This window comes from Aquila chrysaetos, chromosome 10, assembly GCF_900496995.4.
Source record: "Aquila chrysaetos chrysaetos chromosome 10, bAquChr1.4, whole genome shotgun sequence".
Lineage (NCBI taxonomy): Eukaryota > Metazoa > Chordata > Aves > Accipitriformes > Accipitridae > Aquila > Aquila chrysaetos.
In genome coordinates this window covers 4,683,961-4,828,139 of record NC_044013.1, presented here as the reverse complement: position 1 = coordinate 4,828,139, position 144,179 = coordinate 4,683,961, and the positions used below count along the sequence as shown (strand labels likewise).

General features: G+C 37.3%; 3 long non-coding RNA genes across 6 annotated transcripts; all 3 read left to right on the top strand.

Annotated features, from left to right (window-relative positions):
- The first annotated feature begins 42,750 nt into the window (after positions 1 to 42,750).
- LOC115347704 lies at positions 42,751 to 82,930 on the top strand. Of its 2 annotated transcripts, none has more exons than XR_003925584.1 (3): positions 42,751 to 43,081; positions 52,049 to 52,120; positions 82,855 to 82,930. It is a non-coding gene; the product is annotated as an uncharacterized LOC115347704 (long non-coding RNA). The 2 variants fall into 2 exon arrangements; XR_003925583.1 differs by lacking the exon at positions 82,855 to 82,930 and adding an exon at positions 59,609 to 59,697.
- On the top strand, positions 61,515 to 79,892 carry LOC115347705. Of its 2 annotated transcripts, none has more exons than XR_003925585.1 (3): positions 61,515 to 61,622; positions 62,289 to 62,370; positions 79,654 to 79,892. It is a non-coding gene; the product is annotated as an uncharacterized LOC115347705 (long non-coding RNA). The 2 variants fall into 2 exon arrangements; XR_003925586.1 differs by lacking the exon at positions 79,654 to 79,892 and adding an exon at positions 78,003 to 78,148.
- A 7,283-nt stretch (positions 82,931 to 90,213) lies between the features above and the next one.
- On the top strand, positions 90,214 to 124,736 carry LOC115347703. 2 transcript variants are annotated; one of them, XR_003925582.1, is made up of 5 exons: positions 90,214 to 90,328; positions 103,817 to 104,118; positions 104,327 to 104,451; positions 118,707 to 118,801; positions 123,226 to 124,736. It is a non-coding gene; the product is annotated as an uncharacterized LOC115347703 (long non-coding RNA). The 2 variants fall into 2 exon arrangements; XR_003925581.1 differs by lacking the exon at positions 90,214 to 90,328 and adding an exon at positions 100,782 to 100,876.
- The last annotated feature ends 19,443 nt before the right edge of the window (positions 124,737 to 144,179 follow it).

The window sequence follows — 144,179 nt, the reverse complement described above, 5'->3', positions numbered from 1 at the left end:
AGATCATCATGCTGAATGTTACAAATTAACATGAGTGAACTATTTCTCAGTTTAAAGAGTGGGAGAAACAAGTCTGGCATTCAGCTCCTCAAAAAAAGAAGGAAATAGCAAGTGGCCTTCTGGCTGTTCTTTTTGGACCAGGACGTTTTGAGCCTTCACAGAAAACAGAGGCTTTGAATTCACTCGTTGTTATGTAGAATCAAGACTAAACAGAAGGAACATATAATGAAACCCCAAATATGAGCACAGTCAGGACATTACATTAATATCCCAATTGAAATGCTTGTGAGAAAGAAAACATCTCTCCTTTCAAAAATGAGACTTCCCTAGAACTTGTAAGGGGAGGATCTGTGATACTGAAGAAAGGATCAGAACAAAAGTATTTTGGAGTTCTGGGTCCATCTGCTGGTAAAATTATTCTTTTGATATTTTATAGGGCAAGCCACATGGTATTAAAAAGCTGCAGACAACTTCATTACCCATGTAAACTGTCAGAATTACTAAACCCAGTGAAATTACTTGAGTTCACAATAGCAGTAATTTTGGTTGACAATATTTTAAGGATTTTCTTCTCTGTTAACATATCCTGAACCAGCTTTGGTATGAACTGATTTTCTTATCAAACTTCCCTTAGGAAAATTTCCAAAGTTTTCAGAAGCTATGATCCATCAGTACTAACTAGAGCACCACCTCCACGCAGTGGGGATGTGCTGGTTCACAAGGAAAGGTTACAGTAGACAAAAAAGCAGCATGAAGAAGAAATCTTTCCTGCTGTTTCCAATCATGTTTTTGGCTATTTGCCTGGCTTCAGAAGTGACTTCTTTTTATTACTTTCTGGGAAATATTCTTTTGTCTTTTTCACACGTGAGACAGAAAAAGGCATTTGTGTTCCTCCTTTAGCCACTTTTCAAGTTATGATTTTTTTTGTGAAGACCAGTTTAAGTTGAATGACTAAATGAAAAATTATAAGTAAGAGATTATCGCTTCTCAGCAACTTATTCAGAAATATGCAGGAACAAGTCAAATGAATAAGGGAATGCACAGGATACATGCATATCATATGATACATAAATCAGCTTGATTTGAACAGACAAAATAGCATCCATCATTAAAGTCTGTTTAGGCAAGTATATGATTCATCATTTATTTTTGAGAAAGATATATGTAGTCACAGATCTCCCTAGGAAATCTCCTTGGCACACAGTAGAATTGTGAGACTTCCTCTGATGTGTTCTCATTCAGAAAATAATCAAGCCTACCTGATGTATCTTAAGGCACTTTAGAGAGAAGAGCTAGTAAAACTCAGGCAGGATGAAAGTTTAAAAAATTATTTGGTCAGTTATGCATGCAATTCTTTCAAATTCTACCGCTGCTGTTCTACCATCTCTGCTGGCAGACCATCTCTGCCACATATGAAGTGTTTGACACAAACACTATTGCGTAGCACCCTCAGTTCACACTGCCATTATTTAAATGTCTCTGGCCAAGGCATCACAACTGCTCGTTATCACTAATTTTTGGTTTCATTGTTGAAACTCTTAGAATAACTCAACATACAAAACCTTCGAGCCTACCTCATTTCCAGTTAAAAGACAAATGAAAATTAGAAAGATATTGTAACTTTGGAGAGGAATTAATTTTTAAAAGTCAGCTTGAAATACTACTCAGAGGAAAGCTGAACAGGAGGACTCGTGTCTTTGCAGAGTTGGATCAGGGTACCCAAGGGATTTCCATGCTTCTATTTAATAATGAAAAATGTTTCTTGAGTGAAGAGACTGTGTTTTCCAAACATACATCAGTGCATCTGTACATGCCTTGATGATCTTGGTCTTCATGATTGGATGACCACAATTACTGAATATAAAAACCCAAACAAACAGAAAATACACCCCCCCCCTTCTCGTTCTCTCTCTCTCTCTCTCTCTCTTCACTGTAGGAAGCTAAACACTTTAAACAGATGAACTTATAATGAAATATGGCTCAGAAAAAAACTGAGCCATGAATCACACATTTAGACCATGCTCTTCTAAAGAAAGGAAATTCTCATGAAATCTAATGCATTTTTTGGTTCTTCAACAACTTATGGAACCATGCCTAGAAATAAACACGGTTGAATTGTGTTAAACCATATATTCTACTACTCAGCAGGTTGTAGGATGCCATTTAATCAGGAGGACATGCAAGAAGCTGTTTAACAGATTATCTTGAATTCAATAGATTAGCCACCACAGACATTTAAGAACAGAAGCACTTTTTACAAGGGCGTGTAGTGATAGAACAAGGGGTAATGGCTTTAAACTGAAAGGGGGTAGATTTAGAGCAGATGGAAGGAAGAAGTTCTTTGCTGTGAGGGTGGTGAGGCACTGGCACAGGTTGCCCAGAAGAGTTGTGGATGCCCCATCCATCCCTGGCAGTGTTCCAGGCCAGGCTGGACGGGGCTTTGAGCAACCTGGTCTGGTGGAAGGTGTCCCTGCCCATGGCAGGGGGGTTGGGACTAGGTGATCTTTAAGGTCCCTTCCAACCCAAATCATTCTATGATTCTATGCAAAGAATATATCTATTAAAATTTCTGTGCAAAGAAAGAAAACTATATACAAATAATACAGATGACATACATTTCCATATATTACTTTACCAGTTAAATAATAGTTGTAAATTTTATCCATGGGAAATAGCTGATCTGTTGACAAATTAAATATATTCAGTAATTAAAATGGCTGTCACATGAACTTTAGAGATAGAACTTGGGACGTATCAGGTGTAACCAGCCTGTGCAGATTCACTGTTGAATTGTTACTGTTATACTTCATTAGATTTCTGCTGCTTTAGTTGGTATAAAGCTAGCCTACTGCTGATGATTTAGTACAACACTACCCCTTAGCTGGACTGAGAGACTTAAGTCATGAATGTCTTTGTTAAACCTGAAGTTAGATTTATGAGACTAGAATTTTCAGAAGATCCTAGCACTCAGATACCTTTTATATCAATAAAAATCAGTGTGGTGTTTGAAATATAGCTGTGTATATATACCTTTGAGTCATCGTTCTTTTGCGTCATCAAGGTGGTTGAAGTCTTGCTGTTGACTTTAGTTTTGATATACACAGAAGTTATTCTTTTTTTTTTTTGTAATGAAGTGTCTGAACCTGGTAGTTGTCTACTTCATGTTTATTTCAAACATAAAGCCAATTACTAAAGCTTTAATCATTTACATGTTTCACTGGAAGTCTTTCCTATAAGTCATTACTTTGGAAAATACCCTGACTACAGTGTGGTGTTGTGTGTTTTTTTTGGTTTGTTTGGGGGTTTTTTGTTTTTTTTTTTTTAAATTTTTTTTTTTTTACCCCTCCCCCCCATATACTTATATTATGTTTAGGGAATTACATTTCATATACAGCTGCTGTAGTCTATTTTCAAATGTTCTGAAGTTGGAGAAGCTGAAAACTTTTTCCTCCCTGGCAGTGCCTTTCTATCGAGAACCCTATGCATTTTTATAAACTGTACTTTGGAGTAAATATGATAATGTCTTAACCTTCTAAATGATGAGTAATGTGCCATATAGTAGAGATATGAGATAAATCTAGGTTTATAAATCAGTGGGAATTTACTGAAGTGAATATAAATTTCACTGAGATCTAGCAAATATTGTATGTTATCATGAAGGCAGGTTAGATTAAATTCTCAGGTGTACTTCCTCAGCAACCTTATCAATGCCAAAGGTCATACAAAGAATAACAGTGGCCCAAGTTAGAAGTTTTAAAGCAGACATAAAGCAGAATTTTCAAGTTTTTTACTTATCAGAGAGCTTTTTTTAAGAATTGAAAATAACTGACAGTGATAAGCAATTAAACATCTTTATACTGTTAGCCATATTTATATCTCAATGAATTACTAATTATTTCATGATAAATTAAGGTACCAGTAGTGGAGTTTTACTTACAAATGCAAAAATCACTGAAGTGGAAATAAAGATGACAAACATGCTAATGACAGAATTTAGCATTTAGGAACATGTTTATCCTTTCAAACAAAACTGACTGGCCATCTTAATAAATTCGTCATTATGGAGAGGCACTGAGTGAAGCATAACCATCCGTAATTGACATTATTTATAAAAATATATAAAATATGCACATTCCTTTAGCTCTGTGGCATGGATCTGTTGTAATCAATCAATAAGTGTTAATGTATCCTGCTTTAACAGATAGCTTGAATTCTACAAGCTTCTCCACAGGTGAGAGCAATCAAGTGAAGGAGATGTTGTACTCTCATGTTATCAGCTATTCAGTCTTGATTACACTGGAGCTGCAGTACTTTATTTCTGTTAAGAATTGGCTATATTTTACCTTTTTAATGTAGAACTAAAATATATGCTGATCCTTTTCCAAACAGTTGAATAATGTTTTCTTTAGAAAACTGGGGGAAAAAAAAAATCTTTCCCCACTTTTTCATCATGTTACAGCCATTTTATTTATTTTAAGAGGCTGTAACTACAGATTAACATTTCCAGTCTAAGTCACCTCTTCTTGTTCTTATTGGACCTTGGGCCCCAGTAGGGTGTTGTCATGCTTTGCCATGTACTGTAGTGAGTTAGTTGACTTACAAGTGAAGAGTTTAATGTTATTTCAATAGACAGTGATTTATTTTGCTCCTGAGCCCAAATTTTTGGAGGGTGGGCTACATTCTGGGGAAGTATCGCTTGCTCTGTCCTTATGAACTTCCCTAGAGCAATTCAGGCTGGCCTCTGTGGGAGACAGGACTTCAGGTTAGAGAGACTTTTGATCTGATCAGTCTGGTTTTCCTTATGTTTTTGAAATGTCCACATTAGTCTCATGTGGTAGGAAGAAGAAAAGCATTGTCAGCACCATATAGGCCAATCATTTATTAAAGAGCTGCTGCTTCTGGTTTTTATTTTACAGGCTGCAGTTCCCTTCAGTTCTTTAGTAAAGAACACATCATTAAAGAACAGTATGCACAGATTGTTAAATCAGTCTAACTTGAAAATCTTATGGCTGCTCCTGTTCTGTCCGAAAAGAGACTGACCCCTGGCTGGCCTGTAGATAATGAAGGCATAATGACGATTATTGTTCTGTGACAGGAATATATGTGTAAAGGAGGCTTGGCTCATTCTTAAGAAAGTGGAGAACATTAACTTCCTTATACAAAAACGAGTAGCTGAGGATGCTGTTATACCTAGCACTTTCAGAAGAAATAAGCAGTGGACAAAATTATGTCTTTAGTATGCGTTACTATATGTTATTTAAAGAAGTTCAACCTGATCTATTACCAGTCATGTGTTTTGCAGTGACTGCATGCAGACCTGATGAGAATAAGTTCTGGTGCCAAATGAAGTGAGCAGGCTTCATGTATTGTCAAAAAATGTCACATTAGGCAAGTTTGGATATTTCTGGAAAGATCCCTCTCTCTTTTTCCTGTCATCCTTGGTGAATCCTGTCACAAGTGATTGGTGACTATATTATAATGATGTAGATTCAATAGCAGCACCACGTACATATCAGTTGTCTACAGAAGTTCTGCAAAACCAGCTTGTTTCTCATGCTATTGCTCAGTATTCCCATTTCTTCACGTTATTTGGTGAGTTATTTGAATTTCCTCTCTTTCTGTGTTTAAAATATATTTGGCTTTGTTCTTCCACCTTCCTTTCCCAATTTTGTAGACAGATAAATATAGATAAATCTCTTTCCTGAGTTTCCTACATTGCAAGTATCTTCTGATTATCATACCAAGCAAGGCTGCATTGTGATCTGTGTTTTAAGTCTGCCAAACCTGATGGAAGTCTTCTGTCACATCTTCATATATTGCAAGTGACAAGTGGGCTGTCTTGTGTGCAAAAAACCTGATGACATCGTGAAATACCATAGGAAGTGTCTAGTCTCTGAGGTAGTTATATTTTTTTTGTTGTTTTTGTCTTTTCGTTCATCCTTATTTCAGGATTATTTGAAAAACTAGTGACTTTTTTTTTTTTTTTTTAAATTTTCCTCAAGATGCTCAAATTCTCTTGAGCACAATCAAATCAGATCATCCGTTCTCTCTTGAAAAGCACTGAACATTGAACATATCTTTTCATTGTAATGTCCATCCTGGTCATCAGGAGACAAACTGTTATTTAGTATAATCAATGGAATGTAATCCAAGTTTTTAAGTAACTCCTAATTTTAATTGTATACAAAACCCTTGAGATTGAATTTCAGAACTCTCTTATATATCAGTGGTTTTGTACCTTGAATCAGAGCATATAAATAATATATATTAACTCTAAAATTATTATGTCGAAGTAAAATTGGAAGCCTTCTGTGATGATAAGTGTGTTCTGAAAGAGGGATTAAAAAGGCAAACTTCTAAAACTATTTTTTCTGTAAATGACCAACACCAAGTCAGGTGAACAATGAAAGGATGCTCTAAACAAAATAATTCATTAATACTTCCATAAAATTTTGCTGTGTTTATGATGACTATTATTCATTTTTTTTTCATGTTTTCAGTTCATTTGTTATGATAGTAACTTAGGATAATTTAAATTCTTCTAAAGCTATTTGAGGCTTAAAGGCATCTCTGGAATATGCCTACATTTTATAGAAAGGCTTTGTGGCATACCCTGAGTTGATATACTTATTATACCAGTATTAGACTGTGAGTGGGGAAGACTCTTGATTGTCTCATTTCACAAAAAAATGCAAACTAAATATTTATATCATTGATAGCTGTCTATGGGAAGTCTTGCCATATTAAATGTGCTCTTTGGTTTAATTCCTTCTAGTGTAGCATTAAAATTCATGAACATCTATGTAAACAGAAAGTTTCCTTTCATCATTCATTAAAAATAACAAAATGCAAGCAAACAGCTGAAAATCTAATATCACATTAAATGTTTCAATGCATATATACATGCATTTACAGATACGATCCACAAGTGTTTTTGTTTAGCATCTATACACAAATATTTTTGCTTTTATTAAATCCAGAGATCAGTTGAATACTGAAATACTGCAAAATAAAATGCACAGTAAAGGCAACTGAGAGGATAAATTCATTAATAAACTGAGTTTGACAGTTTAATTAATGAACATTATTTCTTTACACGAGTTAAGCCTTCCATGCGCTGTCTTGTACTATTTGAAAAAGTTTTACTGGCAGGTCCCAGTGCTAATTTCTTATGCCCTTGATAAAATACACATAATACAATTTATTCTGGATCCTAACTGGTTTTATCCAGTCCATAAGTTTGCCAAACTTCTAATATGATGTTCACAGTGTTCCTACAAATAACTCTTCCCAGTTGGCATTTGTTTTGGGAGCACACAAAACACAAGCATGGGAGTTAAAATACCGTCACTGGTACTGACAGCAGGAATCTGAAAAGTTTTTTCTCTCTAGGGGTTCGCAGGAAGTGCAGATCTCGTCTATAACTGCTACCTGTGACACTTGATGCTTCTGTCTCTAAGGGCCTGTCTGGTTGCAGATACTTAGCTAATTCATGTTAATTTTACTGAAGTGTCAAAGTTAATGAACATCAATAAAACTTGTCTGGATACTCTCACTCGGGAAAAAGTAAGACGTAAGGAGAACTGAGGTGCAAAGGTCTAAGTCTGTTTGACATTTGAGGGAAGCATGTGCTTTGAATTTTATGTTTCATGTGCTGTAATGTGTTCAGCACTTTACACTTCCAGGTGAATTGAACAGACTTTCTGCTTTGACAGACCTTCATGGTACAGGTAGTCGTTTTGTTGAAATCTGTGACACTGACTAGATGGAAAAACTAGCATGAGAATAGAAAAGGTTTTGTATTTCTGTTATGGCCAAGAGACAGTATCAAGTCATCTTTAATAATTATCGACAGCAGTTAGTGTAGGAAGAAATGGTCTGATCAACTTTAGTAGGAGTTTTGTCTGACTTTCAGGGGAACAGGAAGTAGTGCTGAGTGCTTTTTGAAAATCCATTCCTAGTGAGTCAGGGTTTGCCTTTTCGGAATGAGTAAATAGTTGTATTTATCTTCTAACTCTGCTTCTAAATTACTCTCTTCCCTGAAATGCAGCTCCTGTTACAGTGCCAATTTCCTACGAACCTGGACCAGAATTTTCATTTATAAATACAAATAATGAGGTGCAACTGGTTTTTAAGGCTCCTCTAAGGAAACATTTCATAGCTCAGTATGGCAGAAACACGTTATGTGAATGCTTTCAGTTTCGCACAGCCCAGAATAATACTGCTATACTGATTTCAGGATAATTCATGATTGACCCATGGTTTTTCTCACATCAAGTTGAACCCTCTGTTCAGAATCCATCTCTGGTTTATGTATGCCTCCAAATCTGGAAGCTCCTTCTTTTGAGAGACTTTAATAGGCAGCTGATTTGACTATATTGGAAGGAAGTAAAGCATTGCAGATCCCAGACTCTCTTAACTGAGTCAGAGCCACAGAACAGTTACAAGTGCACTGCAGATTAGAGGTACAACAGTATTGTTAACAGGACTGGTACATTAAATCCACTGTGTGCAACGATTGTACTAATAAAATGCATTACTTGGAGTTTTAAATCCTCAATCTAGAAATTCAATTAATTTCCAGGGAATCCAATTTTGAAATACAAGAACTTTGCTCATCTGCTGTCACCTTGTAAAGCTTCAGCATCTCACACTGTGGTAGAATGAATTTTGTATACAAACATGCCATGAAAATCTTGGCTTAAGACGCGTGTTTGTAATTTCTGAAGCAGGAGTGTAGCCTTGTTTAAAGACAGAGTACAAAATAAAAGTTCCAAAGCCATGCATTGCCTGTAAGCACCTCGGCTCCCACCACAACATCCTGTTTATCTCAGAAAGTCTGGCACTACTCCATCCTCCGTTGATTTTAAGTACGGACTCTTTTCCTGAAATTTTACTCATCTAAATGCATGTTTTCATCAGTGATGTCTTATTTTACACCAATGAATTTTTAATTTTCACATAATAATGCTCTGATTTTTTCATTTCAATCCATTGCTTATACATCTGCACAAAACTCACGAAGTAGAGTGTATTATTGACTTAAAAGATACCCATTGACTTATAAACCTTGCTGAACCAGGACCTGCAATAAAGCAGTTCAAGCCCACTGTATTTTAGGTAATTTTATTAGAATCAACTCTACTCTGTAATCATTTTGTTAGGGATGAAAGTTCTAAATATATTATGAAGCAAAATGCTTATTACAGCTAAAGAATTCTCATGGCTAGGAACTGTGAGAAAACACGTTTGATTCAGAGGAGAAAAAAAGAAAGACACCTTTGTTTTAACATATGAGAAGTAAAATATTTTAGACATTTAAATAAAACAGTATTCTCTTAAACAACTTCTAAGCTTTTCTATCTAATGTATAAAAACCCTCAAGCAATAGTTTTAGTTTCAACATGGGAAGTTGGAAGGAGGGACAAAAAGCTCCTGAGTGCTTTATTAGCTGCCTGCTATTCTTGGAATGGTAATCAATAAAAAATATTTCTCATAAAATAAATTTAATATTTCACCAGTAAAAAGTGATTATATTTTTTCTCATGACTGACCTTAATAACTCTCAAACTCTGAAGGCACTTGTGATGCCTATGAGTTATGAAACTTTCATAGTCATGGAAGGAATATAATAATCACCCTTCACTGTTGAGATATTCTATAGAACACATATTAAGTCAGTAAAAGGCATGAATTCTCTTGCGACTTCACTCCTGGTGAGTTTACTATGCCAAAAAAATGAGACACCAGGTTTCACTTTGTTTTTACCTCAGGATAAGGCAATGAGAGCATTAAATAGCTGAAGTAAAATTACAGACTTCTTCTTGTAGTGAAGATTGTGTCATAGCTGCGTGATGACATTTAGAAAGGAATATTGTTTAAGGACACTACTGGACCAGTATTACCTTCTGCTCAGAAGAATAATGTGATACCACACTTAACATTTATTCAGGAGATTTTTTGCCTGATTACTTTTAGTTTCAGAGTGGCCAACATTACATGCTACAGTGTCTCACAAGAACATGGGTCTCCTGGGAATATCTGGGCATGATCCCAGACAGTGATATATGATTTATGATACTCATATAGTAACACCATGCTCCAAAACATCATTTGGCATATAACAGACTGGTATTCAGTATACAGGTTATTTTGATCTCAAGAGTGCAGGATACAGTAAAAATCAGTGCATAGACTTAATTATCTTTTTGTTTCCTAGTTGCTGTTGGTTGAATGCGGTTTTCTGGTGGTTCATACACAAGCCGCTAGATCGTGCCCTGAAGCTTCAAGAAGATGAGAGGACAAGGATTGTGACAAAGGTGAAGATATGAGTCATTAGCTTACTAAATTTGTAACACTGTTGAACTAGAGAGACCCTTAAAAACAAGAGGTCAGTGTAGATAAAATAAAACTTAAATTATTAATGAGATATTTAGAAAGAACAGGCGCAGATGCTGGACAAAATGTGGGAAACAGTTTTGGATCCTGTTGATAGATCTGGTGATGGCTTTGGGGCTGTCATGAAGGTTGTTGAAAGTTATCATGATAAAATATCAAGCTTTGATAACAAGGGTGATAGCTGGTTAGAATCCAAGAGGTCATCTGTGTGCTGGATGCCCAATATATGTCTTTCATAAAAACTGTTCTGCCTCACATACCTAACAAAACACCTAACAGAAGTTCAAAGCTCAGGTTTTAAATCTAATTTTAAGTGGTTTTTTGCTTTCATCTACAGAAGCGAGAAAGTCTACTTTCTTTAGTTAAAGTAGAACTAAGCCTGTACAGAACAGATTTTGCTTTACTCTTTAGTTAAAGTAGAACTAAGCCTGTACAGAACAGATTTTGCTTTACACCTAATGAGTTTTACTGAACTAAGGCAGAACACTTGTTTGAGATTAACCACTTCAAGATAAAAGCCTAACCAATTTGCAGCACAGACATAGCCATGCATTGTATTGTGACTAACAGCCTGAACAATAATAATCCATATGAGCATTCCCCATATATGTTGTCATATTCACTTTTACTTCGAACAATTACATTATTCTTTTCCAAAAAAGGGGAACATGATTTCACATCTCCTAGCATCTGTCAATACATTTTAGAAGAAGAGATATGTAGAGGTGGCTACAGGGTTTAAATTTTATTTTCCTAAAACCTGGGGGCGGAGTGAAGTAAGGTAGAGCTTAAATCAGATACTTCAGAAATGTTCTCCAACAGCACTTAAAATTTCTTGTTCTAGAAACCTGACAAAAAAAGTCACAAATAAGAAAACAACAAAAAAAAGTATTTTCATAAATTTTAAGCAAGAACTATGAGATTTTTCAGAAAATTTCAAATTCCATCTCAACACTAAAATGGGTTCCAAAGCCTGCAATACTACTTAGTATCAGTGAGAAAAATGCATACTTGTAACTAGGACATGTTTTATGCCTTTGCATGTCCTCACGGCCAGGAGAGCTCCATGTCCTGATGCTGCACTCATTGACAAAAGCTGTTAATAGGAGCTAGGGTACCTTGGACTTTAAAAATCCGTTTGTTCTTTAGGTGCCTAATTAGGGGAAAGTTTCTTCAGGGCAGAAGTATCTTTCCTGGATGTCTAAACAAAAGTTATGGCTTTTGTTTATGAGACTTTCATTCTTTACCTTAGCTCATTAAAATATGCCAAGCACTGGGAATTTCTTTGTTAGACTGGAATTAGATTTATAAAAGTTAGATTAATATAAAAGCTCAGCTGGTTTGTTTCTGAAATTGTTGATTCAGAGCTGGAAACCCTTTTATGTTAATCAAGATAAACTTCCATTTTGCCTTAAGACTTTGTCCCTATCCTCACCAAATGTATTTTCATTGTGTAATTGCATAGTTTTTGAAATTTTAATAATTTTTATCAAATAGAAAATCTGAGGTTTCTAAGCTTCCATTTGAAAATACACTTCAAGTTTTTCCAGCTGTGATAATAGCTTTCTCTATTTAAAGTAGGGCAATATATTGCTAGTGTTTAAACCAGGGCTACAGGGAGCTATCTACAGGGCAACCGACTGAAATGACATTACTAACCTGTGTACCACAGCACTGTCATTTTCCTTCCAGGGCATTACTTTCTTAATCTCACTGGTACAAGGTATACTCTTTTTACTTCTATATTCCCTAGATATAAGAAGCCATCCAGTTAGTAGTTGCATGTGCAGTTCTGTGTTTAGATTTTTGTAAGGGCTTATGGCACCTTGTAAAAAGAATTATTATCAATATTCTTTTGTGGTAAATACAGTTTGATATCTGCACAGACTTTATGAGCAAAAGGCAAATGCAATTAAGATAAGGAGCATTTATTATCATACTACTCCTTTTTGTAAACGGGTAACTCATAGCTTCCAAAGAACTTGCGCAGAAACTCAGACAAGGTTAGTTAGGGTAAGGAGAAATAACAGAACATTGCTTTTGCAACAATAAATGAAGTTAAGTTTTCTCTATAAAATAAGATGAAGGAATAGTCAAGGAATTTAGCCTCATATATGGCACCTTTTAAGCTAATGCATTTTTTCTATGGTTTAATTCTGGCACCTTTTGTTTGGCTGGACACCTTTATTATGCAAGCAGGTTTCTTTGGGACCATGTAAGTAGTGTGATAACGCTCAGAGGAATCAATCTTCACTTGTGCTTTTACATATGCTTCTAGCAAGACACAGATTAGACTGCGATCATCTTCACAGTGTGACATCTGTGCCAGCCACAGTTCTAATGCAGAAATGTATGCTCTGCCATCTTAGCAGCCTGAATCTTTTCTGCTGCTATTTCTTTAATTATTTTTCTTAAATTTCTTTTTAAAGAAAAGAGTCATAGCAAACAGAGCTTATTATGAGCTCTAGAAGTCAACAGGTCCTATTCTGATGTTGGAAGGGAGAGAACAAAAGAATACAAAAGAGAGAAATCCAAAAATTATTGAAATTTAACAGTGCTTCAGAAGATGACACTTCAGTGCTGAAAAGGAGTTTTGACTCATGACACAGGGCAATGCCTTTGAAATCCAGGAGCTAAATGAAGCATAGACTGGGGACATCTACCATTCTCATCACAGCTGGTACCACATCATGGAGACTATTGCTAACACAATGGAAAAAGAAATTAACTGCCCATCTGTGCAGTGTAGACTGTTTTGTCTGCTCATGGTTGATTAGTGAGAGAAAATGGACTTGTGTTAATGTTAGGGTACAGTTCTGGAATGTGGAACACCCGCATTCAAGTCCCTCCTCCGGCTGATTAAGGGAAAAGCTTTTACTGTTAGTTCAGGATATTTCAGTATTTCAACCCGATTTCTGTGCTTCTCCACAGCTGCACTGCTTTCAGTTACCCAACTTTGAGTTTGCCCTCACCGAGCCAAGTAGTTTGGATCACTGAACTCATGCCAGGAGACTAACTTAATCTCTGCAACTTGTGTTAGTTACATCCACGCTCTAGCAGCAATGCAGCAAGGCTTGCTAGGAGTCTGACATGCTTTTGAACTCCACTACAACAGATCCTTTTATTATATGTATTTCACCAAATTCATTTTCATGCTTTTCAGTACATGTTCTACCCCAAAAAGAACCTTAGAGGCTCTGGTGTTTCAGCATTTGTACCGCACTCATTAAATTACCTGTAGCTTTGATGCTGGAAAACAGAAGTCTGTATTTCATGAGGTCAGGAACCTTCAGCACTTTTAATTGACTTTTTTTCTTTTCTGTTTCTTTTAAAAATATTAAGAGGGGATGGGAGGGGGGAGGAGGAAAGCATATTAGTTTTTATACTTATATAAAGTAAAGGGCACATGAAATTGTTGACTGATTTTGCTCACCTGAACGTACCCATTTCAACACCCATTCCTTTTCTGTACAATTTTATTTCCATTAAAATATTTTTATGAGTTTATTTACCTTTTGGTGATGAATGAAAGAAAAGCTTGAAGCCTGGTTACTCTGCGATGGAATTGCCATTTTGTTTTCAGTATTTACCGGGATTGGTAAGAGGAGACATCCCCTACCTACTGCAGAAGCAGACAGTACTAAAATGTCATTTTTGACTAAAGGTGGGAGTTGGAGGAATCACATGAAATCTTGAAGGCATATTTGTGAATCAGTGTAACTTACTGATCTTACAGGGCAATATTTGACTGGGTAGAGCCACAGACAAGGGAAAGACTTGCCCTTGCTACTCTTCAACCAAAAGGTCTTTTTTCCGTGTTTTCACTCTGCATCAGCTACTGCCATTGCTGCTTCTAACAGACATTATATTTTTGACATTTTTCCTCTGTTAGGAGCAAGGCTGTGGGACTATGCTTCCTCAAATACAGTTTCAATCTAAATACTACTGCTGGGTCACTGCTCTCCACTTCTAAAGCCCCAGTTTATAATTATAGTTTCAAATCTGTTCCTTCAAGTCCACATGGTGCATTACTTGCTTTAGGAGGCTGGATAAAAAATATATATTTAAAAATTAGAAGAGCATAATTTGCTTAAAGTCCAGTTGAAAGAATTGATCCAACTGTTTAAGTTTTCAGTTAAAGCTCCGTTGAAGTCACTTTTAGTATTATAAAAATCAAGCAACCAGCTAATGAAAAAGAAATAGAACAAATTAGAATGAAAATGAATTGAATTTTTTTGGTTGAAAAAACTTCCCAAGCTAAAAGCACAGTGTCTCTAGGGCAAATCAGGTTAAAACAACTCTTTTGCAGTTGACTATTAATCATTTGGAACTTGTTCTTTGAGTGGTCAAGAATCATTTTCTCTGGATTATGTGATTAAAGAGATCAAAGAGTTCATTATTGCTTTAAATAAATGCTAGCAAGTTCTATTATCCTGCATGCAAAGAGAACAGGTCTTCAGTTATCTCCCACCATTTCAAGACTTACCCCAAAAGTGCCCTATGCACTTTAATTAGTTATGTATCAAAGTCATTTTTCTCTAGGAGGCAAAAAAAAAGTCAAAGGAGTGCACTTTGCTCTCAGCTATGCCAATGATGGCTTAGTGAAATTAGTGGGATTTTTCAGCTCTATCTAGGGACAGAATTGAGGCCATGAGGACATGGAACTTCTTGACATTTGGGATTGTTTTGTTTTGCTTCTGTTAGCCCCTGAACATAGAAGACTGGCATTTTACATCTTCATTTTGATAACCCACCCGCCTGTGTTTCCTGATTTTGATTCATCTCATTGTTTTCACTGGCAGCCATGAAAGGAAATTGCTACTGTTCTTGTTGGACACCAAGAATGAAGTGTCCCCTCTTGGGTGGCTGCGACTCCAGAGCGGCCTCTTGTAGCCCGTGAGCTGCGTGAGCACCCATCTCGGCTTTGGGAATCACTCCAGGGATGCACGTTTTTCTCCCTCCAGCCTGCAGTTGTAACCTACAGAAATGGGGGCTTTTCCCTTGCAGATTTGTTTATAACTGCCAAGTTGTTGATCTTATTACCCTTTCAGCTGGACAAAACTTCTCGGGATTATGTTCTCCGTGGTATTTTATCTTGGATCACAAAGGGTTATAGCAAGCTGTTGCAGGAAAAAGAAATGGAATACATTGCACATCTTATATTGCATCGCATTTTTATTTTTTTTTTCAAGATCCTAGAGCTAACATTACAATAAAAGCAAAAAGAAATTGATCTTAGTCAGGTTCCCACATTATATGCAATATGTTTGGAGATATTTCTGACTTTTACATTTAGAGAATGCAGATTCATGAATGAATGCCTTTTACACTGGTTCTTCTTTTCTAAAGGAGTTTATGTGACAGTTCTTCACTTTTCTTTCGGAGTCCTTCTGATAATATTTATGTGAATCTGTGAGCCATTATTTTGAACATACGCAGAAAAAATGCTGAGTTGATCAGATGTCTTTTAACAAATAAGCTTGACTATTCCTAGTTCCATGTAATTTATTGCTCTGGCTGCCACAATCTGATCTTTGCATTACTAAAACAGTCAGATAAAGTAATCAGTAGAGACAGACAGCCATCTCCAAAACCTGAGTCCAAGATCAGATCTGGCTTTTTGTAGAAGTATATGGCAGATATGAAATGAATATTATTCTATCTGTTATAAAACATGAAAAAAAGAAGTTGAATGTGAACGGAGATAAAAACATTTCTCAAATGCAGCTGGAGAGTTATACTTTAAAAGCATTTGAATGGTTTTGAAGTCTAAGGACCAGATTTTAAAATTATTTATGAACTCATTTCTTATTAAAACACTTAAAGTTAATGATGTAATAATGTACCTCTTAGTCCTGGAGAGAAGAAAGGGTCCATATAGGAAACAGGGCATGAAATACTGTTTCTTTCAATGGGTCACACTTTGTGGTCAGTGCTTCTTCTAGTATTTATATCTGAGCCTACAATACTTGTTTAAAGACTTACTGAAAAGAACCCAGCTTACTATTTTGTTTAATTGAGACTTTTGACTGACCCAAATAGCTTTATAAAGTGATTTATATTTTTTTTTTTCCAAAAAAGGTTGTAAATGAACATACATGTTCTGCAATAATACAAAATGGAAAGACAAATCATCAAATTCTTAACAAGAAAAAAATAATCCAACCAAGGTTACTGTAATTTCAGATGGACTTGAACTTAAAAAAATTACATTTTATTCTAACCTAAAGACTTACTTCTTCTTCTTGTTACTATCACATTTTTCTTTGTCAGAAGAAAAATCAAAACCATGGTTGAAAGCAGGAAAAATACTTTTTGTCTTTTAAACTATGAATTTGTCTTTTTTTTTTAATTATTATTTCCATTATTTCCATTAAAAAGTTAACAAATTCAGAAATAGCCATAATACATTAGGAATAAAATAGATTTTTTTGCATGTTTTCAGTCATTTACATTTTTCATCCAATCTGTATAAACTGTTTAAGCCAATTATATTAGTTATTGCATCTGTATTTACTGACACTAGGTAGGGAGCAGCATAATGAAAAGATTGATTTTACTGTATGTTCCAATTTGGGAAATGGTCCTTGCAGAAGTATTAGGAATTTATGGACATTTTTGACATTTAAAGTTATATTGTTAAAATCAAACCCCCCCCCCCTTTTGATTTTCTGTTTAATCTGTGGGTTTAATTTGCTATTTTTTCATCTTGTATTTATGGTCTGATTTCTTTCTCTCAACCTTGTGTAGTAAGCTACATTTAGAGTATTGGCTTAGTTAGTTCTCAATTAAATTGTTGCTTCACTTAGATTCTTCAAGAATTTGTGGAACTGACTTACTTTCTCCTTTCTGTTTCTCCATGACCAGCTACACCATACCCTCATCTGCCTTGTCTAAGGCGTTACTACTGGCAGCTGCAGGCTTTAATGATTGCCCTTAAATTTAAAGTGCCTCCCAGGGCAATTTGCTAACACAGCTGAAATGACTTTCCTCAACAAAACAAAGTACTTGTATCAACAGGGTTATCGTATCACTTAAAAAATGAGTCAAATTGTCTTGTTCAGAACAGCTAGTGCTTCGGTTCTTACAGGCACAGCCTCAATAACACATGGCTTTGATTAGACCTGGGCAAAATGTTGATAGGGCTATTAGCCACTCCATAGACTTTTGTGTTCAGACAGACATTGGAAGTTTTTGTTAAATGAGGAAAGTAAAAGATTCAGACAAAGGGACCTTCCTGTGACTCAGAATATGAAGTACCATGGCACTTTCTGTATTAAAGAGAACATTTTCTTACCAAACCATCAGGTCCATTATATAAAGAAGATTCAGTCTCCAGGGTTATGAAGATATTCACATAAATGTCCTGTCAATTATGGCAATACAAAGTAACCCAAATGAAAAATAAAAACACTGAGAACAGAATTCATTGTGGATTACATGCTGCAAACCAATAGAAATTTAATTACTTGCATTTCACAGACTGAGTAAAGGAAGTCTAGAAAAATTATGGCACAAGAATGTGGTGAGTCTCTTTAAAAAAATTACCCTTTTATACTCAGTGTCTACAGCAACACTAAAGCCACAGAGTCCAAGATTCCTTTTCCTCTCTGTATTAGGCTGTGCTGCCTACCCAAATTATTTTCTTCTAAGAAAGCTACTATTCGAGCTGTACCACAAAACTTCATTTCTTTCCTTTTAGACCAGTCACTATATCTCCTAAGAAGTCATTATACATATGTCTTAATTAAGCTAATGTAAGTTTGGTTGTGAGCGCAACTTTGCTCTTTTTAGGCACCCAGCAGTTCTGAAAAATGAAACAATGCCTTGCTTTATTTAAAGGAATAAGGAACCAAAGTACACATGCATCTTATGACATTTATATTTAAATAACTATATCATAAATACAGTTAACTTTTTCAGAATACATTTAATCCAACATGTACACAGTCCAAAAATCACTTTTTATGCCATTGAGATTAATATTTTGTAACAGAACTTTTGAAATATGAGAGAATTTGCTGGTTTTTCAAAATGAACTTCCACATTTTATAATTTTTAGAAATATAATAATCAACATGTCTCACCAGTCACTCATGATTCTCATGAGAATTCTTCTAAGTGTTTTTCCAAGTATGCATAAATTCTAAACTTTCTGTATTTTCCTTATCACAGATATTGGGATATTAAAAGTATTGCAAAGTTTACACATCTCTAATTTATCAAGGTTCAATCCCTTGCATGTTTCTGGAAAGCAAATGTATGCCCTCAGTAGCATGAGGCACAAAAAAATCACACTGTTTTCAAGGTCATCATACAAAGCTATATATGTGTGTACCTTTGGTTGCAGAGATATTTTTAATTAAGGAGGAGAGAATAAAGCAAATTGTGCATGGTAGAAGGAGGTAGGATTTTCTTAAATTCCCCTACATTTGGTTGAATATTGTAAAGGTTACCAAAACCTAGGCAACTGTGAGTTAATTGCTAAGTGATTTGAGTTCCACCTAAGTTTGTATCTTCAGAGATTTGACCAACATTTTTCATACTCTAAAGCATTTGATCTAAACAGAAGGAGGGTTTTTTTCCTGCAGGTTGGTTGATGTAGCTGACTCTATATCTTAATCAGCTTTTCTGTCCTACAATGATGACCTTGACTACTTTTTTGAAGATTGTGGTGATCATCCTTCAAGGAACTATGGACTGTTATAAGAGGCCCATTTTCAAATAATTCAAAGGGAAGACAGAGATGAAATGGTGATTTGCACTGCTAGAGATTACATACAGTCTCTGTAGAACGTGTGTGAAAATCTACCTTTTGTTCATTGCAGTGTTACTGTTTGATTCTTCCTTCACATCTCCAGGGTAGCCTCAGCATTTTTTATAGAAACATCTGAAAATGCTATTCTGACCAAGAGTTGAAGAAAGAAAACCGAAATCCTGATTAAACAATGCCAAACTCTCCTTGCCTACAATATGTGTAGAACCCATATAGTCTTCTATTTCAACTAAATTTGCCTTTTTTTTTTTGCCAATACAAAACCTGCTTAAATTGGTCCAAGGCAATAATTTCTCTTTTTTTGCTCCCCCTTCCCCTAATATTTATAGTACAAAATCTCCCCTTCTATATAGTGTAAATTCAGCCCAAATTGAACTGTCAGTCATTTCTGAATAGGTTATGCAGGAGATGTCAAATGTGAAAAAGACAAAGCTAAGAGGACATTGTAAGATGTGAAAAAAAGAGACTGTCACGGTGTATGCAGTTAGAAGTTCAAACTGGAATCGGCTTTGCTCATGGAAACAGCAGTCAAGATACTGCAGCAGAGTCGTTATAGAAAAGTTTATCTGTGGTGCAATTAGGAGAGCTTCTCAGCCAGTTTTCTAGTACGGTGTTAGAAATTAGTATAGTTTCTAGTTAAACAAAGAGGACATTGTGTAAATGTATCCTAAGATTATGTATTTTATGCAAGCTTGATTGCATATTTTAATTGCACTCTAATCATTAAATGTATCTGCTTAGTATTTTATTTTTTAATTCAATCCAAATTCTTGGTATTAGACAAGAATTCTGATGTCACATTTACAGTTCATTAGATTCATAATTACAATGTACAACTAGACTAGAGAATTAGAGAATATTTAATTCGGAAAACCATTTTATTTCATTGCTTCTCTAACAGGCTAGGCTAGGTTTCTACAAATGAATTGCACATGTAACAACTACAAAAGCTCATTGCAACAGGAGGATTTCATTCCATTACTAACATGTCCACGGATATAAGGCTAATACATAATACATTTTAAAAATCCCTATAGTGTGAGTGTTACAGATATGCCTCCACCTCAGTCTCACAGATTTTTAAAACACTACAATGCAGAAAGAATAAAACAGTGAGGTACCAGTGTTATATCAAAACTGCATAAATATAAATAGGGTCTCACATTTTTCTGACTGCTGGTACTAATTCAGGCAACGAAACAGGACAGAACCCAGTGCTAACTTGTCCACGTTTGGTGACTGTTTATCCTAAACCAAAACACATATTCTGTCTTAGTACTTCTACTCTAAAAGTGAAAATGAATAAACAACAACAACAAATAGGTGTTTGGGAAGGATGGTGGGGAGTACGTATTCTGCATAAGAGAAATTTTATCGCTAGAGAAGATATGTGTGATGAAAATTCAATACACTAAATCTGTAGACTGGATTTTTAATCACTTAGCAAAGACAGGATTAATAAGGAACAGCGAGAACACGTTTTTCTCAGGACTCCTTTGGTTCCCCTTTGTGACCCCTGAAGGACTGCAGTCCTGACCACGAAGAATCATATTGTGGAAGTGCTTCAGTAACCAGATAACTAAGGAAGGCCAGGAAAGTATTTCTCTTTGCGGTACGTTCTCCACGGCTGGAAGGGGTTAGGTTATACTTATTACAGTCATATTTTACCAGAGCCTTGTGTTTTTCTCTGAACCTTTCCTTTGGCCACTATTGAAAAGGGGTTCACTTGCTAAATGAGTCATGTTCCCTTTCTGCATTCCAGGCAGTCACCCTGGAGAGCTGCTCACCGAAGTCCATACGAAAGGTGTTCATGCAGCCAAGTAACAATATCGGGAATAAATGAGGAAAACTTGCTTCTCATCTGGTGAACTTTCAAGCCAAACGCTGATGTTTTTGTCATTCTAAAATGTGAAGCTACTCCTGGCTCTGCGCGCATACGGTCTAGAGAGTTTGGTGCTCTTTGTGTGATGCATCGGTATACTTTTGTGTTATTGTTGATCCCCAGAATGCCATTTAAATGAATATGCAATCAGTTGCTAGAGCAAAAGGATAAGGGAGGGCGACAAACAGCAGTAAAATTTCATATGTCAGAAATTGTTAGTGGAGCAAAAAATTTACAAAGGTAACAAAAATAAAAGTAATTGCCTTTCATCTGAATGACAGAAGAGATGGAGATAACCTGCTTTTTCAGAACCGCATGATGAAGGAGAGAAGGATGTCTTCTGCAGTGACAAATGATGGTAAAGTTGTTTTCCACCTCTGGGCCACTTACTGCAGTGGACAAGCAGGCAGGGGAAGAGCTGCCACGAAAGCCGAAGAGGATGACCTATCTCCTAGGACTCACAAGAGACAAAAACCTGCATTATGACAATTACTGTTATGTCAAAACAAGTTTTGTTTAAATTAGTTTGTATTTACCGTACATTTATGCTGCAGGTACAGACTGGATATCTGGTACATGATTCTAAGCCTATTTACTTTCTAAGCCATAACCTCTCCTTGCCAATAAGCTTATATTAATTACATGTATATTGTGTGTGTGTGTGCATACATATTATGTGTATATGCTTATATGACTACGTATGTGACTCCAAGTAGCTGATTAAAAATAGGACCAGGTCAATGTTCTGTTACCTAAAAATACAATCTCTCCATATAGGCACTCATTAACATAATGTTTATACGCTATCAAACCACGAAAAACTATTTATCTCCTTCTGACAGGGAAAGTGTATGGATTTCAATGTGTGACATTTTCATTGATGCCTATAAAATATTGTCACTAATAACATCCCTGTTATTGAGCTTTTATGCTTTCTCTACATGCAGTATGAATATAGGACTAATTAATAAGTTAATATGTGTGATAATTATATTATTTTCAGATAAGTTTCTATACACTTGAATTAAAAGTTAAGTAGTTTTCAACATAAAGGATGTGTATTGAAAAGAGGTCATTTGAGGAATGAGAGCATTCCATTGCCACCTAAGATTTGAACATAAGTTCCCTCTCTTCAAACACACCTAATAATTTGACAGTTTTGTAAGTTCTGTTTCATTCTTTTATTAATAGAATTTGTAAAACCTCGTAGTTATAAAGTCATAAAATTATTATCTTTAAACCTTTTACTAGAGTAAAAGGAATGAAAATCTACCCCATTAAAATCAAGTTCCTGTGTGTAGTTTCAATGGTCTAATGTTGTATTTGGCTCCACTGGGGAAAAAATCCCATCCAGCCTATCTTTTTTCCTAAAACACGTGCTAAACAGATGTTTAGTATGAATGTCTTTTAACTCTTTTATCTCTTAGTTTCAGCTATAAGTTATCAATTCCTTGTAGATTTAAAGTTAAACTTCTTATGTATTATTCTTTTTTTCAAGACAGGTGATGACGGGGAGAAAATGAAATGATGATACAGAAGCAAAACAAGTAAGTGCCATACCAAATGTGTAAACTGTATCACCAGCCTGCCTAATTCAGCTGGAATGCCTTTTCACACTTCAGCTTCATTTATGTGCTGGGAAGTCAGAATATTGTTAGTATGATCAAGAGGTCATATTTCTTCTTTCATAAGTCCCTCTGCTTCAAAAATGAGGCAATTAATTGCTAGTCATCTGTTTTTTACTTGTTACAGATTTCTTTTCTCCTCTTTTTCCTTTTAGTTTATACTCATGACATTTCCTTTCAGTTTGTACTTATGACATATATTTGAATATATAACTGGTTTAGAACTTTCTGTTTGTAGAAGCTTTTTTTTTTTTTTTTTTTAATATATTTCAACTTGGACTGAAAACCAGAAAGTCAGCTTTTTATGAAATATATATGTGACAGCCCCACTTCTCGTTTCAGTCTGCTTCAGTGTAGCTTTGGAACTCTTTGAGTCACTGTTTGTACCCTCTGCCACCAATATTTGCAGTCCTAGTGAATATTTCACTACAGGCACTACTGCAGAAATACCACAAATACCTGATACTCAATGCCCTTGTTAAATGAATTACTGATTTGTGGGCATAATTTTAAAATATAATGGAAAATTTACCATAAAAAGATTAATTTTTTTCTGTTCTTGGATTTCAATATATGTTCCATAAAACAAGAAAAACAAGAAAGTCCTGTGAAATGGACACTGCCCAGAATATAGTCTAAACCAGAATGATTTGAAAGAAAAATTTTCATTTCAATAGTCCATAGCTGGACTATTGCAGAGTAAAAAATAATCTCAATCAGTTGTATGGTATGGATGCTTAGTATGGAAAACATAAGGCACGTGAGTTTCTATTACTAATGACAATTTGAGACTCAGTAGATGCAGTGTCCATGTCCTATCTGTCTCAATTACGTCTTTAAAACACACTTTTAAGAAAGATGCTTGTAGTCCTGAGAAGCACTGAGAAAGCTGTCTTCCAAATACCATTTCTAAAATCCAGTATAAGTAAATATCTGTGGCGGCTGTCATCTTTTCCAATTTCACCCACTCTTTGTCAGGACATTGAATTTGATTATTTTTCTTAATGTTTTGATGTACACTATTCTCTCTAGTCCTTAATAGTCATCTAGCAGCTTTGAGAAAATGATTTTCAGTGAAAGACAAAGGCCAGCTTACAGAAATCTATCCTAAGACACAGAAAATGTAATTGACTCTATAAATAGAAAATTAAGTTTTGCTTTTGAAGTAGGAAGCAGTGGAATAATTTCCAGTATAGAGGCATTTTTTATTCCTATGAGACAGGTCCTATTTTTGTTCCACTGAAATTAATGTAATAAAAATATCAGTACCGAGGACTTTGATTAGAGAAGGATTAACTCTCTAAATATTGATTGACATTTATAATGGAAATAATATTTGGACCATAACTTGGAACACAAATACTTGTATAAGGAAAAATGTGTGTTACTGTTGCCATCGTCAGTTTAAAATCAATGATACCACTCTGTAGCGCTCTGCCTGGCCTTTCTCATTTTTCACTGGGAACTCATAAATATTTAGTTTAGTTTTTATATTACCTGAGAATTTAAAATATATCAGACAGTGTCACAATCTTTACCTATGTATCAACTAATGCGAGAGAACTTACAGGAGAAAATAATAATATATTTGATATGATTGAAATAATAAATTTCAGTTTAGACTAAGACTTTAGGGTCACTTACTGCCCCTGTCTAACAGGAGTAAATCCAGAGAGGCCAATAGAGTAGAGATAATTCAGCACGTCTCAGAAAGTCTGGCTCTTATTTGATTTGTTCTGTTAGCACATCCTATCACGAAGCTGGATGGAAAGCCGCACAGTGCCTGAGGACATGCCCAAAGCCTACAGGCTCTCACGCATGAGTACGTTTCAATGACACTTGCCACACCGATTGCAGTCAGAGCTCTTGACTCAAGAGTAGAGACAAAATAACCCCACTCTGCCTTAGACCTTCTGTCCACGTGTTGCTTTCAAATATGGTCTGTGCAAAAATCCAGCTTCAGCTTTTCGAGAATGCCCAGTATGGTTATTAGGAGACAAAATATCCAGTAAATTTTATAAAATATTGCAATAGCTAGGGCAAAATTAAAGCTGTGACATGTTTGAGTACAGGAATTGTCTATGTCCAGCTTTTACTGGATCAAGCCATGAAAGAAACGTGAAAATAGAAGAACAAGTCATGCATTTCTTGCAAGGTCTGGATGGAGCATATGCATGGAAGGAAAAGTAAAGAGGATTATTATTTAACAAAGGTGTGATTCTTGGTAAATACAAGGTGATATATCTAAATTTGATGTAATGAAATCATCGACATTTACAGTTTTAAAGCTATTAATGGGTAATAGCAGAGTTATAATTAGACATTAAAATCAGAAGATTGGGCTGTGGTGTTTTTGATTTTCCAAAGGCTTCCTTAAGTAAAGACTCATGATTATTATTTCAGTCCTTCTTAAGTTTAAGGAAACAGTTGCTTCTAACTTGTTCAGACTTGTTTAAAGTTCAGATATGTCTGAATCAAGACCTGAGCTATATTCATAAGGGTAGTGGCTACTCATTTTGAACACAACTGATTAAAGTAAGTCTTCTGTTGGTAATTTACTGAAGTTTCATTTCAACAGGGTATGTGTATTTCATTAAATTTGTTTCAATCAATTAAATTTTTCTTTTAATTATTTTTTATGGTCTAGTGTGTGGGAAGATATCCTGACAAAATCATTTGTTATTACCAGCGTTTACATTTTGGTGTCAATTCAGGGCTTTTTTTTCTATAATTTGTATTAAGCAATAACTATGTAATTGTATTTTTACTATTCATTAAAGTTTGAAACAAAGACACGTTTGTAAAATGTTGGAATGAAAATTTCACTTTTCACAGTTATCCGTACAGCTCCTTTAACTGATTGAAAGACAATATGATAGATTTGAAGTTGGAGTTTTGAAAAATATTATATTAGAGAAGAAATTGAACATATATTTAAGTCAAGGATTATATTCAGTGTTTATTTTAACACTTCATCTTAAGCTTATGAAAAAAAGGTTTAAATATTGTGACGTGATTGCACATCCATTTGTATTTTAAATGAATGGAATATTTCTTTTCAAAAAAAGAAAGGCAAAAGAATTTCCATCTTGTATGTAAAGATATCCTGGAAATGTTATAACTGAAACTCATAACTGTAAAAACTTACATTGTTAGGAGAACAGTATTTGGAACATAACTGATCTTTAACAAATTTCTCACTTTTTTGAGCACTGTTGTTTAAAAATAATTTGGCTAGCATTAATGATAGGAAATATTTACCATGTTATTACAAGCTGGTTTATTTTCTTAGATGCACAATGGATTAATTGATTATTAAAATAGCTTTAGAATGCATTTTCCCCCTTTTAGCTCAGATTCTTCTGATATTTTCTGTATTTGTCACAGTAATAGATAGAGAAAACCATCTGTCATATGAAAATGATACTGTGCACAAAGAATTCCTTTGATAAGTATGGTGATAACTAAGTTTCCTGGATTATTTTCTGGCAGGATTTTTGAAAAGGCGTAACAAAAATTCTACATAGCTTTGTCTGGTTAATCAGTGTCTTTTTCAGTAGTGAGGCACTAATATTTCCTTCATTGTCTTTGTGTCATTTCCAGGTTTTTTTCTTCAATGACTGTGGAGGAACATGGAATAACTTCAGAAACTTATACTGGTTTACACTGAAATGGCTGCAGTTCTTCAAAAATAAGTAAACTTGGTTTTCTTTTAAAATCTACACCTATTTAAAAGTGTATTTTAAATTATAGTACCCAATATTAGGGTCTAGATCTACTGTAGCATACCATATTAGCTAATACAGTTACAAAGAACAAGCAAATAATAAATTTATGTTAATACAGGTTTAAAGAAAGCTAAATCACTGAAAGGGAGAAGATCACTGATTACACATCGTTATTTGGAATTTCTTAACTGAGGCACCTGCTTTTCACAGCTGTGGCCTCTGAAGATGTAAAAAAAATATTTTCTCATTGCAGTTTAATAATTTTAATTAAATTCAGTAATTAAAACATGATAACAGATTATTAATTTAAAATTTGGGCCAGAGGAGAGGGAGAGAAAAATTTAGTGATAGATGGCAGGGAAAAAAGCAAAGGCAGTGGAAAGATAAATGCAGAAGGAGGAGTAACTGAGAAACAGGCTACTTCATTTTCAATGGTTCTGTTTCCTGCATTTTGCTGTTATTGACCTGTAGGGAAACCTTAAAGTAGGAACAAAGTGTTCTAAATGACCACATTACTGCAATTTAACGAGTTACTGTTTCTCAGTTGAGTCTCACTAACCAGTTCTCCGATTCTCTAAGTTTATTTCAAGTGCAGCATTAAATATGTTATCTCAAAGCGTTGTAATTACTCCATAATTAATTGTTTTAAAAGAGCTAGAGAATCTCACTGTAAAAGAAAATTAATATGAAATGAATTGATACAAATAGTGTATACTGGAAGCACTGGATACTCTATTTTGCATTCCTACAATGGTAGCTATTCCTACATGAAGTTCTTCAAAACTTGCTTGATATTTGTCCTTTAAAGAAAAAAAAAAAAAAAGGCAGACAGGTTTGGGCAAGAGAATTTGCCAGCTTTTCACTATGAATTTCCACTGCAAACCTGTATAATCTTGAAAGAAGATTCACAACAGCAAGTAGTGCTAACCCTTCTACTTGCAAAAGAAATAGCATAGTAAACCACAAGAGTGGAATTACATAAAGGCCTGATACCAGTGTGAAAAGCCATCCAATGAAAAAATGCAAGATTCCATCTTCCATCCATGTCCCTTCTTTCCATGCAGGACTTTCTATGACTGGGGCTTACAAGTCTAAAAAAAATGATTTTTTCATTGATTGATTTGGTTTTTTTAAAGTAGACTACCCTTATTCATACTAATAATCTTATACATTATTGCAACTGTAGTCATGGCTAATTGAATTAATTGTACTGGGATTATCTTTCTAAGTTTAAAATGTATTTTCCTCTTCTTGAAACTAGGATTGAATTACAGTGACCCAGATGGTTAAAAATTTTCCTTTTAATGGGCTTTAAACACTGAATTATAGCTAATATTTTTTTCTATTTTTTCTAAGAAGGCAGAAAATTTTCTTACTAAGTATAAATAGGGTTTGATATACCATATTACACAGTTTCAGCTGGGTTTTTTTTCAGTGTAAAGTAATTACAGCACTAACCATGCACTGATGGAGTGCTACAAATAATCTTAACTGCAGTATTTCTTGAAGCCACTCACAAGAGTAAAGGCTCCGTGGAGCAGAAAGCATCAGCAGGGCCAAACCCCACATCTACTGAGAGCGCTGGGCTGGCAGCCGATTTGGCAGCAAGCCTCTCCTAAAGACTCAGCTGCGTCCTTGCCACTAACTTGGGTGGCCACAAAGCTCTTGCTCTACAACAAGACTTCCCCTGCAGGGATCCCAAAGGGTCATAGATTGTGCTCTCGTTTATTTGAAAATGGATCGAGACTCTTATTTAACACACCGTGTGTTCTGGTCTGTGAATTTGTTACGTCCATTGTAAATACCTTTTTATAAATCTAAAAACTTAAAATTAGTCTAGCTACAAGCAGAAGAGCCTAAGATAAAAAAGCTATTTTTCTCTTCCTGCCAGTGTTTGAGTTAGGAACCAAAATACACATTTCCTACAGTGAGAAAAATCAAAGTGTCTGTATGAAAGCAATGAATAGTACCTCTTCAAGTAAAATAAAGAAGGCAACTTTTTATCTTTTTCATTTAGAGTAGGAAGCCACAAAGTTAGTGTGGTTGCAATTATGTGGATGCAGCAGCTTTCTAAATATGAAAAATATCTAGATTACATAGTGATTTTTTTCTTTTGGTTCATAACTTGCTTTCAGCCTTTTTGCTCAGTTTTGTGCAAAAAAGGGCAGAAAAGGGCAAACTTTTGGCTTTTATCATGCAAATATGCAGGTTTGCTCTGCTATCAGCTGGACAACACAAGTCAAATGCTCACGTTGAAACTTTTCTTTGTATATAATTGGATCAAAGGTATATGATTACATTCAGCAAGGAATACAAGTGAGGACATATATGAAGAGAAGACAATTACATATAACTGATACGATGAGGTATGTTTTTTTGTTGTTTAACTCTGGGGAAGAGAGAGAAGAGCATGTAACTAGTGTCCTTCAGGTTAGTTCCTTGAACTTTCATGGACAGAACCCCTTCTTTGCCTCTAAGGTGCACAAGTTTAGTAGCACCAGTGTTGCAACAAGTGGAAAAAAAAAAAAAAGTTCTTTTGTAATTAAATAAAATGACATAATTCTTTCTGAGATGTACAACACAGCTTACTGTACGAGATCTGTGGTAACTGATGGCTTTCAGAGAGTGCGTCTTCATCTGCATGACTCAGCATGGGAAAGAGCATTGCAGTCCCTTTGCTTTGGTCAGAGAATGTCATAAATCACAGAGCGCTAGACGCCCTGTGCAGTACTTCCTTTTGACTTTCATGCGTGAAACCAAATGAAATTGTATCTTTGCCTGGAGAGCCAAGGCTCACTTGTGGTGTATAGTACTTTCCAGTGTGAGAAAGTCTATTATTGCCCTGCTCTCTGTCTGTGAAGACTCAGACTACGTAAAATCTCATTTGCTAAGTAATTGAATTATACTTTCTGGAAGAAGAACAGACAGCTGGATTTAGGCTTGCTGCTCAGACCTTGTGGTGATTATTATCCTGTTAGATTTTAAACAAAAATTTCACCTTGGGCAAAACATTGTCCTTCAAAATTACATACAGACTTCTTTTGATGAAAGAAGACTATTTCTGTACAAACCGATGTTTACCTATGAGAATTAGACGTTGTGTTGTTAGATGTTTTTTGGTCTTCAAAGATGCAAGATAGAGGCTTTACTATTTCTCAGGAGTAGCAGCCCCAGATTATGGAAGCTGGGCATTCAAAAACCAGATTTTATGCAGGTGTAAAGAGGGAGTAAGACAATACAGGAGAAGCAACTGAGTGAGCTCTATGAAGGTTTCCTACTTACTCTTCTGATAGTTGGCAGCTGAAAGAGCAGAAATGGTAATATTGATGGAGGCATGAAAAATCCACGGGACTCTGCACTTTACATTTTCTTCTTACTATGCTTGCTGACTCCACAAAATGCTGAATCTTAATTTCTCTTAAGGTTTTCCGTAATTTCAAAGGCATTATAGAAGAAGTAAATGCACTCATCTTCTAGAATGATAGCCATGAAAAGAGTACACTTTTGCTTCTTCTGTTGTATGTTTTTTGAGTATAATTTGGAATTATAATACTGCAAATGAAAATCGAATTTATATTCATTATTGATAAAACAATGACTGTCCAAATTAGTGAAAGTAAAAGTGAGTACTGCTTGAATAAGATCGACGTCATGAGAAATGATGAAACTGTCATTAGATTCTTCAGGAGAAAATTTGACTTTGTTTTATTTAAAAGGGATTGATCAACAGTACTTTTCAAACCGGTGGTGTTTACATTAGGCAAATAGTTTACTAGCACAGCTGAGTTGTTTAAGACTTGTATCTAAATAAAAGCGATATCCTAATTATTGTCAAATCACTGCAATTGCCTGGTGAAACTTTTGCAATTGTATTCTTATCAGGCATGACCTCACATTCTGCAAGGTCTCTCCAAATGTTGACTGAATTGGTCATTTATTGATAATACCTTCATGCTAATGCAGTGTAACATTTCACATGCAGTTGAGATGCTTATTACTTCAGAGCAAAGGTGGCAGATTGATTCCCACAGGAATCTGCTGAAACATATGTTAAGTTACCAGAAGCAAGGATATTGGAGAAAAAAAGAGGTGAAAGAAAAAAGGTGTTGAACTTTGTATTTAGAGAAGGCATATCTTTTATTTATAGTCTTCTGAACACAATTACTTCTTTAACTGCATCAGTATTTAAAGAAACTTATAAATGTTGTATACGGTAGTTTCAGGTAATTCCAAATGGTCATAATAAAAGATGTAAAACATATGCACGATTAGATGAAATCCTCATATACTGTGACAGTAATAGATATATTGAACTATGAAAGTCTACTCCTCTCTGAGCATTAAAAGAATGCGACTTTGTAGACTTTCTCATATTTGATATGAAATAGTGAAAATATACCCCACATACATACAACCTATTTTCAAGACAACAATGTTAAACAAAGATAAAAAGTTTAGTATGCAATGCACAGAGTCTTAGATAAATTGCCTTCTGGTTTGTTTGGAAAATGTTCTTGAATGTTGCTCGAATAAAATTATTTTACTATCTGTTTTTCAAACATCTGGTTTAATTGAACTCTAGGGATATAGGGACCCAAATTCTAATTTACCATGTCATTAAGTAGAAAGGAATGTAAAATCTTATATATCTAACATATTTGGTTATTGTGAAATAAATTATCTATTACTTCTCCAGACAGGTTCTCAAATATCAACTCACAAATACACAGGACATAATTATATGTACTTTCAAAAGAATATGCCATAAACCAGAGTTGTTTACACTGTTTCCATAGTTAGTAATTTATGCAGAGGTCTCAGCAGTTCATTAGGAGCAAATTATGAAGGGTGCGACATGGAAAGGACATGAGTTTCCAAACTCATAAAAATCTGTATAGTGTTACTTCATTGGAGCTGTGCCATGGCTGCAAACAGCTAAAATGATTTTTTTTCCCATACAATTATTTTTTTGGTGGAATTTAAAAGTATTAATTTATATTTAGATTAATACAATTGTATCTGGAAGAATAATCAATATTCAGCTTTCCTCCTTGTTGGCTGGTGTTTGTTTTTGGTTTTTTTTTTGTTTGGGTTTGGGTTTTTTTTAATTACTAAAAGTGTGCAGGTTTTCATTAAAATCTTAATCACATAGAAAAATTAATTTTAAAAAAATGTAAATTTAGGAATTTCTACGGGGGAAAACAGATGGACTTAATATTTCAATTTGCAACAAAAAATACTAATTGAAATTCATCTCTACACCTACCACCTATTAAGGATATTCAGTTGATTGTAATTATTTTTCTTAAAATTAATCAGATTGAAAATATATTAAGTGTGAAATCAAAAGCAAAATTGCATATGTTCATAAAGTTTTACAAATTAAATCCAGAGTTTTACTGTTTTTATATGCTGATCATTGAATTAATCTCTCTCTTCTTTTCTTCACTGAACTCACATTTAAAAAGCTTCTCGAGATCTTGTAGCATGATGTCTCAGAAATCCTAAGACCATGTTAATAAGATGGGTTTAAGACAACAAATGTGACTATAAAAGAATGGTGACTGAACTCGAAGATTGTTCAGATCAAGAACACAAAGTCTAATTATTATATATAGAGATTCAAGTGAAATTTAGATCTGGGTTCACAGTAAATGCTCGCCAACTTCAAAGTATATGTTCTTATCTCATGTGCTTCTCCATTTTTAAACTATTTTAAAAATAGATATTTGCAAATGACTACATTGCAGAAAGTAACTGTTATGTCTAAAATGAACTTCTTTAACTTGAGTCTGTAATCTTCTTTTAAATCCACCTCTACCCATATTCTTACGTTAATATGACAACTGTAATTTGAGTATTTATGCAGACTCTGTGTGGGAAGCTTAACTAGCGTGGAAATAGTAGATGAACCTTTATTTTTAGTGAGAAACAATGCAGTCTTTACACTCTCCTTCATTTTCAGCTTCAGCTCTACCTGGCCTTAACTTCGCAGCTGGGACGTATGCTTATCTGGGTTGGAAAATGTGACCATAACTGACTTGAACTTGAACACTTAAATATTTTGCTTTTTCACAGATGAAGTTTCATCTCCAGCCTTACTGGAAAGGAATAATATTTTGAGGACTGACTGTCTCCGCATGCTCTAGCCCTGGTCCAGGTGGCAGGTAGGCTTTGCAGCAGCACAGGTCCAAAGGAGATCCCCAGTCTTACTTCTGTGCTCTCTCTCGCAGCCATCCATCTGTACAATCACTTCCATACACTACTCTCATCATGTCTTTTGCTGTTTTCTGCTACTCTTCCCTCCTACTCTTGGTCCTACTAGACTTACTGTTGCAGAATCACAAGTTTTGCTTGTTCTGGTAGGGGTGAAGATCCAGCATTTTAACCACAGCAGAGTGCAGCTTCACAGCTACAGCTAAAATATTTGTAAAGGGCAGAAGAAAAGGGCAGGAGTTAGGTCAAGAGGTGTCACTGCTTAAGCCCGGAGTAAGCTTTCTTATTCATGATTTCATTTTCAGCTCTGCAGGCCTTCAGGTCAGTCTCACAGAAAATTTCTTACAGTTCAACATCTGGCTGGCTCCAGCAAGGAAAGACACAAGGTGAGCAGGAAATAACAAGCATCTGGTTTCATTGCCAAAAGTTAGCCTGAACAGTTGAAAGCCTCTTTCCCACAGATAATCCCATTGACGGTATGGATAGGGAAGGTTTTTACCGGTGAACATCAGTCCTTAGGGAGCATTTGTCATATAGATCTCAAACGTATTTCCTTTGCCCACAAATCAGTCTTTCGATATCATAGGCCAACATGTCATTAAACACCATTCCCAAGGATGCCCCCAAAGGCTCTTAAACTCAAAATGGAGTTTTACTAGTAGCTGAGCTGTAATTCTTGTTAAATAGAAACTCATAATTTAGAGAATGCATTTTCACAATATTGCTGGAGGAAAGTTCCTTTAAAGGTACACATCCTGCCTGGGAACTGCAGTGCACCTGGCAATCTTCAGTGCAAGACTGCTCAATGCCACAATTACAAAATTTATCTTCAAGGTATGTTATGTCTGCGAGATATGTAGCCACAAAGACAAGTGCAATCTCAGGAGAGATTCCACTAGCAGATCTTTAACTGCCTTTTTTTTATCACCCTTTGTCTTCTACTGGATCTTTCATTCAAACTCGAAACAAGCCCAAAAGCACCTGAGGGTTTTTTGACAAGCATGCAGAGAATTATTGGTGGCCTAGAAATTCCAAAGTTGGTTGTTTTATATATTCTTGGTTGGTGAACAAAGAAGGGGAAAAAAGTTTGTACTTGTTTATTTGTGGCAATGTTGCTTACTACACAATATGAATAACCGCATACATTGAAAGGTAAGAGTCTGTAATTCCTTAGAATTATTTTGCAGGCAACAGACTGCACAAGTAACCTGTTATGAAAGAAAAGCCAATTGATTAATTAGGTACACTTTCTGCATGTTATTTTAAAACCATAATTCACCTCGTAAGTCACCTTTAAAAGACCAGGTTAGAGGTATATTAGTCTGGAACTAAAGCTAATCTTTAGACTTGAATGCCATAAAATCAAGTGCCTAAAGGAATATTTAACATAGCTACCTATGTTTAAAGTCATTAGTACTCATGGATAGCATTAGCATTTCAAGGATCTGAACTCTGATCAATTAAAGCACAATTAGCACAGAAAAAGAAGGGTAGTTTTGTTTAAATGAAAATGTCAATTTAAGTGTTGCCAAAGCTGCTAGTGAGGTGTTCACACTTCTGAATGCCTCTTTAGAAAGATGTCTTGGCTGTGGCTGGACTCAAATATAAAGAAATCCCATGGCTGATATTACATGGGAATTACAAAGAAATGAACTATGGCACCTTTTGGCTTTAACACGCACGAATGTATACTATTAAGCTTATTTTTCTGATGACGTTACTAGAAAAGACCATTCTTTTCATGATGTTTACATAATTATATCCACTGCAAGCTTGAGCCTTGAACAGCTCCTAAAACGCAGGAAGGAAAAGGATCACTTTGACCTGTATCTGAAATCTCTTTCACCTAAAAAATACATCTACTGTGCTCTTTTGTGGTGCTGTGCAAATCTGGGTTTTATTGCAAGTGAAACAGCGGCCACACATCTGGTAGAAGAAAGGAAATAAATGTATTAGGGATGTGTCCGTAGGTCCAAAATGTTGATGAATACAGCAATTAGTTAACCAGTGGCTTATCATTATTCTTTAATTCTTTATGAGAACTACACGCTGCTTGGAGTGATTTATTTCTCTTTATTTGTAAATCATCCTGCATGCCTGAGTGCCCAGGGAGGACGTGTGTATGTCTTGGATATGCAGAGCTGCGCGCTGCAAGCTGCAGCTGCCATTTTCTCTTGCGGTTACATGCGGCCTGAGGGACTACGGTTTTCATCGTGAGCCATTCCCCTTGATTCAGTTGGGGAACTGGAGTTGGGACAGACGTTACATTATGGGAAATGCAATCTCTACAGGTTCTACCCCTGAATAAAACAGCGAGGAAGCCATTCCATTATATAAGAACTGAGCAAAGCCTTTAGCTACATACAGTCCTAGTTGAGGTAAATACTGATGGTATGTACTAATGATAAAAAAAACCCCAAAACATAAGTTCTCACACTGCTCTGAGTAAAAAGTGAATTGAATAACTTTCATATCACTTCTTTTGAATGCTTTGAATCAAATCTGTAATGTTCCTCCTCTGGTATTAGCAGAATTGTATGATGGATAAATAATTTCAAAGTTTTATCCTTTTATTAAACAATACATTCTCTTTCAGTTCTGCCCCGTTCGGGATCTACAGAGACTAGACTGATCAGTAAGGTCTTTTTATACTTCTGATAGTGGCCACTTCCAGTAATGGAGGAAACGTTGGTGCAATCTGTTCTGCTGAAGGGCAGATGAAAGATATTGATCTCAGATAAGTGCCAAAAAATGCAGACTCTGTTGAACTGGGAGAAGTGATGCCCACAGGCCACACAATTGCTTCCGTCTGATTTATGTGAAAATATATGCTAGATATTCATATGCCTGAGGTGAAAAGACTTACAGCTCTTTTACACATACTCTTCTTAAATAACTCACTTCATTGCTGGAGTAGCTGTCCCAAGAAATTCTAATTGTCACCACACTACAGGGCTTTTTTTTAAATTGTCCTACATATCAAGAGGCATGGTGTATATACTGAAATGGCCTGATAAGAGTTGCAATAATCTCCTTTCTTTCCTTCATTTTCTAATTATCAGTCCAGGTCTGTTGAATGAAGAAAAGAAGTTGGGGTTTTAAAACCACTGTGTACTTTGTCAGGGCCTGATTAAAGTCATCACACAAATGGTTGTGCCATGATTTGCACTTGTACTAATGCTCATAAAAACTTTTAAAGGCTTGTAATTTATACCACCTGATGTGTACTACAAAATAATTTATTTTTATTTATTTATTTTGTACAAATGAAACTAAAAGCACACACCACACATATATATGTGTGTATAACATAAAACCAATAAATAATACACTCTTGTTCTAAAGATGAAGGTGAAGCAAGAGAAACCATATCCTAGGGAATATTTACTTTCTTCTGATTTTACATTGAATTAATAGTAATATTTGTGCTTTTCAGTTGAAATAAAAAGTACAAAAATGTCTCCCAAATCAAAAAAAAGAGAAGTTTATTGCTAATGTTTATTTTAGTAGTTAATACTTAGGCATTGGTCCTGACCTTTCCCACACAGATGCCATTTTATTTCATGCTCCACAGTGCTCATACCACACTGTATCTATTAATATTAAACATATACTTTTGGACACTCATACAGGCTCAGCAAATTTTATAATTATAACCAAAGAGATTAAACTGTTGTTTATCCACACTTTACAGACTATTCGCTGTTTTTTTTATATAAGGTTCAAGTTAGATCTTACATTTCCTTCTTCACTTCCCAAGCCTGAGATTATATGAACACCAAAAAGTCAGAACCCAGACACATATGCTTTGAAAGTAATTTTCTATCTTTTGCCCACATCCTCTCTTTATTTAAATTTCCGTTTTTATATAGTTAAATCCATAAAATAAAAAAATGCTTCTAAAAATACTTAAAATTGGTGGTAGCTGGTAGTAAATATAAATACTTCTCACAAAATCCCCAAACTTTAACAAATTTGTCATTTACCTCTAGCCTGGCTGGAATTAAGAAACGTTTTCTACTGGAAGAAAGCTTCAAACAGAGCACAAGTGTTGGTTTGGGTTTTTTTTACTTTTTCTAGAATATTTTGATTGAGATACTACTTGGAGGCCAAGTACAAATTTAATTATGCAGTTTCACTACTAAAAAACAATTAGGGTAGATTCATGAACCAATTACATCAATTGCTCTGTGGCTTCTTTTAGATTTAGTAAATGCTTTCATTTTTTATCTATTGCTTGAGCTGTAATGAAGCAGATGGATTTCAGTTGCTCTGAACCAGTGGTTAATTTTCAGAGGTTTTTTTTCTTTTTGTCTCAGTAAACTGAGCAGGGAGGGCTATTAGGTAGCTGTATAAACTACCAGCACATCTTTCAAATGAAATGGATATTTGGTCATTGCAAATGCCTAGTTACAAGTTTCCAGGCTGTGTATGAGCCACTTCAAATTAAGTGAAGATTGGTAACATCAGTTGGTAATCTAAAGTATTTAATGCGATTCTTGTATTTGTAGCCATTTGTTGCATATTGAATTGATTTAGTCAAGTGATTTGCTCCGTTTGAGGTGGTAGGCAACATCAGTAACACAAGAAAAATAAGTTTAGGTATATTTGGCATCCTTTAGTGTTGTTTCTGAAGATAGTAGAAATTCTTGGGTACCACGGAACAGAAGTATTTCATGTCTATAGATATGGTGCCAATCTTCCTTCATCATTTTTATGCAAGCAAACTGAAATCTAAGAATGAGAGCTGGTTATTTTCTCTTGCACAGTAATTTCTGTTCTTCCAGAGAAAAGAAATTAACATTTCTGTAGTAAAATTATTTCAAGATATGTTACTTGTATTTCATAAATATAGAAAGCAACTTGTGAAACCCACATTAAGGTTGAGAAATAAGGAAAACAGAGTGTGTAGCAAACAAATTTTTTAGTTAAATGGTGTCCCTGCTTGAGTAGGGGGATTGGATGAAATGAAATCCAGAGGTGCCTTCCAACCTCAACCATTCTGTGATTCTGTGAAATAGTGGGTTTTGAACAACTTCTGTGTTTTTCCTTCCTTAGAAATGAAAATGATCTGTGATTCCTATTTTTGGAGCTTGTACAATGTACCAGTTCCACCCATGATGTTTAAACTGCTGGAAATCAAAATTGTGAAAGAGCCAAACCAGCATGATCTTAGACTTACAAGGTAAGATTTATTTAAGAGTGGTCATGTGTGGTTTCTCTTGCTTTCCATTTGACTGATGAGTGCTTTTGCAATGAACATAATCTGAATTACAGCAACAAAGACTCCAAATGATAAACAATACTGTTTGTATCCTACCATCCTTCGTCATACAAACAGAACTGTGTGCCCAGTGGCCTTTTATGTATGTCGTATGAGGATATGTTTTGTCTCCTCGCTCTCAATTGAACAGTTAACAGTAAACACGGGCTTTGATGGCTCCTGGTAATGTTCCTACAGAATAATTATGTACCGAGTTTCAAGGGATAATGCAGCTAGCTAGACCATCCCTAATGGCATCTGAAAAGTGATGTTTACGTTTCTCAGAAATAATAGATTCTACTATAAATTCTACCTTTTGTAAATGCAACAAAAAATGGTAAGGAGTGAAATAAAAAAAAAAAGAAGAACATTTTTGGTTGAGATGCATGTGGAAAAAAAGTGCATGTTTGATACGCATCTACTATACACAATTACAGAGTCATTTTAGAATTGTCACTAGCAGAGTAGCTTCTTTTCAAAACTGTGCTTGTTTAGTTAAAAGTAAAAAAATAAATTGCGGTTCAAAAATGTTTTAGTTCCAGAATACCTGTTAAGTCTGAGTATGGTAGGATGTCCTTTATCACACACTGAATTCTCCTTAATTGCTTTTAGTCTGTGTGCAAACACAAATGAAAGACAATAAAGGGACTAACCTTTTCCTGTAAGCCTGATATGCACATATGCACACAATGATATGCAATTTCCATTTCCCACTGCAGTGGGAATGATCAAGCTTTGTTTGTTTGAATTTAGTATTTATGATTATAAATTATCTAGTCATAACCAAAGTCATTTGCATAAGAAAATTATCTTCCATCAAGTATGATTTTACTGCATGTGTTTTAATACTGTAACAGCCTGTTAGTATTTGGATAATTAAAGGGATACTGTAAACTCTAATTTAGCCTAAAAGTTACCCTAAAAAAAAAAAAAAAAAAAAAAAGCTGTTATGAAACTTACCATTACAGCTAAATATTCTCATAAAGTGAAGGGGGAAAAATCCAAATGAATTTGAAACTAAAATAACTAAATAACTAAAATAACTAAAACCAGCTACTGCATCACTAACAGCATGAAAACGCACATGAACATAAGCCAAGGTTGCTGAAGTCAATAACAAAGCTGTAACTGATGGCCCTCCATTTTGTTGTTCAAGCTGAGAGAAAAGCAATGAATAAATATGTTATACAAACACTAAACTTACAGACAAAGGTTTTCCTAGGAGTTTCTGCCTGGACTAAGGAGTGTGCTCAAGGGTGTCCCTGAACTAAGAGGAACCCTGAAGTTAAGGTGAAGCACGGAAAAGTGATTTTAATACCGATAGTATACCGACAAGTGCTAGCCTGCATGGGTAGCAAGCAGCTGGTTTACCCCCTGTGAAAATGATATAAATATGCTTCAGCCAGCTGATACTTCTGTGCCGTAAGAGCAGAAAGAATTAAGTATTTGCGGGCTGAGACACCAAGGCAATGAATGAACTTGGGTTATCCCACTGCAGCCTTCGAACAACAGGAAAACTGGGAGGGTTGGCAGCTGGACTAACTCAGATTGGCAGATCTCTGAAATCACTCTCGTGTCTTGATATTGATAGTCCCTCTATGCGTGCACCATGTGGGGGAATGGGATTAACTAAATTCAGTAGCCCTTACACATGATTGATTGTAAAGATGCACCAAAGTATTTTCCTGAATCAAGTCCCAATTGCTACATTTTTTTCTACCGGTTGCCCAGCTGAGAGTGGAAACTTCAGTTTATAAAGTTGGAAGATGTTTACTTTTTAGCTCAATATATTTTTAAAACCTTTAAAAAAACTCTCTTGAAGAGCTAATAAAGCTTACTAGCTGGGGGAAAAAAAATCATTTTATTGCTTTTTCTCCTTGGTTGTTTATTTTTGTCTTGCAGGAAGGGAGGATATCTTAATCTTATTGCTGTGATATCTGTCTGGAAATAAATTAATCTTTGAGCTTTGCCCCTCCACCCCTCTCTTGAAAAAATCTTTAATCCTTATACAAGTCCTAGTGCTATGGTACATGTCAAAAAGACTTCCTATCAGGTTAGTCAGACTCTTCCAGCATCAGTCATCTAAAGGAAATATAGTACAGGAAGGCTAGTGATTAACTCTTCATTACCAAGAGTGAAATTATTCCATCAAAGCAGTATGCTGTTATTGTAAATGCTTATTCTTATATTATTAATTATACCAGAATAGCATTATCAACATCTCACAAGCAATGGAGTTAACATTACTGTAACTGCTCTCAAGAGGTCTCTTGCCCAGGAGCTGGGTGAACCCCGCAGCTACTTTAGTCTGCTTGGGTGCTGCATGGGACGTCCGTGCTGGGACCATGCAGAATTTGCACTGAGATTTAGAGTCTGTAAACCAGTTTCCAACTGTAAAACAAACTATCTAACTTCTAACCTGTGCTTATACATTCCTGACTTAGATGTACAAAAGATACTTACCTAAACCTCTTCCCAGGGTAGTGAATGGAGGAGACAGTAAATGAGAAGATCCTCAGGCTGTGTGACTGCAGTGATTTTTAGCTCTTGAAATAAGACCTGTAGCTTCATAAAAATAATCTTATTTTCTTCCTGTTCTGTATTCACAATCTTCTTTTGATTATTGTTTTTCAAAATGGTCACCATGTTAATGCAGAGTAGGTAAATACTAGTGGTGCCTTATTCTTCTCGGATTAATAACGCTGTATTCCATAAAATGTTTTCCATTGTCCATAGTAAGAGCGTGGACTGCAATGTATGCAGCGATCACTGCAACAAATGCTTTCTGCCTGATGTAAAGGGAACTGAAAGAAACAAATGGGATAGCATATGGTGGGATTTCAGACGGGTTAGTTGTGTGATAATTGAACAGGAATTTATAGAGAAACAGCCATATTTTGTGGTCAATATACTTGCTTATAAAGAGCAAATATACAAGCATTCTCTTATTTTAATAATTAGGTAAAAGCACTGTTGTCTCTTTCTGTGCATGTTGATGAAGTGAATTAAGTGTTATGAACAGGGAAGAGAAGTGGTGTAGTATATGACAAAGTAGCTGATATGAAAGGGAGATGGAATATTCTGTGCAAGAGGCTACAATCTTCCCTTCTCATTTTATTCCTACTGTGAAAACGCATCAGAGGTGCATACTAATAATACAGTGAATATAAATTCATGTGCTAGCTGTGTGTGATCATCTGAGCAGCCTTTTTAAGCAATTGTAAATGCTTGTCCTGACATTCCCATTCCAATTAGCTATGTGCATTGTGAGGAAAACCTAGCTTAATGTTTTCATTTATGTCTTCAGATTTTCTTTAAGTACAAGTAACTTGCCTTAAAAATGATATCAAAATCAGGTAATGATTTTGCTGAAGATTGCACAGATGCTTATTGATTAGGGTAGAAACATGATACTGTTCAGTCATTCACATCTCAGGTATTTGGGCTTTTTAACACTCAGCTTAAACTCAGCTTTCTGGATATGTCCCTTAGTGAAGAGGGAAAAACGCAGAAGTATCTTTTCCTGGGGCTTTTTAGAGGTATTTTTTTGAAATGCCTATTTCTAACCTAATTAGTCAAAGTCTACCTGGTGAATGAAGATGTTCTAAGTTTTACATTAGCTGTATATTTAGGATGTTTAAGTATCCTAATAGTACTACCTACTTTCCAAGATCTATATTTTACAACAGTGGGATTAAAAACTCAGGCTGCTTTAAAAGTTGCCCAGACAAAGTTGCTCAGGAATTCTTGAAAGTGCATTTAGGTATGACAGAATTATTTGTGAGTGCTCTGGGATGATGCAGTTTACTCTAGTGTAATCTGGAAAACAAAATTAGACCACCCTTTGAAAACTTCCTCCTGAACTTTAGAGTACAAATTTCCCTCTTCACAGCAAAATGCATTTCATACAGATTTTAGTTTTACTAACTTAGGTAGCTGAGAGCAGAATTTAGCTTTGAAAAGTTTGCACTGTGTTATTTGCAAGGAAATCTTCCCGTGATTTGGTTGGACCAGATGACCTCCAGAGGTCTGTTCCAACCTCAACCATTCTGTGATTCTGTGTAAGGGACAAGAGCAGCAAATGTGGAATCTCGGGGGATAATAGTGTTTTTTATCATTCAACTGTGACTTGGCTACCGTAAAGATGTGCTAGCAACCATTAAGGTGCTAGCATTCACGGGCCCTCTAAAGGCTCTTGATTAAATGCAAAATGAAAAAAGGGCGGAAAAGAAAAAGAAACCTCTCAAAGTACTGCAGAAATACATTTTATTGATCGCTTGATCTGAACAATCATTCCTACATATTTATCATAATCTCCCTACTTTCTGACTTCATTGATGAGGTAATGATTCTTCAATGGTATTTTCTCTTTATTCATGCATTCTAAGTAAGTTTTTTTGAACACTTCAGGTTTTGTAGGCTTTTAAAATTTTAACTTTAATTTTCCCTTTCACTAACACTTTAACTCTCCACTGAACTGAATTCTTTAAATATTTTCTCTTCATTATAAAACCCACTCATAATTTCTTTTCCAACTTAAAAATTTGACACTACTCTCCACTCTTGCATTCATCTACTCACATCAGAGGTCACTACTTTGACCTTGTCATCATTTTATGATGTATGTATTTTCTAGGTTTCTTTCTGTCATTTGATCATTGATCTTTTTGCCCCACTTTACAATAGATATGCCAATACTAATTAGTCTTGAACTGCTTGTTATTTTGTGACCTTTAAAAAGGCCATGTCGCATGATTTATTTGCTTCTGCTGTGTGTGTTCAGATATTGTTTTGCTGTGGTAGAATCATGGGCCTTCTCTGATTTGGTAATTAATTTCCTTTTTCTAAGTGAAAACCTATCAAGAAATATTGACATTCTCACTCCAGTGGAGACTAGTAAATGTTGTCTGGAGAACTGTTCTGTTTGATTTCCTAATTTTAATTGCTTGAGGCAATTCCTCCAGCACTTAAATTAATTATAGCGAAAGAGACTTCTAGACACTGTAGAGTGAATGTGGTTCTGCTGTGGAGAGCAGCAGGATCTGGGATGCAGAAGTGGATGGAGGCAGGCGTCACATGATGGCAATGAGTAGTGGAGCACTGAAGAATTTAGGGGAGGTGGAAGAGAAGGAGCAGAAAAGGAGGAGCTGGTGGATATCTTCATGTGGAGAATCAGAATGCTATTTTTAAAAGGTAAGAGGTTGGGGTTTTTTTTTCCTTTTTTTTCTATCTGATTTCATGAGTATATTTTAATGCTTTTGTCCATTATTTTAAAATTCCCAATTTAACAGTTTCAAAAAGTTTCCTCTTCATTTTTTAAATAGAGGAAATAATTCTGAATTTTCAAAACTAAATAGCACTTTTTAGGTCATTTTTTTAACAAAAGGGTCATTACCTCCTCTCTTGGATAAGTACCGATATTCATGTTTTTATGTTAATCTGTTTCTCCAGATTGTAATAGTCATGTTTTTTCTCTGTATAATTCAAATAGGCTGCACAGGAGAGATATTTGCCTGGAGGGGCTGGAGAGGAAAAATATCAATATAATTTTTACTGCTGGCAATTACTGCTATTTGACCCACTGGTGAGTTCTGGCCCCTCCTTTATGTGGAATCTGGAGTCCATATTTCTGACTTGCAGAAAATTAAAACTAAATACAAGCTCACCAAACAGAGTATGGCTCGGAAAGTCAGAGTTTTCATTTCTTTCAGACCTCATATACTTATCTTAGTATATGGCACCTTGTTTTAAGGATCACTTTTACAATTTATTTATGTAAGTTGCTGGAATCAAATAAAATATTACACAGTAAGCAAAGTCCCATGGGCCAAAGTTTGAAGTTCTATCTCAAAGGAGTATTTATAAATGAAAATGAAATCACTTATTTGGGAATATAATGTTGATCAAATCCACAACAGATGTTGTGGATCTGTTGTATTCAACAAACGCTGAACTTGACATTGAATTTTTCAATATCAAAACATAAGATTTTGCTACTCAAACTAAAGAAAAACTTCTGTTAAGGCTGTTTTACTTGATGGGATTTAGACCAGATCAAAGTATTCCAGGTTCAGTCAAGTGCCTCACTGACTGACAGGCAAGTGTCACCTAAGTAAAATGAAATGCATCCAGGCTAATGAAATCCTTGCCTTCTGGTTATGCCTATAGAGAGCTTTATTTGTGGGGTCATAGACGTCAAACTATTTTGAACTGAACTAAGATCACCAGTAATTTAACATAGCCTTGCAGGCTTCTACCCAAAAAGGTGAAGATGGAAAAAATTGGTTCCTATTTCATTCCCCTGAATCCAAAAGCTGAAAATCTTAAGCCAATGTTCGCAAGTTAAAAAAGTATATACTAAGCCCAATTTATAAATAGTCATCCCCTTCTCTCTTCTAATATCCAAATGGAAAAATTGTAGCCGCCTTTGCTACCTGGCCAGGCAAGGATGAAGGTCTCCCTGTGTTTCTCTTGTTCATCACTCTTAACGACCAGGCCAAATTTGCTGAGAGGAGTGAATGAGGTTTCCATTGTGGAAAACCTTGCCCCCAAATAATAGAGGAAGACAGATAAAACGATGACTCTATTACTTACGTTGTGCCAAAGTTAGTACTGTTATTGTCGTCATGTGTAGATGGGCATTAAAAGGCACTGGCCTTTGAACATACAGCAGGTTACTTCAACTCAGCTGTTATACACCAGCTACTCTGCAATAACTGCTCACGTGCATATTCTTAACTTCAGACAAATATGAGGTAATGCAACGTGACCTAAAGTCACTGGCTTTAAATTAAACTGAATTACTTCACATTCGTTGTGAACTATGAGCACACACATGGACAAAATGAACTAATCGAACAGTGTAATTTAGTGAGACAGATAATTGGTCTGTGGGACTGGCCCTTATATCTTTTTGTAAAGAAGGGAAGAGGAAAGGATGAAGAAAAGCATGTGTTGAATGTCACATCTAACGACCTGAAAAGGGTTAGGCAGGAAAGTAATGTAAGAAACTTACTGTCCCTCTGAGAAAACAGAGGCTTGCACCTTGCTTTCAGATAATCTCTGACTCTATGAGACAGTTTAGACCTCTAAGTCTGCAGACCAGATTTCCAAGAAAGACAAATTCTAACGACACAATCCTAGAAAGTGTTCTGCAGGAAAAAATGTGAAGTGAGTGGGGATTAATTTCAGTTATGTTAAGTATTGCTTTTAATATTCACGTTCTGCAGCACTCAGAAGTACTAGTCAGAATTAAGAGGACAGTGTTGAACATGCAGAGCACAGGATAAGTCCTTGTATCATAAAGCATATGCAAGAATTTCTTAAAAGAAAGTGATATATGATCTAAGCTACCCAGATTTAAAGAAGTGCCATTTATCTCAGGAGTAACTGTCATTAAGTGTCAGTATCCACCTTGGAAAGAAATGACATAGACCTCTGTAACAGGCATAATAGGCATTTGTAGCATGCAAGAGAGTATTTTTCTGAGGTAAAAATTACTTACACAAACTTAATCATTCACAGTCTTCCAATCCAGGATATCCTAACAGGGATGACTCTAGATTTTGCTAATAACTGGAACGAAGTTTGCAAAAGAAAACGTATTACAGCTAAAAGAAACTTTTCAAAATTGGTGGGACCTGTAAGTACGTGTTCAACAGAAAGTTGGATCCTGCTGCTAAAGAGGGATTTTTCTTCCAGCTAATAAGTTCAGTGTGAATTGTCAGCATTGTAACTATAATGCTTTTCACATTCAAATAAATGGTCATAAGAGGTCCTGTTCCACAGCCTTCTCCCTGTGAGTGAAAAGTTTAGTCCAGGGGCCTAGCAGCATGTTTCCTTGCATTAACAACATCTAGTAGAGGAAATAACACCTAACCGTGTTTTCCCAGTTAAATTACTTTTAAGCATTTCTGGGAATCAAATTTATATTGATGCCATCTTTGGCTCCCTTGGCTGTGCCAAGCTTTTCCAAGTCATGCCACAGCAGCTGGGCCTTTGTATTTTTTATTTTTTATTTTATTTACAGATTCAACAATCCAGGAGGAAGACAAGGTGCATTAAACCCCTTACCTTTGTCTATAAGCCTATTTGGGAACAAAATCAGAGTACTCCATCTTCCCAGAGGAGACCTCTGGAGAATCAATTTTGTAAAACATACACATCTTGGTAAAGAGACTGTAAGAGTTGAGTTTTCGGTTGTGGTGGTTTGCGAAGAGGTAAAGAAATTAAGACCGCTAAAGGAAGCTTCTAATAGAGATGTATGAAGGAAGTAAAAAATAGAGATTTTTAAATAGTTAAATTTATTACCAGTACAAATGCAAAAGATTTCCATCTAAAAAGAAAAATTGAAAATATGGAATATGTAGTAACCATAAAGGCTTATTTAGTATCGATTCTCTCTGTTCTTATTTCTCGCGTTCACATTCCACAGTTGTAGACTGGGTATTTTCCTCTTTGCCAAGCCTTCGGCACAGCTCTGTCCATGCCTAACCCTTGCAGCTGGACCTTGACTTGAGTTACACTCGCTGCCGGAGTCAAAGTGTCCCTGTGGGCTAAGGGGGAGATTCCTGGAGAGGGGAGGATACTGGTGCAGAGCAGGAAGATCTCCTCTTGACTTTCTATCCATTGAAGCTGGAGGCAGTTTTATTCCACTGGAGTGGATGGCAAGATTTCCCTAGATGCTCATGTCATCCAAGTCACACTTGGATCATACTCAGGCTGTCACAAATTTCTCCTAAAGTGGGTTGTGGACTGAAAAATCCTAGATATATATGCTCCTTCTTAAGATGACATAGACATCAAACAGAGCCCAATTATGCTTCTGGCTTAGGAGAAGCGGCAATGTTAAACTGCTCGTCCAGTCTGCAAGCTAATCTATGTCATCACCTCTTTGTCATCTCAGAAAATAATGAATGTAAGGCCTTGATACAAGGACAGGAGCCTATTTCAGCTGTGGGTTTTTTTTGTTCCGAGTTAACATTCCTCTGCCTCTCTCATTTATCTCTGACAAGTAAAATGTTTAGGAGTCAGAGACTTATCCACCTTTGCAAGAAGGTCTGATTTCTAGATCAATAGCGTCCTTCTAATATACCAATATAATCCATCCTCCACCATTAGGTTATCATGAATCAGAAACGTGAGAATACAGTCTAAGCCCTTTGTTACCTTTGGTAATTCATCCTGCATTTTCAGGTCATTTCTTTTTTTGGTGTTTCAGTCTTTTTCATATAACTCCACAGTAAACCCTTACATTTTTGGCAATGTGCCCAGGGTCTAAAAAAAAAAAAAAAAAAAAAAAAAAAAAAAGAGGAGAAAAAAATTCTTATGTTTCCCAGCCCTTCAATGTGAATAAACTGTTAAAACTTCCAAACTATTACTGGCGTTTTAAAACCAAAATAGTTACCACCTTTCTAAAAACAGTGGTGCAAGCAGCACAGCTTTGTACTTCTACAGTGTTTGACATTTTATGTGCAACAAATATTGACTCCAACGTTCCCTTGACAGAGTACAAAAATTCATTTTGTGAATTGTATTGACAGCCTAAGTAGGTTCTTTCTTTCTCACTTGAATAGGCTTCTCTAACTTATTAACTCAGTCTTGAGGGTTTTGAATATTTACCTTTAAGATCTAGATATATTTACAGCACAACATATGTTTTGATATGCAAGAGACATAGGATGAAGGTTACCATGCAATCAAATTATCGTAAAACTTCATAGAACACCCAAATGATAAGCAGCCATCCTCATATACTAGCCCCTAGATCATTAAATGGATAGGTCATCTTCAGGCAGACTGTGAAGTGACATATTCCCGAGGTGGTGGCTTTCATTTGCCATGACTTTCAATCCCCAGTATGCAAGTTTGCCTCATGACGTTGAGGTAAATAAAGGAAATTTTAGAAATTAATTTCAATTAATTTTACTTGATGAAATAGGGACTTTGGTTTAATAAAAAAATATTTTTTACCAGAAAACTCCGCAGACAATCCTGCAAACACCGCCCCCCAGTCCCTGCCTCTAATTTTGATGACAAACAGAGAAGGACAAGGCAAATCTCCAGGAATATTATTTAATGAATGATAATTTGATTAAAACCACTTCTGGATACTATCTTTAACAGGTCATCTGGAATATATCAGCTCTCCCAGTATGAGAGTTTTCCAAAGGATATAGCAGTGAGCTAGGTTTCATACCTGATAAGCCAGACTTGAGAGGACTGTATCTCAGCTCATTTGGGTCTTATACCCTAAACAGACCAAGATAAGGTTTTTTTTGCTCGTGGAGTCATCCATTTTTGCCTTGATAAATGAAGATTGGCCTCCTTTTTCAAAGGCTAATTCAAGAAACTTCAAGTCTTCCTTTCTTTCTACTGATCCATCAACATTTTCACAAGCCAACTGTGCTTGTCTTTGAGCTGTAGCTGGTTCAATCAAATAGGATAAATCTGTTCAGATTCTTTGTAATTGGGGGAAAGTGTGGTAACAGCCATTCTTGCTTAAAATCACTTTGGTGAACGTTGCAGCTGTGGCAGTCAGGGGAACTCATTAAACCCCCTCCGTAGTTTTGCAGTATACAACTCAGGTCAAATGTTTGTCTTCTAACATGCTGTTTACTGTGAAAATTCATGCTTTATCACTTAAGTCTGCTCTGCAATAGAAATGAAGGTTTTGGTGTATCCCTTGGCATCCTAGCCCCATGACCCAAGAATTCCTCTGATCAAGTCTTTGAGTTTGTGCTGCGGCTTCCTAGTTAGGGTGACCCTGGAGAGCTTCCCTGGGAAGAGATCTTCTCTCCTACCACCTCAGCTTCACGTCTCCAGTTTATTCTGTGTCTCCTGCTTTATGCAGTATGAACTTTTAAAGGTCTGAAGTCGAAATATTGTACCCCAATAATACGAAGATACGTTGAATAGCAAGATCCTTTAGTAACTAATGGTTGGCTTTACTACTGACTGTGTTTCTCAACCTTTTCCTGAGGGTGCAGTCCCCTTCTGCTCCATTTAGGCTCATCTGTCAGAAGGAGCTTAGTTCCTCCAGAGCTGGGGAATGAGAAGTTGCTCAGCTGAAAGTATACGTGCTCCCTCCTCTGCCCTAAAGGCAGGGAGCTGCAGGTAGCAATAGCGTGCAGCTAGTTTCCTGGCTAGCATGAACAATTGCTGCTGGCAACTGCAAACTGGTGTCTCTTCCCTCACCCTGAAGGACTGGGATTGCTACTACCGTACTCCTGAGCACAAGTCGTCTTTTAAAATGAAGTTCACGCAATCCTAATGTTACAGAATAATAAAATAATAAAAAAGCTAAGCCTCCACAGGAACTGTCTGCTGTGAAATAGTTTGATTCCTGTAAGTGTCCTTTGACTGAGTAAAGCAAAGGCAAAGAAATCACATGCCAGCAGCTGTAATTAAGAGATACCTTCTATTCTATAGAATATATGCTGTTAAATACATCTATGGATCGTGAAAATTAAAGAATACTCACTTTTTATTTATAACCACCTCTAATGTAAATACCATCATACAGTCTCATACAGCACCCGGTATATTTCCAATTGTGTGGGAGTTTAATGTTTGCTATACAAGTTTCCAGGAATCAAAACAAGTAATTGTCTGAGCATCAGTGAAGAACTAAAAGCCTTCTGCGCCAAAGGCAGACAAGAAGTAACCGGTCTTGGAGAGCTCGTGAGGAACATTGTATGTACATTTACATACTTAAAACAGTAGTACTGAAGCCCTGCCACAATAACCCAGAAAAATCCCAGAATAAAACCAGTGCAACAGATACTCCAGCCCAGACTGGAGGATCAGCGAGTGCTGACAGTTCACAAACAAATGCTGCGTGACTACGAGAGTTTGATTCCAAATATCCACCAGTACAAGTCAAATGGTCTGTACCAAAATAATCAAAATAACACTGTTACAGGACAAAATTGGTAAGATCAAGATTGGAGTTTGCTACTTTGCCTTTGAAACACTGATAGGAAAACACTAGGAGAGCATTTCAGTGATTCCAGGAAAATTTAATCTTGTGCTTTTATTTTAAGTTTCCCAATACCAGGTTCCTAGGAAACATTTGCAGTATAACTAAAGAGGAATGAAGTATGTTACAGAGTTATAAAATATTCCAGTGTTAACTGAGGAGCACAATAGTTTAAAAGCTATCATTAGCACCAAGAACTGAAAATACTGCAACATTCTCAATTAATTTTAACTTTTAGTGACTTTCATCCAGAATTTAATTTTTGTTTCTTTGGCAAACCAGAGAGGCCTTGCCCGAAAAAGCTCGGTGACAGTTATATAATATTACTGTAAGATCAAAGACTTTGTTTTCAAAGTTAAAAAGGCAATCTATGTTGAAGGCAGTCATAATTTTTACTCTATAGCAACATGTTATTTATCGGTAAGTTAACTGTAAATAAAAGTAATAAATGCTAATTTTCATGTTGTGTATCAAACTGAATGAGAAATAATGCACTAGCTGAGGCAAAATAAATACATGTGTTATATTCACTCAAAAAAAAAGTCATTAGTTAATTAAACCTTAGATTTCTAGGACTGAATATATGTTAAAGGCAAGATAAAGGTAGAGATTAATCAGTAATATTAGAAGAAGCTTTTTCAAAACATGTATTTTTAATTTGGGGGTGGACAATATATAATATATGCACTCATTTCTCTCCAATTATCTCACTAATGCTTTGTCTTAATGTCTTCAGACTCACCCTGGAGTCCCTTGTTTGGTGGAAGGGAATTTCACAGTGAATCTCAGATGTCATGCTTTCATGCTAATAAAGTTAACATCAACAATCAAACCTGTAATAAGTTCAGATGGAGATAGTGTTTACTGAGTTCCTAGGAAACATATATTCATATATAATCACAAAATAAAAGAAGCCTGTAGAAAATGTTGAAAGATATTTTTCTGAGAATAATACCACAGTGGCTGTTTTCCATTAGCTTTAGCGTGAGTGCAAATGTGGTGTCACCCATATACAACAAAGTTGTTCATTTTCTTTCAGGATTTGTGAGTGCGATACAATACATTCTTTAATGAGACAGGGATAACTAGAAGCGTTTTAATGACAGGAAGAGGTTCTTGTTCCCAGAGGTTGTTTTTGTCTTTCACTTAATAGCATATATCTGTCTTCACTGAGGATTAAAAGCTCTCTCTGAGATGATTAATGATAACTAACAATCTCTAATATACAAAGGATGGAATTTATCTTCAGATTTTAAACACCTGAATTTGGGTGCCCAAGTCTAGGCACCTACATGTGAATGAGATGCCTCAACTTCCCCAAGGGTCCCCGGGCATCTTGTAAGTACAACCAGTGAAGTCTGGAGAAATACCCAGCTCACCCTGAAGTTGAGGGATCCATCTGGCCTGTTGAATTGTCCTAGGCTCTGTTAGCTTGTACCAATTTGAGTTTAATTTAGCTGTATCGCCTGTTCCCTTGGGTTGTCTGGGTATCCTGTCTAGAAACCATCTGCAGCTTAAAGAGGACATTGGTGTTTCTTATGTCCTGTGCCACCGCCGTCAGACCCACGGATAGGAGGTGGATATGCTAGGGGTTTTAAATGGAACTGAACTATTAGTTTTATTGTGTAAATAAAGCAAATAAAAATTCTTTCCAGTTCATAAGATATGAATCACATCATTTATTTTCATCCTTTATCCCTAGTCACTCAAAATGAAAAATACAAACAAATATGGAAAGTCAAGCTTTGTCTCTTTTAGTCATTTTTCTTTCTTTGATTAGCTACCATGTTTGAATTTCTCCACTCAAGAAATTATATCATCATGCAATCATTTTCTTCTCTTAGCTCCTCTTATCTCTTAGTTCTAGTACGTGGAACAGCTTGAGTTTGACAGATCAGATTTGGTGAATGTTAATAAGCTAAAGTCAGTAAAACATCTGTCCAAATAATTTATTACAAATATTGCACTGTTATATACATTTAGATGGTATTGGAAGCCATTAGAGAAGTTAACTTGCAGCAACTTGCAACATTTTAAAATTTTCTAATACTGGGTTTGACAGAGTTTCAAATGCTGCAATTTATATAAGATAATCAGATGTTGTGGTTTTACTGTGCTGTGAGTATTCTTTTTCATTGCCTTTGTAAAGGTCATTTAATTTTTCTTACTTCTCTCCACAGTGAGCAAACCCCTCTATGAAAACCTATAAAAGAGAAGACTACCCATATATTTCTGTCTTCAGCTTCACCCTGGTATGTACATTTTACTTTTCTGTATGCTGTGTACTACTGTTAGAATAGCTGTCTGTATTGGGTGACACTGAAGGTATGAGTAGTCTAATATTTTATCTCCAATGGTGACCAATAATTGGTGCCAAGGAGATAAAAAACCCCAGAGTAAGGACCCACTATATTCTTTTAGTTTACAACCACCTCCTGCTCAGAGATTTACAGAAACTGAGTCTCGTAGCTGTTTCACTAGTACCAGTTTATATCCTGCGTCTTTTGCAAGATTTAATTGACAATGTTTGGCCATGGTGAAAAATGTTAAGTAGAAACCTGCATGGGATACTTTGTGCACTCCCACCTGGATGTCAGAAAGATGAACATCTAACTGATCCTCACAATTTCTGATTCCTTTTTCCATTCCTTACTCTGACAGACTGTAGTTTTATTAAAACAATGTTAACACTAGCTTTTTATCATCCCAGTGAAAAGAGAAATATTTCTGAATTCTAAGGGGAAGGTGAATTCATAAGAAAACAGTATGCACTTGTCATAAATAAAAAATATGTATCAGGTAATGTGTAAGTTACGTGTTTGATTAGTCAAAGCTCTTTGCCTTCTACAAATCCCAAAGGTACATTTGGAGTAACCTATCTATTTTGATGAGCAACAAAGTCTTTTCTAGTGTACAATTTCAGACACTTGAGAAAGTAAAGTATCGAAATTTTCAAATCCCAAGTGAAAACAGAATGTATGTGCTCTGTTATGCCTAGTTTTTTCTTGTAGGTTTACCAGTCTGTTTCTTGTAGGATCCAGAAGAAACCTAAGACATCTTTGCCGACCTGCTGTTTAAATAAGATAGTTAACACATGTTAAACTTGGAGTCACTTAGTACTAGTAGTGTGGTGAAAAGTTCATCTTAAGAGTTCAGCTAAGTTAGTTCACAAAGTAACACCTTCAGATCGTTACTATCTGATCGTTCATGACATCTTTTGGAAAGCAGATGTGCTATATCAGTATTGGTTAATATTACAACCAGCCAACAGCATGTCCTCCAGAATCTCAGAAATATTTTTTCCAGAGTAGTCAAGAGTATCCCTTTTTTAGCTAACAATTCAGATTCAGTTAGGAATTTGAACTAAAATCCCCTGAAGTTTCTGGCTCTTGAATGAATGGCAACAGACTTCAACAGAGTTGATAATGACTTTGAGTCTGGTAGAAAATCAGCTCCTGAAATAATTTCTTGACCATCCCACAGGGGAGTTTAACCACACGTGAATCAAATGCAAATAGTAACCAATACATATATTGCATTCTCAGCACTGAAGGTTGATTTATTGCTATTGTCCATAAGAATGACACTTTTTCTTACTAGTCTGCGAGTTAATGCTGGAGATTCTAGACTCCTTATCAACTCCTTGTCATTTGCTAGTGATATTTCTACTAAGTCAAGCAAACAAGATACCATCAGCTTTCCTTCATCTTAGTAAGAAAGTGCAACATGCCAACTGTTAAAAATTGAGAACAGAGAATCCTCCAGAAGAACAACCTTTGCAGGGCCTAGGAACAGTTTGGAGGGTAAGAAAACTCAAAGTAGAGATTCACGGTCCTCTTTAACTTGGCTGTCATCTCTCTGTGAAGTGTTAAATTCCCACAGGAGGAGATCAGGGAGTTGCAGACTGTAAGAATGTGTATTACACTGGACAGATCCAGAAATTAGCTCTGTCCTAATAACCTCTGTGATTTGTTTCTTGCGAATTTCCAGTTCTTTTAATTTGCATCAGAAAAGTACATTTTATGTCAATGTTCAACCTTTTTCAGTTGAAATGAAGGTTACTTCAGCCAAAGGAATCATTTAGTAGGATGATTTCTTTTATTTACTTAAACTTTGGTAGGTGACTTAGCATCTGAACAGCTCTCTCTTGGAGCTTTTTTTTTTTTTTTCCTCAGAAAAGTACTTCTCAAGGACTTGCAGAGAGTCTGAAAATACTCAAAATATCTCTAAACTCAGTTCATTCCACAACTGTATGGATGATGAAAAAACACAGATATGTCTAAAAAGCTTACCATATACAGAAAAAAAAACCTGGGGAAAACCTTGCTTGATTTTAAAGTTGCTTTGCAGGAACCTCATTTGTTAAGTTTCAAATAACTTCTCTAAGGCTTTTCAGATGAAAAGCTAAAAATCTCACTCCCACTCTCCTGAACTTTGCAACATCCTCCTTTTGAACACATTGGAAATAGATGGTATGCATAACATTCCAATAATACTTGTCTCAAACATTGTAAACTGAGAGCTGAAAAATCAATTTTTAGAACAATCAGATGTTTTATCTTTATTATTTCCTTTCTGTCTCAAGCCATACTTTTCTGTACTTTACTTAATAGCCAAATTTACAAACCAAAATTATTGATCTTTCAAATACTGGTACAAAAATATGTTGGCCTTCTGTGAAAATACAAAATGCTAACTTACAACAATTTCAGTAAAGCCATTCAATAGATGCAGCAAACAAGAAACTTTGGAGTGATAGGTTTTTTGGATGGGAGCACCTTTATAACTATTTTACTCTTTGCTCTGAAGACCAGTGGTTAAGGACTGTGAGGGATGTTTCTGCCTGAAATCAGAAGGGACTTTCCTTCCATGAAATGTAAGATTATAGCTGTGCTGGAGGAAAATAGCCCAGAGCAGCAGAATTAAGGCAAATGCTATCAAACGTCAGAAAACTTTGGAGCTGTTGGATAGTAGCAGGGAAGCAGCACATCTTTAAAATCAGGCAAAGTTTAAACAAGTTTACTGGGTAGACAGAAAAAGAAGCAGCTATATAGATCTAGCAAAGAATATCATGGGAAGCAAGTAATAAAAATAGTACGCTGCAAAGCAGTAGGATGAGCTGACTGTAGTTGTTAAACAGAGGTTGAGAGGAAATTCCCAGAAATTCTCCAAACCATAAATTCTACAGATTTCCAGTTGGCGTTGTAGGAGATTTGGCACTAGAGTAAATTGTTCTTATTATGATTTTGGAAAAGAGTTTAAGGAATCTTCTGTCGTTGTAGAGCACTCCTCAGCTAAGAGACTGGTTCCTTTACCAGCTCTGTTCTAGCAATTTATTGTCATGACTGAGGCTAGAAAAAGGAGGTCACTTTACTTGAACTCTCAAGTTCCATATCATGCCACAATGCTGAGAAAATCAGTCTAAATCCTAATGAGTTAGATCTCATCCATTTCAAGTTAGTGCAAAAAAATTTCTTTGTGATTGAGTGCCTAGAAAATTTACAACCAAAGTTATGCACATGAAGCTTCAAAGAAAAGTGTCTTGCAACAAATGATACCTCTATCTTGTCCAAGATGTTGTCACACTTGAATTACTATACTTAAAACTCTGCAAATTATTACTGCAAAAGGTCAAATATGTAGGTGGCAGAACACATAGAACTTATTAACTCAGTTGCTGAAATATTATTGCAGATACTAACTAACATCAGAATTTTGACTGGTAGCATCTTCCGCGTGATTTGTCCACTTAAGGAAAGTAATTGAAAAACAGCAAAGGGCACAAAAGAGGACGGGTTGCTATTCAAGCTCTTTTGTGCCTCTCTTTTCTTGTAGGCTGGGTTAGGCGACTGGCTCGTGTTTGGAGAGTGCCATTTTGGATTGGTTTGAGCAGGTTTTGGAAATATTTAGGGTTTCTGTTTGCTTGTTTGTGTTTATAGCCCTTTAATGTATTTTGGTCACTATGGTTTCCTTTTCTGAAGTCCCTTAACACATCAACTATTTTACAAACCTCTTAATCTTGACCATTCAGTTCGTTTATTCTTTGAAAATGAGGCTGGCTACTCATGTAATTCTGAATGAGCACCCATTTTAAGGCTGATGAAAGCAGGTGCCTCTTCTTTGACAGTATTCAGATTAGTAGTAATGTGATGGAAATGAAAGAAAATATATCCTTATACAGCCTGATCTCAGTTGTGTCACCTAAATTCTCCAGAATTCCTGTGATACTAATATGATGTTCCCTATGGAGATGTACCATTGTGTCTAGTATTAAAAACTGCTCCTCAGTATTTTAATTTTATTTAAAGAGGAGAGAAACTTTATTGCATTTGTTGAAGAAATTACCAGATAATTAATCACCTTGAAGTTTTTTCTTCTTTATTTTCTGTTTTAGCATAGCACACAAGGTAAAAATCACTGCAATATGTACGCATCCCTTTCCATCTTTTATCTAACATACATTCCTTTTTTCCTTCCTGGTTAGTATACTGTACATAAATACAGGCTCAAATTTGAACCTTAGAAAATATTAGTGTTTGTTTTCTTCCAAAGGGTTATTAAGCTACTTCTATTAGCTGTCTCATTAGAAAGAGATCCTAGCTTTTAATGCAGTTCTGATAAGGCAGGAGTACTGTCATGCTGCTTTCCCTGCCTAGGACAATGACTTACATCTGTAAGGATATAATATGCAACTGTTGAAAACTAATAATGTGCAGTATAATTATTACTAGTTCAAGTGAAATTTTGAAAGAACAGGTAGTTTAAAGTGCATATGGATTTAAATAAGACACTTTATCCTATCACTGCTAGAATATTAAAATCATTCTGCTGTCTGCAGCTGGGTTGTAGAGTTAACTTCTGTGGAGTTAGGAAATAAGTAACTATTATAGCAATTGGCTTTCATGAATATTGGCCGTAAAGACTTACAAATTAGAATATGGTAGAGTTTTAAACTTTAACATCTTACATTACTTTCATCACATTCAATAAAATATTATATTCTTCTATGATGTTTCATCAGTATGCATAACTTCATTATCTCCATCTTCTAGACATATCTAGTGAAGTGCAATGTTTTAAATCATGCTGCTGGTGAGTAAGTTTTCCTCATATCTTCATTATTCTTTTCACCAGATTTCACAATTCCCAAGTCCCAGAGCAAATTCTTGGAAAGCAGTTTAACAATGTTTTAGGAATAAAAAGTACATGGAAGGCTATCAGAACTTTATGTGGTAAAAATTGTGGTATGCTCATTTAAGTATATAGAACTAAACCAGATGAGAGTAAATATACTACAAATATTATGTGTCTAGCCACACTCAGACTAATGCTAATATTCATAGTCTGGATGATAACAACAAAGGATTTCTATACCAAAAAATTCTGTTACCAAAGTGTACAACAGACTAAATAATTAAAAAACAGCTGTGTAATCGAATGAGCCTTCACGCTTTCTTATCGTGTCAAATTCTTTATTAGAATTCCTCTATTTCATGATAAACTTTTTGAATTCTCAACAGTCCTTTCATCTTGTGCATTTATGAAATTTATTTTCATTTATAAATTAAAAAAATCCTTTAAAGTTTGAATGTATGTTAAGAAGGTATAAAAAAAGATCAAATTGTTGAGGCATCATTAAAGACTACCAGGTTTGACCTGGTAGTTTCAAACATGCTGGTTAGACAAGAAACACGGACATTTACAGGGCAAAACTAAATTAACAGAAGGCAGACATGGGGTTAGATTACAGAATTATCTTTAAGGAGTGTGTATAACTCGTAACCACATGTTAAATGGCTGTATTGGGGACAACAGAGGAATGATTTGGCATGACTGGCACTACAAGTTAATTAAGATGACAGCTGACTGCACTTTGGTCTCTGAAGCAGCTCCTAAACAGTATTATGATGTCCTCTAGTTGGTATTCCTTGAATAAATTTTTTTATTTGGTTAGTTTTTCTCAGGCTGCAAGATGAGATGAAGCTCTATTTGAATTCTGAGAACTCTAATTTATTTGAACTTGGATGACTTCTTCTCTGTTCTAGCTGCATATATTTCCAAGTCAATATGAACATGCTTATTTACTTGAAAAAAATCTGCCTTTCTCCTAGCTCTTCAGCTTTCCAAACAAATGGCTATTGTTTTAGGTCATTATGTTGTGGCCTGTCTGCTATATTCATGTCTTTGGCTGGTATCTTTACAGCTGTGTAGTGTGGTTATGGGTAGTAACATGAATAGATACTGTTTAAACTTGCAGGGTTATTTGGAATGTACTGTTTTATTAAGTCATATTTTAACTGAGTGGATATTTTTATTTCTTCCATATATCCCTAAGCAAGCTGGAAATAAAGTAAAGAGAATTTATCAGAGCAGCTAAGAATTATTGTTTACCTGCTGAAGAGGTGAAGAGAACCTGCACTGATACTCAGCATCATTAGCTGTGAAGAATTCTCACAAAAGTCAGGAGGAGTTTTGAATAAACATTGACAGCAGGGTAATATCCTTTGAGGTTATTTCTGTTTCAGATGAATCTTCCTGTTCTGCATTACCACCTGTGCTGTCCCTTGTTTGACAAATTAAAAAGAAGCGTCACAGATATTTTAATAAAAATCACAGAGTGCTGCTAGTATTTTAAAGGATAAGGCAGTGCCACAGATTTTTGAAATTCAGAGTAATGAATAACAGCTTTAAAATATTTCAGTCTCTGGGCCTATTGAACAGCACCATCCATTCCCCTAAAGCCAAATCAATAAATGGAAAACAAAGTAAAATATTTTTTTAAAAAACCAGAACAAAGCTGTAACACATTTACTGGAGAAAGGATCAAAGAGCAAATAATATATTTGGATGTTCACCCATCACTTGTTACGCTAGTGAAAAGTACTCATGTTGAGCAAGAATGGACAGAAAGTATCATGAACAAAACTTTGTTCAGTAGATACTTTGCTACCAGTTTACTAAAATACACCACTAATCCTGACCTCTTGATTCAATTACGTTGACAGCTTTTGTCGTATTCCCATGATGCGTTGAGTGATGTTGACTAAAAGGATTCAGGTATATTTTCACTACTCTTATGCCAGATATATATTAGTAGTTTAATACGATAGCTTATAAAAAACACACTTAAATATATATACAGACTTTTAAACTTGCCTTATTCCCTTGCAGCACTATTAAAATCTGTTTTATGTGTACAACTGGGTCTTTTATTTTGGGAGATTGAAAACTAAAGGTTTTGATCAGATGAATCCTTTCTAAATACACTATTGACATGTGCTGTCATCTGTCAGCTTCATAATTAATAATCCAGATTCTAACATAGTATTATCTAAAGACAATCACTTTATTGTTTGATGTTCCTAGATGAAGCTTATGACTTCTTGACTCCCATTTCTCATCTTCAGAAAGCAACATGTTAACTTCCAGTGATCAACGTGAATAACATTGCTGATGTGTGATGGGTGTACACTGACTTCTTAACTACCCGAGTTTCACCCTTTCTTGTCACACTTCTTTTCCTTCTCTTGCTATATACCCCCCATACCCCTGCCTTCTCAGTCAGACACAGCATTAGCTCAGAGGGCCTGGAGGCCAAAGTTCGGTAGCGGGGTCTTCCTCTTCCTACCTGCACAGGTTAAAATATACAACTAGTTCCCAAACTCCCTTTTATAATTACCTCGAACACCTTCTGCTGTCTGTCTCCCCTGAACTAGCTTTGCTTTGCCTCCTTGTCCCAGAATTTCAACCTCTGCTTGGCTCACCAGCCACTTCCATTCACTCTGATGTGGATCTGGAGATCCTTCCCAACAAACGAACGTGATTCTTAAGTTTGTAAATATACACCAGTTTTATCAGTTTAATTTTTAAGACGCATGTCTCATAGTGGGTAACACTTTCTGTGTTGCTGAACTATAGTTGAAAAGCAGAATTTGTATCGAACAGTAGGAAATAGAGTTAGAAAAGACCTTCAGATAAATCTCGTCTGTTGTCTTACCTTTAAAATGTCATTCCTTATATGTTCTTCTCCGTGGGTCTTGTCTTTTCTTGTTAGAGGCATACCTTTTGGGGCATACGTATTTGTCTTTCCTGTAGAATCTTAACTAGTAGTTTCCTGAATTGTTGACATTTGTTTTCTTGGAACAAATTATCTTGATTTTGCTGTACTGTTCCCTTTCTTACCTAAACATTGTCTAAGAATTCTCAAATTTACTATTTTATGGTGACTTTCCTGCAAGTTGCAAGCTTCCCCTTCTCCAGAGCAAGACAGGAAGATGCAGATTCCTGTGTCCTCAGTTGGACCCTATCATCAATATCAGTGACTGTGAATAAATAACCAAACTTTGGTATAACTCCAATAGGAAAAACCAAAAGACGGTCTGATCTTGAATCATACAAACCAGATACCGGACTCACATTTCTCCTGAGTGCTTTGACTATATTTTAAAGTGCTTTGAGTATTTTTTCTTATATACCATCCCACATCAAGATTATTCAGTTCATGTGACATTGGGTGTATTTCTTTTGTGTTAATGTAGAAGAATTCTAAATAACAAAAGATTTAGGGTTTTTTTAAAATATAACACTGTTTATTTTCTAGCTATCCTTAGTCATGTTTTTCATAGGAAAGATAGAGATAAAATCAGCTGTACAGCAGAGTCAACCGACTATCCACAGTGAACATCATTGTGTACACCACAGAATATTATATTAGTTAATAAATATGTGCATTATTACAATAACTATAATAATTGCTGCTGCGAACTGCAGCATGTAGTTTGTCCTATTGATTGGAAAAATTACTCTAATTCATCATAACTTCATTTTCGTATCTGTTTTCTTTCACTAAGTGATAGATACTTGATTTAAAGAAATTTAAAAAGAAAACCTGTGATTCTTATTTTCATGGTGTAGATATCCACCTAATGAAAGTGACTTCAAATGAACAACTAATTTTTCATGGGCTGCCAAACAACAATGATTGGCTGCTAACAGAGTATTTGAATTTGCACTGCAGCCAATTAATATTGATATAAAATTTAAAGTGTTCACAAACTTTTCCTGGTGCTTGGTATTAAATTTTCTGTGCCCTTAGGAGCATGTGTTTTTGATGTAAGTGCTAGAAGTCTTCTTTGATTATTTTCAAAATAGGAACTGGAAATATTTTCTAATTAAGAAATGTGTCACAGTTTGGAATTCTTTGGTTAGAATACATCATTTGGCAACGTACAAGGTGGTGGCTTCTGGCTTGCAGAGGAAGATGATGTTCTTCTGTAAAAAGGTAGCTGTGGAGATGTCAGTAGACGTTGCTCATTGAAGATGAATATGCAAATTGAGAGTTCAAAAACAAAAGAAATATTGTGCCTTGGGAATATTTCCTTTGTTGTTTTCTTTCCTCTTTTCTTCTGTGGAGAGAGCTGTTAGGAGACTAGGAATATTAATTATTATGATAATAATAATTGAGATTATAAACAGGTGAACATGCTGCAGTTTAATGAAAAGGATAATTAAAAGTTGTATCAAATGTATATTTTTTACCTTTTTTTTGGTTTAGGACTGTCTTTTCTCCTTATTTTTATAAAGGAATCTGAAGTCCCCACTTTATAAAAGCAGTTCTGAATAATTTATGTAATGAACGGATGGAAACAAAAATGGAATTTATAACTCAGTGATATTTCCCTGCTTATTGTGCAAGAGGAGGAGAAGAGTTATGTGATAAATTAACTGTAAAAAGGAGTGGTAACTTGCTTCATAGTGAGTAATAAGTAAATCACAATGGTATTCAATGTAAAATGTGTTTCATGAAAAGTATTAATAGGAGCACAGTTTGATTACATAGAAAATCCATTGTCGTTTAGCATTTAGTTTACATTTCCAGGTAAAACCTGGTTTATAGCAGAGACATTTGCTAATGTATTTGGAATACTCTGCTTCCTACAATAGGCCTGAAGCTCCCTGCCTGGCTGGATGGCTGAAATGGAGCCCTTAGTTAAAAAATCATTTCTTTTACTAAATGTCTCGTATCTTTTGCATAAGGTTGGGGGCTTTTTTTGTTTGTTTATTTTTCTCCCGTATGTGTTCAAATGCAACGATTCATTCTCTGCCAAAAAAAATCTTTAAACATAACTGACTCTTAAAAAAATTAAGAGTTCAGGCAACAGTTATCAGAATGGTGACCGTACTGAGTCCCAGCATTCTAGATGTGCCTAATGCAAGCTGGTGAGATTTTCCCTGACATGTACGCTAACTAGCAAACATTTCACTTTCAATTTTATCTCTCTGCCCACTATACACCTCTAGCTTTATCCTATTTGTCGCACAACATTTACTAGAGATAAAAATAGTGCGAGTAGACATTGCATTTGCTTTTGATGATACAGTTCAGAACTGACCTTCGATTCTCCTGTAATCTCATTGCAGAGTGTTTCTTGGGCAGAAGTTACCAAATTGTACTGAATTATACTGAGCTGTGGTGGTCTGGAGATAGCAATAAACTAAATGAGTAAGTGCATCCTACTTTCTCGCAACTTTCTAACCAAAAGTCTACCTGGACTGTAGGGATCTTAATTTGCCATTCTGCAGATGTTTTGCTGCATGGCTGGAATTCACATAAGACTATGCATGACTTGCAAGATGAAAAAACACTGTTACCTACCAGGTTTTCCAACTTTTTGTAATTTTCTCTAGATACTAATTTTTTATTCATTTGTCCCCAGAATTGGTTTAATCCCTGAATGAAGTCCTGAGAGGTGCTGGGCACCATTTACATCAGGCCTGAAATTTCAAACTAAATTTTATTATTGATGGTAGAAAGGAGACCGGACCCACGCGCACAGCTGTCTGTTGCAATAAGGTTGTAACCTGGGTGCCAGGTTTGGAATCAGTGGGAAATAGGACTTTTCAGCACTTCTTGAGATTTTATCCACTGTGTTTTTATGTTGGCTTGAAGTTTATATCAGAAATATGGATTGGCTACAGGTATGCAGTCACCTAAAATAATTTAATATCTACTGTTACAGTTTAATAGTAGGTCACATTGTTGCTTGGAAGCCCTATGTCCTTTTTCAAATACATTCTACTATATTAAGCTATTGGGCTGTCATTGTTGTCTGGTGGACTAGGCATATTCATAACAATGAAACATGCTAGAATTCTAAGTGCAGGCAACATTCATGCTTATCTTTACGTGATACCAAGAAATGTAATGCTAAGTTATTATTTGAGGAATCTATATGCTCTTTCTAGCATCAGCCTATAGCATCAGAGGAACATAAGGGAAGATGCAACCTAGCCCGTGGAGGCTTCCAGGTATTTGTCATCTTTATAGCTAGAAATGTGTAATAATAACATGGTGAAGTTTAATTCCAGAACAACTGCTAAGTATTAAGCTGTGATCCAAGCACACTTACTGTTGAAAATGTGGTTCTAAGGGAGAAGTTTTACAAACTATCTGGAAGGAATTTTAATACTGCAACCTGCTTATGGGAGGACTTTCTTCAGAAATGACAGAAGAGACCATGGGATAATTCTCATCTCTGTTTTGCTCAAACAGATGTTTCTGAGCCCCTACTAGACTCAAAATCCAGAGTTTTGTTTTCAGGCAGGACTTTGGGCAAAATCTGCTGTACAGAAGTATGGAGTCAAATCATGGAGTCACTATTATTAAGATCACAATTTCAGTGATAGTATTTTTGAAAAAAGACTGCAGGTTTTGACCCATGCTTTTTCTGATTTAGCCAGGGCAAATTTCTTGCAATCCTATTCTCACAATGGCAGCTTTTATAATTAAATGTGGTCAGAACTTTAGACTCCCACAAACCAAAAGGAAGCCTTTAACAAGCTGGTTATTCTCAAGCTAGTAAACCAGTTAGCCTGGTAAAATCCATGCTGGAGAACACCTTCAGTACATATTCATTTAAGATGTCTACCGAGTCACTTACTGTCTGCACTTTGAGTATTGCCTCTTAGAAATAAATATGTGTAAAAATATGTGATACATATGTGATCTTAAAAATTTTTCACAGCTCAGTCGATTACATTGAATCACACATGAACACTTTTTAAAGAAAAAGAGGAAAACCAGGGAAGACGATGACACACAGTAGCAGAGGTTAGAACACCAGAGTTCTACTACACAAGCACTCATTCAACCTTGACAGCAAGCATTAGGTAGGGCAATGGTCACAACTGGAGCTTAATAGCTAGCTAGTGAGATTAAGGAAGAAAAACAGAAATTCACAGGAAGAAAGAAAGGTGGTTTATTTTGCACTGATTTTCATGAGGTAGTCTATCATTAGAAAGCGACAGGTTGTTTGGTGTGCTAGCTGGAATTTTGTTCAAATCCCAAGTTTTGCAAGAACTGGCTGCAAAGTGAAATGATGTAAGTACCAGCTGAAAGAATGCTCACTGGGCTATCTGGATCCTTCCAGCACAAGATTTCCTGTGTTTAAGTGTACCATCACGCTGACGTCATTACTAGTTAAATGACAGAGAAACACACATCTTTTCCATGAAAATAATTTTTGAATTAATTGAATCATTTGCAGCCCCTTCATGTGTCAAAGTTAATCAGAAAGGTCTAACTTACTCTCAGATATAGGACTATTTGTGAAAGGCATTGTTATGAAACACTTTTTCAGACCATTTGTACCTTTGCGTGCTACAATCTTCAGCTTATATTGCAAAAATAATTACCTCCTTTAGGTTGCCTTTATATTAAATATTGAATTTGTTAGTTAATAATAGGTATAACTCAGTTCTGTGTGATTAGTAAACCTACCCCGATGATGCAAGTTATGCCAAATTTCTTGAATTTTGTATTCTCCTCTGGAGGCAGCACACAAAATAGAGGAAATATGCAGCTGGTTTATTTGACCTCCCCTCTCCTTTGACAATAAATAATGACATTACTTATGAAGCTGTTCATGAACCTATCAAATTAGTATTATTGAGCACAAATATTATGTCTTATAAGTCATTAATTATTAACCAGCTCTTTGCTGATTCAGAGAAGATGAGCTTCTCTGTGAAGCCGCTGATTACAGCAGACAGGACAATATACTTAAAAGTATAGGTGATCTAATCATATAGTTTGTCCCAGCTGGCATTTCAAAAGCATCTGTGGTTTAAAGGCTGGACTTGCAAAGAGTTTTAAAACCACCTAAATCTAACTTTTAGAAATCAGTGACACCCTCACTGCTAATGAAAGTCTTGGGGTATTTAAGTTTTGCTCACTGCTTCTGTTTTTCTTTCTCTCAGTGCACATGCACACCACAAAGCTGTGACATTTCTGATTCTCTTGGTGTTTGTGCTGTGTATGAATTCACAGATTAGATTTCCTGATTGTTCTTTCTTTGGGTCTGATACAGTAGGCATTTTCAGAGCACTGATAAGGCAAACAAAAAGTGGTGAGAAAAATGTCTGTTGGCTTCCCCATGAGTAAAAATGTTCATCTGGAGTGTGGGAAAGAGTGTAATTTCTTTTTTTTAACTGATTTCAAAATCTGTACCGAACATAAGTCTTCCCCCCATAGGAGGATTTTAGTGGCTTAATTTTAGCTATTCAGTAGTGAATCCCTCTCAGTCATTCCTGTTTAAGTTATCCCACTTAAAAAGTTAATATATTTGTTTTAAGATAGACTATTTCAGATTTCCAAAATCAATATCTTATAATCAGGTAATTATTAGTCTGTTTCTGATTATGCTACACTTCAGTTGTACTATACAGCACAAGTTAATTTCAGCTGGAAATAGCAAGGGATAAAGATTGAGAAGAAGATTTACTACTGTGAAGTTGCAAGTTGAGGTATGTTTGGATTTTGGATCTAATGTCCATGACTTTCACAGATTTTGAGGGAATTAGGTTATAAGACATAAATGAAGTTCATTAGTGAAAATTTCCCTACTATGTGCAGTATCAGTTTATTAGTGAAAATTTCTTGAAGTTCCTGACACTGTATCTTCAGATGATGTAAACCAGTACAGCTATATTGTCTTAGTGGAGTTACAGTGGCCACGGATCAAGTGACTATCCCTTTAACTCTTTTCAGGAAGTCTAAATTGAGATTAGGAAAGTATTTTGGTGTTTATGCTGTTACTAAATGGTTCTAGTTGTCATTTCATTTGGGAAAAAAAAAGAGAATAAAAACTTGGGCACAAATTTTATTATATTGGATTGTGCTGCAACTGCAAACACACAATAAAAAGGCAGTGGGTATATCATAGCACTTTATTTCACGCTTAATCTTGTAGTGCTAACAACTTTGTGCAAAATGAAGTTCTAAAGTTGCACAAGGTAGAAGAGCTCAAATCTTAGCACATTCAGCTGGTTGAAAAAGTGAAAAGGAGATAGAACTACGTTTTCTGCAGCATTTGCTCAGCCTGTAAAATTAATTTCTGAAGGAGTCTTGAAACTCAGATATTATTATGGACACTAATTTTGTTAAATGAAAGACAAACCACTAGTAATTTTTGTTCTGGCAAACTGGAATGTACAGGACATGCACAATCAGATCTCTCGCCTTGTCCTACCAGCTGCATCACCACACGCTTCCATCACTGCATGAAACTATCACAGAATGTGTGAGATTGTGGGCTTTTTGAAGTGCATATTACATTTTTCTTAATTCTCTTTTCAGAGCCTTTAGGGTGCCTGGGTTCTGTTTTTTAGCTTCTCTCTTCAGCAACGGAGAATTGAGTTGATGTAGCCACTAATAAAAAGCTGTAAAAATAACACATGAACAACCTTTGAAGAAGTCTGCCATAGAATTAGATGCCAGATTCAAGATGAGTATATTTAATACAAGAGCAGTGCTAGTCAGGATTTCTGAGTCTCATCCCAATCAAGGAAGTTTGTTAAAAGAGAGGAATTCTGTTTATCTTCTACTTAATGAGACAGGATGGTTTCCCTTCATTTTCTCCATTCATCAGCCTCTGATTTCTTCATGGCCAACTTGCAATGCAGTGGGTTTTAGTGTTGGTAAACAAAGTAATGAATGAAACAAATAGAAGAAACCCTAGGCTGCTGATCTGGGTTCTTTCAATATCGCCTCAGATAAGCCTTCTGATTCATTAACAGAGTCTTTGTAGAATTGCTAGACCTTTTAGATTCAGTACAGTGTGCTCATCTCTGTTCATTTGGAAGGAATCGTGCTTGATTTAGTTATTTCACATGGTAATGTATGTCACTTGATAATTTTCCTTAGCTTTCACAGATTACATATTACCTTGCATTTACATTTGATTTGCTGGCACATATTAACATTCAGGAGTTTGTGGATTAAGTATAAATAGAATGTGCCTGCTTGCCAGTCCAATTCCAGCGAATTAATACCTAAATGCGAATTACAACAATCGTGTCCTAGGAAGGGTACAAAATATGTGTAAGACTGAGAAGTGGAAATTTTCTCTGTATGTGATGTTTTCACAGAGTTTTCCCCATAGGTCACCAAGCTTTTCAGGTAAGTTGGGACATATATGCAATCAAATTTTCAAAAGCTCATAAGCAGATTTGACTATGCCTGTATTGCAATCCAGAAGCAGAACTTCAAGTCAGCTATATATAATTCAACCAGCTCTAAATAAAATGCAAGTTGTAGCGGTATGACAGTGACAGCACGTAGCTTCATTGCAGACCGACTGAAAACCCATCTTGGATGCCAGAAAAATACCTGGCTAAATAGCCTAGAGGGAAAATGGTGCATTCTGCCCACTCTCCTCTCAGGAGACGAGGTAGTTTAAAACTAGTTTCTGTCGGTAGGTATGCTCTCAAGGGAACCGCTGAAAGTGCAGTAGACTTGTGCTTAGGTGGTTTTAGCCTATAGGCAAGAATCCAGCTGGACTGAATTGGCAGCTGCCCGGAGAGGTGGGTATGGCTATGGTGAACTGCAGCCACTGAGTATCAAAGCTTGGTGATGGTAAAGTATTAATGCAACTGTTGTATCTTCAGTCGTTCCCAATTAGTGCAGCAACAGTGTGGTTCTATAAGTAACCAATGCCTTGCAGGAGATAAATGTGTTGCCTTGTTGCTAACATTTGAAATGGTAGGGAATGGACGAATATTTGCTGGAGTAGGAAAACAGGTGCACTACCTGACATTTAGGGTATTTTCCCTTTGAAAAATGGAGTTTTACTGAAGATGGGTGAGTTCCTGTAGAAAAGAAAAGAACAACATACTGCAACCAGGACCGCTGGCATCCTTTGCATGGTTGCTTATAACAGACCCTGTATTTTCCACAGTCCCATGGACTCGTACTGCAGAAAAATCTTCACTGATGGGTTCACAGAGCTGTACTTGCCTATGGGCTCTTTTTAATGTTAGGGAAAGATTGTGTTCACATCATGCTCGATTCAGTAGTGCCAGAGACTACGTCTAGCCTGCAGAGCAGTTGAATTCTAGGATACGCTTCATGGTCTTAGAGCGCTGTGGGTTTCTTCCCCCAAAAATTGTTCCTGGGCTTATTCTGGCATGAGTTATCACTCCGACTTGTGTGGGAAATGCCTTAGGACCCCCCCAGCTTAGACGTAGCTGGCAGGCCAGTGAATCTCTGTGGGGCTGTCACCTTAGTGCTCCTCTCGGCATCCGCGTAATCTGTACCACACTATTCAGATTTCTGCTTTTCATGTCACGTTGGCTGTGTGTCGGCTGAACGCTACCAATGCTGTAACACACATCGCCAGCTGCTGCACGTCGTTTCTACACATGAATCTCTCTGCCAGATTGAGTTTAAAATATTAATCTACAACTTTGTGATAGCCTTTCTAGGTGATATCCACAGCTTGCAGAACTCATTTAGGATATTTTCTTCCAAAGCTGCCATCTTTATAGATCTGAGAGAAAAACATCTTCACACAATTATGTCAGACAACTCAGATTCTCTTCTCTTTTTTTTGTTAATCTGTTCCATGGTTACTAGTTGGATATCATATCTGTTTCACAATTCATTCTTTTCTTTCTTCTTTTTTTTTTTTTTTTTTTTTTTTTTAATTTAAGATGAGGCAGTGCTAACATACCTAGCTGAAGTTTTTGATCCCTGGGTGCTTACGGCACGTTGTTCCAAGCCTTGTAAGTGATGGACTCCAACCTCTATAGAAGTATCACGGTAAATTATTAAGGGCTTCTGGTTTTGTACGTTATGCCTTACAGCTTTGGAAGAACTTTATTATCAGAAATACTGAAGGCTAATGTTAACCCTTCAAAAGGTTATCTGAATGCACTGTAAGGAGTAACTTCAGCTTCACCCTTTGCTTCAGTGAAATGCTATGTTTTTGGCGAAAAATTCTGTTCTTCTGATATGCTTTTTGCCTCAATTGTGAAACTGCTTCAGTTAATCAGTTTTCACTTTTTTTCACTTTGCCTGGCAGAAAGGTAACATTTTAAAATAGTTTAGTAATTTAGCCTACTTTTTTTTACAATCAGGATGGGATAAAATGGAAATGAGTGGTATAGACCTGGTCCATACCCATCAAAGTCAATGAAAAGACTCTAGGTACTATGTAAAGGCTTAAGTTCAGTCCACCAGTGAGCAGTAAATTCACCACACGAATGTTTTGTAGGCCAATGGAGGATCCATGCCACACTTGGGGACTGCAGGTATTTGTGGTACCAAACAAACTAAAGAGGAAAGTTATCTTCAACTTGATATTTCCATCTTACTTCCCAGAGCACTGTACGATTAACAGCTTTTTTTTCTTCTTTTTTTTAATGAAGTGATTTTCAAGTAAGGTCAAACCAGATGAATACGGATATAAATGGGCTCTTTAATTACAAACAACTCTATAGCTTTTGCATAAACTACCTTGGAAGATTTGAATGTGTTATTTGCAAGTATAAGACAAATGGTTGTGCACTTAAAGTGTCATTCACAAAGTCACCACTCGCAAAAGAAGTGAGTTAGAGAGTGAACCGCCTGTGTGCCTGCACCAGCCACGCTCCCCTTTGCCCCAAGGAAAAATTACCCCTTTGACCTGCAGGGCACCATGGAGACAGAAGTATTCATTTAGACAATTACTGTATACTAGCTGATGAGCTATAAGTTCTAGAGATATTATAAAACACAGTCAGCTTCATGGGAAATTTTCTCATTTCCGTGCTGTAAATCTCACCAGGTTGTCTCCTGCCACCATGTTTCATATAGTGTTGGCAGATAATAATGGATTCAGTGCTTTTAAAACTAAATTGGCTCTCCATCACTAGAGCGATACACAAACAGAGAGCAACTACAGACAGTGCAAAGGTTTCCTATCTCTTAAAACCTCCAGTAAGGTCAGTCCTTTTTGAAGAGAACTCAAATATCTGAGGAGGGAAGGAGGGTAGGGAGCAGGCGGCAAGGAGACCTTCAGGATATGTCTGTCCTACAGAGCAGACGGTCAATGTATACCCAATGATGAGTCACATCACCGCTTTCTGTCTCGTTGCTAATGCACAGAAATTCTAGGAAAATCAGTGGAGGGCTCTTTTTTTTTTTAATAAATTTGATAGAAAGTAGTTTTTTGAAAGGTGGCTAGGATAAATGCAGGTGCCAGGACTATGTGCTGAACTAGATCACAGAATCCACTCCGTTTTACTTCCCCCCCCCCCCCCCCCCCCCTTTTTTTTTTGGTTTTTTATTACTAATTTAGCTTGGATTATTTTCCTGATACTTTGCCTTTGTTCCTTTTTACTGTCCTTTCTTGCATGTTTCTAAGGGTATACTGTATTTCTTTGTTGTGTCTCTTATTTTCAGGTTCCAAAAGGAAAAAACATTCCAGTCTTAAAAAAAAAGGTCTTGCAAATTTACTGAATACATACACTTTCAGAGGTTTTCTAGGAAGGGAAGAACTGCTCAGTGCTTGGTGCCCTGTGCACTTAGCTGTGGTTCAAAGATGTCAGAGTCGGGCATTTTCTGAGCTGTTCTGAAGTTTTCCTGGACTTTGGAATTTGGATTAGGTATTTTCAGTAGACTGGGCATATGTCCTATCAGGAGCCAATAGGAAAAATAAGGTGAAACAAACACAAAGTTACACAGGGCCAACATTATAACCAAATAAGTAGTTCTTGTAGCTTTTTTATAATTGCCCTTCTGCTTATTTTTCACAGCATCACATGAATCCCTGAGGCTTCTGCCAAGAATCTAGGGTCTTATTTAAGTTTAATATATGTTATCATTTGAAGTTGCCTTAGAGTGCGTCTTACATAATTACAAGCCACATACTTTTATTTTGATTCTTTTTATCATTATTTAGAGATGCTCCAGGCCACATAGCATGTCCTTGTGAAAATGTAGCGGCTACCAAAGCGATGACTAAAGTGACTGTAGTTTGTATAACACCAGCAGTCAAAAACCTTAAAAGCTAAATAATACAAAACATTAATGGCTGGTCTTTTTCATGCATCGCAGCTACTTTAGCAGATATAATATTATTAGCTGCTTCTGTTCACAGTAAATTAGATATGCAATCAGTAGGGGTAAGAGGCAGATTTAGAGAATATGAAAATGGCCTGTAGAAGATTATTCACAACAGCAATTAGCTCTTGCTGAAACTTAGGGCAGGTAAAGTACTTTATAAACAGTAAGAACCATGGTTTCTTTCTAGAAGTTAATTCAGGCAAGGTACTTTATTTCCGAATGCTGCTGCTGTTTTCCATTTTGTGGGTGGAATCACGTCTGTGGCAGGTGGTTGGTGGCAGCGGCTGCAACAGCTCGCAACTTGTAGCCAAAGGAGTTTTCCTGATATTTCAAGTAGTGGGAATCTGTGTTGCGTAAAGGATTTATAACTGGCAGGTTTTAGAAACAGTTGACTGCAAACTGGTTCAGCATGGCAAGGCCTTATCTATGCCACAGTTCCAGCTGGCTGCAAACCATTTAAATCAGTTATGTGACTGCCTGCTCTGGCAATAGCATTCTGTGTTTTTCTCCCCTTGGTTTGGCAGACATCTTTGGTTCAGCCAGACTCCATTTTGTTGATGCTTTGTGTTTGCTAACTTAGCTCCAGTCGGTTAAACTTGTGCCATGGGGTTGCTAGAGACTGCTAAGAATGACATTTGGTCTACAAAGTTTTTAATGAGAGGATGATGATGAGAATCTCTCTGAACACCTGTGCTTTATTCAGAAACCTACAGCTGCTTTACAAGTTTTTTTGATTAAATCTCAAAGAATTCCTAAAATGTCTTCATATGATAGCCTTTTACCGTAAAGCAAAAAACTGAGGTCATGCCAGCAAGTTAGTCTTGAATTGGGAACAGAATCTAATGCTTTTTGTTTCTCAGCCCTGCATTATAATTATTAAATCACTACCTGAAATATAACAGAAATTGAGGGCTAGGTTCTCACTTGACATAAAAACCAACCAGTCTCAGAAGCTATTAGGAAGGCTCAAGTCAGAGAGACCATAGTGACTTACAATATCAGAGTAGATAGTTCTGACTCCTTTCTTAAAATTCTTTCTTACAATCCCTATGGATTGATGTCTAAACTCAGTGCTTGACTTAAACCAAAAATGGGTAGCTGTAACACTGGGCTTTCTTTTTTTGCCTCCTTTTATTTTGAAAACAAATTGAAGGAGCGGTATAACTGTATAATGGCGTGATAAATCAGTCAATTTACATTTGGCAGAATAAAATCAGCATTGCCATTACTTCTTAATAGGGCATGGCTATGACTATGGAATTGATTTCAGAGTAAAGCCGATACATTACAATTTTGTTAATATTGAATTTTAAATAGGATGATAAATTGCTAATCAATGCAGTTAAAGAAGCAAATCAGGAAAAGAACCCTATTGTTTACTTTTTTAATTGTGTCATTTTACTGGGGTTCCATATTAGGAAGTTCATATAAATATAGTATATAATATATAATATATATAATATATAAATAGTATTGCAATTACACTGTGGACACTTGTGCAATTCAAGGAACAATCTTCGTTAGACTGAGAGAGAAATTTTCCACTCATTTGTACTCACTATAAACTTCCACCATTTTTGGTGCACTGTGGGCTTGTTCTGAAAAGATGGACCACTGCTCTTGTGCTGTTTCATATCCTAAATAAAATAATGTAACAACAAATGGAAGGAAACTTTCGTTAATTCTTTCATTGTACAAAGTACATTTCCATTTTTTGTTCTTAGCTGTGTATACTTCTTATTCTAACCCATAGACAGAGTTTAGATTTATGAATTTATCCTAAACCTGAAGGAGGTTTTAGTCAGAGGAATTTTGCTCTTTTTCTTACTTCCAACTTCTGTCTCTTCTGGTGGAGAGACCATACCACCAGAGATGCCTCCATCGTGTCTCATCTCAGATATGTTTAACTGAACTGATAAAGCTAATGTATGTGCATTCTTTGCTAGGAAATCTCTGTGACAATAGAAGTAGAGAAGATATGAAATCGGACTCAACCTGCCCATAGGCTGGGAACAGAGATCTCTTATCCTATGTATAAGTTACTGGAAATCCCTCTCACAAATATGCACTATCTAGAAGAGAAATGGAAATTCAATTATGCAATGATGCTTCCTTCTGGTGACCAGCATCTTTCCTTTATAAGAAGAGAGAACAGAGGCTACCTCTCACTAGAGTGAGAAGGAGTTTCAATTAAAAAAAAGAGTATTTGGAAAATACTAATTTCCACATGTCTTTATTTTAGCTATTGTTTTCACAACTCCTGTAATCAAAGACCAAACGCAAATTACAGCAAAATGGCAGCTTGCAAAATTTCCAGAACATTGACATGAAATCAATTACTAAATCAAACTGAATTCATGAAGACATAACTTTAAGAAGTACATATAGTCTTTCTCTTCACCTACAAGATCCTTTTTAATATGGACAGGGTAATAATTATTAATCGTATCTCCAATGAATCTCCACAATGAGACAGTGCTCCAAAGTGAACAGAATATGTTCAGTCTCTGGGAAGAAATGTTGAATAATAAACAAACTTTTTGCTCATGCTGTGAAGTTTCATTTATATAAGTGGGAGTCTCAAAGATGTTCCCTGACAACTGTTGGAGTGCTCTCTTGGGAAATACTGGCACTCCTCAGAGAAGTGATGTGAAAATCTTTTGCTTGGGCAATTTTCCGTAACGACTGGGTTATTCCACAAGCATTCTCCTGAAATCAGTTGAGACATTCAACACATGTGAAAACAGACATGCCACCATCCTTTGTCAAATGTTCTTGAACTGCATCCAGCAAGCAGGCTTACCAAAACAAGGTACTGCTCAGCGTGAATAGGAATGACAAGATTTGGCTTCAATATCATGGAAATATATTTGTCATTCTGATCCACAATGACATGGGAAAAAGTCTATTGCTGCTAAGGAGAACAGCCATTTTACTGTGAAGAACCCTGGCACTTAAAAATTCAGTGTGTGTTCAGCCATTTTCTTCTCCCCCCACCCCCCCCCACCCCCCCAATTTCACAACAATTTTTCCCTGAAATGGGCGCTTTATTTCTAAAGCACTGAAATATATAAACCTAAACCAGTATTTCCCATCACTGGAAAAAAAAAAAAACAAAAACATTGTTTTTTCTGTCCTGAAAATTGTTGTCTTTTGCATCCTATTTGCAAAACAGCTTCCTACCACCACAACTCCCCAACTTGTACAAACATCTATCAGTAGATTTTAGTGATCTGCTTAGCATTCTGAACTATTTACGGATCTTTAAAATAATCAGTTATCAGTTTCTACTCTCTCTATATGCTGTCTTTCAGTTCCTGCCATTGCATGTTTGAATGACTAATACTAGGATCATTCAGAATTACAGTCAGTTAATTTTTAATGTATATATCTCTAGATTAAAAGTTATAAATCTACACTTAAAAAGTATATTTATAAAATATTCCTACTAGTAGTTTAAGAGACTGTAGGAAAACAAAGTTTCCATCTTGCTTCTGTGTGCTTATGTAGCTGAAATCTGGATTCATACATTGAGAGGATCACACGGAAGAACTTGCTACCAGGGAAATTCTCATCATGGCTTTTGTAAATGTGCTAAGTTTTTTCTAATCTTTGAGGTGCTGAAAGTGTCCTGATTCCCGGGTTTATCTCAGCAAAGAATAAATGTCTGAATGTCCCTTTGTATGACAAGCTCCAATTAGGCACTGCAAATGACAATGGGGTGATAACAGTCCCAGAAGTGGTGAGGCAACTCTGCAGTAGGGATTTGCAAACCCTTGCTGGGTTACTTAGCTGCTCAGTCTCTTCACAATTTATGACTCAAAATATGACTCTCACTGCATCTTCTCATTAGGGCTAAAGCCAGGCAAAGCACCTGGTAATGTTTATGAAGGCCAGTGCTTTGAATTTTTTCCATGTATAATAAATATTCTGGGCTTGGATGAAAAACGGCAAGTATCTGAAAATCAGACACAATTTTTTGGAGTTGTACTTAACTGGGAGTGAATTAATTTTATCCTGTGACACAGGCTTTCTTTCTGCTGGACACTCATCTTTCAGGTATGGTCATTTTTTTCTGCAATTAAACTGGGACAGATGCATAGACAGGTAGATACATTGTCATATATTCCCATTCTCCTGGTGTCTAACAAAGAGCCACCCGGTCCCTTTCATCAGATGACTCGAGAACAGTAGATCAACTGGCCTTTAAATCTCAAAAGATGACCAGGCAGCATTTTTAATGGGAAAAATTATTTCTTCGCTGTCAGGAAGGGGTGGACCGGTGCTTGAGGAACAGTATATGAAATAACACGTCTTTGGCATATAGAATGAAAGGATTAATAGACACAACAAACATGTTCTGTGACTAGAAACTGTAAACAGAGAAACAAATGCTTCTTGTTCAGTTTGAATTTATTCATTTGTCATTGTTTCTACCTTTCCGACATGAACTGTAGAGGTACAAAATCTTTGTGTAACCAATTAAAGTAGGACCATGCTAACAAATCTATCCCTTTGGGTTACTCTCCAGTAGAGGTTGCTTCTTTATTAAACAAGCACTTAATTACTCCAGGAAAGTCAAGCGTATATTTCAGCACGATGAAAGCATGCAAATATCAGGAGAGCTATTTCTTTAAGATTTTGGTTAGAGCTTTAGTAATTCTGCTCTCCTAGCCACCTGGAGTCATGCCTGGCGCTACGCATGTCACTTTCTGTGCTTTTCACTCCAGGAAAGCCTGACTTTCAGCATCACGGGAATTAGACTATTAAAAGGGTTCTTTAGTAGTGGATTCAGAAATTATACTGCCTGGGACTTCAGGTCATTCTAATTCTGCAAAGACCTCCTAATGAAACTTTTTGATACACCTCTGTCATTCAGGGTAAGAGATGAGTGAGTTTTGCATTGTTTCTTCACAACGTTTTAGTCTGTGCTCTCTGCTCAAGTTTTAACTAGCACATGTTTGGGAAGGAAAGGGACAACAGGGTTGGACTTGCTGTTCCCAGAAATTGGTATTTTACTTTTTTCCGACTCTTTTTTCAACAGTTGCAGCCTGCACACTGAGGGCACACAGCTCTCTAATATTGTGCCATGGAGGAATTGGCTAAAGATGTCCGCGTAGATACACACGAAAGAGTGCATTTGAAGTTCTCTTTTGTTATGCAACATGGAGTGGGAGATCTGCTGAGGCAAGAGATTTTATTAACCTTTACTCCTTGAGGCTGAAGGTGCAGATCTGCAGGATTAGCCTGTTTTAGCAGTATTTTGGGACTTGCACTGTTGGTTCCACACCTGAAGTGCAAGAGGATACAAAAAGGGGAGATATCGGTAGGATAATATTCAGGATTTCTAACCTTCTTCTGAGGAACAGAAAGTTATTTTAGGAATGCTTCCTTACAAAGTACAGATCATGTATATAGAAAATGGACCATTCACTTTTGTTGAACATATCATCTGAAAAACTGATGCCTACATGAAGCAAACAGAGACTTATAGATAGGGACGCTTTTTATTCCAGTTTGAGGAAATAACTCTTTCATTTGCTAAGTATTTTTTACACTAGTAGAGATGTCCAGCATTACTGAACTGCAGTGAATTATATCAGGAATTTTATAAACTGTAGCCTTTGTCAAATAAGAAACTTAGTACGTGTTGTACCACTCAATGTTTTCTCCAATGGTTGCAGTATTATTTCACATGAGTCTCCAGTGAAATAGAGTAGCATCCTTTTGTTCAGAAAGTCATCAAACCCAGGGAGCTTATGATCTTTATCAGCAAATTATTTGCATTTCTTTTGCTACAGTATCAGAGAAGGGAAAGAGAGACAGGGAGAATGAAACAAAAAAAAAAAAAGTAGAGCTGTTTGGCAGAGGTTCTAAAGCAAAGCCTGAAGTGTATTTATGGTTATAATTTTGCACAGATCACTTGGTGCTCTAACACCATGCTGCTGATCACAACATAAATCACACTTTAATTTTAACCTTTGCAATTCATCAATAGTTTCAATATCAAATATAATTCAACACTGACACTATTGGTTTACAGGTAAGTGGAATAAGAATGGAGGAGACTTAGTAATGGATTAGTTGGCCTGTCAACAGAGGCAGAAAGATTCATGTTGTCTTCTCTATGTTTCTATCACATGCACAAAGCTATAAATAATGGCAACAGCTAATCAGACACAAGAAAGATATATGCTGTCATTGAAAATCAGTTATTTGTACCATCTAAGCTTTAACAATTTAGCCACTAAAAGGGAATCCATTTAATAAAAGAGCATTTTGCTGCTTGTTTTGCATAGATATATAGATTTAAATGATTTTCTTTTAAACATACAAAATTATTTTCTTTGGTCATGGTGTAATAGTTCTGCTTCTGAATAAGTGTTTATGCAACTCCAGAAAATTAGCACCATTTTTAGGAAAAGACTATCTTATTTGGCCAACTGATTTTTTTTTTTTTTTCTTTGAATATGGTAAGACTGGAATTTGGCTTATTCACTGCTAAATGTAAAAATATGAGATTTGTCTGCTGTGAACTTTCTTAGTCTAAACTTATTCACTCTGATATTGGAATTTTGAAAAATGTCTACCCTCCAAGAGTTTCAAGTTTGCAACAGCTCCCTGAATCTGTCCTCCACCCTTAACCCAGCAATTCAATGGGATGAACAGGCAACTAAATCTGCATTGTGGTGGTCATGGTGGTGATGGAACAGGGACCTACAGAGGCTGATGAATCTCTGTCTTTGCAGGTAGTAAAAATGCTACCGGATGTGACCACAAGTAACCTGATTTAACTTTGAAGTTAGCCCTGCTTTAAATGAGAGAGTGGATCAGATGACCTGCAGAGGTTCCTTCCTACCGAAATTGTTCTGTGATTCTATATGATGACCTGTAGCTCTTGGTAAGAGATTCTGTATTATCTCCTGCTTCTTGTCCCTCTCCTTTTATCCTAAACCTGGGGGTTTTTTTTGGATCACATCCAACAGAAGCACAAATGCTCTTGAAGGCTCTACTTGGGATGAAAAGTCCTAAATACTCAGAGTTTTATTCTTCCTCATCTTTATTTTTTCTGTTGACTGAATTATTTCCATCATACTAAATCTCTATATGGAGCTACTAATTCAATGTTGATAATAATATTAATCTTCCTTGTGCTAAACTTTATACCCAGAATATTGACACATACATTCCATTAAGTTTATGGTTTGTGGTATAATGTCAATATGCTGGAATGAGAAACACAGTGAGAAATCATTCTGTGTCGATGTGTCTGTGAGCAAGCCTTCTTCCCTCTCCTTCCTCTTCCCAGGGGTTACAGGGGTTCCTCAGTAAATGCTAAAACTGTTTAGTAACACACTGACACGCATCCTTCAAAACAGTTTAAGATCTTTAAGGGAAATGGTTGGAAAGCTGCCAGTGCTGGGTATGAGATACTTGTCTGCACTTAAGAGATTACACAGCGTTAGCTCTATGAAATGCACAGTGAGTTAGAATTTTCCTCTAATCAAAGTTATGCAGACACTCAAAATGTTTCTCTGTTTTACATGATTCATACAGATTGTGTGTTACCTCCAGGGAAATACTGAGAAAACTTTTAGTCTGTAAGAGTGTCCCAATCTCTATGAGAAGTTTGTGGCTTTGGTTTTTTTTTGAGGGAGGGATGCTGGTGTTGGGTTTGGGTTTTTTACTATACTTCAACATATATTTAATTGGTGGACTAGGACTGTTCTATAAAATGTCAATGTTACCTTTTAGGAAAATCGGTCCTCTTAAAAATGCTTAAGTGTGTATGTAGTACATTATAACACTAAGGGTATATATTGACTGGAAAAAGTGAAAGGACACCTTTAAAGAATTCCTACTCTTGTAGGAGGACATCACATGCAGTTTATCATGTATCATGAATTTTCATTCAACCAAAATACTCCTTCTTCCTTCCTTCCCTCCCTTCCTGAAAGCCTATACAAAATAAAGTAGAATTAATCCAGACCTAGATCTCCATAAAATTGCAAAAAAGTCAAGTAAAAAGGACATGGTATCGGCATGGCCTTTGCATTTTCCAAGATTCATTGGCTTATGTCAGAGCATGGAATTAACCTAGATGTTTGCCATTTTTTTTCCTCAAGAACTTTGTCTGAGGAGTACTGTGTGATATCTCTGGTGAAAAGTGGCATATAATTTTGAAGGCAAAGTATGTTACAGTATCATTGACTACTATTATAATATTAGGATAGTAATGTGGAGTAAAAAGAAGCAGTAAGACTAAAACTCTTATTTTCAGATGAAATGATCTGCTATCAAATATTCCATTCTCTTTCAGGGACTTAAATGTAAAAATACAAAAAGTGCAGCAACGATGGATAGAATGGTACTTCAGCTGCAGGTTTTTTCCATGTACAGAATGTACCCTATGGCTTCTGCTGACATCTGTGGGAGAGGTGAAATCACAGGTACAAATCAGAGCCTTTGTGAAGAAGAAATGGTGATAGAACAGAGTGCTTGGGCCTGTAGAGACTACTGCCTCCTTCTCTTTATAGCAGACAAATATAACTGAAATGGACTTTCAGAAAGGACCTAAGCCATGATTTTTAACTTTCAGTCCTCTCTGAATAAATTACTGCTTATGATCAGCTTCATTACTTTCTCAAAGCCTGGCCATAATCAGAAGTAGGTAAAGGAGGAGTGCTTTTTATCATTTCTTTGGAGAAACACAGCATACTCACCTCACAAAACCGTAATTGTACATTACTTTTCTCTGACACGTTATAGAAAAAAGAAAAAGCATTAGAGAGTAAGGTAAAGAGACTAATCTTGTTGAAACATTACATTCAGGCTAACGGCTTATGTTAGAGGAATACCATACTTCATGCTCAGGAAAGCAGTTTGGTCCGTGACTGGTGTACAAGAGTTGGACATGGAAATTTGAGTTCAGAATCTCCTACAATACTTTGTGTAGGTGGTTTAGACTGCAGGTAATCACGGAAAGTCTCAGCCGTATCCCACAGTTAGGTATCACACTGCTTAATGTGATAGATCTTGGGTAGGACCTACCAGTAAAATACAAATAATAATACATCTCAGTACCAGAACTTTCAATGTACACTATTCTCTTATATAAAAGGAGATCAAGATTATCCCCAGAACATATTCTGAATATTCATGGATTGGTATAGGTACTGCAGTGTGAGAAGTCTGCAGAGCTGGGACAGCTGTCAGTTGTGTTGTAAGGTGTTTTGGGTTTTAAAAAAAATCTTTGCTAAAGGAGGGAAAAATGCTGATTCTTCTGGAATGATTCCACTGCCAGCCACTTCATATTGTTCAGTAGCAAGATTACCAACTCCTACAGCTCTCTCTTTTTAAAAAGTCGTTGAAATCATCTCTGCTCCAAAACACCAGACCATAAATACCAGTGCGTTAGATAAAGTCAATGCATCAATTCCCCTGTCATGTCCTACAGCATTCGCAGGTTTGGTTGGAAACAGTTTAGATGGCAATTTCAGACTTTCAGCTCTAAAGCAGAGGTGTAGATCTTGTCAAGGCATTGAAAAGAAGCAGTAAGAAGTTGCTGAATGTACAAGAAAAGGATGGTTTATATTTTTGTTGCCTCTGTTCTATTATTTCTCCTTGACTTGCAATTGTAGTTTTTTAATTGCTTCTCTTTGTTCTTTGATTCACCATTGTTATCTGGAACTGTAATTGCTTCATCTTGAGATCAGCCCTCGAGAGCACAGCATTTATTTTTCCTTTCCTAGCCATGAGCCACTCTTTTACCATTTATTGGTCCTGCCACGGTGCGTGTCTCTCCATAGGCCCCATGCTAAAGAAGTGTCATTGCACCTGAACAATGACAGCAGATACTAACCTATAATAAGGAAAATACTGACAGCTGTCATTATTCTTTAGCTTGTTTTTGTTACTGATTGTTACTGAAAGAATATTGTGTTAAATTCAATGGAAAATTCTGCTTCCATGTTCCCTAACGTGTTATCAGCAATTGCTACCCTGGCTTGTAAAACATTAACTCTCTTGTGAAAGGTGGGAGATTAATAAGAGGTATTTTAATCTTCATTTATTGCAGCACAAACAGCATGATGTGCAAGGGTGAAGGGAGGAAACAGAAGCTATTTTCTTTTTCTTGAGCTGCTTGCTAAATCTATCACTCCCTGAAAAGAAACTTCAGCAGAGTCAATGACAGTTAAGACCCTGACAGATTCAAATAAGTCACAGGCCGCATGTGTGTCAACGTACCTCTTGGAAACTAGCTTCTAAATAAGTGCCAGCTCCAACAGTTTTAACGAGTGCCCGCTGAAAAGCACCCCCAAAGTTCAGTCCCTGCAGAAATCCAAGGTGGTCCTGGCGCAGTGTGCCAGCAGCCCACACTGCACAGCCTGTGCTGGTGCATATTAATAGCTCACACTGAAATATTAACACAATCTCTTTCACCTTCTGCTCCATACGAAATGTATTCTTGAATCAACGCACTTGTGTTCAAAGCTCTGCTCGGGCTATGAAAGACCGGGTTTTAACTATTCCAAGTAGCCAATTTCTCATATTCTATTTCTAAGGCTTCCGGCTGTTCAAAATCTCTTTGGGACAATCCAGCTAGTCATTCTGGTCTCTTGTATTGTGAATTTTTAATTTCACTTGGAGTGGCTTTGCTTCGGACTTGCTTGAAGGTGGAGGGACTATTTGTACAAATAGAATAAACAGCTCGGAGCCCTAAAGCCGAGAAGTCACTTTTAAGCACTATCTGAAGCCAAACCGAAGCTCTCTGGCCCATTAATTTGCAGGAGGCTTCAGTAACGTTGCCGGCTTTACCCTGTTTCAGTACTCATAATCGCAGCGGTACCGGGGGTGTCCTAGGACTGATGCTTTTACAAAGCTCTGCAGTAGCAAGAGAACATATTTGTCTTCCAGAAGAAGGTGGTTCTTTAGCAGCCCTTATATCCTTAACCCTTAACTGCCAACATAGCAGGGAGCCTTTTTCAGGCCCCTTAAAAGTAGTAAAACTTCTTTCTCTACTTCTCTCCATCTGCCAGCCATCTTCAGTTTTCTCTCTTCCCAGGTCTTTCTATAGCAGACAATCACTGCCATTAAGACAAAGAACTCTCTTTCCCTAGATGGTAGAGCTTGTAAAGAGAAAAAAAGAAGAAGGAAAAAAAGAATGGAGTATTTCTCTGCAAAAGAATGGAGTATTTCTCTGCAAAGGGCACCTGTCTTTTACAAAGGATAGAATGTTGCCAGATGAGTTTAGCAACATTATTAATCAATCGGCGGAGACATCTTCCTTAATTTTTCCCTTTGTTGGAAAAATCTTTAGAAGAAAACAATCCAGGCAGAGGAAGACATATAAATCTCTGCAACCTCAGATGGGGGGGGGGGGTAGGGTGTCTTATTTCTCCTCCTTGTTAAGTTCGCCTTACTGTCTCAAGTAGAAATTTTTTAGGGAAATGATATACCTTCCATTTAAGTTTATATAAAAATGTAGGCTTTGAGCGTTTGCATTTTTTTGTTGTTTAACAAAAGTTGATTATTTCTTTGAGAGCTCCACGCAGCATTGGAATAATAATAATATTTAATTGTCTTTTTGCTTCTGTCCAGATCCTTGATTGAAGAGCATCAGCTTTATTGCAAGTTTCTGCAAATGGCAGTGTTTTCCATGCAGAAAAATACCCAGGCAAGTATCTGTTCTAATAAATTATTCTTTGCAGAGATTTACTTAGCTATTGGGAATTGTAGAGAAGTGCATATCAGTATATCAAAGCATTTTACAAACTCTGTAAAGTAGGGAACTAACACTTTATTGATGCTTATTTTAGACTGACAGAAATACTGAGTGATTCACCCAGATTCCCATGGCAAAGACTGCCCTTCCTCCCCTGTACCGTCATTGTTTGGCTCCTATACACATCCTCAGAAGGCGTATAACTGTAAAGTTCTTCAGTATGAATAGAAAATGCTTTCACTAGTGTGGGATTTTTCACTTTCTTTGTACTGCATTAATGAAAACTCCCACTGCCACCAAGGGATTAGGATGGATGGATGCAGGATGCCATGGCAAAGCCCACCCTTTATGGATACAGATGCAGGAGTTTACGTCTAAGAGCTCCTTCCAACTGTAGTTAAAATACCTGAATAAACAGAATGAAAATTCAGAGTGAAAACAACAACAACAAAAAAAATCCTGAAGTTTTCTTCAGAAATGGAAAATGAGTGGGAAAAAAACCCTCATTTTGAAACAAAACTAAGTAACCTATGCCAGAGGGAAGAAGACTTTTCCATAAGAGAAGAAGACTCTTCCACAGTCTTATTTTCTGCATCTCTAAAATAGAAAATATGCAATTCAAAGAAAGACAATGCCACTTACTTCAAAAGAAATAGAGCACAGGCAATAAGTAAAAAAATATGCAAAGTAGTTTGAAACTATTGAGTGAGGTGGTGAAGAAAAAAACATTTGTGCACTGCAAAGACTGTTAATTTCTACTAGAAGCTCTGCTGAAATGTCCTAGTGATGTTAGTAAAAAAAAAATCTTTTGTGTTCTTTTTTATTTCCATACTGTTTATAAATTTTACCAATATCATCGTGGACTCTTTGTTCCTTATTTGTAGTTTGTTTGACTGTATCACATTTGAAACTGAGGCTGACAGTTAATAACTGTATGGGAAGGGTCTTGTTGACATTATGATCATTGAGAGAGATAAATAATAAGGTGAGTATCTGAATGTGTTAATTTCTTCTCCCACCTGTCGTGGTTATCAGCATAAATAGCTCTTTCACAGTGGTTCCTAAAAGTCTGTTTGCATATGATCTAAAGATGGGCAATGAGGGAGCAATAGCTTATTTTCAAGCTATGTAAGAAGGAAGGCAGGATCAGACATTTATAAATTTCCATCTAAACCCATTTTTACTTTTTAAATTTTCCACTCCCTTTGTAAGGCTGCTAGAGAATGAAAATGGTCAGTGTGGTGGGTTGACCCTGGCTGGAGGTCAGGTGCCCACCAAAGCTGCTCTACCACTCCCCTTCTCAGCTGGACAAGGGAGAGAAAATATAACGAAAGGCTCGTGGGTTGAGATAAGGACAGGGAGAGATCACTCAACCAATTACCGTCATGGGCAAAACAGACTCGACAGGGAAGAAATGAACTTCATTTATTACCAATCAAACCAGAGTAGGGTAAAGAGAAATAAACCCAAATCTTAAAAACACCTTCCCGGTGTTCCCATCTCTCCCTCCTTCCCGGGCACAGCTTCACTCCTGATTTTGTCTCCCTCCTCCCCTCTGGTGGCGCAGGGGGACGGGGAATGGGGGTTGGGGTCAGTTCATTCACTCGTTGTCTCTGCCGCTCCTTCCTCCTCAGGGGAAGGACTCCTCAGTCTTCCCCTGTTCCAGAGTCCTTCACAAACTTCTCCCATGTGAGTCCTTCTCACGGGCTGCAGCTCTTCCCGAACTGCTCCAGCATGGGTGCCTTCCACGGGCTGCAGTCCTTCAGGCACAGCCTGCTCCAGCGTGGGTCCCCCGCGGGGTCACAAGTCCTGCCAGCAAACCTGCTCCAGCGTGGGCTCGTCTCTCCACGGGGCCACGGGTCCTGCTGGGAGCCTGCTCCGGCGCTGGCTTCCCACGGGGTCCCAGCCTCCTTCGGGCATCCCCCTGCTCCGGCGTGGGCTCCTCCCCGGGCTGCAGGTGGAGATCTGCTCCCCCGTGGACCTCCCTGGGCTGCAGGGGGACAGCCTGCCTCACCGTGGTCTTCCCCACGGGCTGCAGGGGAATCTCTGCTCCGGCACCTGGAGCATCTCCTCCCCTCCTTCTGCACCGACCTGGGGGTCTGCAGGGCTGGGGCTCTCACAGCATCTCACTCCTCTCTGGCTGCCATTTCTGTGTGCCCTGCAACTTTTTTCCTTCTAAAATACGTTATCCCAGAGGCGCTACCACTATCGCTGATTGGCTTGGCCTTGTCAGACGTAGGGGAAGCTTCTGGCACCTTCTGACAGAAGCCACCCCTGTAACCCCCCCCACTACCAAAACCTTGCCACGCAAACCCAATACAGTCAGGAAAATCTCTATGTTTTTTCTGGCCCTGCTGCTGTCAGAAATCTTTGACCAGTCCCTACCTCTCGTCCTGTTTGCCACTGCCCTTGGTAACCAGAGAGCAAAGACTTCCCGAAAAAAAGCAAAATCAATAGGAAGTTTATCTGATTTTCAGTCAGATGCCTGCCACTGGGCACACATTCATTGTCTACCCCTCCTTCCTTCTGATCAGTTAAATTAATGGTTGAGAACCTGAACTAAAGAAAAACCAAACAAATTTTGTACTGGAAAAGCTAACATGAGGCATATTGCTGGCAAAGGGCAAAAACCGGGAGGGTGTATAGAAAGATCTGGAGAGTTCAGAGCATTGGATTAAGTCCAGGAATTTGTGGTTGAAAGTGGATAAGTGCAAGGCATTTCTCTCAAGGGGCAGAAAAAAAGAATAACAAGCAGAAATAAAATACAGGAGAGCAGGACAGAGAGCAGCAATGCAGAAAAGATTCTGAGAGAGACAGCAGGTAACAAATTAAATATAAGTGAAATGTGAGGCTATTAGGGGAAAATGCCACAGCTATTTTGGAGTGCATTCCTCATGAGGAGAGAAAAGCGATAACGCACATTCCCATAGCCTTACTGTGATTATAACTAGACTATTGTGTTCATTGGGGGAGAACCACAATGAATTAATGGTGCTGATAAACCGGAGGTGTCCAAGCAAGAGGTACCTGTACACTTTCTCTGTTAACAGGGTCCTTGGAAATCACTGTGGTTTACCAGTGATCTATGATGGCCAGAAGAGACTTAAAAGGATGCTGTGATGCCAGGGAGAGTTTTCGGAGGGAAGATTCATTTAGCACCTGGACAGGTCCATGATAAAGGCTTTTTGCATTGCTGTGTTGTGGCAGTAATTGACTCTTAAATTTGAGAGGCTATGGAACATCTCTCCTCCTTGCTGATGAAGAAGTATGTGACCAAAAGAATCATCAGAAATCCAAGAAGGAGCTGAATATCAGTGCAAATAGATGATATTTTCTGCACTGCCCCGAATTTTCTCTCCTCCTCCACAATTCACAGAATTCTACGGCACCCTTGTCATATCCAGTGAAGGTATGAAAGCAAGTTTGTGTTAATCAGGAATCTAAAAGAAATATTTCATTTTCAGTGGGAATTCTGTCCTGCTTTGCTAAGACACATAGAAGATTTCAAGTTAGGGAAATGGAAGATAAATTCTGGACTTTCCATAATTCCTTAGAATTAGAAAAAGGAATCTCAAGTCCTCTAAAATATCGTAATTTCAAGTCAAACTAATGTCAAAACTGTTCTTACATTTTCCATTTTACCTTTCCATGTTCTTTGAGACTGGCCTCTGTTCCCTTTGGTTTTAGTCTATGCCTTTTCTCTCAGCGACATTATTCCAAAAACTCCAAGTGCAAGAGTTGGGGGAAAAAAAAAATCTAAGAAAAAAAATCTTTGTATCAGTAAAAAGTGAAGGGTTCTAAATCTTCCAGTCATATTGGAAGTCACCTTCAAGGCAAGCTACAATCATTTTTTTAATTAGGAATTTTAATTTTTAAAGACATTACACTGATAGGATCAGTTAGTGACTCCAGTTGGTCGGATATCTCAATATAGTTCTGGTTTCAAGTTTATAATTATACTGGAAAATGCAATAACATTCTGTTACATGATAGATTATACTGTTACGTGTTATAAATTCAATATTCTTGAATAGCACTCATTTTTTCCAGTCCTTTGAAAAGGAAGAGGGTGATGAAGTCTGCAATACCCTGCATTTTTTCAGCCTTCTTAGTTCTTAGTCCTTGAGGCAAAATATTTTTAAAATTACCTTGTAGATACTTTCTAAAATCCTCTCTCACATTTGTTTTCCATTTGAATCATACTTTTATTACCATGAAATAAGTAAATACATTCATATTATGCGTGTAGCTCTACAATTTCCTTTGAAGTATTTCTTATAGGCTTAAAGGCTTTGATAGGGGATGTCTAAATTTTTACAGATTTTCACTAGAGTTACATTGTAATATTATCGTATTATTTTCTCATACTGTTGGTTTTTGCTGGTTTGGGGAGGGTTTGTTTAATAAACATTAATTCTTGGTGATATAGTTTGGGACATAAGTGAGACAACACTTTTTACCAGAGTGGTTAATTCATCATTCTTCATTCCAAAGAACAGTAATATAATAAATTATTAAAACAGATTTTGTGCATCTGTGACTATGTGCACATGGGAGAGGGAAGAAAACCTTTAAAATCTTTGCTGTTCTTCCGAGTAATGCCTAATTTCACTGTTCATCCACTTGCCCTTGAAGATCAGTCCATCAGTCCTTTGAGTTATTTGCTAGCAATTGCTCCTCCTCTGGAAACCCTAGACACTATCCAAACGTGAAATGGGGGGCCTTACCCCCCCGAAGTGTACAACAGAGCTCAGCTGTTGCTGCCATCACTGCTATGAGGACAAGATAAGGACAGCAATATTCAAGCAGGGGTGTTCGGATCAGACTGCAAAATCTCCTGCAAAAGTAGAATAGTTTTGCCTGACCTGAACTCCAGATTGTCACCATCACCGTCTGGGTAGCTTGAAGCAGACTTAAATATTTCTACGTTATATTGTAGTAGTCTTTCCACTGGTACTTTGTTATCTTTTTCTCTGGAATTTCCACTGCTTTTGATAGGTATTAAATCAGCTTCTTGCTGTTTCCCTTTGCATGCTGACTCTTTAAAGACGTTGAGTCAGGATCAGGGGGCTGGTCTTGGTGGAGCGTTACACCCCACTGGCTTCATCTTCATCCTTCACTTAATGTCTACCTAATAGTTTATTTCTCAAACATTTCCTCTTAGACACCCAATTTTAAATAAAAATAGTTAATAAGCCCTAAGCTGTCCCTTTTGGAAGAAATTTCTGATTAATATTTGCTCTTATTCAGGAGATGTTTGCTTCACAAAGTTAGTCGACATTTAAAATTCAATCAATTATAATCTCACCTCAAATTTTGTGCTAGCAGAATCAAGCACAAGCAGTGTACAATAGTTAAATCATAAAACAATTAGGAATAATAGCTCCTTTAGATACTAATACTGTTAAATAAAATTAAGCTTTGCGTTAATTGTTTCAGATATTTCTAACTGACAACTACTTCAAGTCAGATTTCACCATGCTTTCAGCTCAGATTTTGCATGTGAGGAATAGGTTGTTTAACATATGAAGAAAAGTTAGTTTCTAATCTCTGGATGTTTTATCCATGTGATTTACTTACTTGGTTCTTTTGTGCTTTTTTTGTGGAAAAAATATTCTGACTGAAAGACCTGGCGTAATGTGACGTGAAGGAAAGTGAGAAAGAATTCAGTGCCTTATTGTTAAATTTTGAAAATGGGCATGTATTTGTGAATAGGCAGGGAACTGGTAGAGAATACTGCATATATCTGAACTAGGAGTCCTCTGTGACAGAAACTTTGCTTGATCAAAGCTGGGATTTCTTTCATTTTTCTTCAATAGCCAGCACACACAAAGCAACCAGGGTATTTCATTAAATGTTGCATCTTTAAAAAGTAGTGGTTGCACACTGAAACCATCTTGAATGTTTTCCCAACCATCTATTGGGAGCAAAGAAATAAGAGAAGAATATAAGAACATTCAATTGAATGAGTCCTGTAGTTAAAGGTTTTGTAAACTTTTTTACTTTGTAGGTTGTTATGAGCTCCATAGAGAGTATTACCACCTGTGTCAAGGCAATACATTTTTTACTGGAAATCATATATTTTTCTTTTCACAAAAAAGTATATTCCTTCTGCAAAAAATGTTCTTATTTCTCCCCAAATGTCAATACATTTTTTTGACTTGGGCATTATTTTTTTTTTAATTCTTTTTTGAATTAAAAATTAAATGCAATTTTTACAGGTTTCTTCCCCCCCACCTCCCAGCAAATCTCAGTTTTTCCAGTTTGCCAGAAGAGTTAATCTTGTTTTCCTCCTGTGTTAGTTCTTTATCTTCTATGCTTCATTCAGAGCTCATCAACTTGAATGTGAGTAACCAAACTTCTTCACAATTTGAACCCATAACATTTATGACATGATTAAGCAAAAGAAAAAAAAAGTAAAAAAAAAAAAACCAAACTGAAATAGCTTAGCAGCCCCATTGCCTTACACTGTAGGTACGTTTCAGGAGCATCGAGTGTAATCTCAATGAGACTGTAAGAGCCTCCTGGAGCTATTGGAATCCACCTTAACAATACTGGGTAAATGTCTGCGTCCTGAAAATGTTTTACGACAAATTCCATTACAAGTTTAAAAGAACCGCCTGCCACTATCACAGTGTACAATGACATGTCTCTCTGAAGACCCCTTGTAGTTCGCTTTCTGATTTGTCATACCACCTTCTAACACCGCATTAGTGCTGAAGGAGTCATCCCATTATAATATAACGAGGTGCCATCTCATCAAGTTAAACTCTTGTACACCAACATCTCTGGGAGATGATGAAGGCCTTTTATTGCTCCTCGCTGTGACCTTGGAAGAACTGTCTCGTGCATCTGCATATCCAAATTTCTGCGGACACTGGGAAACCTTTCCGAAGACAGTTTAACAACTGCTTACATATATTACTGCGACAGACTAGGCAGAACTGCAAAGATGTATTATCTTCTCAGGTTCTATCACAGCAGGTGGCACCTGTAGGAAAGCTCTTCAAAAAGAAAATTGCATAATGAAGGAAAAGGGGGGGGGGGGGGCAGGAGAAAGTTTGCATAATTACACCAAGTGAGAACAATCAGCTAATCTTGGCGATAAGCAGAATTTGAATTTAAGCCAAACCGTAGGCCAGAAACAGCTTTAGTGCACTGGTAGGTCATGTCTTCTGTCAGCAGAGGAGCGGTAAGTATAACCCTTCATCTTTTTAATGTTCCTTTGCAGTCCTGCCCAAGGCTGGGAGCCAGCGAGGATGCTAAACTGCTCCAGCTGCAGGGAGATGCAGCCTGAGCAGTGACTGGAAAAAGCTGCTTCTGATTTCTGAGGCTCCCTTCTCTCTCACCGTAAGTGTGCATCTCCCGGAGAAATCTGTAAGAGTAACACTGTGATTGAATTACAGATACGGAAGTTGAAGGTTTCTTTTAAAAGGGAAAGATGGATTGCAAACCTATAAAATGACCGTCAGGTTACCATTCTCCAGCCTTTTCCCTTTCCTTTTGAAACAATTTGACTAGCTGACATTCCTTCCCTATTTTTCTCAGATCTGAGTTGCCTATTAGTAAATACAAATCTATTTAAAATATACATATTCCTCTGAATAGACCTTCAGCACGAAAGAGAATCTTACTCTTTTTACAAGCCCTTCCCTGTAATAAATCATATCCAGGCCCCAGGCAGGCGCTAAAATATGCGTGAGGCATTGGACATATCTTGTCCCATTTGTGTTAAAATTTAGAGACAAAAGCTACCTGGGCAGAACATCCTTTGGGCCAGGCGTTAGATGGACTTTTTAAAGTTTTGCTGGGAGGAGGCTTTAACAGAGCACAAGATAAAACATTAAGTATTATTCTCACATCTCTGTAACTTGGATTTTTACTATATATAATCAGCCTAAATCCCATGGAGTTGTTTTTCATCTACGATTTGACAAGCAGGCTTGTCAAGCAAGGTAGAAGTGTTATTTATACTATGAGATGAGCTAAATATATTGCTAGCCATTTGCAAGAAAGGTAGCCAAAAAAATAAAAGGGTGATATTATGGAAACTGGAAGCACAATATATTATGATGGCTGTTGAAAAGAAAATCCAGGGTAGAGGTGAAATTGTTCATAGTGTATATATTATCGAGAAACAAATCTTATGCACTTTGAGTACCACTTGCACAAAATAGGTGATAAAGTGAAATATGAAGAACTGTAGACCCATCAGCCCCCTGTCTAAAGCACATAACGTCTCGCCTTCACCAAAGTAAATGGCACAATGTATTAATGGCGTTTAGTCAACCAAAAGAACCGCTGGACTTTCGGTCAGGTTCTCCAGTCACTTTTATGTGAGGAGTGAAATACTGTTTTCAAAAGTTTGAAAGAGACATATCTTGGCAATCCCTGGAAATAGCTTCTCTGCTAAGCTGTGCTGTGATTTATGTGAATTAGTATCAGTCTGGCTTCACTGTGAAATTAAATACTACTAGTCCCAAGATATTCGGGTAACTTTTATTCTTAATTTTCTTTTGATAGGTGTAGTGAGTACATTTAAAAGTGGAACGGTCATTCGAATTTTTCACAGAAAGTGCAATTATAGATTTTTCTCTCCTTTAGTCCTTAGTGTTTTTTCCTTGTAATAAAAGCAGACTACTTCCTTTCTCCATCAAACATGCTGTATAGCTGCCTTTCAGATGAATTATACCATGCTTATTTAGACAAATGCGTAGACAATACCCATCTGCAGTCTTGCTTTTCCAGTCGTGAGTATTCCAAGAATCTTGTAAAAGGAAAACTTGTAACAGGTACGTGTTTAATAACAACCTATAGTAAGATTTATCATGTCTAGATGCGTGTGGGTTTGGGGGTTTGTGTTGTTTTTTTGTTATTGTGGTTTTTTGTTGTTTTGTGGGTTGTTTTTTTTTTGGGGGGGGGGGGGGGTGGATCCAGTGAAGAAACAACTGCTGATGACACCCCTGAGAACTAATGAATTCTCTATAAGGTTAAAATGCTGCAGTAGATTTTTTTTTTTTATAGTCTAATCATGTACAAATCCACCACTATATATTTCTCAGAGCAGGGAAAAAATAACTGAAATAGTATCTCTGTACCATATTGTAGAGACCTAGTGCTATGTTGTGAGATTTTGTTCAACAGCAGGATTTGAATTAGAAGGTGGAATGCTTTAAAAGTGTGAAAGATGAATTTTGTGTTAGTGGAAGATATATCAGGACGTTTTATCATTAGCTTATCTCTGACTCTCATTGGCATATACATAACTTTTGTGACTATATAAGAAAGCCACAGGAAAACTGCAGGTTTGGCATTGAGATAATCTGAGAGAAAACAATAGGAAAGTAGCACTCTTCTTCAAATATTTCATAGTGCTATTGTTTTAATGTCAATATCATGAAGCAAATTGTACAATGTCATATCACGCCAAGTGATGAAGTCTGACATTTTGAGATATTGCAGTTTTCCAAAGCCATATTTATAGGAGTGGGCAGAAACAGTTTCATAAGTCCTTGCAGGAATGCTTCTCTTTTTTGGAAGAACAGCCATCATGTTCAGGCTATATCTTTCATTTATACTTTACATAGTGGATGTAGTTCAAGGGTTTTTTCTTGTAGGTTTTCACGTATCATTTTCAAAGCCAGATACCATTATAAACAGTTGGGTTTTTTGTTTTTTGTTTTTTTAAATTAAACTTTGTACATAAATCAAAAAAAGCTGGAAAAGAATAACCTTTAGCTAAATCTAACCAAAAGCTAGATTTTAATCCTGTTACTAATTCTGATTATAAAATACAAGGCTTGAAGAAAGTATGAGAAGTCAGTGAGTTTGTACTCTTGGTCCAAGGCAGGGTCAGCTTTCCCAGCATATTTCTGATGAATGTTTATCGAATCTCAGTCCCTAAATACTGCCATTGGGATCTCTGCGCATTACAGAGGAGAGACTGACTCCTCAAGTACCTCCCTTATATGCAGCACAACAAACAGCTGTTATGATTAGCATAGCAATAACCTCATATCTTCACGAACCTCTTATTAATTCACAGAGCTGATCTTTTTGGGTTATACAAGATACTCAGAAATGTAGGTTGCATTGCAATATTCCTAAATATAAACTTCAAAATATGCTTTCTGCCAGTCAGCATTATATACTCAAGTAAAGAAGGAAACCAAAGCTGAATGCGTGATTTGACTAGACGTAAGTCTGGTGACTTTTGCATCTGAAGGTAGAAAGTCTTTCCACCTTTATTTGTGAACTACTCACCAAGGGTAAAGACTATCCCAGCTAAAATGATTAAAAAATTTTGGAATAATAAGTCTGAGAACTTTACAGCTCATTGGGAAACATTTTGTGAACAGAAAATTATATCATCTTTATGAGAAAAAAATCACTTCCCTTGCTATCTCTGTGACCCCACAGCGAACAAAAACCAACAGGAGAGTAGCATTGATAAGTTACTGTGAAACTTGAAATGAATAACCTAGAGATGGATTAAAACTCCTCATAAAGAGTGTTTCATCTTCTGTACTCTTTCTTGAGATGCAACTGGGAAAGAAATGTTCTCTTTGAAACCTTTGTGGAAATGGCAGGTTTCAAATAATCTGTAATTACCTAAAATGTCATGATCTAACACATGTGTTTTCTACAATTTTCAAAGCAAAGGGCAGACATCTCCACCCAAGATGAACAAACAGGTTTAGTCAAGAAAGGAATGCTATCTGCAAGATATGCTATAATTATAGTACTCTGTTTTGAGAAAGTTTTCCACTGGAAGGATTTAAGTTTTTGATACTTTTAGCAATATCCTCAGCACAGAGGGCACATTTTTTTGGGTTTTTTTTTTTCTTTTTTATAAAAAGGAGCGAGTTTATTACCAGCAATGAGTTAGCAAATACAAAGACTTCTGCCACTGGTAACAAAGAAAACTCATCTGTTGTCACTCATTTGTTCTGTAAACACTACAGAAACACATATTTCTTTACAGAACAGTTAGCAAAGCACTGGTTAATTTTTACTAGAATAATGAACAGTTACAGTTTGGGGTGGGGTTTTTGTTTTGTTTTTTTGTTTGCTTATTTTTGTCTTTTGAAACTTCCTGCATACAAAGACTTTTCTGAACCTGTTACATTACATACAATAAATCACTATCTCATGGTCTTCATATAGGAACAAGTTAATATAACGATGAATACTGCACCTGATTATTTAAATTAGTAAAGCTTTGAACAGTTACCTACTGAAGTGTGCTGGAAAAGACTAGAAGAAAAAGGGGGAAAAAAGCCTCAAATGAAGGGGGGATCCAGCAGCTCACACAGATAGCTATGAAAATTAAAGTCAAGGTGAATTTGTGTCTCGAATTCAAATAGGTTGTAGATTTGTGTTATTCACCAACTGGTCATTAGTAGAGGAGTATTTGCACTCATTTTTTCAGTCCTGAGAGACTTGTAAAATATATTAATTAAAAATGACTGAGAGGTGATATTTTTCATCTATCTGAAACCCAATAGGAGCTTTTCATATGGCAGAAGCAACTAGCATCTGTCAGGGCTATAGGTGCAGCACTAACTTGGAGGTTATCTAATGAATCATTGCTAATACTTTTTCTCCAAGGATTTGGTAGCCTTGGAAGGTTTCATTGCAGAAATTGTTCTTTTTGTGAGATACAGTGAGATCACAGCACTGGCTAACATAAACAATTATATGTCAGGCTCGCATCTAGCTCTCTCGTAATCCATGACTATTTGGACACCGAGGAAGCATACAATTTATAACAATAGATCAGCTCTGTTTCTGCAACCAAGTGTGTATTAAGCTCACATTCTGTATTTGCTCAATTTGCTTGGCTTCAGACTGGAGTAAGGAACCTGTTATAAAACACCTGTAATAGCCGTCTGGTAAATAGCATAATTTGTTACATAGCAGATAGAGGAAAAAGGGAGGTTTACAGTGGAGAACTATATCAATAAGTGCTTTGGTTTCAATCACAAGTGCATCACTTTTTTATTTCTTCACATAAGGTGATAATGAAGAATGATGACCTCATGTCTAGACCTAAGCTTTTAACTTTGTTGCAGCTCTGGGGGCTTTAATGTTTTTCAAAAAGCAATCAATCAAGTGCCAAAAAGTGTCTGGCTAATTACCTCTGAGACTTTCTAAAGCTCTCCATTCTTTTCTCATAGAAAAGTAGTATTTATAAATTGCCTTGGTGAAGCACAAACCAGGTTATGGCCTATTCTCCTCTCCACCTTTCTTTGCTTCTGCTCAATGCTTATGGAAGTGCTAATTTTGTGAATCTCAGCATTTGACAGTGTTTCTTTCTATCTGAGATTGCTGTCACTGTTTCCTCCTGAACATTTCTAGAAAAACATATTTATCTCTTGATGTAAGACTAACAAGAATATCCAAGTTGTGAGCGTCTTGGGGAGGAAACGTAAGAAAGTGTAACTGATGAACACCCCCAGTCACCCAAAGACCTGGTGTCACCCAGATCCAGTGAGATCAATAGCAACAATGATTTATTTGACTAAATTTGAGATTTCTTTGAATTATCTATTAACCTAGAAGTCAGACGTATTTCAAACAGAACAACATATAATCTAGGAAAAAAAAAAAGGAAAAAAAAATAAAGCTGGAAGGGACCTCTGGAGGTCTTGTAGTTCAGCCTGCTGCTTCAAGTAGGGCAAACCTCAGTGCTAGATCAGGGAGCTCAAGGCTTGCTTTGGGCAACCTATTCCAATGCTCAATCACTGTCACAGTGAAGAGTTTTTTCCTTACGTCCCTAGCTACCTGCTCAATAGCTCTCTGCAATTAAGGTTGCATGGACTTTCTGAGCAAAGATCTCAGGAAGAGGCCAAATACTCAGACCTGTGTTCTTAAGGGTGAGCTACGCAAGATGCTGTTTTACATCTTTATGTTTTGGTCCAGATACTTGAATGTATTGGTCTTTTTTTCTTCTAGGACCTTCAGGCACAGAGAATATTTGCAATTGTCTCTGTCTTGACAAAAATGAAAATGCGTAATAAAAAACCCACTCTAAATATATGGGCCTAATGTTCACTCAGATCATTTTGAGAGCTAGTAGCTTTTCTGTAAATACTATTATCTTTAGTGGAACAGATAAATGACAAGCCTAAAATTTCAGTCTCAAAGTGGTGTTCACACCTGCAAAGTCTGACCAGTAGCTCCAGTTACGAGAAACTATTTGACTAGGAGGTGATCGTGGTCCAAGAGAGCACTGTTAAAAAGCTTTCATTTCATAGAAAGAATCTACCAAGGCAGGAACAAAACTAAGATCAAAGCATACGAGGTAAGGCTCTGCAGGAAAACCCTTCGTTCTGTCAGGCTAGCCAGACAACTAGCAAGGAGACCCTCACAAGCATGTGGAATGGAGCTAAGTGTACAAGGCAGCATCACATATCAAAGCATTCAAAGTATAATTTCCATATTACCGGGAAGAAAAACCCTCCAAAATGTAATGAAATCATTCTGGATTCAAAACCCTCACCCAAAAAGCAAAAATGTGCTATATAAGCCAAAAGAAGGACTCCAGTTGTTAGAGGCTTTGTGAATATTTGTGATGTATGTAAAGAATGCTCCAAAACTAAGAAAAACAATCCAGTTTCTGAAAGGGAAACATCCACTGACACAAATACTTTGGAAGGAGCCAAGTGTCTCACTTGATATCAAAATGTACCGGCGTTACATGTGTCATGAGTAGAAAGTGCAGCGACTAAAAGGGAAGACAATATTCCAGACGGAAAGCTGACTGCTACTGACATGTGTGAGTCCTCCCAAACTGCAGCCCAGCGCCTCCCTCAGAATTTAATTATTTTTTGTGTTCCATACTTAGAAAGAAACTGCGTATGTGGAGCAAAAACATATTCACATAATGTCACAGATTAAGGGCATATATTCATCTCAAACCACTAATATAACCACCCTCTATAGCCACATAACAAAAGCGTGGGTAAAGCAATGAATATGTAAACAGTTTAGAGTGTGCATATAGAAAGTCTTTATATAAATCATTAATGTGGTACAAAGTAAAAGACAGTCTCCACAGGAGATTTAATGTGACATCTGAGAACATAAAGAATTTGTGGTTGCTCCATTTCAAAACCCAGTATTCCAAACCTGTTGGACTTCTAGCTGTCTTCCAAAGAGAAAAATATTTTGAAATGTCAGGATATTTTATAGAACTGCTCTAGGAAGCAATACTTAAATTTTTATACAGAGACTAGCTGTTTCTTCCTGTTTATGAGTTTTAAATATTCAGCTGTTTGTCAAACTACTGGGCTTACAACTGCATCTACTTTTTTTTTTTTTTTTAACCACAGGGATATTTACTGCAGTAGGCTCCTAGAGCTGAATTTTTGTATAATCCTGCAAAGACTGAACATTAAACAGGGTCATAGGATAATCAGCTTGGAAGGGACTCAAGGAGGACATTTAGTCCAAACTCTTCCTTAGAATAATTAGTGTACACATTTTCTTCTAAGTCTAAATATTAGTGAGAAAATTCAGATACTTCTGGTTTATATTTTTTCCAAACTCAACATTGTACTACACAAACAGTTCTGAAATAACAACAGTGAGTGGTAACCCCCGCCGAGCTTACTTTTGTGTTAATACATTTAATATATGTAATACTTTTTGTGACAGTGAAACTTGAAATGATGAAAAGTTGGAAGTTTATCATTAATTTAAATACAATGAAGTAAACACACAGTGTGTAATCATAGGAGCTAGTTTTTTTCTGAGTAAACTGAAGTATAACTCCAGTGTTCTTAGAACATCAACAAAATCAGGAAATGATTGCAACTGGCATTTATAATAAGCACTAGATATGGTTGATGTATGAGATAATTATAATGCTTTGCAGGAAAATCTAATAAATCCCAGAACAGTTACTCTGTAAAATCTATTTTTATGGAAATAAGGGTATGAATATGTCATCTATTACAGCAAGAGAGCTATACAGAAAATTCTGACAGCCTCAATCAAAAGCAGTGTCCACTCCTGAAAGGTAATTGTTTCTGAAGTTTTGAGCACACAAAATAACAGGTGTTCCATTTTCTGAAACGAATGGTTTAATATTAAAATACGAAAATCTTCAGAATTTGCACAGCTTGATGAACTTCTACAAGAGACATGCACCTGTTTTGACACAGAGGTTAAAAGACTGATTTAATTGTGGTAGATGTAGTTTACTATTTTGGGAATCAATAATGTACGAAGAGTTCTAGTTTGAGTTAAACTTCTGATACATGTAGCGTCCCAAGACCAGCTGAGGCTTTGGATGCATATGGTTCTATTAGATATGAGTTATAGTGAGAAACACCCTAATTTTAATTCTACAGTTAAATTGAAAAATCCCTGTTATTGTTTTTAGAAGAGCTTAGTAAACTGAAGTTACTTCTGATTTACACAGCCCAAGGATGGAAAGCTCATTCTCAATCTTCCATTTACAATTCTTTAACTTCTATGGATATGAAAAACAGAAGACAGACTATCCCCTAGAGAGCTGACAGATGATCGCGAGAATAATCTGTCATTCCTAATCTTGGTTTTAAAGCATTTCTTGAATGCTTCAGGTCCTTTTTGCCTGGGAATGCTCTTGAAGTTTTCATCTCTAAAAGATGATAGAAAGCTATTAATATGACTTTATGCTTGTCTGAGTTCCCCAAGGGCAAGCTTTTAGTATTAGATATCCAAGATAGGCATCTATAATCCATTTTGCATCAACTAGGATGGCATTTGCACAAGCATTACAACCAGTAGGTAACTTGATGCAGATGCCTAATTTTAAGTACTGTAGCAAATGGTTCTGGAAAACATCCCAGTTCTCAAAAAGTCACATAAACATGTGCTTAACCTTGGACATAAGGTTCCTCTGAAAGCCATGCAACTAGTGAATTGCTCACGTATTTTCTGGAGTCAGAGTTGATTTAGAAACTTAGAAGCAGATCATGTGAATTAGATAAATCTCAGTCTTGAGAACTGTCAATAATCTGCCATTTTAGCTACTAGTACTTCAGTCATAATTTTTTATCACTGATATGTTAGGACTTCTTAAAGTAGAGTGAAGATGAGTAGAAAATACCCAGCAAGAAAGAACACTAGCAGACAGAACAACTCCTTTGGCAATCTGCTTGCTGTTGTGCTAGTAGATGTGCCACTAGAAACCAGCTTCACCTACACTTTCAACTAATATTTCTGGCTGATCCCAGCTGCTCAGCTTGCAACACGTTTTCTTCCTCTTTAAAAATTTTTCAGTTCAGCCCTTTCACTGAAAACATTTCTTATTCACTAGGTTGACTCAGGTGTCCTAGTCTCCTTGACACGATAGCAACATTTTTGTCCTATCAAAGAAAGAAGTAGAAACATAAAACATAATGTGGAACTTAAATAAATCTTTGCATAAGATCTTCAGGTTTTGATTCCGAGAAGCTGACACGCTCTCTTCACTCAGGTCTTGAAGGTATTAATTCCCTTTGAGTCAATTCTCTAAGCCTTTTGTTAGCGTTCCTCTTCTGTACCTGCTTCTTTGAGAAAAGCCATTTCCCCATAGAATAAGAAATTTCCAAATGAGAAGTGATATGAATCTTTGAGGAGCCAAGTGACTACCACATGAAAAGAAGATAATGGGATATATTTTATCTGGATTGAGAAGCATCTGCCAAGTACATCTCAGAGGAGCTGCCTGTTAAGAAGAGTTTAAAATAGATTGTTTACCCCATTAAATATCAGCAGAAACTCTACTTTTCCATTGATTTCCTCCATCTATATTCTCAGCTGGGAAAGCACAAAAAGATTTTAGAGAGAAAAAAGAAAATATTGTGGAGTGATGCAGCAACTGGAGAAAAAAATAGGCTTGTATTGGTAAGAGTATCACATTCTTTGCTGTTCTGTTTTTACACTCTCCTCATATTTTTCCTACACAGTGTTTATAATTAAGGAGAAGGATTAGGGTCTAGACACAAAGCCTATTGCTACTACTGGGAATTCTTTTCTCAACAAGGTTGAAATCCAGCCCATGAATATAGCTTTACCAAGGAGGGAAATGAAGACCCAGACAGTGTGTGGGTTTTGGGTGGGGTTTTTAATTTCGTTTGGGATTTTTTTTTTTTTTTTTTTTTTTTTTTTTTGGCTAACAGCATAAATTCCCAGTTCCTCAAAAATTTGAACATCTATTAAGTTCCCAGATCAATTAAATTAGCCACATGCTTAACCATCTTGATAAACTGAGGCCTTAGTTGATAGTAGGAACTCCTGAGGGCATGTGAGAAGAAATTAAAGCTGGGGCATTCCAAAGAGCAAGATCCTGTTATTAGCACAATGTCTACATGGAAAATATTGATGAGAGCCTGGTAAAAGAAACTGGGTTTCTTACATTTTAATTTCTTCATTAGGTTTTTAATTTATTTCAATTCAAAGGGTTTAACTCTTTTTTTCTTCAAGAACCTTTTGAAAAGTTCATAGAGCCACTACAGAATTAAAACAGTTTGGTGGGTGCTATAGCATACATTATCTCAAAGATATTATTTTAGCATGAACAGCTTTTAAAACTTAATCACCTAACCAGCACGCATTCCTAATTGATCTCTCCCTCTAGGACTGCTACATTTTCTTGACCTTTTAATAACTGATGGCTTTAGAGAAAAGATTGTTCAGATAGCTTCTTAAAAGTCAAAAGAAGATCTGAGGTATATTTGCAAGATCTGAAGAAGACATCCCTAAAGCAAGTCACGGCCTTGTGAAGTTCTGATTTTCTTGTTCTTCCCACATGCTGCAGGAACTCTTCCAGGGACAGAAGTTGGAGACCAAGGTGGGCTGAATTGGTCTGCGTTTGAGGAAGCTCATCTGGGAGATGTCAGTCACCTACTGCTCCCTCTATGTGTGAGGGTGGGTTATTTAGTTTATTAAAGAGAAAATAAAGCCTGTGTCTATTTCAAGTTCAGGTATCTACGGCTGCTAAACACACATGCAGGAACAAGTAGACGGTAAAGTCTTTTACCATGCCTTTTACAAAGGAAGGTCTCTTGTCCTCCCTATCAAACTGTTTAGTTTCAGATCCTTTCTACAAAAGTTTGTAAATTATGGTTGTTTTTTCTTCAGTTTCTTCTTTTGGTTTTCTTGAATCAGCTTCATTTTTTAACTAGCTTCATTCTCACTACTGTCCTAGTTTCAGCTGGAATAGAGTTAACTGTCTTCCTAGTAGCTGGTACGGTGCTATGTTTTGAGTTCAGTATGAGAAGAATGTTGATAACACCGATGTTTTCAGTTGCTGCTAGTAGTGTTTAGACTAATGTCAAGGATTTTTCAGCTTCTCATGCCCAGCCAGCGAGAAAGCTGGAGGGGCACAAGAAGTTGGCACAGGACACAGCCAGGGCACCTGACCCAAACTGGCCAACAGGGTATTCCATACCATGGGACGTCCCATCTAGTACAGGAACTGGGAAGTGGGGGCAGGGAATCGCCGCTCGGGGACTAGCTGGGTGCCGGTCGGCGGGTGGTGAGCAATTGCACTGCGCATCATTTGTACATTCCAATCCTTTCATTATTGCTGTTGTCATTTTATTAGTGTTATCATTATCATTATTCGTTTCTTCTTTTCTGTTCTATTAAACTGTTCTTATCTCAACCCGTGGGTTTTGCTTCTTTTTCCCGATTTTCTCCCCCATCCCACTGGGTGGGGGGGAGTGAGTGAGCGGCTGCGTGGTGCTTAGCTGCTGGCTGGGGTTAAACCATGACACACCCTGCATATGTATTCTATATAATAGTTGGGTTTAACTCTAAATTTACACTGTATGGGTAATGCTTTTTTTAAAAATTATTTAAGTCTTAGAAATGACTTTAGCAAAGTTGCTGTTGCTTCTGCCAGCAGTGATATGGCCCCATGAGTGGAGGTTAGGGTTGGATAACATCTGCACTGCCTACTTTATTCTTGCTTACGTACCTAAGGAGAGCTGTCTCTTCTAGCAGCCAGTCATGCGTCTCATTGTAGTTCCAACTGGTTAAAGCCTCTTGCTTAGAGAGTTGTAGTATTGACAAGTTTGTGTCCTGCTGTGTGGCAGACAGAATTTTTCCACCTTTCTGAGAAATATGAGAGCTCATATTCTACACTTTACTGTTTGAGCTTTATACTGATACGATGCTACCATCTTCAGTAGCATTATCTTAATGTGAAAGCGAACTGACGTGATGAAAATCTGGGCTGAGTTTTCAACTAGGGAAAGATTTTCTGATGAGCTCAGTGATAGATCTGCTGCTTCACTTTTGAAAGTTTGATCTGTCCCTTCTGTATGTCACATCTGCTTTCTATGTTACAGAAACCACAATTTGTTTATAATTGCACTTGGTTTTTGCCTGGCATATGTTTGGGTAAGTGCACTTGTCAGAAAAACTGTATGAAATATTCTTCTTTGTAACAAATGTAAACAAGTTTCAGAGGTGCGTAGTCTCTCTGATAGCAAATACCATTTTTTACAGTTGCAAGGCTGTGCATGTGATGTAGGAGCTCAGTCCTCTTGAAGCGAAGACCTGTTTACCAGATCTTCCTCGGATGTCTGTTGTCCCAGATCTACCACTCTTGGCTGATCTCTGACAACTGATAAAAGCTGAGGGAACGAGTGTATGCTATCGGCTGAGCAGGCAACACTTTGTACTGCACTAATCTCCTGAAGCCTGGTGAGAAATTGCATGAGTGAAGCAGTGAAGTGGCCTCAAAGAGATTTATTGATTTGTTTCCTATTGAACATAACAAACCCCCAAAGATTTTATTAGTAGTTTTAGCCAACAATTATAATAGAAAGGTGTTCATTGGTTTCAGATGGGTTTTGATTAGACACAGGAAAGATTGAATTAAAATATACAGAATGTTTTAAAAGAAGCCTGAAGAGGACTGTAAAGATGAGTCAGTTCTTATGGCAAAACTATTCCTTGAACTGTATAAGCATCCTGAGGATGTTGAACAATACAAATATAATTTCTTATAATGAAAAAAAATTCTAGAGAGTCACAGCACATCATATTTTGCAAACTGATTTTTTTTGTTATTTCTTTTTTTTCATGTTCGTGTTATAAGCTAAAATAGATTTTACCTGGAACATAGAATAAAATGTTTAAGGATGGAGACATGTCCATTCTGTCCTGTTTGATAGTAGTTCATACTGCACAGCTTCCTATGTTTTATACTTCACTCTTAACTCCTTAAGCTTCCTATGACCAGTGTCAGTGCATCCACTCTGAAAAGTGAACTTGAAGAAATCCTATTTGCATAATGTTTATGTTCAATTTTGAAAATGTATCCTGGAGAGTGAATGGAAACATTATAGTCCAGAAAAGATGATAAATATGAAACAGTATTATAAATGTTCATTGACCTCAAGAAGTCATTGCTTAAAGGACCATGTCAGTCAAGAGAAAAACTAACTTGAGTATAATGTTAATTATGTGATTCCTCTTAGAAGATCGTGGTTTTGTTTGTTTAACTGTGATATTAGTACAATTTTGCACAAACCAGAGGTCAATAGTTATTCAGTTTGAACTAGAAGACAGGATATTAGAGTAATTTAACTGGAAAGAACTAAAGATATGAGAAGTCTTTCAAACAAACAAAAGTTTGATAATGAAAGGTCATGGGTTTAGTATTGATTCATGAAAAAAACCAAAACAAATTTTGCAATAGCCTAGAGATGATGGTAAATGTTAGTAATGAGCAGGGCCAATTTATTTCAACAACAACTAATGGGGGGGGGGGGGGGGGGGGAAGAGGTTCAAAACCTTCCGCATCCACTGCAGAATTGGAAGGAATAACAGTTATATGCTTTGTTTCAGTTTACTTGCCTGACAACTCAGTCACCAGCTTGGATTTGAAATCTATTATTGTGACTAATCTGAGCCAGAAGCAGAATTCAGAAGTTCAACAGTAACAACAAGCCCCAGTTTTACGTTCCAGAAAATCTAAGCGTCACAGAAGAAAGGCAGAAGTTACCCGTGGATGTATAGAAAGGCTGACTGAACCCATTTTGAACTGTCAAACAGGCAAGCAAAAAGTCACTTAAGAGAAAGTAAACTCAGCTGCTTTAAAAATCACCAGAAAGTCAAGCAAAATCTAAGTAAAAGTGAAAGCTCACTAAGTAAGCATATAGCTACTGTTTGAAATGGCTTGTGGATAACACTGAATACAGAAACAGGTTTACATTTCTAGCAAGGGGGCATATTGTCTTCATGGCATATAGAAATGCAGCAGTTAGTACGCTTAGCTACTACCGATGATGTTATTTGTCTAAAGTTTTAATTAATTCTGAAAACATATTGAAAATGCTAACAAACATTTGATTGTAGGTTTTCCATTGTTTTCCTGCCTGCACAAACACAGTGAGCAAACCTCTACCGCCGTGTGCCAGCTCGGTGCCGTCCAGCGAATTCATCCTGAATACACCTGCTGAGCCATAAGCAGAACATACAAGGTATATTCAGATTCATTATTCTTCTCTTGGCTGTACGCATACTGCACACAAGAACAAATTTAACTGCACTTTAAAGAAATGGTACTGGAATGAAATTTAACTGACTTCTTAAAATGATGTCCTGCCTAACCAGGAAACAGCTACACGTGCGCTCACGCTTCTTCCATATATTTCCCATGAAGATTTCACATTGCTGTGACAGTAGCTATACACAATGAATTTATTCCATGTTTGAAATACATTCACACCACTGTAGTCATTTATTTTGACAACACAGTCATCACAAAGCAACAGGGCGTGTAAGTTCTTTGCTCCAAGGGCGTTGGGGATTGAATGTTTGACTTCCCCTCTGAAAATGAAGCCGAATAAAACACCCAAAAGGTGACAGTTTTATCAGCTTAAGTGAAGAAGCAGTTCTTGGAGTGCTGAGAACTTCATGAGAAGTTGGAAACTGATGAATACATTGAGTCAATAAACTTACTTCATTATTAAACTGTTTGCTACACCCTTGCTTAAACACATTAAATATGTTGATTTTTTCATACTTGAAAACCAGTTGGAAATACTATTCCATTTTTGTATCTCCACAAGTCACTTTTTCACTGAATTACAGACCACTTCAAGGTGATTTAGAGAAATCAGTAGTTGATTTGACTAACTACTTAAAAGTTGGTTGTCTAACTATCCCAAACCTTTTCAGGTTCCTGGAGAAGTTTAATAACTGCAAACCATCCTGCCTGTGACAAAAATAAGGTAAAATAGGGACAGCATTAGCCCTAGTCTGGCCTGATATTTGGCTCATCAGGCCAGTTAAACAGGAGCACAACACTTCTTTCCCCAGTATGCAGCCCCTTGGTGTACATAATCACCTGGGACGGGGTTGGATTAAGAGATGTGATTCAAATTCATACCCATGATGCAGAGAAAAATTCTAATCTCTTAGGGATGCACTAGATCTTTGGGGGATTTGCTCTATTGAGGAAAAACGGAGAGACCCTCATCCAAAAAACTTGCCTGCTCAGGTCCCACACAGGTTGTAAGTGGTTTGTCCATGAAACTCCCACAGAAATTCTTCTTCTACTTTTATATGACTGCTTTCAGCCCCATTCAGTCTGCAAAGTTTCTGATAGTTATCTTAAGAAAGAGGTAGATTCATCAATTATTTTGCTTGAAAAAAACCTGTTAACTTGATGAGTGGCTTTCAAAAATGAAGTTCAATAACTTCACAAGTTTTAAAACCAAATTTTTCCAAACCCATGTGTATAAAAGGCCTTAGGCATTAAAGAAATGGCAATGGTTACACCAAAGCGGAGTTGTGTTTTCTCATACATCAAATAGCATCACTAATTATTTCATTTGAAAAGTACTTTCTTTTGATGAGATTTTTCAGAACAAAAGTTTTCTTAAGTATAATAATTTGTATACATAATACATCTTAGGAGGAATGGCAGATCACAAACTGATGGAGGCAACTTAAGCTTCATCAACTCATTATGCAGGAACAGAGAGTGGGAGATGCTGAGATATGAAACGGAATGGGAAATTACACCAGAAGAACAGTGGCCTATATTTTGCTCTTTACAATACATAATTACTTTCTAGTACATCTGTGTATTGTGTGGTGTCCACTTTGATACTCTTCCTTCTATAAAGACACAAAATCTCATCTTCCTTCCATTGAAGTCCAGGGCAAAACTCCTGCTAGTTCAGTGGGGGCAGAACAGAGCCTGTGCTTCCCTCTTCCCCACGGAAAACGCACTGGGATTATTTGCCATATCCACAGTTCAAAAGCATTGTTCAGAAGGTAGACTATTCACATTTTGTCAAGTGAAAAGTTTTCAAGAGAGTTCAGTCATGAATTATATAACTGAGGAAACTGTCTATGGAAAGCTGATTTTGAATCACTGAAGCATTTTAATTCTTTTTTGAAGATGGCCAAATGTTCGTGTCTTTGTGTGAATTTATTTTTAGCTCTGTTTTCTCTTCTGACCTGACCGACCACTGGTCTGGTAAAGATTTGCAGCATTTTTCATATCACAAAAAAATAAATACTATGTCCCCTCAAATTTACATGGTGGTAATGAGGAAACGTTTATAGTGTTTTCAGATTTCTCACTAAGTTCTTGTGTGACGTTTTGTGGAAATCTGTGCTCTGGTTTGCATCTTTCAAAACCAGACCTCCTCCATTTGACTATTTAAATTCAAATATCTGTGTATATAATCTCTTTCCTCTGAAATTTACGTCCATCACAAACAGTCAGAGTTGGGTTGTGAGGAGAACAGTAAGTTGATTAGGTGTTACTGATTTAGGTACAAGTCATGTCATACATCAGCCCACTGAAAAAGAAAAAAGATGGAATTTCATCTAGAGTTAACAACTTCATTGATATTGTATGTATTACTCTTACCCACTTCATTTTTTTTATTCAGAACTTTCACATTTACATCTGATCTTTATACTTGATCAAATTCTTAACATCATGGACAGTAACAAACACTTGAATGTGTAGATATGAACTGTCTCTCTTCCTTCAAACAGTCTGTCTATGATCTTTTATGATTCGGCATCATTAAAAATATATTTTAGGGTTGCAGAGTAAATAATTTGCAAAGATAAAAAAAAAATAAATAATTGCTTTCAGTAATCTTGCCTTTAATCAAAAAATCTATTTTAGTAGAAGTAGTGTTGATTAAATTCACTTAAAACGAAAGGCTAGATGCTCGAAGGATCTTAATAGTGTTCACACAGAAACCACTCAAATATTGCAAGTAATAATTAGATAAAGAAACTTTATATGTTCTACACTTCTGAAAGGTCATTAAGAGATAAGTAATGCACAGGTAATAGGCAGAACCAGTTGACATATCACATCTTGACTCCTGAGGGGAATCAACACAAGGGGCCCTAGAAACAACACGCTATTTAATTTGCATGACCACGGGACATAAATTCACAAAACGAGTAGGACAAATTCCCACCTCTGGGCTACCAAAGTAAAGCTGGAATATCCTAGCTGCCTGCAGAGGAACGGCTCTGAAGTGACAGCACAGGAATGAAGAAGAGATTTTTGGTTGGGTGCCGGGAGTTTTTAGGCATACTTAGAGAGAAAAGGCATCTGACAGAAGAAGGTGAAGAGGGTCTGGTCCTCACTTCCACCAGCTCGTCCAACCATTGAGGGGTCAGGATCATCACCCCCAAAAGAGATTCCAGCAGGACCAGCATCCTGTAAAACTGATTGTAACAAAAAGAGATACATGTATATGTAGCATGAAATTTTGGCTATATATAGGTTAATGGAGTTTAGCTATTGGCCTCCATGAAAGCAGATTACAAGCACTTTTTTTTCATGGTATCTACCTACCTCTTATTGTGTCAGGGTAGTAGGAGGAGAGCAAACGGGAAATTTCATCTCGTGAGCAGCACTGAAACAACCTGAACGGTGTGACCGCTCTGTATCCCAGCAGGACAAACTGCACACTGGCTTCGGAGAAAGAGGATGTCGGGGAGCAGATCCCAAACTGCTCCGGGGATCCTCCCTCTCCTCAGCCCCACTCGGAAACATAAGCAAACTTCAGCTGAGATAAAAACTATTTTCTTTCGGGTGTGTTTATACAATCTAAGCAGAAAACTGACTTCAGGATGTCTAGGATTGCAAATTATGCAGGGGCCACAGTTAGTCTATACTGATGTAGAGGATCCCCCTTAGGGCTGAAGATTGTCCCGTCTCTCTGACCAGCTATCAAGTCTCAAAGTTAGAGCTAGAAAAAGTCACGTCCCAGTTTGTTTTAAATCTGGTCAGATGATAAAGGCAAAGAACGCCCGTTGCAGTGGGAAGAAGAGCTTCCATCGTACACTGAGTGTACCTGAGCATCCTTGTTGGGAGGTACCGTCAGACTGGGCAAGAACCAGCAAGGGAGTGGAACATAAAACAATCTCTGGCCCCAGGAACTGGGAATCGGTCAAGAGCAGCCTATGGACACTTTGCAGGAATGGCCACCTGGAAGCTGAGCACCTTAACTTGCAGCAGTGCCTGTGTCCTTAAGCATGTAAGTATCGTTAGTGCAGGTAGTGAATAGAAGTGTTATTGCAAATGGTAATTACGTAGTCTGAAGTACACATAGATCTTATTGTGTTCCTGCACTCCATCTCTGCTCACCAATAAATATGACTAACAACTACAGCAATAATAATAATTGGGGAAAAAAAGAAGACCCACAGCACAACCTCTAAATGAAAAAATAACATATATTCTTTTATTTAGTCCTCTTAAACTCCAGTTGGAATGACTGGGAGTAAATGAAGACAGAATAACACCCACAGTCTCTGTAGGAGGTTGCTTCCCACACTGACATGTATGCTTGGGTACTCAGAAGAAATTATATGCACTGAAAATACAACTCGTTGTGTCAAAAGAACCTGGTAATTTTGAATAAAAAAATTAAAACTGTAAAGAGCCAAGTTATACGCTAGACCAGTAAGTATAGTTCCTGTTGACATCGTATTCATCCCTAGCAGCAGGAACCTACAGTATTATGTTCCATAGCTGTGTTTCGCTAATGATTTTTATTAAAATGGTATTTGCAAAGAACTGCATATTTCACAACATGCAGTCTACCTAGGACTCTTACCAATTTACTGTATTCTACTTGTCTTAAGACTTGAAAAATTTTTTGGACATTTTCAAACATTTTACCTGGCTGTTTTCTTTAGGATTTGTTTCGCCCTACCCCAAGTTTTGCACGGGGTGACATGCATGGCAAGGACTGGGAACAGTGATGCTGGTCATGATGAAGAATCTCAGCAGCATTGTTTTTTTCTCCCCCCCCCCCCCCCCCCCCCCCCCCCCCCCCCCCCCCACTTTCTATTACACATGGTGCAATTTTTACCTACTGATATTTGCCTCGGTGTTTGTACACTTCAACAAAACAAAGACTTTCAACTTCCTGGGTCTCAGGGATGACTCTGCAAATCATCCTAAATCCCTGCTGCGATGTTTGGGGCTGGAAGATGCATGCTGCACATAGTGTTCCTTAGCACTTTCAATCTCCTCTTTTATGACAGCTGGGAAGGAGGAAAAAAAAAAAAATTAAGTGAATGTGACAGTAAAGAGTGGAGAGGCACAGAACTGCAACACTCGAGAGGAGACTAGGAAGGACTGGGCTTTCCTGGTTCAGGCAGCTGTACCTTGCTTTGGATTTCCATCCAAGACAGAAATGATAGATTTCAATAAGGAAAGAAGAAATGTAAGGCATTTGCAGAAGTGAAAGACTGCCATGTTGTTGTAACAGACCACTGTAGAGGATAATTCACGCTACAGTAAATTATCAGTGATATGTGAAGTTATTGGTCACAAGTGATTTTGGGGCTCATTGGCTTTCCTCAATCTATAAATGAAAGTTGCTCATATAGAATTGCCATTAGGAAGCAGATGCAAGATCTGTTCTTCGTCTGGGTCTCATCCATGACGAATATGTGCTTATTGTCTGAAGTCCTACAGCAAGATAATAACTTTTTTTGAAAATGATGGTGCTACTAATTATGCCACTTTTGCATTGCAGTATCAGAGCCTACTGTCCATCTGTGTTGTGTGAGCTTTGACACAGTAAGAATAGCTGAAAACATTTCAAACATTGGTAGGTGAATTCTTATGCAGAAGTGTAGGGAACACCGTTCGGAAGATCTCGCGATGTCACGGAAAGGTAGAAGGCTAGTCGTCGCCTCCCTATGACATATCAGTAATCCCACCTACCGTTGTTAGTATAAAAGGAATTAACTGCGCAATAAAGGACGGAGTTGGCACTCACACCATGTGTGTTATCTGTCTCTTCCCTGGTCCAGGCCGACCAGTGATCTAATCGCGGCACCTTGATATGTAGCACTGCTACATAGTGGTGACCCCGACGTGATCGGCCGCACAGGCGACGATGGGGCTTGCGCAAGCGATTAAGGTATTAAAGGTGTTAGCTTATGAGGTGGGTGCCCGCGGTTCGATTAGGAGGGGCCCCACGGGCGAATGCATCCAATGGATGCTGCGCCGGGGGGACATTGAGTTTCCTAGATAAGTTTTGAGCCCCCCAAACTGGGGAGAGATTCGGGAGTCCTTGGTCCGATCCGAGCGCGGAGCTGCTGAACGATCGCAGAGTTGGGGGAAGGTGGAGCAGGTGGTCGCGGCGGGACGGGAGGCTGAGGCGTGCTGGTTGGCGGCGCGAGCTGCTGCGTCTGCGGGTGCAGCGCCGCCTCGGGAGCAGCGGGGACAGCGCCCTCGGGGACAGCGGGGACAGCGCCCTCGGGGACAGCGGGTCGGACTCAGACGGAGCGGGCGGCCGTGGAGCGGGGCTCGCAGAGTGGTCCGTCTTTGATCGCGGACATGGGCACGGAGGGTGCGGCGGAGACGGAGGTTTTTTCTGCAGAGGCGGCACCAGCGGGACCTGATGCGCCCCCCCCCCAGTATCCATGAGAGGAGTTGCGGCGGGTGGTTCGGCAGCTCATGGGGAGGGACGGTTTGCAACGCCTCAGGCACAGGCACAGGGCATACGCGGGCGTGACTTTACGGCACTTGCAACAACTGCCTTGGCCGCACTTGGGCGTGTCGCGGCCATGGATAGAGCGGACCCCCCTTGCGTGAAAGTTCCGCAGGGGATTGCCGAGAGGTCCACTGCCTTTTTAGATCGGCTTCAGCTTGCTGTGTAGGCGGCAAACCTCCCGGAGGCGGCTAAAGAGGCGATTGTGCTTGAATGTGCTAGGGCTCAAGCTAACCCACAGAGCGCAGCGCTTGTCTCTCATTTGCCAGCGGGTTCGTCCCTAGGTAACATGATACGCCATGTACTGGAGAGAGACCAACAACGGGAAGCGCGTCCGATAGTGGCGGCCTTGCAACAAGTTTTGCAGGCGGGTACAGCCTGATACTGCTTTTGAGGAGGCAGTCTGTAAGCAGGCCGCTAATGAGCAGGATTCTGATTCTGATAATAATTCTTTTGTATCAGGCAGGGTGGACTCTGAAAAAGAGCCGGAATTATATCCCTCATTACCTCCACCGCTGCCTCCCACGGCCGTCCCGCCGCTGCCTCCCGCGGCCTCTGCGCGGCCGGGACCGCTGCCGTGCCGCCGCCGGCCCCCGCCCCCCCCACCCCAATCGCCTGGTACTCCCTCTCCAGGGTCTGCAGAACTTAGAACGGAACCTGGCTTTGCTGCACTGCCTCTACCTCCTTCTCCTGCTACTCCCTCTAACTCTGTGCCTCTGTCTAATCCATGACGATTCACTTAATAATTTGGGAAAAAATACACATAGTTTGATGCAATGCTGTCGAGGAAAAGCTCTACAGCAAGGAGATACCATGTTTACTTTTCCTGTTGTATGCACACCTGCCTCAAGAAATGCAAGAACCTCAAGAGTTAGAGTTCTTAGGATCAGTCATCATGAATCCCTGTGTGATGTTTAATTACACCCATAACACCACTCAAAAGGGTCAGAATGTAAATGCTATTTTGCCTGTATATAGAAATGCTACAGCTTGGTGTAACTATATCTATTCCAGAATATCACACTCTTTTTTCTATTCCAGCTGCTTTACCTATGCGGATGTTTTTAATTTGTGGGAATAGAGCGTGGGAGAGGAATTCCATCGAAACTTAACAGGAGGCCATGTAGCCTCGGACGACTTACGTTACTAACACCCGATATTAATATGATTCACAGTAAAAGGCTCACGATAACTGACACAGGTTTAACTGGATGGCTAACAAGTTTGGGAATTGCGGGATGATTAAAAGATTTGCTTATGCATGGCTTAGTTATTTTAATTGTAATATTAGCAGTTGTAATGATTGTACTACGTATCATAAAATAGTTGAACGTATGATTGCAAAAGCATTTCATGTAACTTGGCTTGCATAAAAATAATTGGGAAAAAAAAAAAGAGAGAGAGAGAGGAAGAGACAGAAAAAAAAATTAAATTAATGAAAACAAACGGCTGGAGAGGGGGAAGAGAGATGCGGTTGCGGAACACACAGACATGGCAGCTGAAGAGTGAGAACATCTAAGACAAATAACCCTGCAGACACCAAGGTCAGTGAAGAAGGAGGGGGAGGAGATGCTCCAGGCACCGGAGCGGAGATTCCCCTGCAGCCCGTGGTGAAGACCATGGTGAGACGGGTCGTTCCCCTGCGGTCTGTGGAGGTCCACGCTGGAGCAGTGTGCTCCTGAAGGACTGCACGCTGGGGAGGGGACCCATGCTGAAGATCTTCGTGGAGGACTGTCTCCCGTGGGAGAGATCCCACACTGGAACAGGGGAAGAGTGTGATGAGTGCTGCCACTGAGGAGGATGAAGTGACAGAGATAATGTGTGATGAACTAACCGCAAAACCTCATTTCCCGTTCCCCTGTCCAGCTGTGGAGGAGAGAGTGATAGGATAGCTATGGTAGGTAACTGGTGTCCAGCCAGGATCAACTCATCACATAGACAAAATGCATTGTAAAATAGAATGAAATTACATTGCAATTGGGAATTTCAAAAACAAGGACTCTGTGTAACTCCTTTACAAGGGAATGAAAGTGTATGTGATTGGAATTAGGTGAAGGCACATTTGCAAGGTGCATTTGCTACTAATATTGCAGGAGAGACCTAAGACCTTGCACAGATATTACAAGATCAAATGGGAAATATACGAAATTAGCAGAATAAGGTGTTTTTCAAAGAATTGTCTAATACTGTTGAATGCTTAAATCCAAAAACATGATTTGAAGGTTTAAATTTGTATATCTGAATTTATATTGCTATTGGAGAATTATTAATCATTTGTGTGTTTGCAGCAATCAGAATCACCTGAGCAGCAGTACGAGGATTGCGTCAGTTCGAAGCTAGAGTCCTCGCTGCCTTCCTCGTGAATCTGATGTTCCTAAACAAAAAAGGGGGCGATGTGGGAGCAGCTCGGAACACCTGGCATTTGTTTTCAAGAGTGACCGTTAGAATTTGTTGTGCTGCATGTTTGCCAAGCCTTGAAGAACTAGTTTTACAAGGTCAGGTTGGAGGATGGCCTTGTGCAGGCCTGGGAAGATGTGGCTGAAGACAGTCACGAGTATGTCTATGGAATGTTTTTATCTTTAACTGTTCTGAGGACTGGCAAACATCCCAGCTGGGTCAGATATGCCCTCCTGTGCTAGTAGTATTGGCTGTGAGTCGTTAGTACTTTCTGGATCTTTGTTGAAACATATATAAGTTGGATTCTTTTGTGAAATAAAGGGAATCTTGCATGGAGAAAAAAAAAAAAAAAAAAAAAAAGGAAATTGTGGGAGATTTCATAGAAAATGGGGGAACATTTCTTTGAGCCTGATTATTTAGAGTTAGCATAAGTAACCCGCAGTCAACATGAGTGGACCGGAGTACGCTCCCTTTAAGCCACTACAGTATTTGCATGTTACCGTAGACACCTATAGTAAATATATTCTCGCTACAGCGCACAGGAAGCAGAATAGCTTGGCGGTTGTACAACACTGGCGTGCTTGCATAGCCCAGCTGGGGATTCCACGACAGATCAAGATGGATAATGGTACAGCTTATACTGCGGAAAAGGTGAAACGATTTTGTGCAATCTGGGGTATAGCCCTTGTACATGGCATTCCTTATAACAGCACCGGGCAGGCCATTGTAGAACGCCCTGCTAGATCGTCTTAGGGAGGGGGACCAGGCGGAGCCCTCCTGCTTACGGGATAATTCACCTGTTCTCCGTGCACAGCGTCTCCTGTTAACTGCGTTAACTTCATTAAATCAGACAATTCGGGGGGACCTGGACCAGATGACGGCGCAACGACATTTTACGGCTACGGAAGAGAAAGGCCGCTACCCGTTGGTCCGTGTGCGTGATCCCCAGACACGCCAATGGGACGGACCGTTTGAGCTGCGTTGCCTCAGGCGGGGGTACGCCTGTGTACAGACACCTGAAGGGCTACTGAAATGGGTCCCTAGTCGCATGGTTCGTCCTGTCCTAACCTCATAGTGTTTTGAGTGTTTTTTCTTTACAGATTGCTGTTATCCTTTCCTGGCTTGTGATGTCTTGGGTATCTGCTACGAATTTCTGACGCTGGAGCAATTAATAAACAAGATAACAGAACTGCAGAAGCAAGAAGGCGCTGCAAGACCTTTATAGCAATTAAGAAAACTGTCATTTCGGCTTAGAACATTTAGCTGCGGGATGGGGACTTAGGAGTTGGTTTGTATCTTTGTTAAAAATCGGGGTTTCTTTTATTCTTGTGTATTTTATTAGGTATAATGTTGCTTTTACTGTGTTTAATTAATTGTGTTCATATATCTTGTAGGTCACCTTAGCCAACATAACAGGTCAAGATTCTCTGTGCACTGCAACCACATCACAAAGCCCGTGAACCAATAGACAGGATGGCTATGACTCGTGCGGCACGTCTGGCCAGCGACCGCATGTGCCATAGGCTCCCTATGTTTCAACTGAGGCAAATTTTAGCACCCGCTGGCCACGTGTGCTGAAATCTGTTCCTCTGCAAATGGACAAATACCGGGATTTTCCGAAGAGCATCGGGCTGGTGTACAGCAAGGCCATCGTTGCCTCTGTGGGGACGCCCACGTAAAGCTGGCACCTACCGATTGCTGGCCTGAGTTCGCGGATGGTGGTGACTAGATCTGCTAATGCTCTTCTAATAGAAAAAGGGAGGGGGAATTGTTGTGGGAACATATTTAGCTAACGGTCACAAGAGCATTCCAGACGCCTTTAGAAGGCCTTGAACAGAATAAACAAGAAGACAAAAATAAGAAAGATACCAATTAGAAAAACACAGGTGCATATTCCACGATAAAGAGAACTTGGCACAAACAACCTCAATTTGGCAGTTTATCTTGACCAATTAGACTGAGATAAGTCTCGTATGTTTAGTTAGTATGACCAATTATATTTTATGTTTATGCGCGTGTGCAGTGTTGATGCAGCCAATCATTGAGTGCAACTGGACGCGTGGACAGTGCATGAATAGTGTGTGTAACCAATGGGAGCTAGTTGGACATGAGGAGGGGGAGATGTAGGGAACACCGTTCGGAAGATCTCGCGATGTCACGGAAAGGTAGAAGGCTAGTCGTCGCCTCCCTATGACATATCAGTAATCCCACCTACCGTTGTTAGTATAAAAGGAATTAACTGCGCAATAAAGGACGGAGTTGGCACTCACACCATGTGTGTTATCTGTCTCTTCCCTGGTCCAGGCCGACCAGTGATCTAATCGCGGCACCTTGATATGTAGCACTGCTACACAGAAGTAAAAAGAGAAAATAGTTTCTAACTCCCTCCTTCAAAATTGAACACCTTTCAGTTTTTCATTTACTATCAAAGGCCTAGATTCTTTTATGAAACATTCATATTTTGCCAGATATATCTTAGTTTAACAAAAGTAGAAAGGAAAATTGTGCTTCCAGTAGGGTTTAGTTTAAGAGAAAAAGGATTTTTTTTTTTTTTCATTTTTAATTCAGTTCTGTTGCTTTATTCTTTTTATTCCTTTTCCCTGCTAAGGTTTATCTCATTAAAGAAATTAAAGACCTACCTTTCTTTTGATTATGATAAAGGAATAGAATATCTGAACAGTCAGATTATAGAAAAAAATAAGTTTGCTGATGTAAAGTTGTGTGATTCAGATCAGGTATTAGGGTTTTTTTAAATTGACTTCCTTTATGGCAACTATGTAGTCAGAAAATGATACAAAGTTTATAAACAATAATCTAAATTTTAAAGTTTCATTTTGAATGAAAATCACAAATGTAGAAATCTCAGGAATAATCTTCTGAAAGCAACTCACTAAATGTGGAAAGATACAAACAAGAAATGCCAATCTGGTCCCGGGGGGCTGATAACTTTTGTATCGCTCCATTGCAGTGTAAGACCTTCCCACGAAAGATTTCCTATGGTCAGAAAATACATATAGAAGTAATAGTGGATGAGAAGGGAAGATATGGAAATTGAAGGCCGCCTTCGCCTCTGATGGACACTCTGCAATCTATAGCAGATATTTTCTCAGGTGCATGGGGTAATCTAATATCCCCCAGCAACCACAGAGCAAGAAACCCTTTGCCTGGACTTCTGCAAACCCTCGGTACTAAATTACTTCCCATTGTGTTTTGCTCACATAAGTTTTTTTTAAGATAACTGCTTGGGTTCATAAATGGCCTGATTTTCTCCCCCCCCCCCCCCCATCTTTATATGTGGGGTACTTTGACCCTGCGAAACTGATTTCATTTTAAATGAAGAAAAATTAGAAACTAGTTAACTTCAGCCTGTTAACAGACAGCGTGAAGGGCTCAACCAGATGAAGGAAGAATGACTATCAATTCAAACCAGTAGGCACACATTTTCTTGATAATTAATAAAAGATCTTTTTCTAATTGAGCATCTGGCTTCTCCAAAGAAAAGTGTCAGATGAAGAAAGTGATGGAGAAGAGTGAGCGTGATCCTTGTCACTTTACCACACAGAGCAGGTGCTCAGGCACTGTCACGTTATTCTGGGTTTTTACTCCTACCAGCAGACTTTGTCAGGTGTTGTGTTGTGTATATTTGGGGTATTTCCCATAGTTCTTAGTCTTCTCCTCACGGCTAGAAGTATGTTTCTGGTAGGAACAGCTTGTAAGAAAGAAAGAGCAGCCTAAGAGCTCTTTAAAACGTCAATGGGTCTTCAAGATAACAGCCCGGGTGTCAGCAGAGCCGGCTCGTGACGGCGATTTTCAGAGAGGAAAGAGGAAAAGGCCACTGCGCTTTCGTGACAGGTGTCACACATATCAATGATGGCCAAATAATGCTGTCTGATAACAGGAATGAGACAAGGCTTAGCAGATTACCTGCAATATCTTTATTTCCTATAGCTTTATGGCAGTTTTATTTTCACAATGCAGGGATGGGTGTAACTCTGCAGGAGAGGAAAAAAAAAAGTCAAGCCGATTTCCCATTTGCAGCTGAAAGCTAATCAACAGGCAGGCAGCAACAGCAGCGGCGTTTGTTAATATGAATCATGTGTTGGTGTGACACTGGGTTAAATTTATTGTAATGGAGTTAGAAATGTTTTACTGAACAGAATTTTAAAAATGTAATTGCATGACAGGAAACAAAGTTAATCGTGAGTGAAGCGCCTCAAGAACCCTTTCCAGTTCCAAACAGAGAAACTAGATAGAAGAGGCTGTCAATTTGATCTTTATTACGATAAGGATTTATAATAGAACTAGCACTCCTGAGTGTTTCCTTGAGTTAGCCAGATTTTCCAAAGCATTCAATACCTGGCTGAAATAAAACTAGGTTCTGCCAAGAACTTTAAAATAAAATGTTGAAATGTCTTTTCAACAACAAAAAGGAGACATTTTAATGCACGCTTCCCTTTGTCCCCCCCAACAAATAGAGTGCCTGTGTTTGTGGGACAGAGAAGTAGATTCAGCCCTTCCTTAATTTACAGAGAAATCCTGCTTTCCTTTTTCTTGCCAAACAACATAACTCTGTCTGCATTTTCAGTATTATGGAGCCTAGACATCTTTAGTACACAATGGAGATAAAGCTATTTTGTGGGGGTGTCAGATATCTATCAGATTTTGCGAAGTGCTGCTGCCTTAAGCCAGACTACCCGGTACTGCTCGGCTCCTGTGACCTGAACAGGTGAAACAGCATCTCATTATTTTCCCTTAATTGCTCAATTAAGTCTATGGTCACTTTGCACCTTCAGAGGAGCAGGGAGAAGCCAGAATGCAAAGGCAGCCCTATACCTTGAGATTGTAAAGTATGCAATATCTTTTCTTATCCAGCTAAATCCTATTTACACGACTCAGTTCACTGCTTAGATATATTTGAAAGCGGCAAAACCAAGGTATTTTTTCAGTTCCATTCTTCCCAAACATGATAATCTTGTTTACATAAGCACCCTTTGAATTCACAGAAAAATAAACCTTGAAAGAAGATTCATAAGACTCTGTGTGTGTTGCAAGTTCCAATGATGCCAAACTCTAATGATAAAATTTGGAATAACATTAAATGTAGAATGAATGCTAGTATTCTAATGCAAATTTGAAGCTGATTAGCATTCCTAGTTTTAATAATATTAATAGCAACAATGTCGGATGAAATAAAGTGATATTGTTATCTGTGTTCTATGCAAAAGTTCCTTTTTTATTTTTTGATTGTAATTTTGTATAAATTCAGAATGTCTTCAGATTCCCCCATAGCAGAACACTTGGTCAGATCCTTTCCTTACTCTTGCGTTATTTTTCAGCACAATTTCTGAGCGAACTAGCTTGAGAAAGTGTAATAGAACTACATAAATGCCTACATGGAAGAGATCGTGTATAAAAGCTGTATAAATTAAAGGTAAGAATTTTATAATGAATTTCATTCTTGCTTTTTCTTAAATTTCTTGTTTGAAGTAAATGTTTCAACGCGCTAAGAAGCAAGATGCACGATTTATCTATGTTTCTGATAGATTCAGTATGAGCTTTTAAGAGACAACATTTTTTACTAGTAAAGTACAACTTTAATATCTGCAGTTTTATCACCTTTTATCACCTTTATCAATTTTCTCATTAGGCGCCAAACATTACAAGAATGAACTTGATTTCACATTCTGACATATGAAAATGGTCAATGACTGACATGACTGCCTTAATGTATTCATTGTAAAATAAATATTCTAGGCTATTTATAATTTTATCACATTTAGGAAGAAATTCATCACTGCATGAAGCAACAGAAAAAGTCTGGGCTTCACCCTTTAGCTCTGAGTAACAAATTGTTTTAACTAGATTGCTAATAATTATGAGTCACGACATCATAAGCTTAAGAGTTTAATGTCACTATTTAATCACATGTGGACTGTATCCACTAACCACCGTTACGACTCAGTTTATCAGTTTCATTATTTATCCTGCAAGGATAATACTAACCAAAAAGAGCAATGAAATACAATAGATAAATTCAGCTCATTTATGCTTTTTCCTATCTTCCAGCCACCACTGAAATTGCACTTTTTAATAGCAAGAGTCCTCTACTTTCTTCAAAGACAAAAATTGTCTATGTTCAAAATATAGTCAGTCAATATTAGCCTAAATGGGTAAAACTACATAATTGTAGCTTAGTTAAATATTCTAAATTGAATATATTTGGGAGTCTGGAAAATGGTAAAGGCAATAATCAGATTTATATTTGTATAAATGAAAAATGACAAAAAGCATTAAACAGTGTATATGTAAAACAAATGAAGTAATTAGTCAACCAGGTGAATGAGAGACAATAGGTAGTGGAGTACCTAGTAGGTAACCCATTGAGACAAAACTTTATTAATTCAAATTTCTAAGTATCTAAATTGCTTTGTTAAGCAGAATGGAAAATTAATTAAAAAATGAAAACAGTCATGACATTTAACTCCATTCAACCTGCAAATGAGGTGAATGAATCAGACATTCTGGGAAAAAAAAGAAGAGGAAGAAGTTCAATACTAAACAGGCAAAAATGAAGTACAGAATTAATGGTTTTCAGCCTCTTGAGTACTTCCAGAGTGACACATCTCATCAGAGGTCCACCTTTTGTAGGTTGTCTTGGTCTCTATCTAATGGCTTAATCACAGAAAAAATAATCTCTTTTCTTAGTTTTCTGCTTCATTTACTGATCATCTTCAACAAGGCCGGGTTGTGAAAAAAGTCATCATAGAACTATAAATTTGAACATTCTGGGGAAAATTTTCAGAGTGGGAATGGTACATTTCTTCTTGAAATTAAAATTCTCCCTTCACCATAGGCCCATAAGCACTTTTGTCTTAGTTTTAACAGGGTCTCTGATTTTCTTTCTTCTGCTGTCTTAAAATACTTCATGTATTTAATACAGACTGTCTAAATAGAGAGTCTTTAAGATAAAAGGCTTCCAGAGTTACCGAAGAATGTTTGTGTGGCAGATTGTTAATTCACATATAACCAGAATTTTATATACTTTTTAATATATATATATGTAAATATATAGATATAATTTATTATATTATAAAATATATGCTTGTTATAAAATACTTAGCTTCTATTGTATCCAATATTGCATTATATTCTGTTTACTATAATGTAAAATTATAACATATTTTATTTATATAAAAAACATAGTATATAATACTAAACATATAATGAAATTGGACTATCTATATGAACAGTTCCCACGTCCAGAATCATAGTTACAGTGCTGCTTCCCACATTCTGGGGAGGCATGGGAGTCCTTTTATCCCCTATAGACCATGCTGAAGCCAAAGAAGGGTGAGACATGATCCTCGCTGTACCTATGGAAGTATCTATTTCCTTTTATCTCCTGATACTTAACACGGACAATTGGCTTATAGATACAGTTTCTGGTACATCAGGCTGCTCCCAGCTGTTTTCCTTCTCAGGACTGGTCTTTGGCATCCAACCACACTGAACTCTAATTCTAGGAATGGACTGTCCCAGACTAGGTTTGAACCACTTTATTTAATTCTAGGAAGGAAAGAAAAGCTGTTCTGGAAAGCCAAATTGCCTGGAAAGGCAGTTCTGAGTACCTTAAAAAATTCCAGAGTAGGAAGATCAAGATTACTTTACAATCTCAGTGTTAAGCACATACTTTTGTGTGAGGCTGATGGGAAACACTAATGGTCTAATCCTGCTCCCTCATTCACTCTCACTACTATTCTGAGAATTCAACCCATTACAGCCAGTAGGACTATTCCACATGAGCAAATAAATACTTACTGGGAGTAAATAGGACAGAAAAGGCCCTTAGTGGCTGTGCTAAGAAACCTATTTAAAAAGTAGTTAGCGAGGGGCCAGGAGGAGTGTGCCAGAAAAATCCCATACTTCCAGCTAGAAATGTGCCAGACCCTGAGCTCAAAGGGCTGGAAATACTCTCATCACGCATACTTAAAAAAACATCCTGCATTTTTCACGAAACCTTAATTTATTTATAACTAAGCTCAAGACTAGATTCCCTTTCCCCGACTTTGTTTTACCATACAGTCATACGCAGGTATAGAAACAAAAATTATAGGGGTAAATATTGAAACATGTTGGGTTTAGTTACTTAAGAATATTTTATATGTTTGTATTTAATGGTGTTCTTTTAGAAGAAATAACTGAGAGAAAATGGACTAACACTGCCATGTGTGCTTGATGAAGTAGGCAGTGGAAATGAAAATAATTTGAGAAAAACCATATATAAGATCAGAACTTGTTTTTTTGTTCAAAAGTTACAAATAAACAAACGGGAGGAGATACTGAAAAGATATTTCACATGTATGTATTTTGAGGCCTTTGAGTTCGACCAGTGAGGGCGAGTGTGGGTTTTAGGGGTTTTTGAGGTTTTTTTTTTAAATTGGACTAGCTTTTGATCCCAAGCCATGTCTGTGAATAATCAGAGATGATAATAGCTTCCATCATACAAGTGACATTAACCTAGTTTTCCTCTGGGAATAAGGAAAGCAACCATTTAAGCCTTAGTGGAAATGGCTGGGCATTACACTCTTTTTCAGAAAGCTGCTTCTACTCTGCACTCACGCCAGCCTCACCTCCTGAAAAGAGGAGAATGGGACCTACTCGAGAAAAAGTGCTTCTGCTCTACGTATTTTACGAGCTCCCTAGTGCTCTTCAGCTTTTTGTAGATTAAAACCCAGAAGACATATAGATTGTGTTTATAATTGAGTGGCATGTTATGTATCATTAATAAATTGAGGGTATTTATTTCACTGTGCCGTGTATTTTTGTCATATAACATACACGAGATATATGGTTAGAAACCTTTCTTTACATCCTACCTAAAACAGCAGCACTGCACCTGATTGATAGAAATTCTTAGCTGGTAGAAAACAGTACCAGAAAGTGAGTTTTCCTCCAAATACCCTGAATACTGTTCCTTGAGCTTGTCGACATATTTAGCAACTACTCCAACCCTCAAGAAGTTTTGGTTCAGAAGGATTTCTTTTTCTGAACTTAAAACCACAAGGATAGAGTCTATTTTTTTTGAAAACAAGCCTCATTTCTTTAGAGGTGTCGTTGGGTTTCCTAAAGAGTTACTAACTCCTATTAAGCTTAATATTGATAGATAGTTTTCTAAGAATTCAATATCAAGCTGACTGTTCAAAGTCTGAGAGGAAAAACCAGGTAACGTCGTACATCCTTTTGGTCACAGGGAAACCTTCTGGGAAAGTCTGAGAAATGGAAAACCATTGCTCCTATTTCTCTGTGATTAATAGGTCAGTGAAGAGCTGCAGTTTTGAGCTGCATTTCTGACCATTCGGGCAATCTTTTTCATTGAAGATGAACATTTAGCCACAGGCTGAAGTTTCACTGTACATTTTCTGACGTTAGCCTGTAGACAAGCAGTTTATTTTTAAGTCACTGTGATCAATTCCACTTTAATGACAATGACAGCTAATTCTGATCTCATTTTTGCAACTGTATTTGCATTTGCGTTTGCTAGGAAATGCAATTGCATTTCTTTCAGTGACCTGCCAGGAAAAATACGTAACTGCTGTAGCACTTGCAAACAGTCCACAATGAAGAATTCTCTCGGTGAGTTCAGAGTCTGTTTCTCAACATGGAATCATCATGAGTAGATTACAATTTCCTTGAACGTATTCATGATTAGACTGAACTTTGGTGAGCTGTTTTCCTTTGTGGATTAACTGTCAGCAATTAACTGCATGCCTGATTCTTGATATTTAGCCTTTGAGGTGTGTTAATTTCTGGTGATAGGCTTTTACTGAATGCTTCTTTTCCCGCATGTCTCCAAAGGGATCGGTTGGAAGACAGCATGGAGAAAAGTTTATTAAACAAATATGGGACTTTGTGAACAAGGAAGATGTTTTTTTCAGAAGAAAATATTTCCCTCTTAACTAGAGCAGAACTAGATATCTGTTATGCAAAATAAAGAAGATTGTTTTCTATTAGAAACAAGGCAATGTTGACCGAGTGCTGAGGAGCCATCAGGGCAAATAAAGAAATCTGCCGGGAACTGCGGACATGCAAGGACCGGTACACTTGAGCTGGACAGACTTAATCTCGGGCAACAAAAGATGGTGGTATCTTACTTCTGCTTATGCAAAACATTTTAAACGTGACATAAATTAACACGAATAACTGAAATGTCTGTAAACTAAAGTGGGCTGCACTTCCATACCCATTTTTTTTCTTATCAAAGCCAGCACTGGCTCTGACTTTAATGAGAATTAACTCAATCCTCCCACTAACATTTCCATTACTGTTTTAGAAAAGCAAAAGTAAAGTTCCGCTGCGACAATATTTACTTTATACTAGTGTATTTATGTTTAAATCATACATCTTCCTTTGCATCTCCTTCTATGGTCAAGCTTTCTTCAATCCTAACAGAAATAGTTATTAGAGTCATTACGTTATGTTTTATTTACAGTACTAACATTTTAAAATTGTGTGCCAAAAATAATTTGGTCTTATCTTTCACTTGGGATTCAGTTGAATTCTCTTCAACCCATATCCTGCTGAGTTCTATCCTGATAATACAGCTTATGTTTATCAGATATTATGAAATAAATGTTGCTTTTTAAAAGGCATGCTGTTGTTGTCTACATAATTTCTTTTCACTCGCTGAAGACCACATGTATTTTCCTTCTTCTCTGTAAACTACTTCCTCTGGTTCTACTCTGTTATTACTTTCCTCGTGTGGGAAAAACTCAGTCAAATTGCCGAAACATTTCAGAAACAGAAAAACTGGGGAACAAGAGAGTCACAGTTTCTGAAGTGCCAGCTCCATTGCAGAACAGTCGTGATCTCTGTCGTGATCTGCTCCACAATTTTGCCGCGTGGGTGGCTGTGATTTTTTTTCCCTTTGTGTTCCCTGACTCACAGAGCATTTGATAAAGTGTGTGGAGAAAGAAGAGAAGCGAGGGCGCAGACTAGCCATTAAAGCTGTACTCGTACTGCAATGAAATGCAAGTTCTTCCGTAAGAAATATGTCCCGAGCAAAGCAGAAGGGTCAAGACCCAGCCATCCACAAAACCCCATGCCTATACGTTGGATCGTGAAAATCTCGTTGTGAGAAATGTGTTGTGGGCAGCAGCGGCCAGCAGTGCTGGGGGGTCCGCGGGGACAGCGCTGTGTTTAACGTCACCTGGCAGATATATCACCTCTTTTCTTAGCTCTTTCTTACCTCATTTAAACAATTTATATTGCGGCTTATCATACTCCAATAGCAGCGTAACGATGCGATAATGTGAAATGGACCACTACCAGTACGATTTGTTTGCCTGAAGAAACGTCAAACTCCCAGAAAATGCAATACAATAATCTAATGCTGTAATATAAGGATAATATATAAGTGTGTATAATAAATAATACATGATTCTGTATAAAAATCATGTAAGGTGGGTTTTTTTGCTAAATCTACTGCTTTAAAAATATATACTTATAATATTAGTGTGTGTATATATATATATCTACAAAGAGGAAGAAAATACAGAGGAATTTCATTAAAACTAAAAAGCCAAAAGAAAAAGTATGTAAGAGTTAAGCTCTATTATCCTGATTTAAGAAAAAAAGATAGGATGGAATATTTATAAATTCTTTCTGGGCTCTAGATAACAGAGTTATTCTGCACAGAATAAGGGCTAAATGGAGAAAGGTGAAATGAGATGGAAGACAGTTTAATTGAATATATGTCTGTCAAAATACTTCCTCAAATGATTGATGAAAAATGACTGGCTAAACCTCTTAATTAATCAATTCCGTAACAAAAAATAGTGTGTCAGGCACAATTTCCGTTTTTATAGTACTTGATGGGTTTGCTTTAATTGTAAATTTATTGCCAAAATACACCTGAAAGGTAGATGAACTGGAAATAATCCGTGTATAGCAAACTAGAGGTTACGACTAAAGTACCTCTAATGAAGTTCTCTCTTTCTTGGGTATGTATAATACCCATCGAAGCAATGAGAGTCACAGAAGGAAAATATAATCCACAAAATACCTTCAGGTTGTATTAGCAGTATGCAGTGGATCAAACAGATTCTTGAAGAAAATTCATCGCCTTTGATGGAGTTACATCATAGACAAGTTCAGTTCAGTGTATTTAATTTCCACTACGAGTATTGAACCGGGGAAGGGTGTTTAAGCTCATAATTGGCACACCAATGTATGGAAGAGAAGTAAATATGCTATTAATTAGGAGCTAAATATTGACACACACAGAGATTAAATTATATCAAAAAATTAAATGTAACTTGCTTAATGCACTATTAAGTATCCAAATATTGTGTATATGGAATTGTAATTACATGCTTGGATTCTGAACTAATTATATGGCAATAAAAAAATAAGATTTCTCCAAATGCTTGGGACTGAGCTGTCTTTACCCTGACAGAAGTCAATGACAAAATAGAATTAACCAGCATTGTGTTTTGTCCCAACTATTACAACTCGTCACAAGGCAATGTTGCGTTGTTGCTTACATCTGCAAACATGGGCTTTCCATTAGGATATGTGCTGCTGTACAAAGCTGTCACATTAAGAAAATCCTTAATTTACTTTTAAGTGTTGTACTTCATAACAGGAAAAAGCAGTGTCACTGAGCCTTATCGGCTATGGATTTAGCATTTGTCTTTTGATTACTTTATGTCAGGCATGCAATATCAAATTCTTGGCAACAAAAGCACAACAAATTCGGTAAGAGTGACTTTTTATAGCACATACAGATGTTCCTCAAAATGTAAGCATAGGAAAAGAAACCTCTGAGAAAGGTAGAAAGGCAGACTGTAATTTTTCACACAAGATTCAGACCTTCACAAGAAGTGACATTAGAATTTGTAGCACCATAAGGACTTTAGAAATGCTCAGAAGCTTTGGTAGCACAGAAGGGAATATGAATTATTAGTGCATATCATTGGTTATCCTGTTTCACATCATGCTTCCAGAATTCTTCCTACTTCAGAGACATCAACTCTAACAGAATATATTGATTTCAATCTCTATCTCAGTTCGATAAGATTCGTTAAAAGCTGGAAAATTGGCAGGCTGGTTTCCTTAGAACCAAGAGATGGAAATAAGTTAATACCTGTGGATACAAGTGGAAGAAAGAACAGTTTTTAAATGAAAACACTTTAATATATAGAAAAACAATTATATAGTTTTTAACATGTGGCTTATTTTTTTGTGTTTTTTTTTTGGGGGGGGGTGTGTTTGGTTGGTTGGGTTTTTTTGGTTTTGTTTTTGTTTTTTTTTCCCTTGGGAACATTACTGAAATACTTTAAAGGATTTTTTTACAGGAGGTAAAGGGTCTCGTACTTTGGCTCTTGTTCAGATTATATTCTATTCACAGTAGCTGAAAAGGTATGCCATTAAGGCATAAATATGTATAGGTTGTTAGTATAATAACATTAATAGCTTAAGTTCTGCCCATGTATCTGAGGTAACCAAAAACCTTGTAATTTAAATATGTTTTTATAGTGATAACTGTTATATTGGATATCAAAGTAATACTATGTTAGAACCTATATATAGGCGATTATCATACTCACAGGTCTATGTAAATATATGTCTTGAAATACCTTTAATAACTACTTTAAAATACCTCTACTTACAGATGATGATTATGCATGTAAAATAAATAAATATGCACGCACACATGTGAAGATGAAAATAATTAGGATAAATAAAATAACTTACACAACAAGGGTAGACATAAGATTATGGCTGGTCCATTAAAGTCTATGAATATCTGCCCATTGACTTCAATTAGCTTTGAATTAGGCACTTAAACAGCAGGAAGCAAATGGAATATTCTATTTGATTATTCTGGTCAATGAGCAATGAATGCATAAAAATAACTGTCCGCAGGCCTCTCTAAACTAAGCTAAAGAACGACAACTTTTCATTATGTTATTCTTACTTTTTTTTTTTCAGCCCTAAGCATTCTGGGTATTTCAGAGGTAAAGAAGAACCGACTTCAAAGTCTACAACGACTTTAGGCGCAGTTTCAAGGTTGCAGAAGAACGGGGGTCCACAAGAACACATTCAGATGATTGAAAATTTACTTTAAGGGGGTGTTTTTTGACGGTATCAAACCACATTTCACTACAAAACCCAGCAGATATGCTATATGCTCACGAACACAGCCAGCAGCCAGTTCAAAGGGAAAGGGAGACATAGTGACTATAAGCCAAACCCTGCAGAGAGTCACCGCCACCTTCTGCAGTGGTCGACTGAAATGGTGGGTGAGTGACCACAGTGCTGCGGATGAGAGGAGACCCAAACAAAACCCGGGACAAATAACATTTAATGGGCCGAGATAGACAGCGTTTGGGTAATGAATGTATCAATTTCCCAAATTTACTAAAAGTAGGTCAGTGGTTAATTGGGGAATTCAGAGGCCTGCCAAGTCTCGCAGTCCTGCCGTCAATCTCCTCCACTGTCTCCAGTGCCAACCACGGCCAGGGTGGTATCTCATACGGTTTCCTTGACCGGCCACTTTGTTGTGCTCAGGGCCAGCGGTCGATGCCAAGAGGTTAATTCACCCAGATGCCTCCCTCCCGCTGCTGCCTCTAGCATCAGCGGTCACTGCCCCAGAACAGCCACCCACAATAAAGCAGGAGCTTTCAGGCTGATGGAGAGGACCTTCCTCTGTCCTCTGGGCTTCTTATTCTGTGTTTCTTCTCAGACTAATTCATTGCTTATTGCTCTGCCTCTTACCCTCCTCTGAAGTGGTTTTGTATTTATCCCTAACTTTACCAAGCAGTTTGGACATCTCTGGATCTGAAAAATATGACCAATTACTTTGTGCCAATTGCTGTAGGTCTCTAGCAGGAGGGAAAATATTAATTACTGCAAGCAAACCATATTTTTTGGCCTTTCTTAATCCAAACCACACAATTTTGGTCTTGGTTGAGAGATATATGGTTCTGATGCCAGCTGGAAGGAGCAATATTGGAGGACCTCTCTGTTTTACACTGCTGAATATATCAGACATGGCAAGCACTCCCAAGGAACATTTAAAACTAAATAAAATAGAAAAGAACCTTGGTTATCGGTCACAAAAAAAATCAGTGTTATATCTAATTTCAACAAAGGGAAAGTATACAAAACAGTGATTGAAACGCAAAAGAAACACGCTTACTAAAATTGAAGATATTGTACACTATTTTGACACAATTGCAAGAACAAATGAGAGACGGCATCTTGCTACATCTGAAATATTAATTACAAAACACTGAAAACGGGAAATTTTTAAATTAGATTATGCCTTAAAGACTGTAGTATAGGAAATTACAAGATAATAAGTTTGGGGTTTTTATTAGTCCTATTTTTTATTCTTGAGGTAACAAGTACATTGACATTAAAAAGTGAATACAAAGTCAGATGGCTGCTGGGGTAGAGGAGCCAAAAGACTCTTCAAAAGCTTAGAACTATAAAACTAGCAGTCTACCTCTGGGAGACAACGCCAACGGAAAGCAAGTACAATTAGGCGCTTTTGACCATCAGTCTTGCAAATTGTCCAGGTAAGCACTCCCTACCCCTACTGATACCCACAATCTAGAATGCTTGAGCAAGGGGAGCAAGCAGGAGTTGTGACGGGCTGTGATTAACCTGAGCGTTAACGGTTGGGATTCTCCAGCTGCAGAAGTTGGAGGGGTTTCGAATCTTGCTGGTTTCAGCTATGGTGGCCTGAGCAGCTATGCAGAGCAAGAGAACCTCTAAGCAGAGAATGTGCAGGGGAAAAAGTGTAATGTCAGCTTAGAAACAGGCCGTCAAGATGAAGAATAGTGACTAACATCCAGACCTGAACTAACACCTGCGGTATTTGAGGAAGGATGGGCCAGCTGGAGTAAAATATCATTGATGTATTTTACAATAAGAGTTTGCATATTGATTAAACCCCATAATTTAGATTGCCTCAGGTTTGCTCTGAGCTCTTATACTGATACCTGGCAGCTTCTTAACTGTGGATGGAGGAAAATTACTTGTAATGTCAATAGCTGTTTACCTATATGAAAATAATTAGCAATCAGAGTGTACTCCACTGCCTTGCATGCAGGGAGTCTCATTAACTTTCTCCTTTGGATTTATACATCTACTAACAAATAAATAGAAAGTCATCCCATGTCCTCCATCATGGGAATGTGTCTGTCTTTATTTTGGAAAGGCAAATACCAGTTCAAACAAGGACACACTTTATGTCAGAGATTTGTCATTGTAGCTTTTCAGTGCATCGTACCATTATGCTGCCTTGGTCAACACAGAGCATTATTCAACACGTTACACTGAGTGATGCACTGCAATGACAAAGTGTTAATCTCCATTAAAAATTTAAAAGACATACAGCTATTTTCATCTGGGGAAGCTGCTGCTGATTCATCTGCGGCCCTTCCCAGCTGAGGCAAAGTGGCAGCCGTATCTCCCAAGCTATTACAAATTACCAGAGAACCATCCTTCAGTTCAACTCCCAGCAGCAGAAGCTGGAAAGTAAAATTGCTTCCTAAAAAGATGAAGTCCAGTGCTCTTTTTTGCTACTTAATATATTACTAAAATGAAGTAGCATGACTCTCCTATTATCTACAGATGATTGTCAGAGGTTTAAGTACGCTGGCCACCATTACCATCTGAGACATTATTTTACTCTGAAAATACTTCAACATGCTTACACCTTTCTGAGGTGGGAGGCTTCCAACTAATTCTGTAGCAGTTTGTGCTCATCTGCTTGGGGGTATGGGGAAGGCAGTGTCCTGCAGAGAGCAGAGCCAGCGTTACAAATGGGCGTTGAATGCTGAGAATAAGAAAATGTCATCCGTGGCAATGATCATCTACTTTCGCGATACCTCTTTGGAAGATATAGAAGGAAGAGGTGCCCATAGTAATATAATTTAAACAAAGCTTTATTTTGGATGGCCGTGGAGACCAGGCATAGCCTGTTAATGATGTCACGTAGTGCTGCAAAGGCATCACAAGCTGGTAGGCTTAGGTGGTTTGCAAAGAAATGTTGGTTTCATCTGCCCCCAAAGTGTTGGTTGCATTGCCTGGCACCTTTTCCCTCACACGGTTACTGAAACTTTTCGGATGACGTTGAATTCATACTCATATAGCTTTCCATAATGGTGCTTTTCACTGAGAAATTGAATCCACTCTTTATATATTAATCTTAATAATGGCAACATGAATAAAAGGAAGAGAGGGAAGAGGATGATGAGAGAAAGCTCAAGGAGGATGGTGTAGGTGCTCGTGACTAGACTGATAGAGCAATGTCTACATCTTTTATTGTTTGTTTTTAAGAAAGATACAATTTAACTTTAGAAATGCAGACTATTCTCATGCTTTTACGTTGGGCACGGCACATTAAACATGGTGACCACAGCCAGATCACAAGATCCATGCAAAGTTGGGAACTGTAGGGTAAGGCAAAAAAAGTAGCGGCTAAACCAGGTAGCCTGAAGGGACCTAGTCCACAAGGAATTATGGATTCCCTGACACAAAAAAAGCCAAGACCATGGACAAATATAGAAAAAGGGAGGGTAAAAATCAAGTCTGGAAACAAAAAAACCCATAGAAAATAAAAATGGAAAAGTTTTTATTATCCTAATTGGGGAAGCTTATGAGAAACGATGAAAAACGTTACCATGAGTAATGTCTGAAAACCACATAAATTGGTAAAAATGTGTGATGGATGACACCAATTATATTGAAGAGATACCATTTTCTTAATCAGAAATAGAAGAAACAAAGCAAAACAGTGAATTTATGTTACAGATCTGAGCACTCAGACATTCTCATGCAGTTATAAATAGGCTGTTTAAATAGGGTAGTTTGTGGGACACGTAATTCCAGCTGACATGAGGAATTGTTGAAAAGCGAGAGGAAACCTGTCTGTGCTGCTTGTTAGAGTAACAGCTTATGACTGCATGCAGAAAGAATTCTCCTAAAGATCCAGTCTCCTGTTACAAAGAGCACAAGAATGGATTTTTGACTATGATGGGGAGTGCCATAGGTGATTACAAATAATGGTAAGCAAATATTAAACCACTGTCACAGTAAATTCAAGTGTAAAGAATCTGAGTATGAAATAATACCTAATGCAGATGAAGCTTGGTAAATATTTCTTCAAACATAATTTTAAGAAGTATGCAAAAATAAATAAAAAAAAAAAAAACCAAGAGCATCCTAATTTTTTTTATAAAGCTTGCTCTTAAAAATCATAGAAATCCTGTATTTTAACTTCCTCCCAGGAGAAGATAAAGATCCTGTTCTGGGCTGTGCCAGCACTGAACTGAGCGAATACTCCATGACTCCGTTAGCACAATGAAAAGCCAAACTAATAATTAGTTCGGGCATAGTACTAGCATAGCCATGTGACTTTTGGGTGGCTTGATGCATGGGCCGAGTCCTGTGAGAATACACCATACATCTAAATACAACATATAAACATTCCCAGAGACACCTAGCACTTTGTACCATTGTTTAATACGTTAGTGAAGGTGTAACATCCTTCAGCATCTACAGCTTATATTTATAGTTGGATATCTGGTTTTTACACCCCTTTACAGAAATGAAATGCATGTCATTATGGATTTATACACCTTCTTCCTAAATTTTGTCAGAGTTTACACACTGCCTAGCAATGCAGCGTGCAGGTGCTGCTGTAATATACAAATTGAATAAATAGGAGAATAATGGTATTAAGAATCAAAGACTTTTACTTTTGATTCACGTAATATTTTAACTGTAATTGTTTTTCTATGCAAATGCTACTGCTGGGAAGAGAGTTGTGGGAAAGCCCAGAAAAATCTATGCTATAATTTTAACTCTATATGCATTCTCAGCCACGAAAGTAATAAATGAATGTATTTTATTTATAAACTAATAACTATATGTGTACTTCTACATACATTTTTAAAAACTTCAGAAAAATGCAAAAGTTACTATTATTTAGAAATGTGGAAGAGCAAACACAGGAGTTTTGCCTCAGGGACAAGGAAGGCTGAGATTGTAAACTAGAATTGATGCCCTGGTGCTTAGCAAGCTGGCTGGTACATCAGCTCTGGGATCAGCTGTGGGACCAGGTGTGCTCGTCACTGGGGACACTATACAAGTGGGTTGTGGGACGCTCATCAAGGGATTTGGTGGAGCTGATCAAGCGGATGCCCTGGAGTAAAGCTGGAGGATGAGGGTAAGAAAATGTTGCTGAGGGCTGGGGTAAGGTTAGAGCATCCTCTGCTCTGAGGGGTTATAATTCAGGGTTAAAGTTTGATGCTGAGAGACAGGGCTATGAGGGAAGGCATGGCTTCTTATGGCTCTGAAAAGTTACTAGCGAATGGAAACATCACTTCTTTCTTCAAGGCCTCTGTTTTGTATCTTTTCATATCTATTACAAAGCCTGCTTCAAACTTCTGTTTTCTTTCTCTGTAACAATTATAAGCAGTCTGTATGACTAAGCTGATCCTTCTATTTTAGTTTACCATGTCATTAATTTTCAGGGAAAGGGAAACCAGAAACCAACAAATAAGTTCTTAATAATAATAATAATAAGCTTGACCTTATGAGGAGTAGAGCTTTTAAGATAAAGTCAGCTGAATTATTTGACTGAGTTATGAGTGGGCAGAGTTACAAGTGGGTATAACTTATCAGAGTTTAACCGGCACTTGATAGTTCCCATGAAAATTTACTGGACCGTATAACCTAAATTAGCACAGGGCTAGCCTGTCTCCTGAAAACAGGCTAAATGTAAGCAGCAGGTAGCATTGGATCTTGTTGTGCTGGGAGATGTCCCGTGAGGCACAGCAGGCTTGAATTTAAACTAGTGCATCTCATCCCTCTTCTAGGAGTAAATGTCAGCTTGTTGAATTTCTAGCCTGATATTAAACTAAAGAACTCCTGCCCCAAACCAGGGACTTAATATAAGAGAGCCAGGGAGATCAGACATAGGGGAATAAAACACGAAATTACACCCTTCTGATATAAACAATCTACAACACACTCTGAACGGGTGGTAGAAGCCTGAGGAAGAATAGTGCTGAAAGTGTGTCTCAGAGAAACCTAATCTGCAGTGCAAAGTGGTTTAAAAAAATAATCCCAATACTACCCCCACAGCCCTTGTTTGCAAAGGACAACAGAGCAGTGAACAGAGAGAAAAACATTTTCTCTTTAGACCATCAGCCTCAGCTGCACCTTGATATGGTGGCATTTTCTCAGTGTAACAAGATAAAAAAGGAGTTGTTCTGAGAGTGTCCAGAGAGCGCAGAGTTCAGAAGAAAAGAGAGCTTGAATAGCCTCTCAGAAAAGACAAAAGGAGATAAGTTGCTTCCTCTGCTTTTCTTCTTTGTATACAAGTCCACAGATAAGGTGGAAACCCAGATTCCTGGCACTGACCGTGCACAACCCTTGCCCAGTTATGTACCACGTCCCCCAGCTGGTGAATAAAAGCAAGCAAGTCACCTTTGTGCTTCTCTTTTTAACTACATTAATTGCCAATTGTTCATGTGATCATGTATAAGAAGTGTTTGAAGGAGAAAAGAAATAGAAGAGATTTTATGGGTCTTTCCCAGCTATACACTCTGTCTTTTCTAACTGCTGAAATCCACTTTTATTTTCCTTATGGACAAGGTTGGTCCTGACTGTAATGACAGCAAGAGAAATAGAAGCAGCTTATAAAAACTCTTGGAAAGTTGCTTGCTGATTCATGTGACAACAACTGGTGTCTGAAATGGAGCTAATTAATATTCTCATTATGATAATAATCTTCAACATTTCCCTTTATTTTTCCAGGCTCTTTTCCTTAGCTATCTGTCTCTGAGATAAGAAAATTATTATCAGTGTATCAGCCCAGATACATTTCAGGGGAAGAATGGCAAGAATTAATTCTGGTCTATCTGAGGAGAGTACAATTAGGAAGCCTTCATGATGAGACTAAATCTCCAGATTATTGAATCAGATATCCTCGATTCAGACTGCTCTGAAAACCTAATACTCCATTCACTTTCCAAAATGCACTTAGAAATAATCACCACTGTAAGGGGGAGGGGAAGCTACCTGTAAATGATCTGAGACAAAGCAATCATTTCAGAATCATAGAAGCTTGTTTACAAAGTTAAAGCTAAAATATATTTTATTGCCTTTTTGTAAATATTAATTTTATTGGTACAGTGTAATACTTCTGACATCTTATTTAAAAATTGGTGTCTTTGGGAAGTTATCTTTGACCCCTCATTTTTCACACTTATTTTGTGCTGCTTGGACCTATGATCAACACAATGATAGCTCTGAGAGAATAATTATAATAGATGATGCTGCCTGATTTTGTTTCACTGGAAACTCATTTGGGTAGCATTATCCAAGCTTTGACACATCAATGGCTTGTCATCTATTTTGCAAAGAATTCAGGGGGAAGAAAAAAAAAGGCAACTTCAGATTTGACTAATGCTTTCCACAAATATAAATGAATGTTACTCTGACTTCCAACTTGTCTTTGATTCTCCAGAACTGAATGAATTTTGTGTTCCCTGTCTTCTGGAGATCATGACTGTAATGAATACAAAGCATTAAAACATCCTGCTATCCAAAATTTGGGAAGGAAGCGGGGGGAAAGAAATAAACAAAATACCGCCCAGGCAGACTTTTCACCTGTGTCAAAGAATGGGAGTGCAACTTAAAAGGAGATAGGCATATCTTAGTGTCCTTTTCCTTCCTAGTCACTTTTTAACTTACCTCTGGAAAAAATGGTCATTGAATAATTCCATCTATGGTGCTTGGAATGCTCTCTAGGACCTTTTGAACACAAGGTCTTAATTTCTGGAGCCATGCTTAATAGATAACTCTAAACCTGATGGTTTAGTAGGCTTGAAATTAACCTCGGAGCAACAGAAAGAGTTGACACTCTTAGCAGATGAGTGATTATATTCACTTTGCACAGATTTGCTTGAAGTCTAATCCTCTGAACTGAAGTTGGAGCATTTCAGTAAGATCTGCCAGATGAGGGCTTGCTGGCATAAGATAGCACCAGAGCTATCTGAAAATCTGCTGAATGAAGTCCCAAGCCTGATGTATATTAAAAGAAAAACAAAACACATGCACCCCTTCTTTTGACTTAATAGACTCCACTGAAAACACATCACTGTACCACAGCCTTTCTCTTCTCCAAGTGTCAGCCAACTTTGTGGTTCACATTTCTTGCGTTGTTTCATGGTTCACGTCCTCTTTTTTAGCTTCAAGTTCCAGATTCAGGCAACCCCCAAAACACAACAAGCAGCTCACGAGGCAGGTGAGCTCTACCGGCCTTCCTCTGCTGGTTCCACTAAGAAGCTGAAATATTTTTCTGGCTTTCAAGCAACAAAGCAGCAAACGCACTCATTAGTTTCTGGTGAAATTATCAGCTCCGAAGCAGGGAGGTAAAAGAAGGCATCCACACAGCAAAGGTTATGGCAAAACTTTCACATGTGCTTTCCACACTTTAAGTCTGGAGGCAGAATTAAAGTTTTAGTGTTACAAGACTGTCTAGCCTATCTTCATGTTTACAATTGGGATGTCCTTTCAATTAATCTCTTTGCCTGTTAAAACCTTCAAGTTCATACCAGCATTTAAAATGTTTCAAGGCATAAATAACCTTTTCTGCAACTGACAAGCTACAGAAAAATTGCTAGAATGGCATTTTTATGTAACCTAGCGCAGAATTTATATCTGTAATCAAATATGCCCATATAAAGTTTGCTTTCATTTCCCAACCCAAATTCCTAGTGTTTGGGTTACTTCAGCTGAAAAAGTTACCTCTTAAATTATGTAAACAAGAGAATTCTCCTTAAATAATGGGATGTAGAGACTTTCTGAGGATGCTATACTGCATGACAAAGACTTTTCTATCATTTCATGAAACTGGTCACTGTTTTGCAGTTCAAGGAAGAAAATGTATGAACCAGGTACTCAAGAGGAGTGGAAGAAAGCTTTATTGCCAAACTGACTAGTTTTTAATGGCATGAGCTTTTAATTATCTTTCTTTTTTTTCTGTGTTTTTTTAATGAAAGATTTGCATGACATGAACTTCAGGAATTATTTTTTTTTTTCCTATATAGGTTAAATCTAGTACTAATTTTAGCTCTAATCTGCCACTAATCTTAACAATACATGTATTTAAAAATAAAATTGTTAAAATAATGTGCAAACACTTAAAAAATTATATAAATGTATTAACAGTGGGACTGTCAAGAAAAAGGGGCAGAGTGAGTGGCTGGACAAGCTCACATAGCCTGTTAAGTCCAAATACAAATCTCATGCTTTATCTCTGGGTAAATGCTGCTTAAGGCAAATGTATCATCCAAAGTGAAACTCCCTAGGGTATGACCCAATGATTACATCATTAAGGATGTCACTAACTAGCTGGGTTTGCTCCTGCTGCTGAGGCAGCTCCTGGCTGGAATAACCACCCACCTAGATCTGCTTTGTGGTGTAGGTGGGAAAACTGCCAGGATGCTCAGTGGTAAGAAAGTAATGAATGGGGAATAGAAGTGCTACATGTACAATCAACCTAATCCACAGGGAATAGAAAGAATAGAAAAAAGAAAAAAACCAAACCAAACAACTTCTGAGATGCTTCAAAACAGAATAATGAAGTTGTTAGATGACAAATTTCCTGGAGATGTTTCCGTACAATTGAGTCATAGCCTTCTACTCTGAACATGACTTTAATTCTTTAAATTTACTGAGAATGCACACTGGTCTAAGGAGTTATTTATATCCTTAGTAAAAAGAATTCCTTTTCTCTTTTTATTCCATGGATTATTTATCTGCTGTCTAATAATTCATCGAAGCTGGAAACTACCAGTGTTGATGGGAAATAGTCTAGTTTTTAAGACCTTTTTACGATGCCTATTTTTAATTCAACATTCTCAAAGAAATTTAAAATCTAATTCTTCTGGGCCTGTATCAGGTAAAACACCCTATACTCTTCTTTACCCTATACTCTTTCTTTTTCCTTCCTCCCCGCTATACACCTTATGCCCAAGGGTAACTTGAACATGCTTTTATCTATTTTTATCAGACTGGTCCATAGCTGAGCACTCTGACCACAATATTTGATTCTGGATAAAATTAACTTTAAGTCAAGTACTTGGAAGAGCAATTTTTCCAATATTACTTATAGTAGTTGGTAGAAGCTTTGTGCAGTAACAGGTGACTATTGTAAGTGACATGTGGTGACTATTAGGAAAAAATGAAAAAACTATTTTGAGATATTTTTTTCTTTGTGGGTTGGCTTTCCCCCAGGTATTTGTATGATCAAACCTGTCCTCTGAGAAAAACTTACGATAAAACTGAATTTGTCCAAAAAGCCTGGTTACAACTGAGCATTTGTGGAACTTTCATGGTGTACAGTCTAGCTAAGAAACTCACTAAATACAAAAAGATTTAACCCAGAATGAATTTAAGCTCATAAGAACAGAACAAAATATGTTTTAACAGTTAGTGCATAGTTTATCCCAGAAAGAGGGCAGATCCTAAGATCCCTAGCTATACAATAAAAGAAGTGGAAAAAAATCTGCCTCCATTCTTCATACCTCAGCACATGCACTTATATGGCCATGGAAAAAAGAAATTAAATTCAAATTCTGTAACCAGCCAATAAATCTTGCATTAGCCCTGTGGGAGCTGGGACTCTGTGGAGACCTCAGTGAGCCAGAAAGAAAAAGCTTTAACGTTTTCCATCATTTCCTAACCCACTTATCTTCCAACCCTCTCTGAGTGTTTCAAAGCCCTTGAGACAACATCAAGAACTTCTCCTGGTTTAGAGAATCACACTCATCCAATCGAGGAAGAGAAATTACATGAATGCAATTCTGTGATTAATCACAGCTGACCAGCAAAGATCCCATGCAGATCCAGAGTGCTGAACACTGTGATGATCAACAAGCAAAACACATTGGAGGGAGCAAATATCACAGAAGCCCAAAAAACAAATTTAAAGGACTCCAGATCTGCTCATGAATATTTCATGAACTGAAGATGAAGCTAAGTTTGACAAATTATTATTTTTCCATTTCTGATAATAAGCATTTTCATTTTCATGAGATTTTTATCCCTGAACTGTAATAAAGTATTTCTGTATCAAGAAATTTTGGGGAATTAATTCATTCATAATACATGAGGAAGGGAAATAATTACTTGCCTTTGAGTTTGAAAAATAATTTCTGATTTCTTTTAGTAGACAATTCCTTAAAAATACCTCTCTATGTCACTGTATCCCTGTGTGGAAATGAAATCTAATTATTACATTGTTGTAAATACACGATTACGGTGTTGAAGAGAAACACCCTAGACTTTTGTACTTTAAAAAAATTCCTTTTAAATATACCTGATTTCAGTGTTGTCGTCTATGCTGCTCCGAGTTCACAGAGCAGTGCTAAGATCTCACTCTGTTCCTACTTACCGAAACGTGTTCAATTGTTAAGTACTACTGCCCTTTTTGACCTTAACAGTTTACCAATATTTGAATTCTGTCAGGATTGATCTCTGCTGAAAACATGTTTGTTGAGAAATTGATGACAGGTTAGTGATGTAACAGTCCTTATATATAAATTAGTTTTCAGAAATTCCAGTTTCCTGAGCCTAACGGGAGCCAGAATGCTCCAGATCTGGTAAGCCATGGATGGTGGTGTTCGATTGCCCTGTCGCCCAAGGTTGCACCGCAATTCTTTTTCTGCTTTCGGTAACCTCCTCCTGATGCCCTAACCCCCGAGGGGGGAAACCCTTTCCACATGTCCTTGTTCCATGCTGTTCTCCCCAAGCCAAGGCTTTTCCTGGTGAACATAGAAGAGCACGCCTATTGCACTCGCAGGCTGTAACGCCGCAGAGTCCATGGCAGCAAATATTGTTCTTGCTGCATATATGTAATTTAATGTGTTCCTTCACCTCCTTTCTTCTGCAAACTCTACCAATTGCATGTTTTTCTTTTCAAATACCAAGGTGTGGGGTTTTTTTCTGTTGCTTTTATTATGGAGACAATCTTCCTTTCTTTCCTTCCCCCCCAAAAAAAACCCCAAAGGGAATATTGGCTCCAGCTGGCTATCTGTAACTTTTGAGGAAAGTAAGTTAAAACTGGCCTGTGAGGCGTATGCTTCTACTGATGGACTTGTTCATGCTGTCACAGAAAAGATTACAGAGCAATGATTTGTGTAAAGAGAGAAATACCTTCTACAGTGCTGCTTATGAGTGTCTTAAAACAAAAGGTATACACTTGAGGGCAATGAATAGTTGTTTTCATCTCAATTTTGTTTTATGCTGTTCTTTGATCTAACATGAAAATCATTACAATTTATGAGATAAGGCAGCAGACAAGACCCCGGGGAGTTCTTCGTTATGTAACGCTACATCCAATTCATTATTTTGTGACTCTCTTCCTCAAATAGCTTTCTGAAAGATCAAGTTAGTCAAAGCTACCATGGGTTTTTAGCTTTGCTAAAATCTACCGTATTACATGCTCAGTGAATTTCCACAGCTTTTGTTCGAGTCACTGACAGCACCTGTCATTTGCCTTTTTATGTCTTGAAAGCTGCTGGTGGCAGCATAATCAAAGATGCTGAGTAAAAATATATATCCCAGAGCAGTGGCCCATAAAAGAAGGCTGCTTATATTTTAGCATAGACTGTATGTGTCATAACCTGTAGGTTTGTGGTTTGTTTTTTCTCTTGTATGTATCCACACTTTATTGCACAATCAGGTATCTGGGCGAGTTAGTAACAAAGGAGTGCTGTTAAGAAACTAAAACTTTATCATTTCTTTTCATAGAAAGGAGGGAAAAATGTTTCCTTCACCAGTTGAGTATTATAGCCAAAACAAATGAGTCAACCCTTTCTTTTAAGATGCTAGCAAAATGCTAATGTTCAAGGGCTTATTACTTAGATCTAAGTTCTCAATAGTTATAAAAGTGCCAAGATTAAGGGCCCAGTGTTTCCACTACAGCAGAAAATTGCAGATCTCCCATCTACTTATATTTTAATGGAGGAAAACCATTTTTTCGCCTCTGCTCCATAAAGAAAAACAAGTAACATTATTTTTTGATTTTTCAAAGGAGAAAGCTTGACATTTCATTCCTAAACTTTTACTTTACTATATAGTTTATCTTTGTATGATGAAACAGTCACAGAATAGAGACATCTGCAGATGATAAGAGACTTCTATTTCATTCATTCTCACTTCAACCGTGGCAAAATTATCCAGTACAGTGCTCACAGCACATGGCCTGCAAAAGATGGGGCAGGCGGGGTGGTCCTCTCCTGCCCGTCCGTCCCGCAGCTGTGCAGAACAGCAAAGCAGAGGCAACTTGTGCCTACGCCCACCCTAAAAGGGGAAACGGCTCGTTCCTTCAGAGGCCAGATAATAACATTATCTTCAAGATTTCCTAAAGAGTTACGCTCTCTGTACATCTACGAGTAGCATGTTTTGCAGGCTGGTATGGAGTAAGTCTTGCTGATGTGTATGGGGAGTACTTTGCACACCTGGGGGAAGCACTGGAGGAAGACTGGAAAATTTTAGTAAAGTATGGAGTTGTGCCTTACCTAGTGGTTACCTTTTAAAAGAAATGCATGCCTTTGGAGGGGAAATCTTCAGTGAATGCAATGGAAATGCTGAAGTTAATGATTTGTCACATTCCGTGTGGTCATGAGCAAGAAATGCTGTATTTGTTAGAGCCAAAAAAGCACGATATTTTCTGTAGGAACTCTATTAAGTCACCTGTAGTACACGGATTGTATCACGGACTACCTTAGACTTCTTTTAGCTGAAAGCGAGTAATACACTTTTAAGAAATGAATCTTTGATAATATAATAGCTTTGTGTACTGAAGCCAAGACCATGCAGTTTTCTGTACATCTTCTGTGAACAGCAGCATCTTAATTAAATATGTCGTGTACTCTGAGACTATGAATGCAGTTTTTCACTCTCAGTTGTCACTACATCTTTGGACAGGAATATTCTTTGTTTTTATAACCAAAGTAGATTTTATAACCAGATTTTGCTAGCAGATTCATTCCTTCCATTCAAAGGATTATTTTTAGTCTTATGACTTGCCAGATGTAATTATGAGAGATGCACATGTTAAACCTCTGCAGAATTCAGTGAGAATAGTTTCCTCTTCTGTGGCTTTCGTAACTCGCCCAATCAAATTCCATAATAGGGCTGTAATTTTGTTGTGTTCTCCTTCAAGACTTGAAATGTATTACAGGCTGTTTTTTAATTACATCTACAAGCTTTTTTAATTCAACTGCATTAAAAGGTGTGAATGGAGGACAGCCCTCATCCTCAGGACATTAGAAGAAGAAGCTGCCACCTCCTAGTAGCAGTAACATCATATGCTTTGAGTCAATACACTACTACGTGTGTTTGAAACCCAATCTGGATTTCCACCCACTGAGGTACTGTATGTTTTATTTATGGGCTTATTTGCTTGGCTGTTTCAGGGAAAGGGGAAAAGAAAAAGAAAAAAAAGAAAAAAGTAGTATCCAGGGAATGCCTACACTCTGTCATTTGGGAAACATAGTACTTCAGGGATGCAGAGCTTAATAATCTTAATGGGGTCTAAAGCAGTATTTTCCAGTCTATACCAACATGTTTTGATCCATGGGAGAACAGGTAACTTTGCAGAAAATTCATAATTTGCATTATTTTTTCCTATAGGTTTTGAGAGGCTTAAAAATTCCTTTTAAAGCCTGCCCCATCAAAGTCTAGCTTACTGGGGCGGGGGGGGAAATGTCTGCACATCTCAATGACATTCTCGGAGATGTTAATTTTTGCCGCTTTATGCAGCAGTTAGAATTTGTGAATCCTTTGCAACATTCATAAGGGACCATAGAATATTTCTAGGAAAAAAAAAAGGAAGAAAAAGTAGGTTAGACTTGAAAGTTGTATGGTATTCACAAAGGCTCTGCAAGATGCAAGCACCTGCATATTTCTAAACTGGCAAGAGATATAAGGTTTTGTCCTGTTTAACAGAACTAGTTGGAAAATAACTTAGGTTACACTAAAGCTGAGTGAAAATATGAGTAAGAATGAAAACACTTTAAAAAAGTTCATCAGTGTCTCATTAAAAACAAAACCAACAATATCCTTTATTCATAATCTCCTTAAACCTTTACTTTTTCTTGGTTAATGTTAGTTTTTAATGATCCTATTTTCTGTAAAAATGTGCATGTAGGAATCTCAATAGGATAAGCTATGCTTATAAGGACCATTTCCAGGTTTTTGTTGTTGTTGGGTTTGTTTCCTTTTCCCTAGGATATAGAAAGAAGCAAAGAGAAAGAGGAAAAAAAAAACCTCATTTTTTTAAATTAAGAAACATAGTACTATTCAAGTTTTTCTGAGCCTTGCTGTTCTTATTTCATGGCAAATACTTTCAAAGATAAACAGTAGGATCACAGCATTGGTTAGGATTATCAGAAAAGCTTAAAGTTAGCCTAATTCTTCTTTTGACATAGTGAAAGGTTTATCAGTGGTGATGTTAGGAAAAATTATCGTAGGAAAGTTGAGAGATTTTGAAAAATGCAACTCATGGCATGTTAATGAATACATTATTTTCTGTGCCAAATTCAAGTAATTTACCTCATCTAATATAGAAATATCTAATTTGAAAACAAAATCATATGACAACTTTTTTAATGTCATTGGTTTAGCAGTTGCTATCAAGATGATGTACGTAGAGGGAAAACCGAAGAAAAAGAAATGCAAAGTGTGCATTTAAAAAAAATTGACTTCATTGTTATCCCTACATTTCTGTTTTGGAGGTAGAAACCCTCTATAGAGAAGGGTTAAATATGACTAAGAATAAAAAATGATGGTGATGTTAATACAAAATAATTCTGATGGTTCTACTTGAAAAATGGCAGCGTCTTTAAACGTCCCTATTTATAAGTCTGGAATACTGTTGAGCTGGAGGTCCTCATTCAAATATGCAATGAGAGCATGCTGGAGGTGGGTTTTTTTCCTTCACCTAAAAGTGAGCATGGCTTCCATATGCTCTCTGCTGAGGTGCACATGTTTTCCAACATCTACTTCTGAGGAGCGAGAAGAAACACAAATTTGCCCCGAGATAGTTTTTATGTCTTCAGAACAGTGAATAATTGATGAAAAACCTATTCTCAACTCGCAATGGGAGTACAGTTGTTTGAAGGGTAGAAACTCTTAGGTTTAAAACAGTGGTCATATAAATGCAGAGAGACAGAGAATTAAATTAATAGCTATGAGTCCCCCTGCAAAGGGCAGGGTAGCCTGCAGGAAACAGACTGACAGCCAGCCTCAGATTTCCCAGGCCGAAAAGCAGTCCTGACCTGGTGCAAGGCATGAGACAGATGTGAATGTCTGGATTAGGGACGGCAACGTGCTGCAAAGACATCTTCTGTATGAGGAGGAATTCTCTCATCAGCCTTTGCAAATACTTCTTTGAATGACTAAGCACTCCCTTAGATTACAGACTCCTTATTTAATCAAGTAATGCTCAAGTCAAAATTAACCCTAGAATAGGTCTCGGGACCCTACGATTCTCTTGCTGCTGTTCAATTTAGAAATAGCAGTGCTCTATTCCAGGTTCATTTTATTCTGTTGCAGTGGTGAAGATAAATCAGTCCTACTGAAGCATGTGTGGTTTATATACAAGGGATTATAAACCAAGTCTGAGAGGGAGAAAGTAAAATGTCATCCCTACAACTGCCAGGACGAGGACCATGGCTCAAGGAAAGGGGCACTCGGGTTGCTAGGGCTGGCTG